The 134,745-nt window shown below is 54.6% G+C and overlaps 6 protein-coding genes across 7 annotated transcripts; 3 read left to right on the top strand and 3 right to left on the bottom strand.

Moving 5' to 3' along the window:
- Positions 1-205: 205 nt before the first annotated feature.
- WDTC1 (WD and tetratricopeptide repeats 1) lies at positions 206-28,921 on the bottom strand. The gene is made up of 16 exons (XM_074162156.1): positions 28,633-28,921; positions 20,607-20,754; positions 18,341-18,424; positions 17,321-17,367; positions 16,001-16,112; positions 15,569-15,756; positions 14,719-14,901; positions 13,945-14,039; positions 12,735-12,850; positions 11,552-11,627; positions 8,837-8,933; positions 7,509-7,682; positions 4,137-4,372; positions 3,593-3,761; positions 2,980-3,172; positions 206-2,824 (listed from the first exon to the last, which is right to left on the bottom strand). The coding sequence occupies exons 2-16, from the start codon at positions 20,712-20,714 to the stop codon at positions 2,627-2,629; spliced, it is 2,076 nt and encodes a 691-aa protein (XP_074018257.1). The 5' UTR covers positions 20,715-20,754; positions 28,633-28,921; the 3' UTR covers positions 206-2,626.
- A 6,330-nt stretch (positions 28,922-35,251) lies between these two features.
- SLC9A1 (solute carrier family 9 member A1) lies at positions 35,252-66,260 on the top strand. Its single transcript, XM_074162151.1, has 12 exons — positions 35,252-35,555; positions 58,761-59,221; positions 61,046-61,296; positions 61,760-61,977; positions 62,350-62,552; positions 62,732-62,821; positions 63,222-63,292; positions 63,730-63,903; positions 64,030-64,144; positions 64,573-64,674; positions 65,006-65,078; positions 65,885-66,260. The coding sequence occupies exons 1-12, from the start codon at positions 35,252-35,254 to the stop codon at positions 66,205-66,207; spliced, it is 2,385 nt and encodes a 794-aa protein (XP_074018252.1). The 3' UTR covers positions 66,208-66,260.
- A 7,818-nt stretch (positions 66,261-74,078) lies between these two features.
- TENT5B (terminal nucleotidyltransferase 5B) lies at positions 74,079-79,374 on the top strand. The gene is made up of 2 exons (XM_074162172.1): positions 74,079-74,495; positions 78,281-79,374. Exons 1-2 carry the CDS (start codon positions 74,313-74,315, stop codon positions 79,298-79,300), a joined length of 1,203 nt encoding a protein of 400 aa, XP_074018273.1. The 5' UTR covers positions 74,079-74,312; the 3' UTR covers positions 79,301-79,374.
- Positions 79,375-104,498: 25,124 nt separating this feature from the next.
- Positions 104,499-112,821, bottom strand: TRNP1 (TMF1 regulated nuclear protein 1). Its single transcript, XM_074161839.1, is given in 3 exon segments — positions 104,499-105,140; positions 105,143-105,284; positions 112,805-112,821. Coding segments are annotated over 3 exon segments (801 nt in total).
- A 973-nt stretch (positions 112,822-113,794) lies between these two features.
- On the top strand, positions 113,795-119,035 carry KDF1 (keratinocyte differentiation factor 1). The gene is made up of 3 exons (XM_074162170.1): positions 113,795-114,908; positions 115,846-115,920; positions 116,607-119,035. Exons 1-3 carry the CDS (start codon positions 113,813-113,815, stop codon positions 116,687-116,689), a joined length of 1,254 nt encoding a protein of 417 aa, XP_074018271.1. The 5' UTR covers positions 113,795-113,812; the 3' UTR covers positions 116,690-119,035.
- Positions 119,036-124,409: 5,374 nt separating this feature from the next.
- On the bottom strand, positions 124,410-134,597 carry NUDC (nuclear distribution C, dynein complex regulator). Of its 2 annotated transcripts, XM_074162178.1 has the most exons (10): positions 134,450-134,545; positions 133,115-133,192; positions 130,634-130,834; positions 130,215-130,217; positions 130,075-130,158; positions 129,644-129,757; positions 129,004-129,198; positions 128,291-128,374; positions 127,038-127,156; positions 124,410-125,346 (listed from the first exon to the last, which is right to left on the bottom strand). In XM_074162178.1, the coding sequence occupies exons 1-10, from the start codon at positions 134,543-134,545 to the stop codon at positions 125,295-125,297; spliced, it is 1,026 nt and encodes a 341-aa protein (XP_074018279.1). In that variant the 3' UTR covers positions 124,410-125,294. The 2 variants fall into 2 exon arrangements, with proteins under 2 accessions (XP_074018279.1, XP_074018280.1); XM_074162179.1 differs by lacking the exon at positions 130,215-130,217 and having other exon boundaries at positions 134,450-134,597.
- Positions 134,598-134,745: the final 148 nt, after the last annotated feature.

Genomic DNA, 134,745 nt, shown 5'->3' on the forward strand with positions numbered 1-134,745 from the left:
ACAGCAGAGGTCAATAAAGCAACATCTTCTCCCTACTTCCCCAGCATGGTTTTTTTCCTTCACCAATAAATACAAATTCCTCATTAACAAGTGACAAAGCAGGTAATCTGCCCACGACAAGGGGAAAAGGGGTTAGAGGCAGAAAGATTTTTTCTCTCCCCTTCTCTCCCATTATTATTTATCTTTTTTTTTTTTTTTTTTTTTTAACCAAAGCAGCCATTAAAAAAAGCAATCCACTGCAGAGGCAGGGAATCTTGTAGCTTTCTCACTGCAACTGGCAGGTAAAAGAGCTGCACTGTCTCCAAAGGGTAAAAACAACAAAAAATAGCTGCCACAGCAAAAGGTGAATGGGGAGGGAGAGGTCTGATCTTTTCAGAGCTTTCCATCTGAGTCTCTCAGTTTAAAAATCAAAGTCTGCAGACATTGTCTACTGAAAGCTGAAAAAAAAAAAAGTTTGAGTGGGAGGAGAAGGGGAAAAAAAAAAAGAAAAAAAAAAAAGAGGATGCTCTAGTAGAAAAGCCTTAAGCAAAAAAAGAAAAGGCCAGACCATGTCAAAAAGCCACCCAAGTGAGAAGAATTTTCTGTTGCCTCTGGGTTTTGAAGAGCATGAAGTGTCAGAGAAGCCCTGGGGTGGGGGAGCTCGTACCCAAGCAAAGAGGTAAACTGAGGAAGCAGTTCCAGCCACCGCGGGAAAACGAGCCAACGTGCCTTCAGCGGCCAAACGACAATCTGTCCCGGGAGAGCAGGAGGAGAGGGGGAGTCTGCCATCGCAGCTCAGCGGAGCACAATGGCAGCCCGTCGTTTCTGGGTACTGGGGGACACGCTCCCACCAGAACGGGGTTCGCTAAGGCTCAGTTTCACCCCCACGTGAAAGAGCAGCCGGACATCTTGGAGGGGCAGAGGTCAGGTCCCAGTGAGCTCTGCTGCCATCGCAAGGGGGGCGCGGGGGATCTCTCTACGCGGGGAACTGTGTCCTTGGAGAGACGCTGCCGGCTCTGAGCCTCTGTGACCTCTCTCCCTCCTGCACAAGGCTCACTCATCTCGGAGAGACTGTTCTGGAAGGGAGAGGAAGCCAGTTACCTTGATCAGCCAGCACTGCGCAGTCTCCCTCATCAACGCCTGGCAGCCAGAGAAGGGAAAAGGAGGCCTCTCATCTTTCCATGGCAGGAACAGGAAGACCAGGGATCGCACCACATGGAAGAACAGCCCTAATGCAGCAGACACACGTGCACACACGCTCCCAGACACACACTGCACACCCCTGGGACCAAGGTTAGCATGTTCAGACCTTCAGCAAGTACGAGATACGAGACAGCGCAGAGCAGTTTAGATCTCCAGGGGCTCTTTGGTCTTAGTTGATAGTCCTAGAAAAAAACCAACCTCTTCGGATTCGGTTGTAGCACAGCTGTGTAAGATCTATTTGATATTTAGTGTTTGGCAACCGCGAGAGGGGAGAACGGGACTGCATGTTACAGGAGAGGGGGAGGAATGGAAGTACAGTGCTGCGTTTCTAGGTGTACTCCTGGCCCTGCAGCTGGAGTCAGCGTATGGAGAACGGGGAAGAGGAAGGAGGGTTCCTGAGAGGACTGCTAATCCATCACCAGATGTTACACCAACAATGAGGTGGAGGAGACCCACCTTGGCCGAGACAGAGCAGCTGACTGCATGAAAATGCTGCCATTTAAAAGCTCAAAACTTTAGAGGGAACATAGACATGGTGGGAACGTTCTCAGCTCCAGCAGGTGACGTGGAGAGGAGAAGGTGAACACAGCTACACATATTCTGGGCAACGGAGAGAGAAGTTCTGAAAGAGTGCTGTTACCAGCCCCTTTCCTCTGTAGCTTTAGCTACCTGAGTCCTAGGCCTCTGATCAAACCTGCTCCACTGCTGTCACCTTTCTCCATGGGTTCATAGACCACAGAAGAAAGAATCAGAGCTGGGCAAGCACATCCTGCCCTGTTGAGCCGCACATACTCAGTGCCTTCACCGATTCATCAACTAAGACATGCCCAAGGACAAGACAGGCAATATCCAGTCCTTAATACAACACAGCCACGTCTGGTGACAACATGTTAAGAGATGGAAGCCAGAAGAAAGATGTTATGGGACAAACCAGATGTTTCATGGCCAACAACTCTAAACCAGGGGCCTCTAAGACAGGCTGGGAGCACAAAAGCAGAGTCAAGCTTTCAAGACCAAGATCACTGCAGTAAATTCATTCCATAACCCCTGCCCTAGGTTTGTATTTTATTCAGGAATTTAACATCCCCTCTGCAAATGCATGAATGCAGGCAACGTCCCCTCTACCAGATCACAGAGCAGCTCTGGGGAAAAAAAAAAAATCACCAGCTTACACTGCTTACAGACAATTCAAAGACCCCTGGTTGGGACTAAATTCCACTAAAGGCAAACCCCAGACTGCACTGCCATGCTGCTCAGTAGCATGATGGGAGAAGGAGGAGGTGGTGGCAATGGTTTAAAGAGACGGCCGCTCCTGCCCCTGCCAGCTTGTCCTACTCTGTGCATAGTGCGAAACAGTGCAGTCATTCATCAGAGAAAGTTCAGGACCAAGGAAACTAGGTTCCCTTTCAGCCAAACAATTAGAGGAAGGAGAGGCAGTTCTGTTTTAGCTGGGCCGGCACTGGACTTGCCCCTCTGAGCTGTCTTCATCGTCTGAGCCTCCAGCCCCACCACTGGTCAGTCCTGTAATCCGGTACCCCATGTTGAGCAACATCACCTCCAGTGGGTCTGCATTCATTCGTCTCTGGTTAGCTTGGGAAGCACCTTCCATGTCTACTACCACGCGGCCATTGAGGGTTTCACTCTGCAAGACAAGAAGGTAGAGAACTCAGCAAGGCAGAGCTAGCACCAAAGAGGGGCTGTTACTGCTGCTGCAACTCCAAAGAGATCCCAGAAGGAAAGACCAGTCTGTGTGTGACATCTCAGGACAACAAGATGGTCTTTCACTGCGGCTCTTACCTCTGGCCTAGGGTTCCACAGTCGTACAACTGGGTCAATGCCGCTGGTGGCCAGGAAGCAGTAACTGGGATGAGGCTGGAGACAGTTCACAATCGACTCATCTCCCTGCAGCACTCTAACGAGGTTGGTGGTTTCTTTCTCCCAGATGAAGAAGGAGCCGTCGTCTGACCCACTGACTATGTACTGTGCATTGCTAGGGTGAGAGGAGCAGAGGCTGGAGATGACAGCGCAGAGCCAAAGCTAGTCTCTAGCAGACACGAAAACCTCAGTTGGCGTCTATAATCAGCGGGCTGCCACCCCTCACGCTTACGGATCCAGATAAAGCTTTCTCTGGTGGCTCCCTCCATCCCCAGGATTCATGTTTTCAATCCCAACTGGCTTTTCTGAAATGCTAGCCCAACTGGGTCCTCTGTGGATCTGCTACTGAACCAGCTATTCATGCAGCCACACAAGGAAGAGTTTCTGTCATCTTTTTCAACCCTGCAAACCATTGTCAGCGTCATTTTACGAGCAGTCACATGGGGCTACGCGTGAGGCTTTATCCGATGGAAGAGAGCATTCTGCTGCTGCTCACACTCCTGTCCTGCATCCCTATTACGGTCTGCCAACGTACCTGCCAAAGAAATTGGCCTCTTTGATGTCTGTAGTAGTGTTACAGTGGCCACAATATCGAAATTTGTAGTCGTAGCTGCGCTCCCTCAGCACCATCTCATCCTCTGAGATGGAATCCTTGCGGCCCGTGGCTCGCAGCCGGATGGGGCCACCTCCTTTCTTGTCTTCAGCTGGAAGGACAACAGATTTCCCTCATCACAATTTGGGGAGGAACACGTTCTAAGCAAACAGCACTCTAGGAGATCCCAAGAGCGTTAGAGAAGAGCTAAGGACAATTCCAGCAGGGAGCAGGGCTTAGAGCACAAGCTTCCTTCCAGATTATCTCCTGGTACATCAGACTCCTTTATCATCCTCTCGCTCAAGAGCGAACCAGGACCAGGCGCAAGGAAAGGACGGGCTCAGGCCAGTTTTTGTGCATAGTAACAATCAATCTCTCTCAGGAGTTGGAGCTTTACTTCAGAGGGGCAGTTTAAGGAGAAAAACCCTTGTCCGATCATTAGATTTGAGTATAACCTTGAAGAACCACACTGAAGACGGGCACTCACCGTTATCGCTCTTGGAGAAGAGGGCTGCATTGATGTCTCTGTCTAGTGCATCGCAGGCGCTGCTGTGTGCTTGTTCTGGGAACTTCCCTTTAAAGTCATCCAGACACTCCAGTGCTTCTGCCACGTACTTGAGTTCAAAGAGACAGCGGGCAAGACGGAAATGGGCCTTCAGGTGGCATGGATTCAAGGATATGGCCTTCAAGCAGTCTCTTAAAGCATCGTAATGGTCCCCATCCCTGAAGAAAAGGGAGGTTTGGATTAGATAACCCAAGCAGAAACAGCGTGCATTTTCCACTGCCATTTCCCATCCCTTGTATCCCTCTCAAGCGTGCTGTTTCCAGCTCTCTCTGTGCAAGCAGACACCCCACAAGCTCACGTACTAACAGCATTTGCTGTTTCCCAGGGGCACCATCTGACCAAGCCCAGCTTCTCGAACACACCTCCACACACATCCAGGCAGCCCTGTAATACCACCAGGCAGGGAAGCCCAGCAAGTCTTGACCTGCCATTTTAAATCCGCCAGAGCAGAGCTTGCCGATAGAACACATTTAGGGAAGCCCTTTGAAGATGGAGGATGCACAAACCCTCTGGCCAAGCAGACACAAGGCCTCTCCTGCAAGGCGAGCGGGGCCTCGGCAGAGCACGGCAGCTCACGCGTGCCCCTTTGTGGACGCACAGCGTGGCAGCATGTTTCCCTTGCCCACAGCCACTTGTAGCCCTCAAGAAGGAGCTACAGAACCACCACACTTCATAGCCCTGATGGAGACACATCTAAAGCAGCAGTTTTTTCCCACCTTTATAAGAAAAACCTTGAAGTTTTAGAAATAAGCGTTATAGCAGACTGGTAACATAATGGATATTTATATCCTGTTTACAGTTACTGGAGACTATGCTTGATTTCCCAAAGCTCCACAGCTGTGGGAATAAAAATGCCTCTGCTTGTGCTCTGGAAGCAGGAGGTACGTGACAAGCCTTCCATGCTGATGTTCGGTTCAGAGAGAGGCTGAGAAGTCAGCCAGGGCTGGGATGCCTGGTGTACCAGCATCGAGCCTAAACTCTTCAGAGACACCACAATCTGCCTTAAGAGAGTGCCAAGTCTCCCTGTGATGGCTAATAATGATAATATTAACGTTTCACACCTGTAAACAGACCAAAGTCTGAAACAGTCCCAAGGGGAATGGGGTGAACTGCCCTGTACCTCCTACAAGACAACTTTAGATCACGTGGAGCCTTTGTCAGGGTGCTCTTGTGTCTCTACTCATTAAAGGGAGCTCCACATCTTTGGGTTATGTGCTAAACAGCACTTATTCAGTGCCACCAGCAGATACTGGCCACATATCGCACCTCACTAGCACACAGAAGATGGAGTGCCTTGTCCACAAGATCTGCAGCAGAGCAGAAGAGACAAGGTTCTTGAGGGCTGTCTTTGCAGCACTGTGTGTTAATCCCGGAGGCTGGATGCACAGCACCAGACCACTTTCATTCAAAGAAAGGGGGAATGCAAGTTACCTGTTACGATGAGAAATGGGTGCCTCGCATTTTCAGAGCTGATCGGGCTATTAGCTGCTTCGCCACCCTCAAAAATCCTTCAACCTCAACTACCAGTGTCAGACGGCCCAACAGACTGGTGTAAAAAGGGACACGTGGAGCTGTAAAGCAAGCACCGACTTCTCCCACTGTTACAGGTTTGACTCGGCTTGTGCAAAAATCCTCTAACTAGAAATCAGCCAACACAGACTGCTAAAAGCAATCTGGAGAGCGATGCAGTTGGTTCTTACGAGCAGATTTTAAAAGGACAGCCCTAGAAGCGCTGCAGAGTATGAGGAGCATCGAAGGGAGATGAGCGAGGGGAGGTTAGGAAATTACAAACCTTCCTTTTTTCTAGATCTCTCCGTTATTCAAAGAACGAGGCCAAAGCAAGACCTGGAGCATTCTGCAGGGTGGCCTGTAGCTGCTCCTGCTCCAAACGTGAAGGGCACCTTAGAGCCACACAGTGGGTGACCGTCCAACTGCGTCACCCTTCTTCTCAGTGACATCCCCGCCACCTTCTGCCGTACACCAATACCTGTTCCTACCAGAGAAGCGCTCTGTCTTTTCTGCACCTGAGAAATATCAGCTCAGTACTATTTAAGTTCTAATCATTGCACGCCACACAAACCCATGGTGCGTGTATTTTCACATCTTCCTGCTACCGAAAACTGTAGCAGAGCACTAGCTGACACACAGGAAGGTTGAGATCTGCCAACATCCTTCGGGGAAAAACCATTCCTATAAGAAAAACGCCATTCATGAGATCACCCTCAGCTTCTGCCTTCCATTCCTTAATCGCAAACTATTGTTCTTCTCCCTCTGAACGCTGAGGTCTTTTTGAGGCAGCTCCCAAATCTCTCCTGTTGCAAAACAGCCAGTAGGCCAGTTACCAACAGTCACAACAACCGCTGGCTGTTCTTTATCTTGGCAAGAAGACAGGCGAATTCATACTGTGGATTTCAGCAGGGAGAGGAGAAGGATATCCTCACAAAAGCAAATGTAGATGAAGGACCACAGCTATTTTAAATATGCTAATGGCAAGTCATGCTACTCAGTCTTACTCTGCTCAAGGGGACAGATACTAAAATAACTCGGCTGTATCTTACAGATGCAGCCCTGGCTATTGGTCAGAGAAGACATTACCTACTGCAGAGGAGAACAGCGTATTTTGCAACAATTAAGACAGAACTTCCCCCAGCCACCAAGGCACCAGCTGTCACCTCCCCAGGTCCCTCAGAGAGATTTGTTTCCAGGCAAGGGGAGTGTGGAGGATCTGGGGGAGCGCGGGAGCCACTAGGTCACCTCCGACTACCTGCAGTACAAGTTACTTGGATAAAGTAGCAACCAAAGCCACTCCAGGCGGTCCTGCAACAGTCTTCTCTCACGAGATAGGAAGTTCTCAAGCATAGTAACCATTACCTCATCTGTTGACAAGCAGATTGAGAGCCATACTCCAATGCAGATCAGAACTATCCAAAGAAACACGAACACCCTTGGATACACTCATAATGCTGTTGCTCACAAGTGGATTTTTTGGTTTCTTTTTAAACAGGAAAGGAACAGAACATTACTCAGCGCGCCAGTAGGCAAAAAGATGAGCTGCTACCAGCTGTGCTTGCCGGTGCAGTATCTGTGGCTACAATTTCTCCAACACACGCTGCAGTGCACCCCCTTGTCCTGTGCCAGAAGTGAGACCCACTTTACAGCTTGATCTAATGACCCCAACCCTGCACAGGGAGCCCGGGTACTTCGCAGTGGACAACAAGGACAACGTGGTTCTCAGAAGTCAGGCATCAGCACTGCCTGTGATGCTAAATTCTCTGATATTCTCCGCTTCCTTACCATTTGCGCTTCATGTAGGCAGCGGCTCTGTTTCCGTACAGCATGGCGTTGTTGGGGGCTTTCTGCACTGCTTTGCTGTACAGCTGGATGGCTTGAGTCCACAGCTGGCAAGCGAAGGCCTCGTTGGCTTGCTGTTTGATTCGCTCCAGATACGGAGGTAACTCCACCTGGGGACTGAAGGGGAAGAAGAAAGGAGCACAGGTAAGTCTCAAATGCTCTGTTTACTTCAGTTAAATGTCTGCAGTGTTTTGTTCTACCTTAGCAAGTCCCAGCAACCCAAAAGTTTCAGAAAAAGGCAGAAGAAACCATGTACCTGAAAAACCTGAATTTAGGAGGAAAGTTTCTTTTTGACCATCATTTGATTGTTTCCATTTTTTCTTTATATACAGACATCCACTCAAAATTGACCAGTGTGTATCTTAAACATCTAATGCCTCAGACTTCATCAATTCCTCTTTGCTTTGACTGCATTAAAAAAACCCAAACATTCCCAATCCTCTTTTAGCAACATATAACAGAACGGAAATTCAGAAGGAAACCAAGCATCTGAGTTCACTGGGCTGCACAAGGCCCATGCTCAGGCAACCCAAAATTCCAGCCACATCTCTGCTGCCGTGGTGGAGGGGCCATCTAGAGGAAACAAGCTGAAAGCATTCACCAAAGTGACTTTGGTGGAACCTAGACTACCCATATATGGTATTAAGCAACTGTGTCTTGACTTTTCACCATGTGTCATCAGCTGGAAGAAAAACAGTCAGCAAGATGTGCTTCCAGTCTGCTTCTGCTTCACCCCAACTGCATTTTGTGCTTAAAAAAAGCAAGCAGCAGGAACTATGGAAGAGGGGTCTCCACCCGTTCCTGGCTCACGAGTAAGGACTCCAGCGGCACCGTCGTAAAGCAATTTTGGTCACTTCAGTTCAGTTTGTAGCAGGCAGGTGCCCAAAAAGATGACAAAGGGAAGCAAGGCTCCTCTCCCATTTACCAAGACATAGTTCTTGCAGGCCAGGAAGTACTAACCACTCAGAACACCTCGCTTCCAGGCCTGAAAAGTCATTTTTAAGTTTTGTCTGCAGCAATTTGTCATAAGAGGGGAAAAATCCTCATGGACAACATTTCTCCCAGGACGCTCTTGCCTGTTGTGACTCTTGTTCATAGACCACGCACCAGAAGCAAATACAGCTCCTAGGACAGAGGCCACTTGACAACCAAGACAATACACCAAACGGATTTGCACTTCACACCTTGTTTAGCAGGACCTAAGCCTGGCAAGAGGAAAAGGACACGAAGAAAGCCGTAGGGCTTTCATGTATGTAGATCTGTCCGCTTACCTCACGTGTGCTCTGCCTTCGGACAAGCGGAAGCCGTTGCTGTGGAGGTGGATGCCATTCGACACTCCATTGGTAGAGGTCTTTCCATTCTGCACTTCTGAAGGTTAGGAAAAAAGTAAATTACAGCCATGCTAAGTATCAATGTAGATTACACAAACTAGTATCTGAACCTTCAGAATTTTATTTTACAGCAGAATCAAGCCAATGCCACAGCCCCATTCAGAGCAGAAATAAAACTTCCCTTATTCCATACGCGCCCCCCATCCTCCAGCCACCTGCATTTGATTTGCCTTCTTACATTTACTACAAAATCTCTGCAGTATCTTTCACCATAAACTCTAGAACAGAAAACCCAGATAAAACGTAGAAGTAAGTATACACACACAAAGAGAGGGCAGCTGGAACTGCCTTCAGATTGAGACCAGGCCATAATCAGAGGACCTGACTGATCACCAGAAGCCTCACAATTAAAACTGCAGAAGCATTTAGTACTGTTAGCAACTTTGCATTTTAGATTCACTCGGATAAAGAATAAATATCTCACAAAAAGAGATAAGTTGTTGAACATTTAATAGGAAGATGAGGGGAACCACTGGAAGAATACAATAAAGGAATTCCATATACTTTTTTTTTCCTTTCTTTCTTTTCTTACCCTGCTGCTCAAGGAGTGGTTACAAGCTGAAGCAATCCTCTGAAGGTCACGCAGGCACATCACCTGCCATTTCTATAGAAAATATTCAGCTTCAAGCTTTACAAACTGCATTTACATTGCAGCTGGGAGTGTTCCTGCAGCCACTTCACAGGTTGGGAAACCGGTGACTCTGTCCAACCAGTCTACCGGACTGCTCAGAGATGTCAGTGCACAGAAATGTGCACACACACGAAATTCAGCCATGGTACTGATGTCGCCTTTTCCCAGCCTTTGCCTGAGCTTTCTGTGCCCAACAGGGTGGAGCATTTGCTGCAACCGCGGCACTGCGAGCCTGTTCAAATGCTGTCCTGCCATTTAAAGCATGACCTCTCCAAATCATAGAGTCACAGAACGGTTTGGGTTGGAAAGGACCTTGAAGCCCATCCAGTGCCACCCCCTGCCCTGGGCAGGGACACCTCCCACCAGACCAGGTTGCTTCAAGCCCCCTCCAACCTGGCCTTGAACCCCTCCAGGGATGGGGCAGTCACAGCTTCTCTGGGCAACCTGGGCCAGGCTCTCACCACCTTTACAGCAAAGGATTTCTTCCCCAGATCTCATCTCCATCTCCCCTCTTTCAGTGTCAAACTGTTCCCCCTTGTCCTATGGTTCCCCTCCCTGATCACGAGTTCCCCCCCAGCTTTCCTGGAGCCCCTTGAGGGACTGGAAGGGGCTCTAACATCTCCCTGGAGCCTTCTCTTCTCCAGGCTGAACCCCCCCAACTCTCTCAGCCTGTCCTCACAGCAGAGAGGCTCCAGCCATCGCAGCATCTCCATGGCCTCCTCTGGCCCCATTGTCCTTCCTGTGCTGAGGACTCCAAAGCTGGATGCAGTACTCCAAGTGGATTCTCACCAGAGCAGAGTAGAGGGGCAGAATCACCTCACTCGACCTGCTGGCCACACTTCTTTTGATGTAGCCCAGATACCACAGTACAGATCACCCACATGCCTTCCAGAGAGAAGAGAAAGGCAGGCAGGGCATAGATTTGCCACCAGGATGTGAGTGTTAGATTAAGGCCCGAGGCACGCTGAGTACACAGATCAAACTCTGCCAGAGCCCTCCCAGAATACGGAACGGGCCGAGCAGGGAACACTCCCTGATAAGAGTCAGCCTCTGCTCGGAGAATAACGTCGCAGCCATTCGTACTGTCTGCAGTATCTGTGTACGAACAGGCCCTGAAAGAAGCAGGGCCAGGAATAAAAAAGCTTTTGGATTTACTTCCTCGTCAAATAAATGACTTTTTGATTCAACTATCTCACCACCAGAAGGGATATTAGTGCCAGGCCAGATTCTTAGACTAGGGAAGAGATTGTTCTGTCTCCTTCCTAATGGGCGTATATGGAGATAACAGATGTAGTCTACATTTTACTAATAAGTTTAAAAAAAATAAAAAACATATACCACTTCCATGCCTGTCCAAAAAGTTTTCCCCCTTAGTTGAGGGCAGGATACCAAGACCTCAACCACTCTATGAAGTCTACGTTATCCTTTGTGCACAGCTTTAAACATTCTCCTTAGCTCACACAGGCACACACCTCTCAACAGGCCACTTCTCCTTCCTAGATACATGTTTTCTCACTCTCTAGAAGAGTTTCAGAACCTAGAGTATGAACTGCACACTGCAGAAACAGCCCAGCAACAGCCTTGCCCTACTTCAGTTTCCTGGTTCCTGCCCACATAGGGCTGCACCCTGAAAAAGAGCTGCGTAGTACGAGATTTTGAGGTAACGGGCACAAACTTGAACATAAGAAGTTCCATCTAAACATGAGGAGGAACTCCTTCACTTTGAGGGTGGCAGAGCCCTGGAACAGGCTGCCCAGAGAGGTGGTGGAGTCTCCGTCTCTGGAGACATTCAAAACCCGCCTGGAAACGTTCCTGTGCGACCTGCTCTGGGTGGACCTGCTCTGGCAGGGGGTTGGACTAGATGATCTCCAGAGGTCCCTTTCAACCCCATAGCATTCTGTGACTCTGTGATTCTACAATTTCACTCTGCCTTCCACTCACTTTCATGACAGCATCATACTCACCCCCTGAAGTATGGCACTTCTTTGGGAGAAGAAAAGTGTATGGTCGCTGTTTGTACGTTAGATCAAACAAATAGACCTAAGGAACGAAGAAAGAGAATGAGACAAAAGAGTCGGTGAAACATAGATGTTCAAGCCACAGAAGTAAAACAGGGCTAGAGGGATATATGGTGCCACATTTATGTTTTGCTAGTTCCAATTTTCTAACTAGGAATCTTGTTTATAGACAGGTACACACAGGATGACAGCAGTACCAGTGGCATGTTCCATTCCAGCACTGGGTTCAGAAAGAATAATGCTGAGAAATGAGGTGAGAAAGCCCTCTCCACACCTACAGAACTTAAAAAAATGACCTGACCACAAACTACCCTGTTCAGAAAGCTTCAACTCTAAACCCCTTAATTAACACACTGATCATAAACAAATCATTTATTGGCAGAAAAGAGGTGATACGCTATATCAAGGTAGAATTTTCTCTAAGCTGAAGCCAGGACTTCCTGAGAAACTCCAAAAGCAGCCCTGTGAAGCCCAAATTTCAAACCATACTGGTATAGGGATTAACAGCCCCGACCAGACCTGCAATTCATCTAACTCAGCACCTTCTCTTGAAGAGAATGAGCGCAAGTGTGAGAAAGAGACCTGTGGAGGACAACCACAGAGTAACCTGCCCACAAGCAAAGTTCCTGCTTAATCCACGCTGATTAACGCTGTCAGGAGGATTTTCTCATTTCACTGATAGGCTTTACAAAAGATCCATGAATATCAGCCAATGCTTAAAATTAAAGCAATCAATGTTCCAGGTGAAAGCCTTTGCTTCTGCAAGTTCCTTATTCGCTAGATTCTATTACAGAAGCAGTTTGATGTTTCAAGAATGAGTTATGAAATCTTTTCTAGGTCAGCAAAGGTCAGTTCCAGAACTCTGTTGATTTTTCCTCTTCCAGAGAGTGATATGTGAGTCGGAAAACCAGAACAGAACGTGGTTCAAGTTTGATCAGTGGTAACACAGCAAATAAATCCCTAATACCAAGCATTCAGTCCAGACAAATCACAAAGCAAGTTTAAAATCAACAGTATTACCCACAGAGGAGTTGTTATACCCGTTTTCAAGAATGCACAACAAGGTATGGTTACCCAACAAACACAACCCCACGTGGAGCTTTCTGCCAAACTTCAGCTGCCTTCTCACCTGCTCCCCTCCCATGTTGACTAAGAGCTCAGTGCCATCAGGACTGAAGGTGACGTATGTGGCCACCAGAACTCTCAGCCGGTTGTTGTAGTCTGGCAGCTTCACTGGGAGATGCCCTGCGGAGAGAAGAGGTTCATAAACATCAGCGTAACTGGTAACCGTTGTCTTTGTCCTACCCCAGCTGCTCCCTTTTACAAGAGGTTGCTTGGAAAGCAATGCCTTGAAGCACATGCACCCAAGTGATTTTTCATTTCCTACTGCTGTTTATTGAACCCTTCCATCAGCCACCAAAACACACAGATGTGCGTAGCTGCCTTTTCACAAGTTCTAAGTATCAATCGTGCAAGGCCATCGCCGTACGAAGAGAAAGCTGGATTCTAACTCGCTTGCTAAGAATGAAGTCTGCAGAACCCAGCAAATCTCAGGTGCGGGGATTCACTGCAGATTTGTTTTCTGTGATTTGTGGTCATCTGCAAATAAATACCTCCATTTTCAACCCTCTCATGAAGTTTCCTTAATAAAGCCCTTAGCACAACCCAACCAAGGCTCCTAAATATTCAGCTCACACACAGGTTCTTTTGCTTCAGACAGCAGATGTGTTGCATGACCAATCCAGGGGACCTAAGAAATCCTCTAGCGGGACTCATCAGAAGCAAGACTGTCAAAACTGGTCTGCTGAACGTGCTGGTCTGAGATTCTTTAAGAAAAAAACCAAACATTTGGGGGGAAAAATAAGATAGTAAATAATGAGCAGTGGAGAAGAATGTCATCGAGATTGCCCAGATACTGCATCGCTGATTCTTCATCTGCAGGATGAGGACAAGCCACTTCCCTTCTGGGCCAAAAACATTTTGAACAGTAGCTTTGCTGGGACCAGTTCCAGGAGAAAGCCTACAGCACCCAGGTTATACCACCAAGGTTATCCAACCCTTGGCTTTCCAATAAAAGTGACAAAATGACATTTACGCTAGACAAGAAGAAGTAAGGCCAGGTCACCACCACACACCACTGCCAAATCAGGGAAAGCTGGGCAGGTAACATAAGCAAGAATTCACAGCATTGAAGTTAATAATCTGCAATTCCATGAAACATCCCTGTATCAGAGAAAAACTCTTCCAAGCAGTGGTTTCTTGTGTGATGGGTAGAACTGCGCTTCTTCAGGCTTTAACTTAAAAGTCCCATCAGTCACCCCCAGCACAGGTCCCAATACCTGCCACGTAGTACTGCGCCGCACCGTCCGGGAGGGGTTTCTGCCGGTCACAGAACGTGTGTACTCCAGCTGAAGGACTCTGCTTCATGCTTTTTCTAATGAGAAAGAAGAACAGTCTTACAACAACGGCATTCGACTGCTGGAAGCCTGATCTATGCTGACACTTCTTGTTCACACACAAGGATGAGACCTCATGCCTATAGAGCTGTGCAGTCACAAGCCTGCCCCGCACCACCCCAGCGCGCTCACGCAGATCAGAAAGACTCTGGGTGATAGAAAACACTGGGTAAAACTGCACGGTGAGACAGGTGAGTGCCAGAGAAGAGAAGGTTCTGGGGAGACCTTATAGCAGCCTTCCAGTACATAACGGGGGCCTACAGGGAGATGGGGACTCTTTATCAGGGAGTGGAGCGATAGGATGAGGGGGAACTGTTTTAAACTGAAAGAGGGGAGATTGAGATGGGATCTGGGGAAGAAATTCTTTGCTGTGAGGGTGGTGAGAGCCTGGCCCAGGTTGCCCAGAGAAGCTGTGACTGCCCCATCCCTGGAGGGGTTCAAGGCCAGGTTGGAGGGGGCTTGGAGCAACCTGGTCTGGTGGGAGGTGTCCCTGCCCAGGGCAGGGGGTGGCACTGGATGGTCTTTAAGGTCCCTTCCAACCTGAACCATTCTATGATTCTATGATCATTGCAACCCCCTCTTCCCATCAGAGCCTTGAACAGATTTCTGCACCGCTCTGCACCAGATTTCTGCACCAGAAGTCCCAGTTGCCATTACCTGTGGTTGTGGATCATGCGTATGTCGTAGAGCCGCACAAAGGGTCCGCTCGCCCCTACTGCTAAGTAGTTGTTGTCTTGGGGGTTGACTGTCAGGCATTTGGCCTCCACCAGCTGCCCGCAGTACTCTGTCAGGTCTATCAGGACTTCGGAACGTTTGCTGTTCTCTCGCAGATCGTACTGTCTGCAAAGGGAAAGAGAGTCAGTGTCAGCAGGTAACAGCAGCAGCAAGAAGAGAGAGGTTAGTTTTCCATGGGGACCAAAGTGAAGACCGCTCAAAGCAGCACGTTTATACCCCTCAGTAGTGACCTACACTTAATTATCCGGCTTGTGCACGAAGAGATGATGTTAATGACATTAACAGTTATCCGTGCTACAGGTTACTGGAACCATCTCAGCTCAATATACACTAGGCCTCAACATCAGGATAACCATTAAAACCAGCTCTATAATGTGCACGGATTTAATCAAGTTCCAAATTAAACTCCAGGTCATGATCTCACAAACAGTAGCTCATATGAGAAGCATAACAGACCCTCATAGTAACATTACTCATTTAAAAGTCTCAATGACGCTGGAGGGAAGCATTGCTCAGTGTTCTAACTCCCTTCACTTTGACATGGCTGTTCTTTTCTTGGCCTCCCTTTTCAGTGGGGGGAAAACAGAGGAGCTGAGAAGAGTGTTTATCAGAGGAGTCTACATTTCAAGATGAATCCTTCCAGTTTCAGGAAAGGGAGAGATTAGTTTAAGCTTTTTAGGCCAGACAGTCTCTCTTCAGATCTGTGCATAGTACATACTGCCATGGATCCTAATCCAATTAATTTCGGGGAAGAACAACTAGAGTTCTGTACCTGATTAGCCCGTCTTCTGCTGCACTCCAGAAGGTGTTAGGCCACATGGGAGCTGTGGCAATTCGCTTCACTCTGTTGGTGTGATCTCCAAACATGTGGATGGTCTCCTTGACGGTCAAGTCATGGACGTGCACCTTGGAATCTGCAGCTCCCGTGATGAGGATCCGATCCCCTGAATGGGGCAAGAACTGCGGGAGAGAGATTTGATACTCAAACTTGGGAAGCGCTGGGGCTGGTCACACAGACATCGCTGAGTCCTGGCAGGCCACAGGGCAGTTTGCTTTTTTAATGCAATTTTTTCTTAACATTAGAAATATTAAATTATTTCGGGAGGGAAATTGCTTGCAGGAAAAATATTTCCCAGCAAGGATCTGTTCTCTTGCTGCTTCAGTTGCTGATTTTGTCAGCCGTTTATTCCTTCCAATCCCATACCTTGACAGAAAAGATGTTTGCAGTATGTCCTGTGTGCATCGAAAGGAGTTTCTTGTGGTGCAGAGGATCCCAGACAATGGTATGCTGGTCATCAGAGCCAGAGGCCAACAAGCTAAAAGAAAGAGAAGTATGAGTTGTGTATTCTTCTGTTCTAAGCTGTGACTGATTTCTTAGAGTGGTTTGACCACAGACAGTCATTAAGTTAATTCAGCTCTAAAAAGCCTACTTCCTCTCTCTCTTTTCTCAGCCATGTGTTCTCGTTGCTCCCCCTGCGCCAATCCATTCAGCCAGTTCAGGGAGCTAAACCAGCCAAATATCAACTCCACAGAATATAAAGCCATTTTCATTGGTTTAGCTCATCGGACCAGCTCACCACAGATTCAGATGGCACAGGAGAAAACAATAGGATTATTTGGTCAACAACAAAATGCAGGGCCTCCCTTTTCCTTTTTAGCCCAGCTGCATTAACGGCTCCACATCATCCCCAAGCCAACAAAAAAAGCCCCAAAATCGTTCCTGGATTTTGGATGTGCCCAAGCAGTCCCAAGCCAGGCCCCATGTAGTGATTCACAGGCTGCTTTTTAAGCGTAGGGTGCAGCAGCGGCACTGCAAGGCGGTGTTTGCCTTGTACATCTATCTTCATTTGAAGCGAAAGAATTTGACATCTGCAACCATCAGCTGTTTTAAACTTATTTCCTTGTAGCCAGATCTCTTTCAACTACATGAAATTGTCACTGGTAAATAATTCTGAAGAGTATCAGACAGCAGACTTTGGATCTTGTAAGAGGCACGTCAAGAAATATAGGCTCTTCCTTCCATCCAGTAATTTCTCATGCAGATACTCTTTATTCCACTTGGTTAACAGAAATGCTCTTATGTTTAGTTTTCCTCTAAAATTGCAGAGAGGGGTAAATGCCCTACCTTTCTCCCTTATATATCTGTCCCCCAGCAGAAGCTTTTAGCAGCACGGTGAAGGGGGTGGGGAAATCTCACTACCAGCTGGGCAAATCCTAAAGATCCATTATAATCCATAATACCACTTAGGACAGGAGAAGCAGCCTTCAATCTCTACTTCTTAGTCCGGCCGTTTCCCTTCTGAACTCTACTAAAGGGGCATTCCTAATAATATCCAGATATATTTAACATAATAAAGCTTCTTTTGAAGCGTGAGCTCTACTACAGTTCAAAACTTTGAGCGGGAGCTCCACTTTACTGGGAATGAGAAGCAGCTGCTTATGATAAAGTGACCTACATCCTACTCTTGGGAGAACCTGGGGTTATCAGTTTGTTGATTCCCCCCAAATCAAGCCACATACTTACTCTCCTTTTTCGTTCCATTCTAGGCAGTTGACACACCCCGAGTGACCCTGAGAAAAATAAAAAAAAAAGGAAAACAGCATTGCACAAACTTCAGACTTATCAAACAGAGCTGTTCTAAGACAAGGACACAACGAGCTCCCCACACATAACAACTTGTTCCAATACAAGCAGGGTTTTTTTTTTTTTTATATTCCAACCCCGTAAAAAAAAAAAAAAAAAAAAAGAAAAAAGAAAAAGCCACCCACATGGCAGATAAGCACCTCCAGAAAAAGAGAGATGTGCTATAGCAGTTGGGGTAGAAAAGGCAAAATGAAACAAATAAAGAAAAATGTAGTGTTGAATAAAATGGCAGTTTAGTCTCAGAGGCTACAGCTGAAATCCTGCTGTACACAGGGAAAGGTGACTTTGCTTCAGAAGCCCTTGGCTAGGCTGACAAATTACATGTACAGGTTCTCCGGGAACGCAGGGAAAATGCACTTTTGATAACTCTTTTAGAAGCACCTTGCTGCTGGGTGACTACATCATCCATCTTCATCCAAATTAACTAACTACTCTACCAGGAAAGACTAGGGGAGCACTGAGCAGCGTTTGATAGGGGAGATGCGGTTGAAAAAGGGGACAAAAGAATCCTTTCCTCCCCCAAACCAAGACAATCTTGAGATCTTTTTAAGCTGTGTCAGACTGCAATATAATAACCTATTTTTTAGGCAATATGTTATACTCTTGAACAGAATATCTTGAATATCTTGAACAGTTGACAGTTGCCTTCTTCAGGCGCTACCGTCAGGATTAGCTGATACACACTCGTTAAAGGCTCTCTTGTAGGTGCATTAGGTAACGCAGAAAGCTCCCACAAGATCTCACTGAGCTATTCCTGGCTCTAATGCAGTTTAGGGGACTAAGTCATCAGTATCCATCCCATACAACAGAGAGAATTCCATACACTCCTACAAGCTGTCCCTTCTGCAGGAAGCTGAACAATGTGCAGCTCGGTTTGCTCGTTAAATGTTGCCCGCTTACCTGCAATTCTGCTTCTAGGCCCAGGCGGCGAATGAACGGGTCAGTGACATGGTAGTGTCGTTCGAAGCCCAGTGCACCCCTCTCCTGCACAAAGCAAACAAGTGCCACACTGACTACGACAAACAAAACGCTCCTTTTTCCCTTCAAGAGAAGATTCAAGAACTTTAAAAGTCAAGCAGGGACCTTGCCAGGTATTGGGGTGTCCATAGCATCAGGTACCTGTCATCTTCCCTTCAAGAGAAGATTCATGAAACTTAAAAATCAAACATGGACCTTGCCAGGTATTGGGGTGTCCATAGCATCAGGTACCTGTCCTGTAGTAGGGAGACATCATTTGCATCATCTCCAGGCAGGCAGTTTGTAAACCTTGCCCCTGACCTGGTTTTAAATCATGTTTATCTAGTTGCCAGGCTCCAGCTGGGTAGCCAAGACAAGGTTTGAGAAGCCCACACTAAGCCAGAATGAGGTGCCTACTTTGGGCCAGAAAGAGGAGATAGAGAAGAGCTTGGGAATGTCTGGCGTTATCCCTTGGCAAGGGTTTCAGGAGAAGTCTGTTGTTACACAGGGTCTGTCCTGAAGCACCACCACCACCACAGGGCAAAGTACTGGGGAACATAACTGGGCAGCGTCCTTTAGAGGTGGCTTATTTCATCAGAAACGGAGCAGGAGCGCGAGGCTGCAGCACCACAGCGCAGCCTGTTCTACAGGGAAGGGAACAGCTGCCACAGAACTGCGTCAGTACAAATGAAGGTGAAGAAAAGCAGGACAGTTGTTTCCCCTGCGATCTCACGGGGTTCACAGATGCATTAGCAGATGGCTTCGATGAAAGAAGGCCAACTGCAGAGGCAGGCCTGAAGAAAGGGGAATGCAAGTCATAGTTTGGATGGAACATCTAATACCCAAGGAGATTCCTTCCTAGGACCTGATCCAGCCCCGCTCCCATCCCATGCCATGCTATCGTCAGGCGAAGACAACGTAAGCCTTCATTATCCCCATTTATAGATGAGAACCCTGATGTCAAAAATGACACTGATGGTACCAGGAACGTGTTAGTAGCCACAGAGCAGACACAAAGAACTAGCACAGCTCTGCAGAGCAGTGTTAAGGAATGAACTCCACACAACAAAAGCTATTTGAAAACAAAACAGAGACAGATATAAGGGGATTGGAGGAAAACCAAACCAAAATGGGCTTTTTTGGAGTAACTTCCATTACAAACTTCAAACCCTTGACGTATTTTTATGGATAGCATTCCCGAAACACTACTCAGCCCAGTGCAAGGTGGTACAGTTATAATTGCCTTGCAATTGCAACCTCAGTGGCTTTGTGAGGTCTGGGCAGTAGGATATTGCTTTTCCGACGGAGGAACTGTCAGACGTAGCAACCTTCCCAAGGTCACACATGAAAGTCTAACAGAGCAGACAGCATGAAAAAGTCCCAGGCTAACGCTCTAACCACAGAACCAGCCCTTCCTCGTTAGAGCAGCAAAATATGTCTTGGCACATGGATTAAATTACAAGCTTAATATACAAAGTTTGGTACCAAACTGCAAAGCGAAGTGAGCGTTCAAGCTCTTAGTTTCTTATTCTGGCCACTAACAGACCACTTTCGTGAATGCTGATTACCAGCAAAGCTGCAAATGATTTTTAAGGCTTCCAAGTCCAAGTAATAATTGCCTATTGTGTCTGCTGTAGCTAGTCCTTTCACGTTACAAGACATTTCACAAATGCAGCCATCAGATGACTGATCCGACCACCGTAGAAGTTTTTCTCTTACACAAAGGCAGCAGCACACCAGTCTTTAAAGAAAAAGAGACTGAGACAGAGATCATTAGCTTCACTACAGACAGAAAATACCTTTGATGGCAAGATCATACGAAGAGAACACATAAAGCAGCAGACAGAAAACTCGTGAGGGAAGCCAGCTAAGGGTCCTTTATGGTGCCCAAACACAAGCAGTCTGATTTCTCTCTTCGACATTGTGCTCAAAAGGAACAGACCAGCTGATGTCAAACCAGCCTGGTGCGTTCCTGCTAGGGAGGAGAACTGTATTCCTGTTATGCCACGCTTCACCCCAGCTCCTCATTAAGGACAGCGACAGGTCCTATGTGTTTATTCTCTTGAACTTCTTATACAGTTTATCAATACATAAGTAACAGAGATCTTTTCAGAAGTAAAGGCAACACCATGAGTATTTCCCAATCCAGCGTGAACACCAATTCTCCATCCCTCCGCCCGACACAAGGGAACGCTTGGCTAACACATACCTTGATCTGCCTGTGGATGATGTCTCTGGTAATGTTTGCTTTCGCCATCTTCTTGCAATGGGGCAGACGAAAAGAAGCTATCGGAAGAGCCGCTGTGCATCCAAGCATGCCAACAGAGCAGAGATCCACACTAAGGGCATTTAATTACCTGCAGGAGAGAACAGGAAGGGAACAAAGGCAGGTATACAAACACATTAGGCCACTCATAGACAATATTGTCTTTTTTTTTTTCCTAAAAAAGAACTGAAAAGCTTTGTATAAACGCTCCTTGAAGAAATTCAAGCATGGGAAGGAACAATGTAAGACTGTAGAACACCTGACTTAAGAGGCCATCCTCATTTTACAGAGAAATTCGCAACGAGCAGGACTACATCAGCCTAGCAAAGCCATGTTTCTATGCCAACAGAGACCCTGCAAGTCCAGGGTGACATCCTGTGTCACAGCTTGTCTCTCACCATTACATGTCCACTCATGTCCAATGTCACTTTCCCCAAACTCCACAACCAACAAGACTTATTATACTGTGAATAAACAAAGCATCGATATTCTCGGCCACCTCTTCTCTCTCATTTACTGCATTTGATCATCAGCCAAGAAAAAAACAAAACAAAACAAAAACGCATTTCCTTAGAAATCACAACAGCCAACCATCAGGTGACACTACCATCTGAACACCCAATTACACTGGCAATACAAAAAGGGTAATCATTTAAAATTGCATTTCTAGGAGAAATTAGAGTTTTCCCCAATCTTAATGGAGTTCCATATTTAATGCACTAACCTAAATAATTTAAACCCCATAAAATTAACTACATCTACTAGAAAACATCCAAAGAGTAGAGCGATTGTCACAACCCTGCTCTGGACAGGCTGCCTGGCAAAGGACCGGTCAGGCTCTGAGAAATGATGTCATTCGTTTCATTTACACACCGCAGTCCCATTTGGATATTTCTGCAGTTCTCTTCAAAAAATACTTAAAAATAAAAAAAAGTAACCACCCATTTTGTCCTATGTAACCCAAGAGTTAAATTCTCTTTGAAAGCACTCACAGGCAGAACAAGCCAAAATTTCCAAAGGAGTCCTCCTTTGAATGAGGAAATGCTGATTCACCGAAACAAGAACGTTTCACAGAAACGCAGCAACAAATTACGCCGCTGAGGTCAGGCAGAAGTTTTGACAAAACCTGCCTGATTCTTTGCTGGTTCATCTCTCAAGTTGCTGCAAAGCGAGGATTTTCAATTTTACCGACTTCGGGGCCGTGCAGCAGCTTCCACCGCACGGCAAAACCACGAGGCTCCTGCGCCCCAGGATCCCCAAAGCCCTGGGCTTCAGCTTCAATTTGATTTCAAAAAATTATTAGCGTCCCCATGGGTAGGAAGTACCAAGGATTTATGTTTCCTCACAGAAAACAGAGTTTGGACAAAGTGGACGTTGGGATTGCTTTCCTAACACAGCTGGCTCCTCCGTGCAGCATCGTGGCGAACACAGCAACATCATTAGACCTACAGACAGGTAGAAAAGCCACACGGACAGACTGAAAACTGGATTTTTTTTTGCCATGGAAAGGCAGGATTTTTAGGGTAGCCATAGGATCTCTCCAATACAACACCGAGAGAAAAGGCCCAGCTGTTTGTAGGTGTCTGAAGATGAACGTCCCTACTGCAGAGGGCAGAAGACAAGCAGCCCTCACGGTTGGATTCCAGGCCTATTTTGTACTTACAATGAGAATAAAACTGATAAAATTCCCACGGCGAGAGCACAGGCCTTGAACACAAGGCGAGTCAGGAGGATGGGAGGACTTTGCACGGCAAATCTGCTCCCAGTCCGCGCCCAGCGAGGGCTAACGAGGCCGTACTTTCCCCAGGACCGATTCACAGTCCAGATGGACATACAGTAGCCCAAACTCACCACCGTCCAAGTCCTGTTTCTGCAGCAGATGTGTCAAGTGAGCCAACGTCCTCTGCCACACGTCTCCAGTTCGCCATGGCAGAAGCAGCTCAACTCACCCCAAGATGTTGGAGCAATCAGCTGAGATTTTTTGAACCCCATCATCTCTTTTAGTGCCTAAATTGGGGCTCCCCTAGAACCTGGCTCACCCTGAAGCTGAGCTAGTATGTATTTGTTCATCATGTATATAATTTAATCCGCATTCCTTTTACTCCAGATGTACCACCAGGAAAGCATGCCCAGGAGGACACCTCATGTTTTAAGCATCTTTAACCTTACTCACTCTCATGTTAAGTAATAGTTGCTTCACTCCCAGGCTTAATAGCGAGAGGCAGCACCGTGACTGCATCCGATCATCAATATTTCACACTAATTCTTGTAGTAGGACGATTAAGCTACTGAATTTTGATACCTAACCTCCGGCTTTCCACACAAGTTTAGTGTAGCTATTGTTCTGCCTGTTTATGGAGACGGCGTCTCTAAGTGGACAACAACAACCGCCCTTATGAGAGGCTCGTGGGATGGAGAGGAAACAGGGACCTGCAGCAAAGCGCCTTGGCACAAGGGCAGGTGGATCCCGCTGACTCTGCAGCTCAGAGGTAAACACGGGAAACCAGGACAGACCCGTCGCCACTTGTGCCCAAGGCCAGCTCTACAGAAAACGTGCCAGCTGGGCTAAATAAGCTACATTGCTGAAGACACTGTGCCACAAGGACATGGTTTCCAGATACACTTTGCTGCTAAGCTCTGCAAGCGGGAGAATCACAGAATGATATGGGGTTGGAAGGGACCTCTGGAGATCATCCAGTCCAACCCCCTGCCAAAGCAGGTCCACCCAGAGCAGGTTGCACAGGAACGTGTCCAGGCGAATTTTGAAATCCAGAGAAGGAGACTCCACCACTTCTCTGGGCAGCCTGTTCCAGGGCTCTGCCACCCTCAAGGTAAAGAAGTTCCTCCTCATGGTTAGATGAAACTTCTTATGTTCAAGTTTGTGCCCGTTACCTCTTGTCCTGTCCCTGGGCACCACTGAAAAAAGACTGGCCCCATCCTCCTGACACCCACCCTTTAAGTATTTATAGGCGTTGATCAGATCCCCCCTCAGTCTTCTCTTCTCCAGACTAAAAAGACCCAAGTCCCTCAGCCTTTCCTCGTAAGAGAGATGCTCCAGGCCCCTCATCATCTTTGTAGTCCTAAGAGGCTGTGAACTCAACTGTAGCCCTAAGAGAAGAGGGCTGCAAACTCAAAAAGCATCTCCAAGTTTGGATAGACTAAATGCGCAGGGATGAACGGTATCTGTCATCTCTCTCCTCCAGTTTCTCCAGACGCCCTTTCCAGCTAACAAGCCTCCACCTGCCCTTCTTCGAAGCTGGATCCCCACAGACCGGCCTCCTTAAACAAATCCTCCAGGACATGCAAGTGTCTTCTCCATCCATAGCTGCAACAGGGCAGAGAAACCTTCTGTGGCTCTGCAATGCCTCAGCAGCTCACCCCGCAGGCGAGGGACTCTAGTACGCGCTCTACAAAACCCAAGATTTTCTCACCTCTGAGATTATATCCTGAGGCTCCCCTCCACTTTCCTCCTCCTCCTCCTCCGTGTAGCCCTATGAAACACACCAGCCACCCGACCTCGCACAGCGCTTTTCTGCAGGAACCTGGGCCCGATGACTGATGACAGTTAAACACTTTTTCCAGAGAAGTGAATAATCCTTTAACCCAAAGTACATCACGAAGTGACACAAGGGATGATATTCCAGCAGATCTCAGCGCCTCAGCCTCATATGCAGCTTCCCACTCCTCTTAGTGCTTCCCTGTAATGTTCCCAGACTCCATCTGCAATCCCCCCTCTCCAAGAGGCATCAGGCTAACTCTTCCTCTTCCCTGCCAGGCAGGGATGGCTTGTCTTCCTCTTTAAGAGCAGTTTAGTTTTCTTTTCATCTTAGGACCCCAAAAGAGACCTAATACCACACCAGAGCCAAGCAGGCAGTCCCCCCCGACTGACAAATGCCCCACTGCTCCCTTAAAACCCCTGGAAATGTTTTTGTCTGATTTCCTACCTCTAGTCATGGCTTATTTCTAAACAGCTCTTTTTTATTCAAATCCTGTCTAGCAAGAAATGGCACCAGATGACCTGAAGGACACACATGGAGAAATGCGTGTTCATGGAAAGGCAGATCTCCCATACTCTACAAAAATAAATAACCCATAGCAAAAAGCCAGTTTACTGCTAAATAAGTTACTGCAAAACCACTAATACACTATAAATCCACACTATAAATCCACTCTTTGACTGTATGAATAGGATGCTTAGAGGGAACAAACAACCAGCCCCCTCCAAAACATCTTAACTTTATTTCTTGAAAGATACAGGTCAAGAAAATCATTCATGAAATCAGCCTTTTGGTTGACCAATTGGAATAAGCCGGAATTTAAAACAAAACTTCCGATGCAAAACTGGCTTTAAACATAGTAATCCCAGTATCCAAGGCTACGCTAGCAAATTGTTCAGTGCCTGGCATACCTGAGATGCTGCTGCATGTGAGCATTTGATCATTAAAAAAAAGGACAGGCTTGGAAAAGGACAGTCAAACAGGAATGCACGAGCCTAAGGTGCCCCTCTTGCCTAGACAGGGCTTGGTTTGGCGATTGAATATTGTAAAATGCTTAAAGGCTTCCCAGAATACACGTATATGCTTGGCCAAGGAGACTTTAAGAGCCTTTCTTGCTTTCACGACGTTATTTTTTTGTTGCTCAACAGGTATTCCACTGCAAAGGCTTTGGCAACCTGAAATTATCGTGGAATCACAGACAAAACATTAAGAAGGCTCAAATCCTCATTCCAGGTCAGACTTTGTCCATTAACCACGACTGGTCACGATCCCAGACCCACATTCACCACAAACACGACAGTTACCTACTTCGAGTTAAAACGTGTAGAGCTTCTACCATGAAACAAGCATTAAGTGCTCTTAACACTGAAGATTATATTGACCACACCATTGTACATGTAGATCAACAATTTCAAATTACGTTAGAAGCTGACCCTGGCATAAAGCATAAAATCCCCTAAGATTTGCAGGTCTCCTGGAAAATATATATAAATAATCAGAGAAGAATAAAATATGCCTCCAATTTCTTAAGTCACGTAAAGGCTTCCAATCATGAAGCCCTTTCAAAGAGTCTCTCCATTTGTTCCCACTAAAGGCATGTAAATTGGTATGGGATGTTCCTCTTTCAGCAAAACCTCTGGGTTTTGGCTCAGCAAAACCATATTCTGTTCACTTTTAGACACACTGTTTCCTAAACCGTTCATACAGTTCTCTGGCTTTTAATTAAACCTGCACAACCAACTCAGGATGAAATGAGAAGACTAAGTCCCGGTGAGAAGGAACAATTTAGGATAAATCTGCACTATTGCTACCAGTGATGACCCCACGAGCAGCTTCACTTTGGCTACACATAAGGGATCATCATGACCTTTTTTGGTCATCTATTAGATGACACTGGAGCATGTTCCTCCATCAACCTTCAAGAGCATCTCCATGCTCAATTCCAAGCAAGGACAACCTTCCCTCATCCCTCGCTGTTCCAAACCTGCCTGGAATACCCCGGAGAGGAGTAAAATCCTGGGATCCAGTTAAAGCTCTCACCTCATCCGCAGTAAGAGCCTCTTCTCAAACTACACCCTGAAGCAGAAAGAGGACCATCCCACCTGCAGTTAGTTGAGGTTTACTCGTGGACTTCTCTGCTCCTGCAATGCAAAGCTCCAGAGGTAGAGAAAGAACTTTCGTAACACTTGGCCTTTAAATCTGCAGTCAAAAATTAACAAGCCACAGATTCCTGCAGGCTGTGGGCTCAAAATCTGCCAGGCTGTATTTACACCAGCAGTAACTTAAGACCCCCTTAAGCTCCTGGAAAAGTACACTTTAAAAGGGTGCTTCGGGGTATGGGGAGGAAGGGGAGTAACAAAATTCTCTGGCTTTCCCCAGCCAGCTCTTCTAATTTTCCTGAAACACTTGCTCTAAGTCTGGAAAGAAAGGCTGGACATCGATAACGCAAACAATTCAGTCGCTTTAATATTGAACGGTCCCAACGCAGTGAGGATTTGGGGGGGTTGCTCCTCTGCTTGAATGGATTTTCCCCTCGCAGAATTGCCTACGCACACACCCCTACCTCACCGACACACAGCATCGCATTGACGCAGAGAAGTGCCCTGCAGAGGTGGGCTTCAAAGTTCAAACCCAGGGACCACCGCCCTTCAGAAAAGCCCCACCAACACTAAGAAACTCCACAAAGCAGCAGGACTCGGTCTTAAATTAGCATTCTTAAATACGCAATCCAATTCCTAACTGTTTGGATGTTCCCAAGTTTCTCAGTCTCCAAACTCAAGGTCATTGGAAAAAAAAAGCAGCACTCTGCACACTCCAAGCCTTGCGGATACGCGACGCATCCCAAAGGAAGATTCCTATGACCCATCCCTTAAGCATCTATAAATTACTTCACCCATCCAAATACCACCCGGGACCCAACTCAGCAGGCTCCTTTAGCCTCACAACTTATTTTCCCTGTCCTCTTTACCTTGACTTTCCAAGAGGTCACAGATCAAATTAAAATACATACATACAGACAGATAGATTTTTTTTTTTAACAAACCTAGAGAAACAGAAGGAAATGACCTGGTTAGCAGCAGACACCTCGTAAAAAGGTTTTTTCTACAGCTGAAGGAGTTGCCAGGAGCAGGAGTCTCTCCCCAGGACAGATGGCTCGGAACACAGAGCCAGCCAACCACAGAGGAAGGAGCTGCTCACAACAGAGGTGGACAGGAGAAGAGGTAGGACCTGAGACGTGACAGACCCAGAACCAGAGTATCAGGGAAACTTTGATATGCCCAGAGACACTGGCCCACATGACAGTTATAGCTCAGGCAGCAGCCCTCTAAGCTGGCATCCTACCTCTACCCTTCATCCTCCAGCTGACACAGCCATCCACAGGAAGAAAAGGAAGATGCAACACCTCAGCCCAGCACAACTAACAGCCTGATACCAAGACTCACATGGCCCAGCAGCTCCAGGAAGGAGTTTAACCAGCAGACGCTGGCAGAGGAAAGGCTGATCTCCTCTCCAAGGGGCTGCAGGACACCCACTGGGGCAGGGGAGAGCTTCACATGAAGGCTTTAGCGAGGGAAAGGTGAGCAGGAGAGAGTCAGCCCTTAGGAAAGGGGAGAAGAAAGCGAGGACAGGGCAGTGCCAGCAGTGGGAAGGGGAAAGGAAAAGTCAAAAGGCAGGGGCTGAACCTGGCAGTGGGGCAGGTACCAGCCAGGGGATGGGAATATGGACAGGGCTGGGGGGAGAGAGATGCCTGGTAAGAGAGGGAGGGCAGGGAGAAGGGATGGGGAAAATGGGAATGAGGTACTGGGAGTGGGGGGGGCTGGATAAAGGAGGGCTTCTTAAGAGGGATGGGGGTCAGGCTCCTGGCAAAGCAGCAGGGGGAGCCTGGCAGGGAGATGGGGGGGGGGGTGGGCACCTGATGCGGCCTAGGGTGGGGGTAACAGGAAAGAGGGGGAAACCTGACAGGAAAGAGAGGGAGAGCAAGGGATGTGGGGAGATAAACTGACAAGAAAGGGAGGTAAGGGGCGGGGGGAGAGCTGACAGGGAAGGGGTACAGGTGGGGAAGAGCTGACAGGGAAGGGGTACGAGGGGGGGAAAAGCTGACAGGGAAGGGGTACGAGGGGGGGAGAGCTGACAGGGAAGGGGTACGAGGGGGGGAGAGCTGACAGGGAAGGGGTACGAGGGGGGGAGAGCTGACAGGGAAGGGGTATGGGGGGGTTAGCTGACAGGGAAGGGATACGGGGGGGGGGAGAGCTGACAGGGAAGGGGGGTGGGGGGCCAACTGACAGGGAAGGGGTGTGAGGGGGGTTAGCTGACAGGGAAGGGGTACGGGGGGGTGGGGAGCGGACAGGGAAGGGGTGTGAGGGGGGTTAGCTGACAGGGAGGGGGTGTGGGGGGGACAACTGACAGGGAGGGGGTACGCGGGGGGATAGCTGACAGGGAGGAGGGGCGGCGGGGCCCGCTGGGCCCGTTACCTGTCAGGCCTCCCGGGTGCGGGCGCAGCGGGCGCTGGAAGTTGCGAGGCTCCATCCATGCGAGGCTGAGGGCGGAGGGGGGGGGGGAGAAGGTAGGGAGAGGCGAAAAGAACGGGACCGAGCGGAGGGGGGCGGTAAGGAACCAGAGGGAACCGGCAGGCGGCGGGCACCGTCCCCGGGCCGCGGGCAGGGCCCTCAGGCGCGGCCCGGCCTAGGCCCCGGCCGTGCCCCCCCCGCCCCCTCCCCTGTTTACCCCCTCCAGCTGTCCGGGGCTCAGCAGCACCCCCCCCGCCGCCGCTCTCCCCGCGCACCCTCTGCGCATGCGCCACGCCAACTGCGCCACCACCCCCTTCGCACCCGCCGCCACCCCGGCCCCGCGCAAACGGCGTAAGTCGCTTTCCAGAATACTTTCCCCGGCCTGCCCTGCCGGCCGCCGTCACCCTGTGATTGACAGCTCAGAGAGCCAACGGGAGAGGGCGGAGCGCGTCGTGAGGGAGTTCAGCCAATCGACGTGGAGGGGGAGGTGGCGCCGCGAAGGGGCTGCTGGGAGTTGTAGTCGGCGGAGAGAGCAATGGCTGCCTGCCTGGGGCGGCCTCGGCCCGCGGCGATGGCGGCACAGGGCCCGGCCACATCCCTCTGCCCCTCCCGTCAGCCCTTTCCGCCGCTCCCCTTCCTCCTTCCCCCTTTCCCAAACCCGGGGGCTTCTAAAAACTAGCACTCACTGAGCCTGGATCCCCTCAGCGTGCAGGCTGCAGCAGGGCCTGGGCCTCAGCCGCCTCACGCACCGGCCCTCAGACACGGCCTCGATGGGTGTTTGGGCTTCACGGACCACTTCCCATGGCTCTGTGGCCAGCAGCCATCCTGCATAGCTTGCCCTCTTACAGAGGAGGCTGCCAGGCCGGTGCCTCTGCAGGCAGCTCATGGTGAGAACCCACAGGCAGCAGATTGTGACCAAGTCCCCGTGGAAAATGTCATCTGTGCCCACCAACGGTTGGTCTTTCCAGCAGCAATCGGTAGAAGTGAAGTGCACAGCTCCCCCCAGGCAGCAAAAAGTTAAGTTTTTCTAGGGGAAAAAAAAAAATATCTGTGGAAAGATCCAGGGGGTGGCAGTGTTTGCAAAAAACCTTCCCTTCGCCTTGTCCTTCCAGCCGCTGCTGGCCCTGGGGGACACTGCCACCAGACCTTGGGGCTGAGGCAAGGCTGCCACCTCTGCTAGTCCTAATTATTTTAACGAACCCCGGAAAAGGAGTGTGTGTGTGTGTAAAATAAACCAGAAGTTATGAATTCATCTCTCTATAATTTATCTCCACAATTAAACACGCCAAAGTCTATTAATAAAGTGTAATGAATAGTTTAAATTTTCATTTAGAACTTAATTCCATGGCTCCTAGATAATCCCAGCTGCACAACAACAGCAGAAAATTGCTACTTGCCTATTCTGTGTTAAAAGGAGGAGGAAAAAGCCCCTTAAATCAGAGATTACATGGAAGCGGGAGAGCTCTCTGTACACCTCCAGCCTCATAAACGACAGACCAACCATTAGCTCTAATGATTTGTCTTCCAGCTCAGAACCCATTAACTTATTCAGCTGTTGTCAAAGTTCTTGACGGAAGATAATTGTTAATTGTTGCCTCTGCATCTGTCCAGACTCTTTTAATTAAACAAATAATAATCGGGATCCATCACTATCATCCTTACAACAGGGTTTTATCTTCTTTTCTCAGATGCCGTCCTCATGGGGATATAAAGCTCCACGCAGAAATCAGGCAGGCTTCAGATGCCCTTGACATGGAAGTTTTACTTGCTGACGGAGAGAAAATTGGGGCACAGGAGCTTGATTTTTTTTTTTCCACGCTGGTGACAGAGAGACATAACAGTGGCTGAAGCGGAGGAGGACTGGGGGTACTTGCTGGTGCTGACTGTCAAAGCTGAAGTTTCCCGCTGCAAGTCTCAAAGGCCACCGGAGGCACCTTGGGGAATGTAAACAAGGCGTTCTCCTGCCAGGACCCAACCTCCTGCAGTATAAACACCACCTCGGAGAGTATCCTCCTGAAAGAGAGCTGCGGGGTTTTCCAGCCAAAGAAAGGTACAAGGAATAAAACTGCCTGAGGGTTGGACTTGCTCTTCTCACAGTGTTTGAGGGAAAACAATTTCTGTCACCACAGAAGGCAATTTTTAATGCTCCCAGTAAATATACGTCTCCTGTTGTGTCCTCATTTTATGCTGCACGTGCAAAAAAAAAAAAAAAAAAAAAAAAGAAAATTCAGTGCAAAGCTTTAGAAAACTCACAAGAAAGTGAAGTTTTACACCCCAGGCCATAGTTAGGAAGTCACAACACACACATACACAGGTTCATAAGATGTAGACCTTAGTCTGTGAGACAAGCAACACGGTTTGTCCTGCAGACACCTGGCCAGCGAGCGCTGGAGCTGGACTAGGATTTGTTTGCAGGTTGAAATGATTTGGCTAGAGCCGTTGAAATAAAATTTAGGGTCATGCATCCTTTATTTCCCACTTCCCTGGGCTGTTTATTGGGACAGACCAGAGAAAAAGAAAACCCTTTGACTGAGAGAGAAAGCCTGACCTGCACCCTCTTTGCTCGGGCGATTATGAGCTGCAAGCGGGGATGGAGGAACAGAGGCAAAGTGTCAACAGAGAGAGAGACAGTGGTCCTGAGTTTCATCTTTAGCCATTAAATGCAGAGAGAATGAGAAAGAAAGAGATAGGTCTAATATAGAAATGGACTACCAATGTATAGAAACGTTCTTGTAGCCAGCATGGTCCACAAGACCATGGTTTCTTTGAGCAAATCTGCTGCCGATCCCTTGTACGACTTCAGAAAACACTTCCCTTTTGGTGTCTACCCGGGTTCACCTCCCCGTGCAATGTAAATGACGTTTACCTTTTGATGATTAACATGTGCCAAAAAAGAAATATTTAGCCCCTCCGATCAAAGCTACTACGGAACAGCAAAGCCTCGCAGAAGATTCTCTCAATACGAGGGCTGAATTCTGCATGCTTTACGTGTGAACACGACTCTGGGCGTTTGCTGGGTGCTGTATTAGTGTGTCATGGAGCTCCGTGCGCTCGCGTGGCCTGGAGGAGCAGGGAAAACGCCGGTGTCTGGGGCAGAGAAGGTGCCCAGCTGCACGGCTTGCTCGAAGGCAGGAGGTGTGAAGTATTTCCAGTAGCCAAGGAAGACCATTATGAACTTAGGTATATACACAGCGTCTCATTTTGCTCTCCGAGACACAGCAGCATAAGCTCTGGTGTATTATAACTTACGTAATTTGCTTGATGGGACATTTTTAAAGCTCCCTCTGCCTGTTTGTGCGGTTGTATTGCTCTCCCTTTGCAGAGTAAGAAGCTTAATCCTAATTACGCTCCCTCCCGGTGCGAAGATGGTGCAAGTTTCAAGAATCACAGCGAACATCTCAGCTGGGCCATGAAAAGCTGGAGGAGACTGGACTACTCTCCTAATGTAGGAGACACAAATAACTGGGAAAAAAAAAAATAAAGCCCCAAGGCAGCTCAAGCCCCAAGGCCCCGACGGGGATCTTGGCCACTGTCAGAGCGCTGCGGCACTGATGGATTAAGTTGGGAACACAGATTTAATTGGATGTCTCCAGGTCTCCGTCTCCCCATCCGCAGGAAGCAGGAAAATCCTACAGTTTTGTCAAGATTTTGCACCGACCGAAATCCTTCACGGAGTTCAATAGGTTGAAAGGCCCTTGTCCCACCAGTATCCTCCAGCCAAGCAGGTTGGGAATGTTCGTTACCGAAGCAGCAAGAAGTTAATTTGCTGCTGCATTCCTCCCCCCACCCTGCTCCCGGCAAACACTTAACCAGGTACGAGACAAGTCCAGAGCTCCCCACCACGGCTGCCGATCGATCCAAGCGCCGGGAGGTGGAAAAATCTGACCCAGTTATTTCACGGGAACACTGTACTGGTTTTAGCTTCTAGGAATTGATCCTGAAAGAAAACCAGCCCCCGGTTGTTTTCTCCTGAACAAGTCTCTCGCTGTCTGCGTGCTGCCAGAGCATGGTCCTGCCTCAACCGCAGCACGTCCGAGCTGCCATCGTCTTAAGCCTGAGCTTCTCACCCAGATATGACTAAGCCCTTTCAAAACGAGAAAACCCTCGGGATTTTTCGCTTAATTGCTAAAACAGGTTAATTTTGACTATCCAGAACATAACCAAGCGGAAGCGAGGAGGTGACACACCTAGCTGGTTCCTGCTCGGGCTGGTGATTCACTTTTAATTGACGGGTCACGTTTGTTGTTGGTGATTTCCACCGAGTAGCTGCGGCGCTGCCCACCCGGCTGCCGGGGAGGCGAAGGGCCGCGTTCCCCGCAGCCTTCCCCGAGCGCGTCCGACCGCTGGCACTTCAGGAGTCGATGCCATCCTAAAAGAAGAACACAACCGATGCCAGCCAGCAAGTGTATGTAACCTTCAAAGCTCGAGTTTTAGCCGCCAGGCGTCACCTCGAGGGCCCGTGCTTGCCCCACACCCGCTGCCCCCGAGGATTAGCGCCTACATCTTTCCCAAATCGCTCATTTGCCCCTCGAATTTAGCTAATAAATCAGTTCAAAACTCCCGCCGGTTTTGGTTGCTCCGGTCACACCCACGTGACGCTCCCGAAAGTCGGTAACGGAGCCAAGAAATCAGGGTGGCTGAGCCCAGTCGCAGGGTGCCGAGCAACACCCCCCCCCCCTCTCACACACACACACACACACACACAACTCCAGTGGTTTTATTAGAGCCTTATCAGATTTCCTGGTGACTCAGACAACGCTGGTGACCGGGGCGAAGGGCACGGCGGTACCAGCGAGCGCAGATGGGGTTACAGCACCACAGTGGGCCAGAAGAGCCGCCGTTCCCATCCAGGTCTTCCCAGCTCTGCGAATCCCACCACCCCAGAGCTCTGTCCGCCCCCCCCCTCCCCAAGATCCATGTCTCCGTGCCACGGGAGGGAGGTGGCCGCTCCGCTCTCCCCAACAGGCCTAGGGTGCCCTGCCAGCCCTGGTTGCCCCCCCTGCAAGGTGCCTGGGATGTGCACCCGCAGTCTTCCTGCCACCCCCACACTGCTGGGCATGGGGTCACCCCACTTCCTCCCCCTCCCGCCCCCAGCAGCAGGCACCCACCAGACCAGTCTGCAAAACCCATTTCTTTTGTACCCCCCTGCCCTTCAATTAGGGCTCCTTTGACTCCTTGCGCACCCCCCTCACCTCTGTGCACCCCTCCTTGCATTCCCCCCCCCCTTCTCCCCGTGCCTCTTTGTGCCCAGCCTTGCATTAGCACCCCCTGCCTCTGTGCACCTCCCCTTTGCATTGCCCCCCCCTTGGCTTCTTGCACCCCACCTTGCACTGCACCCCCTCTGAGGCTTGCACCCTCCTCCACTGCCTGCCTCTCCTCCGTGCACCCCCTTTTCAGCTGGATCCCCCTTTGCCTGAGCACCCTCCCACCTCTCTGCTCCCCCCTTTGGCTGCACCCCACTTTATGCTGGCACCCCCTCACCCCCAGGCACCCCCTTTTGCTGTAGCACTCACCTTGCCTTCTTCCTTCCTCCCACCTTTGCGCCCCTCCTTGCATCGCACCCCCCCATACCCATGCACCCCTTTTGCCCTGCACCCCCTCTTGCACAAGCTCCCCCAGCTCCCGTGCTACCCCAATCCTACCCCCTCACACTCTGCCGCAGCACCCAGCTTTGCAGGGCACCCCACCTTCCACTAGCACCCCCTGCTCCCATTCTCCTCCCTTTGCCCACCTTCTCCCTGCAACACCTCTGCCCTACACCCTATTTTCCACTAGCACCCCCAGTTTCCCCCCTCCACAGCAGCCCCCAGCTCCATAGACACCCCATCTTCAAATAGCAGCCCCAGCTCCCATTCTCCCCCTTGCCCCCCCACTCCCCCTCTGCTCTACACCCCATCTTCCACTAGCAACCCCAGCTCCCGTTCTCCCCCTTTTGCCCCCCCACTCCCCGCACCCCCTGTGCCCTGCACCCCATCTTCCACTAGCACCCCCAGATCCCGTTCTCCCCCTTTTGCCCCCCACCCCCTATGCCCTGCACCCCATCTTCCACTAGCACCCCCAGATCCCGTTCTCCCCCTTTTGCCCCCCCACCCCCTGTGCCCTGCACCCCATCTTCCACTAGCACCCCCAGATCCCGTTCTCCCCCTTTGCCCCCCCACTCCCCGCACTCCCTGTGCCCTGCACCCCATCTTCCACTAGCACCCCCCGCTCCCGTTCTCCCCCTTTTGCCCCCCTCCCCGCACCCCCACCTCCCCCCAGCCCCGCTCCCCAGCCCCCCTACCCTCCCGTCCGTCCCCCCCCGACACCGTCCCCGCCGCCCTCCCCTTCCTCCTCCTCCTCCTCCTCCTCCTCCTCCTCCCGCCGCCGGCGCTGCCTCCGCCCCTGCCTCCTCCCCGGGGCCGCCCCGGCCTCTGGGTGGGATGAGCCCCGGCGCCGCGGCCGCCCCAGCAGCGCTCCGGCTGTCGGCGGGGCGGCTCCTGCCCCACGCCCGCCGGCGGGCCCCGCCGCCCGCCCGAACCCCCCCCCCGCCCCACCGTCCCGTCCCGTCCCGTCCCCCCCACCACCATCTTTCCCCTCCGCCGCCATGGGCGCCGCGGCCCTGCGCGCCCTACCCTGGGCCCTGCTGCTGCTGGGGCCGCTGCTGGCTTCCGAGCCCCCGCAGGAACAACCGGCCCCGCTGCCGGGGGACATGATGGGGGGCTTCACCCCCGCCCCCCCCGCCTCCGCCCAGGAGATCCACCCGCTGAACAAGCAAGGGGCCAACGGCTCGGGCGAGGGGCACGCCAAGCCCCGCAAAGCCTTCCCCGTCCTGGGCATCGACTACGAGCACGTCCGCATCCCCTTCGAGATCTCCCTCTGGATCCTGTTGGCCTGTCTCATGAAGCTGGGTAGGTCGGCGGCAACGCGGCGGGGTCCCCCCCGGGAAGGGCGTTGGGGAGGGACCACCCCCCCCAGCACCCCGGGGAGGGTCCCCCGGTTTCATGGGGCAGGCGTCCTGGCATCCCAAGGAAGGGACCCCCTGAGCATCCCAGGGTGGGACCCCCCCCGGCTGAATGGGATGGGTACTCCCGAGCATCTCAAGGATACACTCCCCCCCCCCCGGAGCATCCCAAGGATGGACCCCCTGAGCATCCCAAGGACAGAGCTCCCGGCGCATCGCAGGGTGGGACCCCCCAGTATCCCAGGGCAAATTGCCCTGCACGTCCTATGCAAACCCCCCCCCAGGCACCCCGGGGCAGGGGTGGGCACCGCTCTCCCCACGACCTTGGGTCTCAGCTGTAGGCCTGGCAGCCAGGGGAGCAGCACCCCGGCTCCTTCTTGCTCCTCCCGCTGTCCGGGAGCGGGGCTGAAGATGCTCTCCAACCCCTGACCATCCCCTGCCTGGACCAGGTTTCCTTTCCTCCTTTTGGCACTCAGGCAGCGGCAGGGAGGAAGCATCCAGTTTGTTTCTTTGCTTCCTTTTTCTCAACCACAGATGCCTTTTGTAACCTTGGAGAAGTCACTTAAAAATCTCCCAGCGCTTCAGCCTCCCCTTCCTCCCCCTCCGCAGGCTCTGCTGCAAAGCGTCCGGAGGATTCCTGCATTAAAGATGATGAGCGTTCCCAGCGGGTTGGCAAAAGTCACCCACTGCCGTGACCCGCTCTGGGAAAGCATCGGTCTGCCAGGGTGGGGGTTGTTGACAAAGTGGTTTCCAAACTTCTGCAGCTGGATCGATACCAACCGAATTACCCCCAAAGCGTGTGACGTGATGTAACTGCTCCCCGCTCGCTGGCACCGGCGCCTCGGACCCGGCCTCTGGCCGTGCAAGGGTCCAGCTGGTCCCGGTCCCCTCGGTGGCGATGAAGCCAAGAGGGCAGGTGAAATGTTTGCCTGTTCCTGCCTCGGAGCGGGTGACGGGAGGAAGGGGAGCTCTGCCTTTCCTTCATTTTCCTCCTCAATTACCATCAGCGATTTAATAACGCTAACGGCAGCGCTCCTTACGGAACGCTTCAGCTCGGCGGTTCAAATCTTGTTTTGGGAGCTTTTTTAAGCTGGTGGCTGTTGGAAACCATGCCCTGGCCCGGCCCGGAGGGGTCCGAGAGACCCCCAAGAGCTCAGCTCCTCCTTGCCCAGCTTCTCCTCAAAATACCTCATCCCCTTCCCAGCCTGCTGTGAGCGTGCGTGGGCAGGTAAAGCCCCATTTTCATAGTCCCTCCTGGGTGTTTTATTTACATGTAGGCGCAGGAGCTCAAACGCTTCAGACCCGGAGGCTTCCTGCCTGTCTGGTTGAGACCGAGCGGTCGGGGCGGAGTGGAAGCGGACGGGATCCGTGGGTTTTATCCCTTTCCGGCTTTACCCGAAATGATTCCAGGCAGGTTTAACGACAAGGTGCCTCTCCGTAGGAAACGCGGCCGGCGAAATCCCCTTTTTCCCAGGGCTCACCCAGCGCGTGTTAAGCGACCTCTGCTAGCTGTTCGGGGCTATTGCACTGCATTTTCTTGATCCTCCTGCCTCCCAGAGCACCGAGTGATGAAATCAGAAGTATCTGTGCGGAAGCTGGTGGAGAAAGGAGGGGCTAACGGCGCCGGCCTGCGGCCCTGCTCAGAGCTGGCTTTGAGAAACCACCGCTGGAAAACACCAGAACGGGCAGCGTAAAGCGGCTCCCCGGGGACGTAGGTGGTGGGGGGCGCGGGGGCATCGCCGACCCCCTCCCACGGGCACCCTCCGCCGTCGGCGCTGCGCCGGAGCGCTGCGTGAAGCCGTTTCTTCCGCCCTTGCCTGAAGTTAGGGCTCGCTTGTGCTGCAGGGAAAAGTTATTTCTGGCGGTGAGCTGAGCCCCGGCGGTTCTTACGTGCTAAAAGTATTATGCAAGACCGCGGCGTTGAAGGGGTATATTTTAGGAGGAGCTGCCGTGCAAGTTTGGCAAGGGTCCTTTGGAGATGATGGCAGGTGATCTGCAGAGCTCCAGGGATGCTGGTTATGCCCAAATCATACCTACGCCTCTAAGAGGGGCTTGGACGGCAGAGCGGTCCCGGGGCATCCTTTTCCTTGGGCTCCCCTCCAGGGTTTTGAAGGTGCCTCAGAGCGAGGGGGTAACGTTGCTTGTTCATGTTGTCTTGGCACGGAGTCCCCGAGTGGCTGGTACAGCTGAATATTCAGGCTCCCTCCGCTCATGACCTGCAAAAATATCTCCCTGCTCAGTGTCTAAACACCGTCCCTGTTCGATCCCGCCCTGGATCAGAAGAGGTTGTGCAAGAGCAGCAAAATACAAGTTGTTTGGTTTTTTGGTTTTTTTTTTCCAGCCAGGGATAGCTCTTACACAACCGGGTGCTGCTGCACGCCTCTGCCAGTCGGTCTCCCGTGGCAGGATGAGGCACACACGTCTCCAGGCTCCCTAAATCCGACAGGGTTTGGAGCATCGAGGTTACAGGGGAAGGAGGAGGATGAGCAGAGCAGGAATTTGCAGCGCTTCCTCTCTCCCTCCCTGTCCGTATTGCTGCATCGGAACAACCCCTGTGAAACCCTGAGGTTTCCCCTCTTTTCTCCAAGAGAGGGAATTGGTGCAGCGTGGGGTGTGCCTGACAGCTTGGCACCTCCCAACTTCCCTTCCCCGGCTTCTCCTCCGGCTCAGCCTGCCCCTTGGGCTGGGTTAGGGCTGGTGATCGAGCCACGTGTTGCTGCAAAACCCTTGTCTTCAACCCTGTGAATGGTTTCTGAGTGTCCTCCGCTGGCGTAGTGCAGGGTGACCACGTAGAGGAGCTCAGAAGTGCTTACAAGGCTCTTCTCTGGGCCAGGAGATGCATCCTGACCCTTGTCCTCTTGCTCAGTTTCCCCTCATCGCTCTTGACACTTCAGGCAGATCTTCAGGCTTAAATGAGTCCCGGAGTTGTCCCTTCCAGGTGATTTATCCTCTCCCCAGCAGCCCTAACTGTGAGTTTGAGGAATCCAAGGTGTGAGCTGAGCCCTTCCCCTCTTGATGCGGTTTTTGTAAAATGACTCAAAGGAGGTTGGTTCCTGGAGGACTCACTGGTGGCTTTGTGGGGACAGAGAGACTTGTCACCCCAGCGTGTCCAGCAGGCATGGGCTGTTTCTGCTTTGCTAATCCCAATAGAGGAGTGGAAGACTGGTGCTGGCTGCCTTACTTAGTACTCACGTGGTATTTTAAGACTGTGTAGGAGAAGAGGGTGTGAGGGAACAGCTACAACCATGCCTTTCCCAAGCCCCACCAGCTCCGTGCAGACCACATCTGGTGGTGGCTTGGCTTTGCCAGTAAAACTGGAGAAGCTTTCGCTGCTGAGGGTTGCAACCAGACTTTGACCCAACCTGTTGCGTTGGCTGCAGAAGGTTAGACCTTCGTGAAGCATCCAAATCGGAAGCCCTCTGTGCCCATCTCCAAGGTTTTGCAAGGATATCGGAAGGGTTTCCTTCACACCATGCCCACGGAGTGGTAGGGAAGGGCTGGGGGGGGTGGTGTGTGTCTCTCAGCACAAGAAACTTCTTTCCTGACTCTGAGAACTGATCTTTTGGCTCACGGGGCTCCAGGAGACGTTCAGGGCAATTCAGGTTGGACTGTAAATATTTTTCCGATTCAGGGGAAAGGGAAGAAGTGAGTCAGGAATGGAGATAACCGACTGTGATTAGTGGTCCCTTTGCTGGCTGTGCCGACACGGGCTGGGGCCCAGTGGCTGGAGCTCTACTGCAAACCACCAGCCCCACCTTGGAGAAGAGTTGGGGTTACCTCTATCTCCGAAGCACACCTCGTATTTCCATCCTTCCATGGAGACGTGCCCTGTTGTCTCTCTGCGGCGCCGGCTGTCGGCACCAACCGGCTCCCCAGCATCTGAGACCTTCCCAGCCTCCTTGGAGCACCTTGGCCATTCTACCTCGCAGCTCAAGAGCGTAGCAGGGACTTGATTTCTTGACTTGAGGGTCCCTGCAAGGCACTGCTTCCCAGCTGAGCTCCCTTACCCTGCCTTTGCTCGCCGGCGCACGCTAGACGTTCGCTCGCTGCCCGACGCGGGGGCTCCGGTTGGGCTTGGAGCCTGTGGCCATCACTGAGTCGTTGCTCTGTCTCTTCTCCCTCCATCACAGCATTCAGTTTTCTCTGGGTTGGGGCCGGTCCAGGGTGTTCCCCCACTCCCTCCAGACCCTCCGATGGCAGCCAGCGCCAACCCCGGGACTTTTTTGCAGAAAAATTGTCACCATGTGATTGTGGGGCCGGTGTAAAGCGAGCCGGGGAGAGGGTCTGTGCCAAGCGAGCAGAAAGGCAACTGTTACGGTTTGAGAAAACCCATAACAATTTATTGTCATTTAGACAATTATTCTATCACCCGATGACCCCCCAGAGGTCCTTTCCAACCATGAAGATTCTGTGATTCTCCCCACCCGGAAAGGGGAATCGGGGCACACAAAAAACCCATGAGGGTTGAAATATAAATAGACTTAATAGAATAAGAATAAATAATTAACAGTGATACGAAAGAACCAGTATTAATCCCGATACTGGTATAAAATATACAAGAATTATAGTTAGAATTATATCAGCGGGAAGCTGTGCATTCCCAGCAGGGACAGCAAATGTGGGACCCTGCGAGCGCTGCGGCTTCGGGAGGAAGGGAAGGGCTCAGGGGTCCGGCACCGGGGCAAGGAGTTCTCTGGACCCACCACCATCGAGGGAGAGATTTTCTTTCCTAATTTATATTGAATGTGAGGTTCATGGTATGAAATAACCCCGTTGGCCAGGCTGGGTCCATGCCCTGGCCTCGCTCCTCCTTGATCCTGCACCAGACAAGGCTCGAAGACACCAAGACCTTGAATCCCACAGAGCCTGGCTGGCTATAAAGTAAATATTTTCCCAAATTCAGACACTAGAGTCTTCTAAAAGTGCAGTTTTCCCCAGCATGAGAAGAAAAGTTAGTCCTGTGTCGCTCAACCCAGGACAGCAACCCAAAGCTGCCGGCGGTGGTGTGTTACGTGGGGACACGCTGCTGCTTTGGGGGTGCTTTGGTGACACATCTCAGCCCCGTTTACGGGGTATCCCGGCGTCAGGCTCCGGTGTTGGGTGCTGCTCCTGCAGCAGTCGTTGCCTTTGGCCGGTGCCGACCCGTCCCCATCGCTCCTGGTGTCTGGGGAGGAGCAAGATTAAGGAAGTTCCCGGTGCCTGCGGGTTGGTGATAGGAGCTGGGAAAAGGAGAGCAAAACGGATGCTCCAAAAAGGAGAGCAAAAAAGAGAGTGACGGATGCAGGAAGGGTTGCGGAGCCGCAGAGGCTCTGGGCACGGTGGGGTGGCTCCTGTGCTGGAAGGAGCAAGGACGATCTCAAAACTGCCAGAGAAACATTTTTAGATGCTGGCGGCTTCTGGCTGGCAGGGAGATTTGGGTGCTAAAACACTTGGGAGCTTTTTGAATGCTTTTAGCAGCCCACATCCCTCCCCTGAAACCGGGGCTTTTGGAGGGGCTACCCCAGAGGTCTTACAGAGACCTGGGAGTCAGGGACTCGAGGACTGAGAGCTGGAGAGAGACTTTTTACCAGGGCACGTAGTGATAGGATGAGGGGGAAGGGTTTTGCGCTGAAAGAGGGGAGATTGAGATGAGATCTCAGGGAGAAATTGTTTGCTGTGAGAGTGGTGAGAGCCTGGCCCAGGTTGCCCAGAGAAGCTGGGGCTGCCCCATCCCTGGAGGGGTTCAAGGCCAGGTTGGAGGGGGCTTGGAGCAACCTGGTCTGGTGGGAGGTGTCCCTGCCCAGGGCAGGGGGTTGGAACTAGATGATCTTTAAGGTCCCTTCCAACCCAAATCGCTCTATTATTCTATGATTCTATGATTTGTTTGGGCGAGGGGAGATAAGAGGGATAAGAAACCTGTTGCGGTGGTGGCACAGGGTGCAGGAACTGGATCCGGAGACCAGACGTGGCAGAAAACACCCCAGAGTGAAGCCTGGGGACAGCGGTGCCGCCTGCAAGGCTTGGAAAGGGGACAGCAAAGAAGCGTTTGAAGACACGCGTCACCCCAGCCTTCGTCATCGCCTTGGAAATACGTGTGTCTGACGTAGGGGATGAGCCTGCTGGAGGTTATCTCTCTTTCCCTTCTGCCACCACAAGGTTGGCTTCTCGCGGGCGCCAGGCAGGGCTGTGCCGGGCAGGAGTCGCTGGGGACGGCCATCGGCAAAGCTTGGCTGGTGGGAAGGGCCGCCGGAGGCTCCATGGGCTGGTTCTTCTGGATCCGTTGGACTGGTTGATGCGGATTCCGGGAAATGTTTGTCTTCAAACCCGCCCCGCTCGCAAGAGGCAGCCCCGGCTTTATTTCATGTGTGGGCTGCAGATACCAGAGTGGTGTGTGGTCTGAGATCACCCCAAACATTTCCCCGTTTGTATTGGTGAGCTGCTGGCCGCTCTGCAGCGGAATCGAGCCTTGATGAATAACTGTCCGGAAAGGATTTTGAAATACTGATGCAGCTGGTGCCACAAAAGTGTAAATTGTCATGATAATGAATTTAAACAGCCTCTTCTAATGCAGACTTGTTGCATTCCTGCTTCCTTGTCGAGGAATGAAGTCGGTTGGTTTCCCTTTCTCTCTGCTTTGCCATCTCGGAAGGAACAGCCACGGCATTTTTTTCCCCCACCCCGATCTACCCGTTGCTGGTGTCTGAGCAAAAAAACCATCCAAACTGTTCCCTCCTCGGCTCTGAGAAAACCATTAGATTAATTAGGGCTGGAAGAGTGAAAGGTTCCCGCTGTGAAACGCGGGATGGTGGTGGAGTGGGAAAAGCTGAACCTGTCTGAAATCACAACCCACACCTCCCCGGTGAGCCCTAATGTCCATTAAAGCAGAATTACGCTCAGTTTGCAGCCGTGGTTTTGCCCCCCCCCTGCAGGGACCCTGTCACCCGCGGTGGTGCCCGGTTCACCGCTCTGCTTTCTGGACCTTAAGGAACCAAAGGGCTTGTTGTCTTCTTTCATCCCATTTATTGACGAAGGCTTGGACACCGCCAGCCGGGGGTCAGGGGACAGGCTGCTGGTTCCCCCACAGCCTGCAGGTGGAATTTGGGATGTGAGTGTTGACTCGCTGTGTCCTGCAACACCCGTAGCCCAGACGGATGCTGGCCCGGCTTTGCAGGGAGGTGTCGGGTGGTTGTGTGTGTGTTCCCCCCCCCACCCCCGAGACCTCCAACAACCCCTCCTGGGGTGGTTTATGGGGTAGAAGCAGAACGTGCCGATATTTGGCTGGTTTGGTTCGTGTCCTCAGTCCCAAATTGCCCAGGCACCCAACCGCGGCTTATCCACCATCTCCAGAGGTGATGGGGAGTTCCTTTGGGAATTAGTGGGGTGGAGAACGAGTCTTTTGCCTGCAATTAGCACGGCTAAACAGAGTCCTTCGGGGATTGAGAATTACTTGTAGGAGAAGGGGAAAGCGGGTGGTGACGGAGGGAAGGGGAGAGCGTCGTTCTTTGGGTTATGAGAGTATAAGCCTGGGGCACAAGGGACTGGAACCCCCCTCCTGCAGAAGAGAGAGAGACATCTCAATGGCATTTGTATAAACCGGAGGCTCGTTAGGCTTGCAAAAGGAGTATTTCGTTAACATAATCCTTTCCCTTTTCCCTCCTGCGAGTCCTGGGGTTTGGTTGGAGACTGTGGAGGTGGTGGAGGCTGCAGAGACTGTCCCAGGGTCATGCAGGAGCCGGTCCTTTGCTATTGGAGCCGTGGGGACTGAGAGAGGAAACTTTAAAAGTAAGCAATAACGAGGATGAATTACTGCAGCTGCCTTGTAAACATTTGATTTCTTTTTTTTTTTTTTTTTTTTTTCTTTTCTCTTTTGCATCCCCAGGGCTTAATTTGTTCAAATAAAAAATCTGAAATCCATCCGGAATGCTCTGTGAAAACACAGCCTCGCCGAGCGGAGAGGGAGCTGGGTTACACCTCTCCCCGGCGCTGGTTTCGCTGGGCTGCCGGGGTCGCCCACGGTTCCTTCTCGCCCATCGGCGGCTCAAAGCTGCCGGTGGAGGTTTGATAACAGCCGGGGTGTTTTGAAATCCGGGCCGACCAGCCTCAAAGGGAACAGCAGAGGAGCAGGGAAGTTGTGGTGATGGTTTGGCTCAGACCAAGTATCGATGCTTGGTCCTCCTTGCGGCTGATAAACCGCCTTAGGCAAGCTGTGCGATCGCCGTCTAGTTCTACGTGGTGGTTGATACCTTGCTTATCTCTCTAATTTCCCAACGTCTTCCGGTCCTGTGTTAATTGAGGGATGGCTATCTTGCCGCGTTCTGTTCCTCTGCTCTTTCCTTGGGCAGGTGAACGCGTGTGTTTCTGCCTGGGAAGGAAGAAATGAAATGAGAAGCTCGACAGCCGGGCACACGCGCACACACACGCCGCTGCCCGTTTGTCAGAGAAGGCGAGAGCGAAGAGTGACGGCTGCTTGGAGTGGAGTAGTGAGAATAAATCTGGAGGCCTGTCACCTTCGGTGGTGTGTCACCTTTGGGGGTACGCCACCCCATGGCTTGGGGTTCCTTCCCAAGAAAGCTTGACCCACCCGCGGGATGGATTTGGTGGGGACAGGGTAGGGACTTGTTTGACGTGGAGGTGATGTTTTGAGATCCCCGAGCGGAAAGCCGGAGGATGCAGAGTACTTTTTGTAATCGGAAGAGAACAAATGCGTTTCCTTGGGTTGCCCAGAAGTGACTCATAAACATGAGAGCATCAATGGGCTTTGTCTCCAGAAAGTCGCAATGCGATCAACCTCGAGGGACGGCTCTTCAATTCTGCTTAATAGAGGGTGCTGGTAGGGAAATAATTCCCCTCTCTTTACCGAGCCTGCAAGACACCGGCAGGAGCAGACTCCCTTTTGCAGATTTACTGCGGGTTTTTTTTTTTCAGTGCCTGGAATTATTCGGCATTTCGGAGTCACGACATGCTAAATCTTAATGATGGATTTGGAGAGACGGCAGCTTCCCACCCTGCTGCTGGAGGTTTTAACAGCACAAATGCCATGGGCACAGACTTAAGCACGCGCAGGCCTTTCAAGAGAAGAGCTGGTGTATCCAGCCCTGCTAGTGCCTCAGTTTCCCTTGGGAGCGCTTTTCCCACGGCAGCCCCGGTCCCTGGAGGGAGTGGGGGAAGCGCTTTGCAACGTTTGGGCTCCTCTCCTGTCTGTGAATACCGCGGAGAAGGGAGAGCATCTGCTCCCGGGAGCACTTCTGTTAGCTTGGCTGGGTGTGAAATAGCGTCGCCTGCATCCCGGCTCGGGGTGGGGGGAGATGCTGGAAGGCTGGAACGGTGTCTGACGGGGAGGGTTCTCACCAGCGTGGGCTCAGCCGGTGGAATCTCCACGTGGCCGAAAGCTGGGGAAGAGGCGAAGGTGTCGGCGGGTGCTCGCCTTGGCTCTCGTCTCGCTGCTGGCGTGTGCTGCGAGTCGTGTTGCTTTGTCCGGGTTCGCGAAGCCCGGTAGTAATCAGTGATAATTGCAATTACCTCCTCCCGCCCCGTCGTCGTCGGAGTGGAGACCAACAGGTTATTTCCTGAAAAGCTTTTGTTTGTCTTTCCTGCCCGTGTTCCCGGTAGGAAATCTGCCCTTCCTGGGAAGGGCAATTGGCATTGCTCTGCACTGGGGAGTTTGTCCCTGGTCACCTTGGGCTGGCTCAGCTTTAACTCTTCCCGAGGCTTGGAGGGCCAGCGGGAGCCATGGATTAGATGCCGCTCCATGGGGTTGAGGGGCACGGAGCTGGGAGAGCGACCATCGCCTTTATTTTGGGTGACCGGGTACCGTCTCTTGGCATCGCCCTGAGTACCTTCTGCTCCAGAGCAATTCAATACCCGCGCTGAACAGCGAGAAGTTTAGCTCTGCACCACGTAGAAAATAATTCAGGTGGTTTTATCGTAGAAATCCCCCAGCTTGAGGCCGTCGTGCAGCGCCGACCCCTCCTAGCCCAGCTATTCGTGGCATCCAGCGCATCCTGCGACGGCTGAAGCGATCCGGGAAGAGCGTGGCTGGTGAGCGGTTATGTTTAGCTCCCGACCCCCCTTTCCCTGGAGCATAAGCAGTTTTTCTAGACCTTCTTTTATTAGGCCTCCTCAAAACGCTCGAGTCCAGCTGCTGTCACCGTTCTGGTGCTTTTGAAGGATATAAACCCGAATGAGGATGCTGTTGCCCTGTAGAAAACTCCGTCTTTCGGGATAAATGATGCGTGCCAGGGAGAGCCCAGCCTTGCTGGCTTGGCTGCGTGATGCACCCATCCAGAGATGGTGGAGAAAGCTTAACGTGAGCCTTGGAGCAACAGCAGCAGGAATTTGCGTGGCAGTTTGTCCCTGTGTGCCTCCGTTCCTGCGTGCCCAGCCCCTGCTGGACGGATGCCACAGGCTGGTAAAGATTCACAGGGTCCCGCCTTAGAAAAACCCTGCGTGGAGCTGCCTGAAGGCTTTAAACAGGTTTGCTAATCTCAGCCTGTGGTTTGGGAGCGGCCTCGTTAACGTGCCCGTTAGAGGAATGTAGGCACCGAGTCGGGGGGGGGGGGGGGGGATTGGGGTTGCCGGAATACCCTGAAGTCACCGGAGATTTTTAATAGCCAGCTTGGCACGTAGCGCCAAACCCTCAACCGGTTCCTCAAAGCTCCTCTGGAGGAGAAGGTTGGGTTTTGCAGCACCTCGTGGTGGCACAGCTCTGGAGCTGGAGGAGCTGCTCTGCTCACAGCTGGGCAAAGCTGGAACTGGAAGAGGTTTCTTCAAGGTGTGATGGGACCAAGCCTTGAAGCCTCCCAAGCCATCACCACTTGCTCCCCCAGCATCTCCCGTTGGCTCCACATTTTCCTCCCTGTTTAAAAAGCTGTAGCTGTTGGGCGACAGTCCAGGGCGCCATGGGTTTCTCAGTCTTTAATTGCAATTAGGACGTTCTTAATATCTGCTTTTCTTGCAGAGTGTCCTTGGCTTTTCTTCTGATTTGAAGGAGAAGCATTATCTAAACGTAGGACTGGAAATTGGGAGCTGCTGGGATCTCACACCAGCTCTCACGCCGTTCACTTGGGGACTTGGGCAAGTCCATTTAATGTCTTTTGTCTCTCATTTCCTTTTTACAGCTGGGAGGAAATTAATACCAGCTCTATAAAAGACTCCCAATTGATCTGTTAATTTCTTGTGAGTGCTTCGGAGATAAAATGAGGGTACGTGCCTTTGCTGCGTCGGTTCTCCCTGCTCTCGAAAAAACAATATTCAAGTGTTTCTACTAAACATCTCTGTCTGTGGATTGCTGTCACGGCACGTTATGGCAGTGCCTGGGCACCTTCTCCTCCCAGGAGGCTGATGCTGGCGTGGTTGGCATCCCCAGTGTGTTCCCGAGTGCTCTCTCGACCCAACCACGGTGCCATTGGGCGCGTGGCCGGCTGTGGACCATCTCAGCCTGGTTGGAGGGGGACGTTGGTCCCAAAAGGCTACTGTGGTGCCCATCACCTTCCGCGAGGTGAACCCTCAAGGATATCTTCCTGCACGGATGCTCCCAGGAGCCTGCCTGTGGTCTGCCCGCTGTGCCACCGCTGCCCGTTACGCGTGGGGCCATGCCGGCGTCCTGGTGTGAAGTACCTGAGGGGAAAAACACACCAAAAAACCCAGGCTTTTTCAGGCTTGCCTGTGAGTCGGCAGCTGAATCAGGGGTGGGTGAGTCAGGGTGGCAGCGATCGCTCCTCCCTGCCCTGCCCTGCCTGCGAGGGCAACCTGGCACTTCCCTGCCTGTTTTCGGGAGGTTTTCCTGGACACGGGTCTCCCCCCAAAGCCGGCTTTTTGCAGGGGGTGCCCCAGGACAGGGCCGGCTCTGCCGGGAGGAGCTGGAACCCTGGGCAGGCTGGTTCCTAAGCTAAATCTCACTTAAACCTCAGCCTAAGAGGAGCGAAAGCACCCAGAGAGGTGAAAGCACCCAGAGAGGCTGCGTGGGAGCAGGATGGGTCCCTTTCCCGCTGACGTGTGCCAGCGCCACAATTAGGGCTTGCTGCGAGCTGCTCCCCGCAGCACGGCGGAGCCAACTGTTTAGGTTGGGTTGATCTTAATTAATTAGCGTATCTTTTAGGGTTGGGGAGGGCACGGGGGGAAGATTAGAGAGCGCTCGGGCTGTCGCTGGCTCGCCCGGCTGACCAGACCTTCTGGGTCGGGACGGCAAGGTTTAATTGGGAGGAATCGCTGCCGGCCGTTTGGCACTTCCCCGCGAAGTCGCGGGCACAAACGGTTGCTGTCTGGTTTGCAGGGCTGCGGGGAACGCCGGGCGTTGGAGCGTGCAAAGGTCTCGGAGGGCTTCCCTGAGCTGCCCCCGGAAGAGAGAGGGACACAACCCCTTCGGACGGTGGGGAATAATTGAGCGGGCAAACTGCTTATCAAGGAGAAGCCCCCCCCCCCCGCCCCCCATCCCCGGTTTTGTGGCTGGAGGGACGAGTTGGTGCTGAGTCTGGATTCGGCCCCAGGGAAGAGATGTCTCCTTGTTGTCGTGGAAGTTCTCCGGGTCTGCGTAAACAGCTTGTTTATAAGCGTATACAGCGGCTCTCTGCAAGGGGGGGGTCCGCCCATCCTGGCAGGCTGATATCCAGGGTGCCTGCGGATGATTCACGGCTCTCCTGCGCGCCTGGGAGCGTTGCATCCTCCTCCCGCTTTGCAGCACTGCAGCGCTGCCATCGAGGTCCTGCCACACCGGCGTTTCACATGGCTGCAGCGCAGCATCCTCCTCCTCCTCCTCCTCCTCCTCCGCCCCGGTGACCTTCCAGCAGGGCTCTGGGCAGAGAAAATGAGATTTCCCTTGCCGAGGGGTGCGTTGTGCTTCTTGGGGGGGTGTCAGGTCAGGCAGGGAGCTGGGCTCATCTGCATGCGGCTCGTGACTCCCGCTGCTGCAGTGACACCATTGGTTGCGTTCCCCCAGGCTGCTCATCTTTTTGGGGATGCTTCTGGGTCCCCCAATCCGGCCCGACACTCAAAGGACAACCTTGTGGTCTCCTGGTGGTGCCGTCATCATCCTTGGCTATTTATCTGCTGACGTTACCCACAGCTGGGAAGGGGGCTGCATCGGCAGGGGGTGAAGTTTGGCACCCCCGCATCCCTTCAGAGCCAGGCGATGCCTGGTACGGCCCTCGGCGGAGCTGGAACCCCAGGAGGGGCTGAGCTGGCACCCCAAGGGGGACTGACCTGGCACCCCAAGGGAAGGCAAGGTGCTGGCATGATGATGTGGACTCAGAGGCACATTCCTACAAGGTGTTGCCGCAGGGGGGCTCGTGGCCAGCGTAGCTCAGCTCCTCGCCCTCTATGCCCTCAGCCGTGGGGAGGAGTGGTACCCCCTGCCCACCCTCCCCAATGCGCCCTGCCATAAAGGCTGGTGCCAAGAGCACACCAGACCCGTTCCTGTTATTGCCGGTCCCCACCGCTGGTTGTTCTTCGTAACAGCTAAAATGCATGAAATGGCTCCAAGTAAGTGTTCTTTGAAAGGCTCCAGGCATGAAACAGCACAGCCTCGTACCCCAGACCAGCTCTGAGCCGTCCTCCCCTTGACCCCTTGTAGAGTGCCAGGCCAGCATCGCTCCTGCTGATACCCTGGCATCCATCCCCCATGTGCACGGGGCAGCTCTCAGCATCCTCCCGGGGAGGAAGGCTCTGGCTGCAGCTTTTTCTCTGTTTATCCTATTCTGGGGTGCGGGCTCTGCTCCCCGAAGGTTGCCCAGGGGACCAGAAGGTCCGGGAAAGGCAAGAGCCTGCTCTCTCCAGCAGCCTTGAGGGGTACAGGGTGTCTAGACTTGTCTCCCCTCCCATCAGGGGATGCCCACCAGTGGGAACATGCCCGCAAACTGCTGCAGAGGGAGGATGGTGCAACGGGAAGCCATCAGCCGTGGCAGCCCTGCTGCAAACCCCCCCCCGCAGCCCCTCCCGCCCATAGAGATGCGGAGAAGCCGCCTGCCCTTTGCCTGGGATGAAGGGCTGCGATGCTGCGCCGGCGGCACCGCCTCGCTTTTGCTAACGTGGCTGGTTTTTGCTCACTTTAAGAGCTCGACCAAGCCGGTTTGCACGAGTCCTCGGCAAGCTCTGCGAGTTATCACTCGCCGTGGCCGACGCGCTGAGCTGCGGCAAGGCTCTCGCGGGCTGGTACCCGGCGGTGTCTGCTTTTTGTTTCTGTAGCTTTCAGGTCTTTGACTCATTCGTGGGCTGGCCCGATGCTATCAACGCCGTTCTTATCTTCTGCAAAGCAGGCAGGGTCCGGGCAGGTCACCTTCTGGTGCACGCTTGCCTTGCCGTGGGCGTTAGGGCTGAATACACGAGATGGAGTGAGCTGGAGGCTGTACCAGGCAGCTCTCCGTCTCCCTATCGCAGGGAAATTTCCATTTGCCCCCAGTTTGTTTGCAGTATGGGAGGAAGAGAGGGAAAACAAGGGGCAATTCAGCGGCTGCGAGGTGGGACCCAGCTGTTTGAGCAAGGTCTGGAGGTAAGGGGAACGTTAACGTCACACCAAGAGAAAATAAAACCGTACCTTCGGCAACTAGCAACGGCTATTAATGGCTATTTACTGCAGTGACGCGGCTTGTAGGGGCGTTGGGTGGGATCCAGCTCAGAACTGAGGTCTGGGAGTTGGTCACAATCATGGCTGGGCACCTTGTGTTGGGATGGATGGACTCTACAGGGACCCAGCCCAGGGCTTTTTCCCCCTCCCCTCCTGCATCCCATGTGGATGTGCCCGGCTTAAAATAGTTATTCTGGATCCCAACTTCTTGCAGACTGAAAATACCAGGAGGATTCAATGTAGCGCAGGATGCTCGTGGATTTTAACCTGAATCCTGAGCATCAGGCTGGTCGCAGCCCCCTGCCCGCGGGTGGCTGGGGTGCAGAAAGCGACCCCCCCAAAATTAGTGCTGGGTGTCTTGCTTTTCCCCTCTCTCCCCGTGCTCGCTTCTCACACCAAGCCCACGGCGAGGTTTGGGTGGGTGCCGGCCCCTGGGTGGTATCTGCATTAACTCAGTGAGTCACAAAAAGCAGTATAAATTAATTACCGTCCTGGTTCTTGGCTTTTCTTCGTAATTAGCGACAAGAAAATAATGAGGCTTGAACAAAACATTTGGTTTGATCTGGAGGAAATTGTTTTGCTTAGGAGCTCTTTGTGTACCTGTATCTTTAAAACAAAAAAAGTCAACTTCTGACCAGGAAATATCATTTTGGGGTGGAAAATCCAAGCTTTTCCGTTTTGGGACATTGAAGCCATTGGATACTTCTCTTAAAGGTTGCTCCAACCAAGCCAAATTGCTGAAACCAGCCCAAAGAGAGCTGCAGGAGAGCACTCGGGAGACCTGGACCTGCATTAAAGCTCTGCTCCGTGGGGAAGCAGAAAGAAAAGGATTTGGTGAAGCAGAGAAGGATTTGGTGAAGCCGAGGGGCAGTTTGTTTCCCACCGACCTGCGGCAGAGCCCCCCCTGTGCCATCCCGAGGTGGTGTATGGTGGGGCTGGAGGCTCGGGGCAGAAGGTGACGTTGGAGCTTGGGAGACGCAACGGCTGTAATTTAAGTCTCCCGGTTTTACCACCTCCCCTCGCCGGGTGACACGAGCTGAGGCTTCGCTCTATTTTTAGGTGTAAATCACCAGCTATTTAATTCCTTTCCAGCAAGTTCAATTTTCAGCCCCTTCCCTGGAGACTTTCCCCGTTAACGGCTGGTACCCGTGCCGGTGCCGGGCGCACACAGCTCTTTCTCCGTGCCCTTCCCAAGGATCCTCGCTCCCTGTCTCTGCAGGCAGAGTGATGGATTTTACTCTATTTTACAAGGGAGGGTGCACAGCGGGGCTGAGACACGCTCTCAGCAGCTTTCAGACGTCCCACAAGGCTTGTGCCAGAGGCCACCAGCAATCAGCAAAGCCTGGCTGATCTTTGGGCAACTGCAGCAGCGGCCGATGGTCCGGTGGGGGAAGAGAGGAACGCAGCGCTTTTTTGGGGGGGCCGGGATAAACGGAGAGAAGCTGCAGCCAAAATCTGAGAGCCTGAGATGGGTTTTCCCCTGGGAGCTGGTTGCAAAATGTTCCGTTTCCACCCCGCCTGGGGCTTAGCCCCACATCCTCAACCCATTACCACCCCAAAATAGTGTGTGAGCGCCAGGTCAGGGTGGTCTCGGTGCTTTGCAGACCCTGGAGCCCAGCCCCAGCCCTCCTCCCTGCCCCTGTGTTTCTTCTAAGCAGAGGAAAAAGAAGGGAACGGTGCTGAGTAATGGCTTTGCAGATGACTAGTCCCCGTGGCTGGTGACACATCGGTGACTTTGTGGCTCATCCAGCAAAGCATCCACGTGTCAGGGCTCTCCGTGGTCCCCGTGTCCCACGGGAGCGTGGGAAGGTGTCCCCACCTTCCTGCATCCCTCGCCCCCGGACTGATGGGTTTGGTGACGACGCAGGGCTGCTGCCTCTTTGTATGGCCCACCCGGACCCTGCCAACCCAGTGTCCTAAAGGGTTAAAGTGGCCTTAGAGGGGCCCTGGTGCTGCTGAGCCACGTGTGTCCCCTCCAGCCCGTGCTCTCTGCAGTGTCCTTCAGAAGGGCAGCCCTTCTGAGCATGCCTGCTCCCCTTCGCCGCCTCCTTCCCGGTTCCCCTGCCTTCTCCCAGGGCTTTTCCAGCACCTTCCCAGTTCCCTTGCCTTCTCCCAGGCGTTTCCCAGCACCGCAGCACGCTCCGCACCCAAGCCACGCTGCCGCTCGGGTCCCATCCCGCAACCCAAACAAGCACCCAAGGGTCCCCCGGGGGCTGCAGCGAGCATCACCAGGGGGCCTTCGTCGCCCCCTCGCTCAGACTAACCCCTCATCTACCTCCTTTTGGCAAAAAAAATCACGCAGGGGGTGGAAGAGCTGCGTAATCCCTGGTTAATAATTGTGTAATTCCTCTCCCAGGGCTGCCGCCTGCCTGCCGGAGCCTGCAGCCGCCCTAATAAACTTCCAAAGCCTGGGAGGATGGGGTGTTTTTGTAACCGTTCTCATTCCTTCTGCCTCCTCTCAGCTAACAGGCATCTTCCTGGAAGCAGCCCGGCTTTTCCCGCAAGGCTCCCAGTGCGTGGGTTCTTGGGAAGCCGGGGTGAAGCCGCAGGAGCATCCCATTTAACCATGAATATGCCGAGCCCCCCCCCCGCCATGCCGCGTGCTCCCGGTCCTCCTTCCTCCCTCTCTCTACCCGGCTCCGACTCAAAACACCAGCCCAGTGGGTTTTCTTCCCTCCTCCTTCAGGTTTCTTTCCCTGCCATGGAAGGAGGGGACGTTGATCCCGGCCAAACTCAACCTGGGGCTGGAGGGGGATGTGGTGGCTGGTGGCAATCCCAGCTGCGGGGACTGGGGAGGAGCGTGCGGTGGCTCTGGGAGTCGGGGAGACCCCATAGTGCATGTCCCCGGGGCTGGCACACTGTCTCGTGGTGCAGGCTGCCTCCAGTATCAGCATTATGTTAATATATATATTTTATATATATATATATATTATATTTTATGTCTTATTTATCATCTCTAAACACCGGTATTTCTTAGGGCCGTGGTGATTGCTCTTAGGGCTCCAACTCCAGCAATATCCCCACGGTGGGAGACGTAGACATCTCCCAGACCTGGCCTGGAGCAGGGAAGCGCGTGAAGGCTTCGCCTCCGTTCTTCCATCGTAAAATGTTCTTTTGAAGGGTTTGATTATAATGTGATTAAAATGTTCTGTCCGCGCAGCTTTGAGAGAGGGCTTTACGACCAGGGAAGCGCTGCCAGAGCTCTGACAAAGCCTGACCTTGGGTCCCCTGCCGTATGGAGCAATATCGCAGCCGCCGGGATGATGGGAAGGGAAAGAAGCCCTGCATGGGTGGGATGGGGAAACACCAGCAGGCGGGGAGGGAGGGGACCTTATAGATGCTGTAGGATACGGCGCCCGTGGTCCTTGGGGCTTTCTGCCCTGGGGTGAGGCTGTGCCGAGCAAAGGGGGATGCTCCCCACTCCCTTTTGCAGTAGGTTCTCGGCACCCGAGCCGCCTCGAAAGCTGCAAATCATCCCCTTGTGGCCTTGAGAGAGGGTTTCCAAATTGGAGTGAGCGGCTCGGGGCATGGAGACCGCCTCTGCTTTCCCTGCAGTACAAGAAGCATCGCCTCGGGCAAGTGCTCCTCTGGGATCTGGCTCCGTTTGACAGCGGCGTTCCCCCAGGGTGGGGATGCTGGGGTTGGGTTGGGTGCCCAGCACCCTTCCCTCCCTATCCCTTCCCTCCGTATCCCTCCAGGCTCTCCCTGCCCAGGCTGAGGATGGAGGCAGATCAGATAAGGTGGGTTTTGAGTCATCGGGCAGAGGGAAGGAGCAGATGCTGCTGAATGGAGCTTTACATAACGCCAGGCGCAGCATCCAGCCCCTGCGCCGGGGCTGCGGTAACCCAGAAACAGCCCAGGAAGGAAAAAACCACACGTAGGTCGGAGTCTCTCCCCAAGCTGTTCTGTCGGGAGTAAATATTTACATGGCACTGCATCCGCCAGCAGCTGGGGCCTTGGGAAAAGCAGCCCAGGTGCCCCCTTGGGAGGATGGGGATGAACCTTTAGCAGCAGAAATGGGAGCCCTCGCGTTTACTGCACGGTCTGCATGAGGCCAGGGAGGCTCTCCGGAGAGACTTGGATAGGTTGGATCCATGGGCCAACATTAACGGGATGAGCTTCAACAAGACCAAGCGCCAGGTCCTGCGCTTGGGCCGCACCAACCCCACGTATCGGTACAGGCTCAGGGAAGTGTGGCTGGAGCTGCCGGGCGGAAAAGGACTTGGGGGTTCTGATTGACAAGCGGCTGGACATGAGCCGGCAGTGTGCCCGGGTGGCCGAGAAAGCCAACGGCATCCTGGCTTGTGTTAGAAATAGTGTGACCAGCAGAAGCAGGGAGGTGATTGTGCCCCTGTACTCAGCACTGGTGAGGCCACACCTGGAGTATCGTGTCCAGTTTTGGGCACCTCAATCCAAGAGAGATATGGAGGTGCTGGAGCGGGTGCAGAGGAGGGCAACGGAGCTGGTGAAGGGCCTGGAGAATAAATCGTAGGAAGAACGATTGAAGGAGCTGGGACTGTTTAGTTTGAGGAAGAGGAGACTGAGGAGTGACCTCATCACTCTCTATAACTACTTGAAAGGACACTGTAGAGAGGTTGGTGCCGGTCTTTTCTCACAAGCAAATAGCGATAGAACAAGAGGGAATGGCTTCAAGCTGCGACAGGGTGGGTTTAGACTGGACATTAGGCAGAAATTCTTCACAGTGAGAGTGATCAGACACTGGAACAGGCTGCCCAGGGAGGGGGTTGAGTCACCATCCTTGGATGAGTTTAAGAGTCGCTTAGATGTGGTGTTGGGGGATATGGTGTAGGGAAGGACTTTGTAGAGTAGGGTAGATGGTTGGACTCGACGATCCCAAGGGTCTTTTCCAAACTGAATGATGCTGTGATTCTATGATACTGGGGTGAGAACCAACCCCTTGCAACTGGAGACCGAAGGTGGTTTGCTGTGCTCAGCTGTCTTCATTCAGCTGCCACGGCCTCCAAAATTCAAGCCAGCTTTATGCACCGAGGGGAAAAATAATCTGCCTTGCCGCAGAATCCAACAGACCCTGGTGGTTCTTGCCACCGCTGAAGTTAGTGAAGGAAAATTCCTGATGTTGCCCTCAATTGCCCGCATTTGGGTGGAAACGGCCCCATGTGAATCTGCTGCCACCAAAATGAAGACAACCGATGTTCAGAAGCTGCAGAGCAAAGTTTTGCAGCACGAGCATCGCCTTGCAACAGCTTCCCTTGCCCAAAATCTCTTTAATTTGAAGGATGGTGATTTCCTCCTGTCCTTCAGGGCCTTAAACTGTGATTAAAACTGGAAAGCCCGTCCCCAGCTCCCTTCTGCCCTAACCCGAGGAGGAGCTGGTCACCAGCAGAGAGCGATCCCGTGTTCTCCTTGCTGGGCACATGCAAGCACGGTGTGGGCAAGGAATCATTTTAATAGGAACTGTTAACTTCTGGGTTTCCTTTTCCTTGTTTGCTCAAGCTCTCGGGGTTGATGTTTACTCAACTGGTCTTGCTTTTAATAGTTTCGGTGGTGTTTGATGCCGTTGATAGGGCAACTGCTCCCATGGAGTTTGTTTTCCAAAGGAAGAAACTTGGGTGACTGTACGTGCCCCGTGATTTGGGGATCGTGGGTCGCTCTCAGGGAAATGGGGTCTCGAGGGACTTCCCTCCTTGGGGGGGGAAGTTCAGGAAAAACAGCTGAAACCCAGCTGAAAAGCAGTGGGTGCTTCTCCATGGGAAAAGCTACTCCGTGTGTTCTCCTGCCCTCCGATGCCACCTCCTGCCCTTCTCCGGTGGCAAGAAGCGCTTGCTGCTTAACAGAGGAAAATGAAGGAGCGCTGGGGGTCTTGCTGTGCCCCCCCTGCCTCCCGGGTTTACGCTGGCGGCAGAGGATTTGCAGCTCCCACTGCAGTAGATGGCTCCCAGTTCCCAGCAGGGCCACCACATTTGGGGACAAGCGGGTGGCAACAGCAGGTACACAGGCAGGCGAGCAGCACGACTACCTGCCATGCAAATAACCTTTTACTACAGCAGCCAGGAACAGGACCCTGGGGGTTATTCAGGCTTATTATTATTATTATTAAGGCTATTATCAAGACTTACTCCCCTTCCCGCTGCCCCTGGATGTGCCCGTGGCCAGGCATCTTCATCACCCAGGCTCCTGCCGCAGCCTTCCTCCTCCTCCGGGAGAGAAATTCAGGTGCAGAGCTGGGATGGGGATGCTTTGCCCCCCCCGCCCCCCGTGGCATCACTCCCGTGGCGAGAATGTTTCTTCCCATTAATCACCCCCCACCCCGAAGCAGGATCCGGGCCCGGCACTGGGAGCAGGATCCCAGCAGGATCCCAGCAACAGATTGGTACCGATGAGCTCTGGAGTGCTCTAAAAATACTGAGCGGAGAAAGCGGGGAGCGAAAAATGGCTGAGATTCAGCGAAATCAAAGGCATAATTAACATGCAGCCCCTGTGAGTGTATTTTTAGGGCCCTACAAAAAGGGTCGAAAACATTGAATTCACATCAGCACGCGAATGTTCCAGTTTAATGGGATCCTGGGGCCGGTGGGGAAGGAGGGAGAGATGCTTAATTGTCAGTGTTTTTTATTCATGACTGAACGTACTTAGCAAGCGAAAACTGATTTGCTGCGGGCTTCTCGCTGCTTGTGTGGCTTTAAACCTTATTCCGGCCATTCCTGGCGTGTGCTGAGACGGGCCATTGCCCCGTGTTGCTGGAAGGGCTGATTATTCCTGACGTTTGCACGAGCTGTGCTGGGAAAAGGGCTTATCGCCCCCGCTCCGATGGGGAGCTCCATGCCAGGGCTGCCTTGGAGTGCTCAGCGCTTGCATGGGCTCCAGGGGGATTGGAGATAGAAGAAACATCCCATGGGGGTGAATCAGAAGCTATATCCACCCTACGAGGTCCCTGATGTTGGGAGAGCATCGGGACAAAGCTCGGATGCTTCCCAGCTCCTCTCAGCTTCCCCTCGTGCCCAAACCCGAGGGCCACGGGGTGGTTTGCTCAGGGATCGGTGCTTCTGCGGCAAAATCAAGGTAGAAACCAGTCTCCTTCCCCTCTGCCACCTGAGACCCGCCGGAGCCACCCAGGTGCTGCCGAAACGGCACGGCCGGCTCTGCGTGGAGCCTTGGGTGTGATGAATCCTCTGGCCTCTGCGGTGCCGCTCTCGCCCACGCCGGAGGCAGCGCCTGCAGCTCAGGTAGCAGTTCGAGGTCTGATCCTGCCCTTGGGGGCCTGCGGGTGGCCGTGGCCGGTGGCTGACTCGCTGCCCGTCCTTAGGGAGGGATCGTGGAAGGCGACTGCTTTTCCCATCGGAGCCGGATTCGTGCGGCGCCTTCCCCGCTCGGCTGTGCAGGTGGAGGAGGGATGAGCCGGCACCGCGACGCAGATGTGGTCCCTGCAGGCTTGGCGAGGGGGGGGTGTGGGGTGGGGGGGGCTCACTGCGGCGCAGAGCGGCTCCCAGTCATCAGCAGGATGGTGACTCGTTAGGGAAGGGTGGTGTTTTTTTTTTTTTTTAATCTGTTGTGAAACGATGTGCAGATGGCACAGCCGCCCGGCCGGAAGGAACGGAGGAACACGGGATGCCATGGCAGGGTTCCTTATTTTAAACCGCTTCCCTTGCCAGGGAACAAATGTGCCGCACTTCAAAATAATAATTATAAAGCCTGGGAGAGGATCCAGGGAACCCAAAATCCTTCTGTGGGTAGGGGTGCGTTGGCTGAAGCTCTGCTCTGGTTGGCGTCGTGCTGCCGGCCCGACCAGGGCTGTGTTTGGTGGATGGGGCTCATCCCAGTGGGTCCTGGCTGGCTCAGAGACCTGCATTTAGGGTCGCGCTGTGATGGAAAAAGGGGACAACGATTTCCCTCTTACTCTGCACCCCAAAGAATAGCCCTGCACCGCGAGGATGTGTCCCGTCCCTGCTCCGTGCCCAGGAGCAGCCCTGCCTGCAGGGAACGAAGGGGTTGCTCCAACCGCCCGTATAAAGCCTCCCATCTTGCTCCTGAAGCTGCAGGAGGGGGAATAAGGAGCTGCTCCAACAGCATCCTCAAACCCTGAGCTGAGGATGCCGGCTCCAATCCCTGTCCCCCGCATCAGGGACACGCGGGGACGGGCACGGCGCTGCTGCCTCCTGCCAGCGCCTGGCACACCGGGTGTGACGGCTGCCGTCTGACGGGAGGGAAATGCCAGTGCCTACGTGCGCCCGGGATTAGTAGCTGCGCTGGGAAGAGCTGGAGCCAGCGACAGCTTGTGTGGTGAGAACTGGCTGTGCCGCAGGTGGCCGTCACGGGGGTCCCCTGAGAAGACCCCGAGGTGCCCAGAGGGCAGCTGCCGCCTGTTGAACTGGGGCTCGCTGGTACTTCCCAGCCTGTGATCAAGCAATGCCAGGGTATACGGGCCTGGTGAAGCTGCACTTTCCACTTTACATCTTGGGAGCGTGGGGAAGAAGGGAGTTAGAAGGGGAAACTGAGGCACGCAAAGAGCAAGTGATCCCCAAGAATGCAGGGAGGGCTGGGAACTGGTCCCCGGCTCCCACGGGGGTCTCCTCCTGCAGAGAGCATCCTCCAGTCCTGTAACCAACATGTCTCTCACTCTCTCCTCCTCCTCTCCAGGCTTCCATGTGATCCCTTCGGTATCCAACATCGTTCCTGAGAGCTGCCTGCTCATCGTGGTGGGCCTCTTGGTTGGGGGGCTCATCAAAGGGGTGGGTGAAAAGCCCCCCATCCTCAAGTCGAACATCTTCTTCCTCTTCCTCCTCCCACCCATCATCTTGGATGCCGGCTATTTCCTCCCCTTGCGCCAATTCACCGAGAACCTGGGCACCATCCTCATCTTCGCCGTGGTGGGAACACTCTGGAATGCCTTCTTCTTGGGTGGCCTGATGTACGCTGTGTGCCAGCTTGGTGGCCCCGGCCTGAACCACATTGGCCTCCTGGCCAACCTGCTCTTCGGCAGCATCATCTCGGCTGTGGACCCTGTGGCTGTGCTGGCCGTCTTTGAGGAGATCCACATCAACGAGCTGCTCCACATCTTGGTCTTTGGGGAGTCCCTGCTGAATGACGCCGTCACGGTCGTAAGTGGACGAGGGGGGATTGGCCAATGGGTTCGTTTTGGTGGAACATTTCTGGGTGGCGGTGGCACCAGAAGTGGATGAGGGGGATTGGCCATGGGGTTCGTTTTGGTGGAACATCTCTGGGTGGCGGTGGCACCAGAAGTGGATGAGGGGGATCGGCCAAGGGGTTCACTTTGGTGGAGCATCTCTGGGTGGTGGCACCAGGACTGGCAGCTATCAATCAAGCCCTGCGAGCAGAACCATAGACTGGGCCGTTGCAAGCTGCCAGGTCCCTCCTGCCGACTGAGCTGCGGCAGCTCCGCTTGCTCCTAACCTTTTGCAGGTGCAAAGTTAAATATAGCACCTTAAAACACCGCAGAGGCGGGTTAAGGTGAAGCATTTTACTTGGTGGTTTGGGGAGACCCAGAGCACGTGCCCAGCCAGCTCCCGCCTCCCAGTGAGGAGCAGAACCGTGCCTTGGTCTCCTGGGAATCTGCTCTCCTGGGTGAAATTCCTGCCTGCTGCCTTCCCGTGACTGTCCTGCCAGGGAAGTGGAGCGGGAGCTGGCGCTGGGTCAGGCAGCGCTGCCATGTCGTTGCTGCTCCCTCCTCTCTCCTTCCTCGTGTGGTTTTCCTTGCTGTCTGTCCCCTGGCTGCAGCATCGAGGAGGTGGGAGGGCAAGACATGGCCAGCCATGGCAGGGAGGGAGCGGTGGGGGCTGTGGCCAGGCTGGCATCCCACCTGGGTCACCCCTCGACCCCAGCCTTTGAGCAGCAGCTTTGCAGGGACCTTTGGGAGGTTCAGGGGCCAGGCCACCCCACTGGGGACTTCTGTGTCCAGGTGCTGGCTTGGCCATCAGCACGGCGTCCTCCTCTGCAGAGCTGACCTCTAAATTTACTTCCAACCCACTGCTTTTTCCTGGCTCTTCTCCCGTCTCCCAGCTGTCCCCTTTGGAGCTGGCTGCTCAGCGCACTGGTGACGAGGTTCCTAGTGCCGAGGAACACGCTGTCCCACCACAGGGCTTTTTCCGGGCACTTCTCCCTGCTTTTTGACCCGAGGGACCCCCCGCAGGGTCTGTGTCCCTGCTCCCATCCCTGAGGAATGCTGTCACCTTCTGCTGTCACGTCTGTCCCTGCCCATCTCCCAGGACCCGGCCCTGGCAGGCAGGAGCTGGCACCTCGCCCTCTCGCTGCTCGCAAGCGCTGCCATCCCTGCAGGATGCTCTGGAGCCCATTTTCCATCCTGACACCCCTGTGTCACCTTCTGCTTTAAAATCGCTCCAGTAAATGTGTCTGGGGGTGGGAGAAGGCGATGGAGCCGGGGGTGGGCTCCTCCCGCGAGGTTGCCCTTTTAGCTACAAGAAGGTTTGGGCTCTTCTCTGGGCTGAGCAGGGCAGATGTTGGCTTTTCCCTCCAGGTGGCTGTCGGGTGTCCCCCAGCCTGGATCTGTCCTGCTCGTTGGGAAGCGGGAACAGGCTCTGGCTGGTTCAGCCCTTGACCAAACCCTTCTGGGGCAGCGGTCGGTTTTGTGTTGGTGAGCAGAGCTGTCCCAGACACATCTCTGATGGCACCATGTCCCTGTGAGCCACGGAGGACGGGGAGCCGGTCCCTATGGGTCTGTGTCTCACATCACCGGCTTTTTTTGACACAAAGCTTGGTCAAGCGCAGGACACAGCTCAGGTTCATTGAGCACTGGCACACCTCATCTCACATGTGCCGTGCCAGGTACCTGCCTGGCTCTCTTTGCTGCTCCTCTCCCAAGGAAGGTCCCCGAGCAGGTTCTCCTCTGAGGTGCTGTCTCTTGCCAGCGGGACAGTTTGAACCTCCCTCTCCCTTCTCCCTCCCAGGTCCTCTACCACCTCTTTGAAGAGTTCGCCAACTTCGAGCAGGTGACCATTATCGATATCATCCTCGGCTTCCTCAGCTTCTTCGTGGTGTCGCTGGGCGGTGTCTTCGTGGGTGTCATCTATGGGGTGATCGCTGCCTTCACGTCCCGCTTCACCTCCCACATCCGAGTCATCGAGCCCCTCTTCGTCTTCCTCTACAGCTACATGGCATATCTCTCTGCTGAGCTCTTCCACCTCTCCGGCATCATGGCGTGAGTTGGGCACGGGTGGGAGAAGAAGCTTTTCTGTCCCCATTACCCTTTGGAGGATGTACTCTGGTGTAACCACATGTCTCTGGCTGTCCCACCATGGCCAGTACATACCCAGTGAGGGCCAGAGGTGTGTTTGGGCTGGGGTACCCAGGGAGGCAGATGAGGGAAGTGATTCTTCTGAGTTGTCACACAGATCTTGGGGTGCTGGCAGCTCATTGCCCATTCTCCCAGGCAAGGTGATGTTGTTTTTTGCTGCCAGGCTCTGGTGCTCACTCCTGGCCTGCCAGGAGGAAGGAGAAACCTCATATTGCCTTCTCTGGAGGCCTTGAATAATTGCTGGTGTCTCTCAAGCCCTGTCCTGCTCCAGGGTTTGGTATAAGAGCACAAAACACCTCTGCAGGGCCAGTGATTGGGGCTGTCCCCATGTCCCCATGGCTACTGAGTGCCCCAACCTTGCCCCTAGGCTTATTGCCTCTGGCGTGGTCATGCGACCCTACGTGGAAGCCAACATCTCCCACAAGTCCCACACCACCATCAAGTATTTCCTTAAGATGTGGAGCAGCGTGAGCGAGACCCTCATCTTCATCTTCCTGGGCGTCTCCACCGTGGCTGGCCACCACTACTGGAACTGGACCTTCGTCATCAGCACACTGCTCTTCTGCCTCATAGCAAGAGTATTAGGTGAGGTGTCCGTGTGGTGGCAAAGTCCTTGGGGACGGCCCTGGGTGATGGGCAACTCTCAGGGCCACAAGGCCCAAGTTTGCTTTGCTGGGGAGGTGGAGATGACCGGGTGGCACTGGTCCACCATGGGCATCAGGCTTGCTGGTGGTTGGCTTTGTGAGGAGATGAGGTTGAGGCCAAGTTTGTGCTAGACATGGGGTTGAAGCTGATGACGGGTGTTGGGATAAGTGAGCAGGAGAGCACACACCTGCACCCGTGGCCCCGAGGGGGTGACACTGCGCTGGGCTGCAAGGTGGGCTCCCAGGGGGGTCTCTTTGGGGCTGGAGGGCATCCTTCACCATCCGCTCACACGGCCCTATCCCACTCCCTCAGGCGTCCTGGTCCTCACCTGGTTCATCAACAAGTTCCGAATTGTGAAGCTGACGCCGAAGGACCAGTTCATCATCGCCTACGGGGGCCTGCGGGGAGCCATCGCCTTCTCCCTCTGTTACCTCCTGGACTATAAGCATTTCGGCATGAGGGACATGTTCCTCACAGCCATCATCACAGTCATCTTCTTCACAGTCTTCGTGCAGGTTGGTGGCACATGGTGGGGTCACGGTGCTATTTCAGAAGGAGCCTCATGTGTTTGTGGAGAGTGAGGAGCACGTCCCCAGCCTCCATCCCTGATCCTGTCACTGTCCCTCTTCTCCAAAAGCTCTTGAGGCTACCAAGTGACACCGGAGACCTCTAACCCCCCTTCCCTGTTCCCTAGGGCATGACCATCCGGCCCTTGGTGGACCTGCTGGCCGTGAAGAAGAAGCAAGAGACAAAACGCTCCATCAACGAAGAGATTCACACGCAGGTAACCCCCTGCGCCCGGCCAGCCCTTCCCGCGCGCTTCTCTTCGCCGCCTTAGCCCTCTTCTCTCTCTGCTTCTGCCACCTCCACCGCTGTAACCAGGCGGGTTTACAGAGTGGGAGCTGCCCCTAAATCGGTGCCCAAGGTAAGGGGGGACGGAGCGAGGGCTCTCCCCCATCTGTGTCGTCCAGTGCCCGCTCCGACCCAGACCTCCCCTGTTGCCTGGTAGAGCAGGAGCCCGGTTGTGTAGGACCGTGCTGCCCTCCTGAGGCCCATCCTGGACCCGCAGCCCTGATTTTGCACCCCCTGAGTGCCCTCACCCCTGTGTCAGCCTGGGTGTTGGGGTGGGGAGAGGGTGGGCAGCAGCCCTGCGAGCTGCCTACGCTTTGAACCTTCTCTTCCAGTTCTTGGATCACCTTCTGACAGGGATCGAGGATATCTGTGGTCACTACGGGCATCACCACTGGAAGGACAAGTGAGTGTGGAGGTTTGGGGAGTCAGGGGACCCATGGAGGGGATGGAGAAGTCTTCGAATTGCCACCTGGCAGGTTTTCCAGCTCTATGTTGGATTTTTAACCAGGCTGTAATATCCCCTTGATGAATTATGGCCATGGGTTGGGTTTGAGTGGGGTTGCAGGGCTGCACCCCATCACCACACCACACACCGCAGTGTGGGAGCAGCCAGTGTCCGGTCCCTGAAGGAGCTCAGGACCATCAGGACCAGCTGTGGTCCAGCAGCTGCTGAGTGTTTCGGAGCCTGCCCGGCTCAGGAGGAAGTCAGGGAATCCTGGTCTGACCTGCGCTGGTGGGAACTGAACCATCTTCTGCTGGCCTGGGCCAGGGATGGGGAGCGGGGAGTGGGTGCCGGGGCAGGGGAGGGTCTGATATATCACTGCTCCTCCTCTCCCAAAGGCTGAATCGCTTCAACAAGAAGTACGTGAAGAAGTGCCTGATTGCGGGGGAGCGGTCCAAGGAGCCTCAGCTCATCGCTTTCTATCACAAGATGGAGATGAAGCAGGCGATCGAGCTGGTGGAGAGCGGGGGCATAGGCAAGATCCCCTCCGCTGTCTCCACCGTCTCCATGCAGTGAGTTCCCTGGCCTTGGCCACCCTGTGTCCCTGATGGGCCCCTGACGTAGACTGAGCACTCCCTGCTGGTGGCCACAGGGCAAGCAGGCGTTCGGTCCTGCCTGAATCCTGTCTGTCCATGCAGGAACATCAACCCCAAGACCCTCCCTGTGGCACGCATCCTTCCGGCCCTGTCCAAGGACAAGGAGGAGGAGATCCGGAAAATCCTTCGCAACAACCTGCAGAAAACCAGGCAGAGGGTAAGGTGTCCCCCGGCACTGTGTGTGTGCCCCTTTTGCTTCCTTGGGGTGGCCAGGACCACTGCCCACCAGAAGCTGTTGGGGCCAGCTGCCCCCGGCACCCCTGCCCTCCTGCCCCTCATGTTCCTGGTCTGGCTTTCGCTCCCCAGGGACCTTTTCCTCCTGGGATGGTGCTGGGATAGTGCTGAGGGAGAAGCTGGCTCAGTCGATGGCTGAGCCCAGCGTTTAAACCCTCGCTGGGCTAAGGTGGGTCCGGATCAGGCATCCCATGATAGCACACAAGGGATGAGCCACCAGCTTGCCTGGACCTGCTCTGCCCACTGGTGGCTGTTTCAGCCATCTCCAGGGGAAATGGTGCTGTGACCTTCCTTTGCCTTTCCGTGTGGTGGTTTTTTAACCCCTCTCCTTTTCTTGGGGCCTTTTCCCAGTTGCGATCCTACAACCGGCACACGCTTGTGGCCGACCCCTACGAGGAAGCCTGGAACCAGATGCTCCTGCGGAGGCAGAAGGCCCGGCAGCTGGAACAGAAGGTGTCAAGGGGACAGTGGAGCAGGGATGCTGCTTCGGACTGGGGAGGAGGGGGGGCTGAGGGGGGTTTCCCAGCCTGGGAAGGGCATCGGTGTCCCATATGGGGAGGGGGCTGAGGTTCAGATGACAGTGGAGGACCCCAAGTCTTCGGGAGTCTTCTCCAGGGTCCGAGCAAGTCCTTGCAGCACGGCTGGGAGGACGCACACATGTATCCTATGCATCCCGCTGTTGCTTCTCGCTCATCCCCGTGGCCTGGGGTCAATTCCCTACCTCCCCTTCCCCATTTATCCTGGCCGTTCCGATGGAGACATGGTCCCTTTGCTCCGATTCCAGATGAACAACTACCTGACGGTGCCGGCTCACAAGCTGGATTCACCCACCATGTGTCGGGCTCGCATCGGCTCAGGTAGGTGGAACTCGGCTGCCAACACCTCGCTGGGCATCAGGGAGCTTTGCTGCTGAAACCCTCAGAGACTGTGTTGTCCTGCACCCCCTCAGCTCCTCCGCAGTTCTCCAGCCCCCATCGTCCCTGTCCCGCTCCCCCGTGTGCGATGCACCCAAGCCCCGGGGGTTTGCTGCTCTTGAGCCCAAGCTCTGCCCAAGCGGAAGCACCCAGCTCGCTTCCCGGCACAATTCCCACCGGGATGTCAGTTTGGATGGTCAGTAGGTCTCTCTGGAGCTCAGCTCTCTCCATCCACGCAGCCACATTTCTGGCCGTGCCTCTCCCTGCCCTCTGCGGGGAAGAGAACCAGGAGTGCTCAGTCCCAAGACCTGTCCCTGGACTCCTGCCTTCTCCATCACGCGTTTGCTTTGCCATCTTTGGTTCCTCCCATCCTACGTGTCCTCTCCTGCCTTGGGGACAGTGTGACGGGGTGTGTGACGCCGGTGCTGGCGCTTGCGGAGCCGGCGGATAATCGGCAGAGGGCAGCTTCGCCCCTTGCGAACGGCGCAGTGCTGGGAAGCAGGGCTGGGCTGGGCTGTCTGGAGCGGCTCCAGATGGGATGTGGAAATCAGGAAAAGGAATTAAACAGCAGGCTTGGAAATCCGTAAGGCAGCCCAGGCATCCCAGCCCCAAACATCTGGGGTGCATTAGCAGGGGGTCCCTGAGACACCCCCACCCCCTCCTCCTTCCCTTCCCCAAGGTTATCCTGACCCAGTTTGTTCATGATACTGTGAGACAGGCCCTGCCTGACCCCTCTCTGCCCCCCCCAGACCCACTGGCCTACGAACCCAAGGCGGACTCGGAGAACCTGCCCATCATCACCATCGACCCGGCCTCCCCGCAGTCCCCGGAGTCCGTGGACCTGATGAACGAGGAGCCCAAGGGCTGCGGCGGCCTCCCACCCTCGCCCGAGGAGGACGAGGAGGGGCTGGTGATGCGGGTGAAGGAGCCTTCCTCCCCGGGTACCGACGATGTCTTCACCCCGGGGACCAGCGACAGCCCCAGCAACCAGCGGATGCTGCGATGCCTGAGCGACCCGGGGCCTCGGCCGGAGCCGGAGGAGGGGGAACCCTTCATCCCCAAGGGGCAGTAGCAGCTGATGCCCGAAGCCTCACACCACGTTTCGTACAGTTTCTCTCTCTCTTCGTTTGTTGTTCTTTCTTTGCTCTCCTATTTGGTTTCTTCTGTCACTACACACCGGGTTCAGGAAGGGGAGACCGTCCTGGATGGACTGGGATCGCCAGGACAGCTCTGCCCAGCAAACCCTGGGCTGGTCCCGAGGAGCGGGGAAGGAGCCCCCCCGGGATGCACCGGGCTCCTCGGCCGCCGTGGCCTGGGGGTGACAGACTATTTACCGCCCAGGACTGGGATTTGCAGGTGCCTCACAGCCCCGACGGGGCTTTCCCAGAGGTTGCCCACCCACTCAGGACCTGCGAGCGGCTCCTCGGGGTGGCTGCGGCCGGCGCAGGGTGGGCTCTGGCTGGGGAGCTAGGGGCGGGGGGCGCGCAGAGGCTGCCCCACAGCACAGCTTTGCCTCTTCTCGGCTTGCTCTGGGGCGGAGGGGTGGGAAGATGGGAGCCAGACAATGCGCCGGGGCTGGTGGCACCCACCACCTCACCCGGCATCCCGCCAGGGACCTCGGGCTCGTGCCACTGCTCCCTGCCTTGGCCACTTCCCTCGCGGGGCCGGTGGCCGCCCAGGAACCTCTCCTCCGGCCCTGCATTTCACGCCAGGTCTTGTTAAATAAATATCCTATAGCCATGCAAGGGGGGAGCCGGGTCCCCCCTCGCTTTGAGTGGCCCCGCAAGCCCGGGCCTCTCTGTCCCTCCTGGAACTGCTACCTGTCACCCGTCCCCACGGGGACCCTCTGCCAGCCTCGGCCCCTCGCCCCGTGCCTGCCCGGCAGCGGCACCGGCTGCTCCTTAACCAAAGACGGCGTCTGAGCTCCCTGGGCACGGGGATGGGGCACGCAGGGGGGTGCATTTGCTACGGGGGGGGCATTATTTTACTCTCCCTGCAGCCAAGAAGAGCTGGGAGCCTGCTCACCCAGCGTGGGGACATGTTGGGGCCAGGAGGTTGGCAGGAGGGGGACAGTCTCCCCCCTGAGGGGGATGCCTGGGGGTGTCCTGAGCTTGGAAGGACCCATCTTTCCCCGAGGCTTGGCTGGGAGGAAGCGCTGGGTGTTTCGGTGACTTACAGCCCTCCCCGGGCTCAGGGTGTCCTCCATCGTGCTCCGGCATGTCACTTCGTCCCTCATGTGCCACCCAGCTCTCACCACGTGCCACCCTTGGCCATGGGTGCTGCCTCTCCCATGCCGGGGGGCTGCTTGTCACCCCCCCCTCCCCGGGGGGGCCCGGGCTGCTTTCCCCTCCCCACGTCGTGCCTTGCCAGGCGTCCTCTCTGCCCCGCTGCCTTGGCGGGCACCCGGCCCGCACGCCCACCCACTCCACATCCCAACCGGGACCCCTGGGGACCGGCGTCCGCGGGGGCTTGGTCACACCGGGGGGCGAGAGCCCCCGTCGCTGCCTGCGCCTGCCTGCCTGCCCTGCTCTGTCTCCAGGAGGAAAAAAAGAAAAAAAAAAAAAAAGCAATGAAAATTCTCTTGTATAAAAAGTTAAAAAAAAAACACATGTAAAGAGAATCTTGGTTTTTATCATTAATAATAAATTAATGTTAATTTTTAGTGGGTTTTTCCAGCTGTTCCGGCTTCTACCTCTGCCACAGGGTCTGGGCCGTCCCAGATGAATCATAGAATCATAGAATGGTCAGAGTTGGAAGGGACCTTAAAGATCATCGAGTTCCAACCCCCCTGCCCTGGGCAGGGACACCTCCACTAGAGCAGGTTGCTCAAAGCCCCATCCAGCCTGGCCTTAAACACTTCCAGGGATGGGGCAGCCACAACTTCCCCGGGCAACCTGTTCCAGTGCCTCACCACCCTCACAGGAAAGAATTTCCTCCTAATATCTAATCGAAATCTCCCCTCTTCCAGTTTAAAACCGTTACCCCTTGTCCTGTCACTACACTCCCTGACAAAGAGTCCCTCTCCGGCTCTCCTGTAGGCTCCCTTCAGATATTGGAAGGCTGCTCTGAGGTCTCCCCGGAGCCTCCTCTTCTCCAGGCTGAACAACCCCAGCTCTCTCAGCCTGTCTTCGTAGGGGAGGTTCTCCAGCCCTCTGATCAGCTTCGTGGCTCTGAACTTGTCCCTTGGGCTCCCGCATCCCTCCCCAGGGCTGTGGGATGTTGGTGTGAGGGTTTGTTGGGAGGGGAAAGGCTGTTTTCCTCGCTTTGCAGGGGGAAGAAGGCAAAAGGCGGATCCTTTCGCAGGGACGTGGATGGTCCCATCACAGCTCGGAGGTGCCAACTGGGCATCCTGGGGCAGCTTTGCCCTGGGAGGAAGGACCCAGCGTCCCACTGCTGGCAGCACCTGCCTGTCCCAGGTCCCTGCCTCCCCTCCAGCGAGGGTTTGGGGGGGTTAATGGCTCTCCCAGGGGAGGGGGCTTGGGGACGTGTGAACCCTGGGAGTTTTTTCCTGGCTTCCCCAGGAGCTAGGGCTGAAGCCGAGCTCTCGGAGAGTAGCCAGTTCTCACCAGCATCCCACAACCGGAGAGAGGAAAGAGGCTCAAGGCAGTGCCTGGGTGAGGGGCTGCATCCTGACCTGAAAATCCTCCAGGAAAGACCTTCCCAGACGCAGCAGCGCTGGCACCTTGTCCCCCCCAGGAGCCCCCCAGGGCCACGGGTGCCCCGGGGCGACCGGAGCTCCTCGCTTTTGGGCAATTGCAATGGGAGCGTGTATCATCGCTGCAAATTAAAGCTCTGATTCAACGAGGCCGTGACTCACCCCCTCGCCATCCAGCAGGCGCATAATCGCTGGCGTTGCTCATGTGCTTAAAATACCTGAAGCCCAGGATCCCCCATGGCCCTGAGCTGGGACTTAGCCCGGCTACCGCATCCCCAGGGTTCCCCCCATGCCGAGGGGTCCCCGGGCAGGATGAGGCATCTGGGAATGTGGGGCAGGCGATGCCGTGGGGCCCATGGCAGTGCTGGTTTGGTGGGTGCCAACCTTGGACCCCATATGGGGTTTGGGGTGCTTCATCCCTGGGGCAGCGGTGCTGACAGAGGGACCCCAAAGCAGGAGGGTTTGGCAGGAACAGGGAAAGCCAGGCCTTGGCTCCGTCCTTGCTGGAGGAGAGCAGCGGTTTTGCCATCCCATCCCAAAGGGTGGGAGCACCCAGAGGTGCTGGCCGCAGCCCGGAGGCCAGGTGATGGCCACCCATCCTGGGCACGGAGGGGAAAGCAGGAACGTGCCGGAGCATCTCACCCGCCCCCACGTGCCAGAGAGCATCACGTGCAGACGCCCTCTTGATTTCAGTCATAGCTTTAACGCGAGAACTCACCAAACCAAGGCATTTCCAGGATATTCTTGTTTCTGTCTTAAAGGGTGAGTAACTTTTTTTAATGAGGAAGGACTAATGATCCCTCCAGGGATGGGCTGTCATTGCTGAGCAACTGCCAAAGCACACGCAACGCCGAGGTGCGTGTCCCCAACCCCCTGGTCCTGGCGGTGATGCCCTTCCCCCATCTGTGACCCCCCCCCCTGCTGTGCCCTGCATCCTCCCAAAGCGTGGCAGGGCCATGGCAGTGGTGCCAAGGACAGGAAGAACAGAGGGACCCTGAGAAGGATGACCTTGTCCCTGCACACGCATGTGCCAATGCGTTTATGGCCCTTTCCGTAACCCCCATCCGTGGGGATTAAAGAGCTGCTGCCTGTGCAGCTGAGGGGATCTGCCCCGGCCGGGTTGGCTGGGCTTCCCCGTGCCTCAGTTTCCCTCTACGTGGTTTGGAGCTGCCACCACCCGCAGCTGTGCCTGGGCATCACCCGGGGCCCAAAAACCCTTCACTTTGAAGGGATCAGCTGCGATCTCTACTAGGATTAAATTAGTGTCATTAAGTCAGGTTGTCCCTTACCACTGCTTTAAAAGCACAAGTCATGCCAAGCAAAAGAGCACATAGTGTCACCAGGAAGCCACCAAGGCCAGGACATGCAATTTGCTGTTCCTGCTGTGGGGGAACCCCAGGATGAGGACTTTCTTGGCCGGTGACACCATGGGCAGCTTCAAGGGGGCAGCACAGTCCCTGCCCCGCTCTGGTGGCACGTTGGTACCATGTCCCCCTCCCCATGCCCTGGCGATGCCGTGTCCCCCCTGCACTCCCCAGGCAGCATTTTCCAGCAGCCAGGAGAGGTGACGGGTGCCATTCCCCAACTCTGTGTCACCTGCTGTAATAACACCCTGCGCTGCCTTTCATCTCAGGGCCTTCAAGGTGGCCCTCTCCAGGGTGAGGATGTCCCAGCGTCATCACTTATCATTAATTCCAGGAGGCAGCTGGGGATGTGGTGGGGTCTGGGGGTCCCAGCCAGTGACATGGGGACCCCGGGTTGAGAGCAGAACTGTGACACCCCTTGTGCCAGGCAGTGAATGTGAGTGCTACGGCACCAAATTTGGCCTTGCCTTGGCCACTTGGGCCCACAGAGGCAGCCAGTGGCACAGCCCTGGGGACACGGGTGTCCCAGCAGGGAGGATGTGGAGGCAGCAAGCAGTGGTGGCACCTCTGGGATGGGCTGTGCAGGAGAAAGCAGGGCTGGACGTGGATGTGAGCGACGGGGAGGTGTCTGGGAGTGGTGTTTGCCGAGGGAGGCTTCAGACATAGCCAGCGAGAAGGTCTCCACCTCCTGACCCTCCAGCAGGACAGTGGCGTGTGTGCATGGGGGTGGCAGGCAAATGCATGGGGACAGCTCGTGTCTGCATGGGGACAGCTGGTGTGTGTGCATGGGGCAGCCCGGGCATGCACAGAGATGGCCGGTTCACGCACAGGACAGCGGGTGCGTACACAGGGACAGCTGCCGTGGGCACAGGGACAGCCAGTATGTGCACGGGGACAGTGTGGGACATGGCTGGCGTGTGCATGGTGGCAATGCCGGGGGCAGCTGCCATGGGAGCGGGGCGGGAGGAATGCCCCCACCCTGATGGGGAGCGTTGCTGCTCCCCCGGGGCAACGCTGGGTGACGTTGGTGGCTCCAGGAGAAGGGCTTGGTCCCTCCTGCTTGCTCAGGGAGTTGGCACACACCCTGCTTAATGTCAGGTGGGACGGAGACAGTCCCACGCGGGTCAGGGAGTCCCCGAGACCTCTCTTCATCTCCAGTTTGGGCTTTCACTCCCTGCCCCACTCCCCCAGCCCATCCCAGCCCCACTCCCCTGCTCCTCCAGCCCTTTCCCCCCCAAATCCCCGGCTGAGCAGCCTATGATGGGTATTCAGGACTGGACAAGGTCCCCAACGCCCTGGGGGGCACCGCTTGGATGGGGGGCTCTCTGCCTCCAGCCCCCCAGCCACTCTCCCGGCAGCCCCTGCCCCTCTCCACACCCCCTGGCAACGGGGTGCCCTATTCCTCCCCACACACACGCTGGGACACGTCCTGGCTCCTCCCTGGGTGATTTCCTGGCAGGGCAAAGCCGGTGTCCCCAAGCAGAACCAGGATGCTGCCGACCCCGGATCCATGGGGCAAAGCGGGGCCATGGCAAACCCAAACCCCCATCCCCCTGCCCAGCCCCTGGGCCACCCTCACACCCTCAAAGGGGCTTTGCCACCCTCGTGCCATCACCCGGGAGGCAGGATCCGCCCATGTTTCACCCCAAGAGGATGATTATTCCTTAATTGCCAACAAAACAAACGAATAAAGCCCGGGCTGGCCCTCGCTGAGCTGGAAGGAAACGGCCTCAGTGCCCATTCCTGGTCCCGGGTTCGCTGCCGGCGGCTCTTTGGGATAATCGTTTGGTGATGGATGTTAACGAGCGGCTCAGCCAGTCCGGCCAGAGCACGTCAGCTCTTTTTAATGAGCTGATGTTTTCTCCGGAGCCATCAGCACGCCTGTCCCTCTCAGCCCGGGCAACGCCAACGTGTATCTCCCGGCTCATCACCAGGCCACCGGCTCATCCCCCAAGGATCTACAGCGCCTTCTTCATCCCACCAGCTCCACGGCCACATCCTGACCCACCGCCCAGGGGTGTCACGGTTGGTGGGGTCCCCCAAATTGCCTTGTCCATGGGGTGCTGAGCACCCAGCCAGCCCTTCCTCCCGCACCTGATTTCCCCCAGCCGGACCCCCGGGATGGGTGAGCAGGGCGGATCCTGATACCTAAAGCCATTTGGCCCCTCTCGGCCTCTTGGGAAACTCTTCTTGATCTGGTTCTTTGGCGGACAGGATCAAAGGGGTTTTGCAATGGGAGGCAGCAAACTAATATTTTATCAGGTTCCTTGGAAAATCGCTTTCCGGGAGGGCTCTCCTCCTCCTTTGCCCCAATTCGGAGCCTCATGAAGTGTAACCAGGAGCAGCATTTAATCCTGACGGAGATACCTGATGGAGCCATGCAATTACTCTGGAGAGCGAAACCCCACAAAACAAGGAGCATCCCCATGTGGGGATGCCAGTGGAGGGGACTCCAGCCCCCCATGGGACACATCAGGCTGTCGGTGCATCACAGGGTGGGGAGGATTTCAGACGGAACCAGGGCTCAAGGCACCCTCTTGCCTCCTCTCCCCTCCAGCCCAGATGTGGATGCTCCTAAACACCCCATTTTCCCCAAACCTCAAATCTCCCCGTCACTATGTGACTCTTTCCGCAGCCAGCTCCAGCTTCCAGCAGCAGAGCCCTGGGATATGGGAAAGGACAACCTGTCACCATCAAGCCTTGGCTTCAGAGATGGACTTTGCAGCTTGAAAGAGCTCTGCAACAGGCTCCCCAAGGTGAAATGCCCCGGGTTGGGGGTTTGGGGTTTTTCAGGGGTATTTTTTCAAAAAATCCCTGTGGAGGTATAAAACTAAATCAATGCTGGCTTGTCCCCCGACTGCGCTCGTGGCTTTTGAGGATGGATCCCAGCTCCAAGCAGGAAGGAAGGAGATAGGAATGATGGCTGCAGATGCAGAGCCTGGAGTCCTGCCTGTCCTTCCCCAGGAGTGCGAGGCATCGGGCACCGGCTCAGCAGGGAGGCACCTCCTGGAAATGTCTGGAGGGTTAAATGCCGCAGAGAAATGAGCTCTTTAAAGTGATGGGAATTATTGGGATGAAAGGAAATGGGCAGCCGGCGGCTGGGAACACGACTGGCCTGAGGAGGAGGCGGTGGCTCAGACAGCAGCAGGGCCACGCGGTGGATTTAGGGGCTGGGGGTTGAAATCTTAGGGCTGGGAGAGCCCGGCATCAGCCTCCTGAGCCAGGGGGCTCCATCACCCTGGGGTGTCACCCTGGGTCTCCTGGGTGCCAGGGGTCCCTGCAGCCACCAGGTGTGGTGGGACCCTGGCAACACTGCTGGCCAGGGAGAGAGGGGCCTGGGGTGGAGGGTGTCAGGCTGGTGGGCATTGGACTGTGGGGCGCCAGACCATGATGGGGTATCAGGCCATGGGGCACCAGTGGGGCATCAGGCCATGGGGTATCAATAGGGTACCAGGCCATGGGGTATCCATGGGGCATCAGGCTATGGGGGATCCATGGGGTGCCTGACCATGGGGATCAGTGGGGTATCAGATCATTGAGTATCAATGGGGCATCAGGCCATGGGGCATCGATGGGGTACCAGGCCGTTGGGCATCAACGGGGCATCAACGGGGCATCAATGGGGTGTCCCTTTAACCCGCGCTCCGTCCCGACCAATCACCGCCGGGATTCCCGCACGCAGCGGGCCGCGCCGGAGGGGCGGGGCTCCACCGGCCTTGTCCCGCCCTCTCCACCCTTCACCCCGCCTCTTTCCCCACCCCCTCCTCTGATTGGCGCCCAGCCCAGCCCCAACCTTCATCCTAAGCCTATGAGAGAGCCGACGAGGCGGTGGGGCCGGGCCGGGATTGGCGGCGGGGCCGGGCCAATGGAGGCGCGGCCGCGGGACCCTATATAAGGCGGCGCGGGGCGCGGGCGAGCGCAGCGCTCAGCGGAGCCGGTGGTGGGCGGGGAGCAGCGCGGCCTGGCCCGGTTTGTCGCAGTGTCCCCTCGGGCCCCGACCGCGCCTCCCCGCCTCCGCCCCGCCGCAGCCCTCCTCTCAGAAACCGCTTGTTTTTTGGTTGTTTTTTTTTTAAATTTGTCCTCAAAACCCGGCACTTCCGGCTGGTTTCCGGGCTGTTTCCGGGTGACTCGGGCCCCTCTTCCGGTGGCGTTTCGGCGATGCTGGTGGCGGCGGCGGCGGCGGGGCCCGCTCCGGGCGCCTCGGAGCAAGGCGGAGGCCGCTTCAGCGTCCTGTCGTGGGAGCAGCTGCAGCGGCTGGACCAGATCCTGGGAGAGGCCGTCCCCATCCACGGCCGCGGGAACTTCCCCACGCTCTCGGTGCGGCCCCGCACCATCGTCCAGGTGAGGCCGGGGGCGGGTGGGCCGCGGGTAGGCCGCGGTGAGGCCTGGGGGTGGCTGGGAATGGGGGGGACGGGGCGGGCGGGGGGTACAGGCCGCGTTCCGCCACCCGGTTGGACTCTGCCCCGTTCCCGTGGGGGTCAGGGAGAAAATAAAAGTGCTGAGGCGGCGGTAACCGGCCCGCCGGGCCCCAGGCCAGCCCCCCCCCCCCCCCCCCACCTCGCCGGGCACCCTCCGCCTCCCCCCCCGCGCTGGGCTGAGGGCAAAGCGCCCGGGCTGGGTCCCCCGGGGGGGCCAGGGATGCTCCCGAGGGGGGGTGGGGGTGTTTAAAAGGTAGCGGGAATGTATAAAGTTGGAAGAACCCTCCTAGAAAGAGCCTTCTCTGGAAAAATCACAGGCGTTGAAAATTCATGCCTGATCCTGCTTCGTCCCATCCTGTGTTTCTCCCCTCCTCCTCCTCCTGAGTGGGTTTTGGTGCCCGGTGAAATGTGGGTGGGTGAGGGGAAAGTGGCTTTTTGGAGCTGCTGCCACCAAATGGCTTCGTGCTGGTGGACATTCGTAAGAGGCGGTCATTAACTTAAAGGCTGGATCAAATGTCAGTGTCCTTTGATTCTTGTCACACTGACTGTATCCTCCAGAGTCTGCCCAAGACTTCGCCTCGTTCAAGAGTTGCTGTTAGTTTATAACTATAAAGTAATAACTGTGTTTAATATTAAACTAACAATGTAGTTCAAATAAGCTGATGCATATTCATGTTTGGGAGCCAGCTTCATTCCTCAGTAATGACTCATCAAATGTAAAATCAGGCATGTTAGCTTCTAATTAAAAAGGCTATTCACAAAGCTAAAACCAAACTGGCTTTCACAATAAACTAATCGCTAGGATTTTGAAGCCTCAGCTGCTTGAGAAATATTTCTACTTAAGCCTGGAAAAAAAAAAAAGGAAAGGTGACATTTGAAAGATACTTGGCTGTATAAAGGAAAGCTTCAGCTGATTTCAAATTCCTCGAGTTCCTGCTGCATCTGCTGGGGGCAGAAGTGCTAAATCTTGGCTGCTAGAGCTTTAAACTGGATGACAGACCAGAGCTACTGTCAGGGAACTGCCCCTTGGGTTGTACAAGGCCAGCGAAGCTCAGCGCTGTTAAAATCCCGGCGCGGTGCAGCATCAAATGTTCCACCACTTATTACTGTTTAGTTCCACAAAACTGAAGTAATTTGGTGCCGGAGCTGCCCGAAAAGGATGTTGCCACTAGCAACTTCAAACATTGAATAACTGAGGGCTGTAATTCTGACTGACCACGCTGGCCGACCCTGTATTTAGGGCTGACTAATTTGAAACAAGTAACCTAAAAGGCAGTTATTTATTGCACATGCTCTTGTTGTTGTGGGAGGTGGGAAGCGGCGGGTCAGGACGCAGAGGCAGGGTTTGCTCCTGCCTGGCTGTCAGAGTCAATTAGCTGAACCGCACGTAACGTGAGGTGCTGTTTTGGGAAGCAGGTCAGCAGCTGCCTAACCTTTTAAATATCCAACCCTCTGGGGAAAATGCATACCTGAACCCTCTGCCTGCAGCCGGGGAGATGTGCTTCAGGTTGAGACTGGTAGGCTGAAGCCTCCTGTCCTCGGGGAAGTAACAAGGCTCTCTGCAGGTTGAAGGGTTTTTTGGATGACTTGGGACAAGGCTTACTTGAGTAGTTGGATTTTGGGGTTTTTTTTCCCCCCTTCTTTTCTGACTACATCTGACATAGGCAGACCTGAAGACCTGTGATGCTCCAGTAAGCCTGAAGCTTATGGGTCTGAAACGCTGCAGGTCCCGAGCAGTGCCTAGAAAGGGGTTAAGCAGATGTTCTTTGAGGCCAGAAAATTAATCTGGAATGAGATTTTCTCCAAGCATGGGTCCTAGCTCTGCCTCTAACGCTTTTGTGACCTATATCTTGTCTCTCTCTGACCCTAATAGCACAAAACTTAACTCCACAAGTAGTGCTGGAGCCGTGCCTTGGGTGAGTGACTCCAGTGGCAGTTGGCAACAACGGCGCACCAGGAACTCCCTTGGATTAACTGCCTGATACTTATTCTATACAGGGGAATAACCCTGCTTCTCTCTTAGACTTAAATTCAGTTTTCAGACTCTCTGCCTTTGAAAACAGCTGCTTTCGTAGCTGAATTGGATGTTCCGGTGGGGACTTGGGACTTCCGATGGTGAATAGCTCACTGGTTAACTGTTGCCTGACATGTGACTGTCACCATCGGGTTGGCGAGGAGCCCGGGCACATTTCTAGCCTGAGCAGCTCACGTCAGGGAGTAATAGGGGAAACGCCAGCAGAGAAGCTGCATAGTGAGATTTAACAACCTCCTGAACTTTTGATTTAACAAGTTTAAAAACATTAATCGGTTTGTAGCAAGATGTCTTCCGTTTGTGAGGGCACCTTGGGGCAGCAGAAGCTCACTGGGGTGGTGTCTTAGCGTGGTCCCCAAATGGTCTGTGATGTGGATTACATACTGTGGTCCTTCACCTTTGTGTGTTGTTTCTTCTAAAGAAAACTCATGCAGGGGCAGTTTTACAGCTGCTGAATCTCACAGGTTCCCCAGAATCTCACAGATGGTCCCCACACAGAACCATCTACTCAAGACCGTGTCAACCAAGTGGGGGTTTTGGCCCCTCTGAAAAGGGTTTGAATTTTTATGGGGCCTCTCAAATTAGGACAACCTCGCAGGGCTGAGTAGCCCGGTCAGACTGGCTTCTAGTGGTACAACTTGTCTATTTGTATCCCAAGCTTTGGCTCTTTCAAGCTCTAGCCTTTCTCCAAGCCCTGGGTGAGCAGGCTGGCGAGGTGGGACTTGCAGAACAGCGGGTAATTGCTGGCGAGAGACATGAAAGCAGGATGAGGGATGGGAAGAGCTTCTGGTGGAAGATGTGAACTTAATCTTCCTGGGATCTTTGAGCTCAGTTAAAGTCAAATTATAAGCTGGTGTCCAGCTAGTTTATTTTATGGTCTTGGGGTTATTTCAGCCTCCTGCCTGTTAAGTAATCGGCCAAGTGATTCAGCTTTGCTCTAAATGAACAAAGCTTTGGAGGCACCGGTGGGTGTGCCAGGACTGAGCAGGCAGCATTAAAATCACTGGAGTAACACCCGTAAGATGAAAGCTGCCTCTTGTGCTTGATAGCGTGCCAAGTTCAGCACGAAGCTCTGACACACTGGAAATTGTTAGGATACACTTACTAGTTAGGACATGAACTTGCATACGCCTGGCTGGGGCTTTTGAGCAGTTCTGGCATCTTGATTTGCCTTTAATGAGTCTTGACAGGCAAAGGGGCCGGCTGAAAGGAGTGAGCCACCCTGATTAAATCAACAGGGACTGCTGCAGACTGTGCTGCCGCCTTGTATTTGGAGTCCTTTTTGGATCGGCTGGTCTTGGCTTGATGGCTGGAAAGGCTGGCTGCGACCGTGGGGGGGTGACGGGGGCAGAGACCATCCCAAAGACTGGGTTTGGATAAATTCTCAGCTTTGAGGGGGATAAGGAAGGGCAAACAGCTGTACTGGAAGCAGAAAGAGCTGTTCATGCACAGTAAGAACCCTCTAATGCAAGGGAATAAGGAAAGGAGAGCCACCCCCAGCTGCTGGCAAGACTCTGGATGCTTTCCAAAGTGACCTATTTCTAATGGATTAGCTTTTTATTTCACTGTCTTGCACTGGAGTGACCCATATAAGTGCGGGGAGTGAATCCTGCTGCTGTAGCCAGCCTGCTCCAAGAATGCTTTCTTGCTTCTCACCGGCTCTCTTTGTATCTCAGGTTGTCCGTAGTCGCCTGGAGAAGAAAGGAATCGCAGTCCATAATGTAAGGCTGAACGGCTCAGCAGCTAGTCATGTCCTGCATCAAGACAGTGGTTTGGGTTACAAAGACCTAGATCTCATCTTCGGTGTAGATCTGAAGACCGAAGATGTCTTCCAGCTTGTTAAAGATGTGGTCATGGACTGCCTCCTTGACTTCCTCCCGGAAGGTGTCAACAAAGACAAGATCACCCCCATGACTCTGAAGGAGGCATACGTGCAGAAGCTTGTGAAGGTGTGCAACGAGACCGACCGCTGGAGCCTCATATCCCTCTCCAACAACAGCGGGAAGAACGTGGAACTCAAATTTGTGGACTCTCTCAGACGGCAGTTCGAGTTCAGCGTGGACTCCTTCCAGATCATCCTGGATTCGCTTCTGCTGTTTGGGGAGTGTTCAGAGAACCCCATGGCTGAGAACTTCCACCCCACGGTCACTGGGGAGAGCATGTACGGGGACTTTGAGGAGGCAATGGACCATCTCCGGAACAGGGTCATCGCCACGAGGAACCCAGAGGAGATCAGAGGTGGGGGGCTTCTGAAGTACTGCAACCTCTTGGTGAGGGGTTTTAAGCCCAAGTCAGAAGTGGATATGAAGGCACTACAGAGATACATGTGCTCCAGGTTTTTCATAGACTTCTCTGACATCGGTGAGCAGCAGAGGAAGCTGGAGTGTTACCTCCAGAGCCACTTTGTTGGGATGGAGAGCAAAAGATATGACTATTTGATGACCCTCCACAGGGTGGTCAATGAGAGCACAGTCTGTCTCATGGGACACGAAAGGAGGCAGACCCTGAACCTCATTGCCATGCTGGCCGTGAGGGTCCTGGCTGAGCAGAACATCATCCCCACCGTCACAAACGTTACCTGCTACTACCAGCCAGCTCCCTATGTCAGCGAAATAAACTTCAACTACTACGTCACCCACGTGCAGCCCTTCCTGCCTTGCAATCAGTCCTACCCAACGTGGCTTCCCTGTAACTGAGCCGGGACAAACTTCAGGGTCTGTTTGTCCTCCGAGGTATTTCCTTGCCTTGGGGAACGGGGAGGGAAAGGGGCAAAACGAAACAAAACGAACAAAAAAAAAAAAAAGACAAACCTTCTTAGAACTGCGACAAAAGGAAACTTCCTGGACTTTTTTTTTCTTGAGTGTCTTGTTCCTGGGGTTGTTGGAACGAGGCCTGTCTGCTGTACACTGTGATGGGAAGTGCAGTGTTACGGAAAGTAGCTGACTTGGACGTTTACAGGAAGACTGGGATCGCTTATTGAATTCTGGAGGCAATGGGGGAGGGCGGGGGGGTGTGTGGGGAGATTGTAGAATTACGCTAAGGTAGAGCTGCACTGCCCTGAAATGGATCTGAATTGGTTTTTGGTGTTTGTTGATGTTGTTGTTGTGTTGTGTTTTTTTTTTTTTTAGTGCGGGAGGTGTTATGGGTGTGCAGACTTGTGGTTTCTGAAGATAGAAGCCAGAGTGGCTAATTCCTTTGAAGGACCAAAGAATCCTGTTTAAGTGCCTGTAACAATATAAACACAACTGTACTGTAAACCTTATAATCTTTTTTTTGCAGGGGCTGACATCCCGAGAGCTTTGAGTTGGGGATGTCCTGATGAGGAAAATGTTTCTGTTGGGGGGGGGGGGGGGGTGTGGGGTGTGGGGGGGAGGGTGGTAAGATCATTTCTAGTAACCTCGCTGAAGCAGGAATGGGATCGCAGGTTACATGTCGCTGGGGTTTTCTGGCATGGCTTGCTGCCCGTGAAGGACCAGCCGTAGCAAATAGCTGTCAAAGTGGAGTTGCATAAATGGGGGGGGTGGGGGGGGGATGAGGGGGGCTTGGAATGACTCTGTGTAAATGCCTAAAACGGGGGACACTGGGGGGGTGGGAGGGGAGTGCATGGTGGAAAATGCTGTGCGGAGCTTTATGGAAAAAAAAAAAAAAGGCAGCAGGGACCTACGTATGAATTCACTCAAGCTCCTGAGTCTGCAGTGCCAAAACGTGATCGTGTACATAAACGATGAGGCAGAGGATCTGTCCAGGAGCCTGCCCCAGGCTACCGTACCCAATCCTGTATTTTCTAGGGGGAATTTGAAATGCTGCTTATTTTGGGGTTGGATTTTTTTGTTGGTTTTTTTTTGGCATGCAAGTGTGGTTTTAATGCACAAAGCCAGAGGCCGGCTGGGTTATCTGGGACGATGAGGCTTGTCCTTTGAAGCACAAACCGACTAGTTCACTAGTCAGTTATCTCCGGCTGTTGCTGTGATGGGGGCAGGAGCCTGGGTCCTTGTAGGAGATAGGGAGACCTTTTTTCTAGACTCCAGCTGGAGATCTTCCCTTTGCCCTCGGCCAGGTCCGATCTTCAAAAGCAGCCTATTTCCAGCTGCATGATTCCACGTGTGAGCCACTGATAGCATTTGAAATTCATTCTCTAGCTAGAAATGGAGCTTGGGGAGCGGAGAAGGTTGTGCAGAAGTCAGTTGGCCTTAGGAGGAGATAAAAAAAAAAAAGAGTATGTTTTCTCCAAACAAACCCTCTTGTGTCTTGAGGGGTTTGGCTCTCGTAGTCAAACGTGGCTTTGAAGTTGTCGGGTGTCTAGAGCACAAACGGCTCTTTCACTGAGGTGCCTGGATTGCCGTGCCCCCTTCTCGTGAAACATCATCTCAGACTTAACTATGCACGGATTGAGAGGTGGGCGAGCATCGGGCGCTCCCTAGAGATGCTGCTCTGGGAACACCGTGTGGCTTCATGGTGCTTCCTCCGAGGCTGACATACTTGAGTATCTTTACTAACTTGTTGGGGTGTTGGTTTTTTTTTTTGTTGTTGTTGTTTTTGTGACGAAACTGTAATAGCTGGGCAGACCGAACGCTCTAATAAAGACTAGAACCTTGGAATGTGTATAGCCAGATTGCTACCTTTTTTGGGGTAGGGGCGATGTGGAGTGGGTGTAAGGGGTTGGGGGGGGGAAGGGGATGCGGGGGGGGAGTGATCTGGGGGCTCTTGTGCTTAACATGAACTAACCCATTTGCAACTGGTCCAGCTTTGCTTCCTATCCAGTCAGAGCCGAAGAAGTGTCACTAATGATGTAGTTATTACAGGTTTAACTGCCTTCCTGTAGAACAGCTTTGCCTTCCCGGACAAGGCTGATGTGTAGACTCTGCCCCAGCCCAGGAATTCCCTGGTGCCCCCAGAGCCTAATCCCTGTGGTGGGAGCTTGAGATTTTTCCAGATTGAGATTTTTTTTCCAAGGTAAAAACTGGTGTAAGGGCTGCTTTTGAGATCCTAAGCATGCCACCTTCACGGCTTCAAGGGGAGGATGGTTATTTTTTTTTTCTTGCATTTTAAACTTCAGATGAACATAGGTGACATGTAGCATGCTAGTTTATTTTTTTTTCCAGGCTGCTTCCCCTCTGCCCACAGACACGTTAGACGCACTAAACTGAGATTCCCTCCTTCCCGTTTAAGATGTCAAAAAAGATTCCTTACAGCCAACAGCTCGACAGGGCAACTTAACGTTGAGATTGCACTTTTGATTTACGGAGTGTGTGTGGTGGGACTCTTGTGAACGGGTTGAATCTGAATTTTTCTAGACCTTGCAGTGATACCGTGCTGCCTCCTGTGAGGGGGCAATTGGAAGATTCCAGTAGCTTGAATGGCACTTGATTTTTTTTTTTTTGTTTTAAATGTTGGGGTTTTTTTTTTCCTACACCTGTATCACTTGTCATGCGATGGGCTTGACATAGACTCACTAGATTCTTTAGAATCTGTTACAAATAAATACAGTGTATTCAAATTCTGTTGGATTTTGTTATTTGCTTCTCCGTGGGGGTAGCGTGGTGTTGAGAGACCCTTCTCCCACCAAGAACCGGGCTCCGAACCAACGGGTCGCCTCGAGGGGAGTGAGCTGGGATCCTGGTTCTGGGGACCTGGCCCCGTGCTCCTCGTATGTCGGGTTGTTTAATCCCTGAAACCGAAGCAGCTACGGAGCCTGGGAAGGGTGTTGGCAGGTCACCCCGGTGGCCGAGGGACGTTTCTATTAATAACACTGCTCTTTAGTGTTGTGCACCTTCCCTTTTCCTGGTGGCTCCTCAAGTTGCTGGTGGGGGAGGGTGGCCCCATGGTGGCAGCGGTGATCTGAGGTCCCTTGCCTTGGGGACATGACTGGGATGCTCTCGCTGCCGGTTTTCCATGGCTTCATTCTCGTCTGCTGGTGGTCATGTACAGCCAAAGGCTGCTTGAGTAATTAAAACTTACTTATTTAGTGTTGCTGACCCACCTGCGGAATGGCTTGTCTTGGAAAGGTGAGGGTGAGAGGCTCTGAAAAGTTAATATCTCCCAAAAAAGCCTGAATCTGCTGATGTTCAGCCCAGATTCCCGTGTGATGGCTGGAAGCTGGGTGGGAGCTCCTCCAGCCCTGGCTGCCCTCCAGCCTAAGATGAAGTTTCACTTCCCCTTGTCAAGCTACAGGCAGTTCTGGTTCCACTGCAGCAATCGAGCCGATGACGTGCCAGTCCTTCTTTGGGACAAACTTGCTGGCTCTGCAGTTCCAAATTCTTACAGTCCGGGGCCGAACTTCCCTCTCGCAACAGGTTGGGGTTGTCCTTGCTGGGCTGGCACCGGGTAAGACTGTCCCTATCGCCTGCCCCAGTAGGACTCTGCTTTTGCAGAGCCCGTTTCTCTCTAAACCAGTTGGCAGCGAGATGGGTCCAGAACCCAGCGCCAAGCTCCTGCCTTCCCTGAGAGCTTCTTGCCTACGGGAGTGGCTCTAAAATATCTGCTGGGTTTGTCATCCGTCTCCTCGGTGCCAGCGGTGGGTCCTGCCGGTGGCTGTTGATGCTGTGGCGAATAAGCTGCCTCTGGATTTGTGAGCCTGGAGCGGAGCAGCAAAAGCCCTGACAGAGTCGGCTTGTCATTGTTGGAGCGGATCAGAGGGTACAAAGGGACGTTCGTGGAAAGTACTAGTTGTGATCAGAAAGGAGCTATCAATGTTTACAACCCAGATTTGGATCCCTCTTTTGTTAATTGTCAAATAATAAAAAAAAAAAAAACCAAACCAAACAAAACCCCGTCATATATTTTTCTCACAGCCTGTAGCTTGTCATTATTTTTTCTCTTTGTGCCAGAGGGTGATGGACAAGTCAGGACGTGCCCCAGTATCTGCTGGGGGAGATGTGGACTCTAGTGATGGGTGTGTTGGGTGCCCTAGTGCTTCTCCCAGCCTCGGCTCCGAGCAGTGACCCCTGTTGGGGTGGCTGTGGCTCTGCCCCAGCAATTCCCTATATTTAGCTCGCTGGTGGTGTGCTTGTGGCAGGCTGGTCTGGGTTATCCTGGTTGACTGAAACGGGGGGCGGAAGAGCCCCCGCCGCAGTCTGCGTGTGAGCGGTACAGTACGACACGTGCCCCCCGGCGCCTCTGCAAAGGGCTGGTGGGGGATCGATGCCTTGAGATGCATCCAAAAATACCCATCTTATATCAGCTGGGTCGCTTCCAGGGTTTGCCGTTGCAGGTTTTTCCATCTGCAGACCTGCCCACGGCAGCTTTTCTACTGGCGGGACACCTGGCCCAGCTCCGAAATCGCTGAAAGGGGAGGAATTTGTCTCCAATCTCCAAGAATGCAAGAAGCGTCTTGCTCCAAACCTCCCTGCTTTCAGCTCTCCTTAATCTCTTGGCTCGGCGCCGAGGGTGGCACCGTCTATGCGCGGGTGGGGAGCTAGACCCAGCGTGGCATTCAAATTGTGCCTCAATCTCTCTAATTAGCCTTTTTTTTTTTTTTTTTTTTTTTTTAAGTAGCACGCTGGCGTTTCTACCCGGCCGTCCTCCTCCTCGGTAGCCTCTCGGGCAGCGCGGGTGTTAACTCTGCTATTTGAGATGGCGCAGAATGAGAGAACGGTCTGTCTGTGCGGCTCCTCTTTCCATTTATAGCTGTGTTTAGGCGATCCAGCGCACAGACCCTTGTGCTCTGGCGCCTGGTGCCAAGCACGAGACAAATGCTTCATTGATATGTACAAACCCGGGAGGGCAGTTTGCTCCCGGTGGGGTTGGGGACGGAGCTGAGCTGCCGGAGGATGGCACAAACTCGGTCCCCTTTTGCCGCGGTCCTGAGCCCTGGAAGCAGGGGGGAAGGAAGGAAGGAAGGAAGGAAGGAGGGGGGGGTGAGGGCTGATAGTGAGAAACGTGCAACTTGTGCTCTGTCATTGAACCCTCCCTATCTTATCTCCTGGCCCTGGCTGCTGGAGGTTCTGCTTCGGGCTTTTCTACGACAAATAGGATTTGAGCTGGTGTTAGAGCTGGTGTGGAGGCGGAGGAGCGTTTAAAAGGCTTTTTTTTTTTTTTTTTTTTTTTTTTTTCTTTTCCCTTCCCTTGCTCTGTGCATGGGGCATTTGCGCTGTTCGGCTCCAAACACGGTTTGCTGCAGACCTTCTGGTGAGGAGGTGCAGTGGGAAGCTCCGTGAATCCCCTTGGTCAACCACCTTCCCCCACCTCTGACTTCTTCATCCGGCCTCGAATGGGAAGCTCAGGTGTTCCCTTCCCTCCCGAGCCACAGCAAGAAGAGATGGGCTCGTGCAGAGCCTGCTCCACTGAGCAAAACAGTCCAGTTCCTCCCCAAAAAACCCATGTGCTCCTGAAAAAGCTAATGCCAGCTCCCCAGGTGTCTGCTCTTCCCTGCTCCTTCTCTTCCAGCAGCTCCTGCTTCGGAGGAACGAGCCGCGGCGTCGGCCGTAGCCGGAGAGAGCCGCACGTGTGCCGAGCACCGGGTGCTGCTGCCTCAGCTGGGTGGATCCCGGTGCCCCGCCACCCGTTTCAGCTTGTAGGAACTTGATGGCTCTGACAAAATTTGATTGAAATCAGCTGGATCCCAAGTTATGAAGGGGAATGACTGATAACCGTGGCGGAGTCACGTTTTCTTAGGAAAGGAGGGGAAAGAAAAAAAAAAAAAGGTCGATCTGGAGCCTCCGGCTGTTGTGCAACTGAGCTGTGAGATGGGCCAGGGACGGGGTGTCCTTGCACCCCCCTACCCCCAACCCCTTGCACGTCCCTCTAGCGATGCCAAGGAGAAATCGTGGCATTTCCAGGAGAGAAGAGGATTTAGAGGTGGGCCCGCGGTTTTGGAGCCAGGCGTTCGGCTGGAGCGGCGCCAGGGGAGGCGCGGGGCGATGTGTAACGTGTTATCTCCCTCCCCGTGCAAGCGAGAACATGCGTTTTTCACTCCTAAGAGCTCGCATCGCTCTTCCGGGCTGTCGTAGCCGTTCCCACCTCTCCTTCCTGGCCAGGAGGTTTCTCTTCGGTGACGGATGGAGACGTCCCTCCTCGGGATAACTCCGGGTAGGGCTGTCTGGGGCTCAGCCGATGGCACCGGGATGGTTGATCGTTGCCCTCTCCTGCCACCACGGCATATTTACCCTCCTTATCTTGCCGCTATCGAACCCCTCTTTCAGCAAGAGCAGTGTCACCCTGCCTTCAAAGGAAAAGCCACCAAGCAGCCCGTTCCCCGGGGTGTTTGTGTGGCCTATATTTTTGCCTTGTAATCCAAGGAGGGGCTGGATGCACGACACCCCTCCAGCCCTCCTCCCTTTTCCCCCGTAGCCACCGGGCCGGCGTGGCTGGAACAGCTGATTACTTTAAGCATCCTTCTACTAATATGCAATTACAGGTCGCTTGGGCTTGAAATCCTGGTTAAATCCGCATGTCCGCAGCGTGACTCACCTAACTACTGCTCCCCTAATGAATCCTGGATGCATTCCTTAAAGACTGGACATAATGTTAACGTGCCACTTTACTAACCACCCTTTTCAAATATCACCAGTGTAACGAGTTGAGCCAGTTTCTTCCCTTGCTCCTCCTCCCCTGCAGCCCTGGATGGTCCCTGCGTTCTCCAATCTCAAAGGCTGAGCAGACGGGGGTGGGGGGGGTCATCTCCCTTCGCAGAGGGGTTTTCTCGCCGCCACAATGGGTTTCTGGAGGATTTGGTCCCTGGAAGGATGATCATCTGCCCCCGGGGGATGTTTTATCGAGATCACAAGGAGCGTTGCCATCCTGGGAAGGCTAAAAAAAAAAAAACCCTAATCATGGATGGTGGGAAGGCAAGAGGGACACAGCCCCTCAACCCTTCCCTGTGGTGACAACCACCTTTGAGGGACTGTGGAACACGTGTGTCCTTCTCGGCAGCGTTGGGGCTGCTCCGACCCACAAGCAGCTCGGGGGTTTTGTAACGTGCCCTCCCGAAGCGGGCGGCCTTTGAACCCAACCTGCTCATTTGGGGCTTGGATGCTGCTGTTGAGGCTCGTGCTGGACGGGCGCTGCTGGGCTGCCCGTGACGGAGGGCGCAGAGCGATGTGAGTAAGCACATCCTCACCACCGTCCCAACGTCACGGGTGACCTAAACCCGGGAGGGGCCGGGTACCCTCCACCTCCCATTAATGCCCAGGGAATTGGAGCCGGTCGGCATTGCTAATAGCAATAATTACCCGGTATTTATTTAGCTGATGATTTGTTTTATCCAGGCAGGCTGCATTACGTCCAACCTCAACCCATCCGCCCCGAGGCCATCCCGGGCTGCCCAGGTGAGACGGGAGAGACCACGGGGACAAACTCTGGTTTCCAACTTGTTCCCGGCTGGATGAACGTGGTTTATCCGGTGCCAAACCCGAGCCCCATCTCTCAGCCATCCCTCCAGTTTCGGATCTGCATGCACCTCTCTCTTCGCTCCTTGGAATCGGGAGCATGAAAGAGATGTTCAGGGCTTTTGGGGGGGACCGGGGGGGGGCTGGCAGTGGGGGAAAACAAGGTTTTAAATAGGGTTTTTCCCCATTTGTGCAAAACCTTCCCTGTAGAAGAAACAAGATACCCCAAGAGCAGAGCAGCGGGTCCGGCCTGGCTCCACGCGTGCCCCTCTCGCTGCCATCCTGCTGCCCCAGTGACAGGGACAGCGTCTTTTTGGCCGGAGTAAAGAAAATTCCTCCCTTGCAGAGCAGTGATTCCCAGAGGAACCGGGATGCACCCTGCTTCCAGGGCTCGCTGCTCTTCCCCACCGGCACAAGCCATGCCCTGGCAGCCCCCCACAGCCCCAGGTAAGTGCAAAACCCACCGGCAGCCGGGAATTGCCAGCTCCTGCCTCCGGGAGAGGCGACGGCAGACGCTGCCGGCTCAAGCGTGCCGGTGTCTGGGAGCCAGGAACCGCCACGATGGGCTTGGGGGGGGGGGGTGTCCATCTCCCCCAGGATCAGTCCATGGCTTTTTGCCGACGCCAAGGGCAGACCCTTTGGCAGGAGCGGGTGCTGCAGGGCGTTTGGGTGCCGGGATTGTGTTTGCGGGGAGATGCTCCGTTCCCCGGCCCAGCGAAGGTGCCGGGCTCCTGGGCCATGGCGTGGGTGGGAGGAAGGCAGGCTCATCCCGCAGCAGTTGTCACTCGCCTAAACCTTCGAAAGCCAGGATTACTGCTGTTATCCTATCATTGAGGAAATCCACCCTCTCATTAGCCCCATCGGTGGCTGCTGCCTCATTCCCTTTCCTCCTATCTTCTTGGGGGTACCCAACCGCTCTCCCTGTCCCCCGGACCTCGGCAACCCCCAACCGGCCCCGCGTGGGTCTGGGGAGCCCAGCAAGCTGCTGAGGTGGCCGCACGGCTTTCCCCAGCCACCGGCTCGTGCCCCTGGGGGCTGCGGGATCAAAGGTGTTGGGTTGGGGTTTTTTCTTCTCTCTGCTCTAAGTGCAAACCGGCAGCTGCCTGCGTTTGCCTCCGGGCTGCTTTGGGGTAAAGCTTGATCGTCTTAAGGTTTTCTCCTTGGTGGATCCGTCAGCAGGAGCCTGCTCCTCCCCACGGCCTCCGGAAAGGAGCTGCTGAGCCTGTCCCTTTGCACCCCAGCTTCTGCACCCCGTGCCAGGACATCCCTCGGCGAGCAGAGCTGTGCTCCAGCATCGGCTGCCCCAGAGTCTGAGCCTGTAAGAGGACACGGATCCAACTCCACAGCTTCACCAGTGAGTTCCAGATGTGGCACATCTGCCTACGCGGGAAACCGTGCCGGGTTCTCCCAGCATCCTGACCCTCCTCCTGCTGCCTGTCTCATGGCAGGGGAAAGAGCCCAGCCAGCCCCGAGCTCTGCCAGCCCATGGTTTCTCACCAGGCATGGTGGTGGCAGCGGACATGTCCCCCCCTGCCCTGGGAGGACACACGGTGGCCAGTGCCACCGGCCAGACCTGCCTCGCTAAATCAACCCTTTGCAAGGAGGGGGCTCCTGGGGGGCTGCCTCTTGCCCAGACCCATGGCTCCCCTTGCCCTGGTGTGGGCTGGGGGCACCACCAAGCTCCTATTGCTCTGCCCCACATCCCAGCCCCACGCCGTGTTCTGTCCCACCTCCTGCCATGCCCTACGCTGCGGGACATGCAAACCTCACCGTGCAGGGATGCTCCCTGTGCCACCTGCCTGGCCGGGTTGGCTCCGTCACTGCCCCTGTGGAAGAGGAGGATGCTGAGAGACCCAAGGAGCTCGGGTGGCGTGAAAACCCACTGCCTCCCCCCACACCGGCTGCTCACTTGCCCGTTTGCAGCCCGCGCCGGGGCCGGCTGGTGGGTGGGTATGAACTAGAGCTGCCCGCCAGCCGCTCTGGCATGGCTCAGTGGATTAACGGGGTGAAAAGAGATGTTGCAACGCAGCCCTGCCAGCGCAGAGAGAGCACCCGGGCTGGGGGGGGAGCCGGGTACGGGGTGCATGGAGAGGGGGGGCCCTTCCAGCACGGAGCAGAGCCTGACCCTGCCTGATCTCGGCTGGGTGGCTGGGAGCAGGTCCAGCTCGGTAATCCATGCACGACTGGGCTAGTCCAGCACTCTCGGGGCCATTTCCAGGGAGGGCTTGGCTGCGAGAGGAGGTGACAGGGGACAGCAGCGTGGCGGTGATCACGGGGGTCTCCCCAAGGCTCTCCCCCAGGTTCTCCTGGGGTTTCTGCAGATGTGTCAATACGCTGGGCAGATCCGTCAGGAAGAGTGAAGAGGTCCATTTAGGCAGGAGCAGCTGTGTGAGCGCAGGATAATTATTTCAAGCAGAAATACTGATGGAGAGGCTATTTAGCAGGTGGGAACACGCAGGGCTGCTCTGAGCCTGCCTGTGGGGGTGTCTGAAATGTCAGGCCTGTCCACGCTTCCTGGCGTAAAGGGGTACCAGGAGGTGCCTTATGGCAGAGCCAAAGTGCCAGCACGAGGCGTTGGGCATCAGGAAGGGACACGGAGCCCAGTTGAGCCTGGCACACCCTCAGGGCTGTGCACTGCTAGCACCCACCATGGATCCATCTATGGTGTCTCCTGCACCTCATCCTGCTGCACCCGGGGTTTGCATCATCCCGATGGGAATTGCCTTTTCAGCCACACCAGAGAGGTTGGGGACACACTGCCACCAGCCTGCTGTCACAGCCAAGGCAGGACCAGGACCACCCCTGCGAGCAGGACAGCAAGCCCGGAGCAGGGTGCCGACAGCGGGTGGGGGTTGTCAGGGGGAACATCACCCTCCCAAACCGGACGGGGTGGCTTTGGGTGTCCCCACGCCGTGTGTCACACCCAGGGAAGACCTTTTAATTGTCCCTTCGCAGGACACGGGCTGGAAAAAAAAAGGAGGTGATGAGGCACTTAGTGCTTTGTGATACCCATCTGCCCAACTCCTCCTCTCCAGCCATCGCCGCTGGAGCTGCCGGAGTTGTGTGCGGTCAGTGTGTGCCCATGCCCGGCGCAGCGGTTGGCACGCGTGCCCAGCCGTGATAAGGAGAGCCGAGATAAGGCCACTGCTGGCCCTGCACCCTGTGCTGTGCTCCAGCCCGCTCCCTCAGCCCCAGCCTTGGGGGGGGGTCTAATCCAGCCTTTCACCTCCCAGGGAAGGGGGGTGAGTTTTCCAGCTTCACCGATCCCCATCCAGTGCACACGGGTGTGCTGGGACATGCTGGGACATGCATGGTGGCTGTGTCCTGCTCTGGGACCATGCAAGCCCATTGGCTGCACATGGTGGGGACAGGGAGGAGATGTGGGTCCCCACCATCCCCTCACCCTATGTATCCATCATGGGATGTCACATCAGCGTGGCACGTCCTGGTGCTGGCTCTACCTCATGCTGGGTTGTGCCTGCTGGAGAGGTCGGGTCCTGCTGTGCATGTCCCCAGCGCCGGTGACACTGCTGCCAGCGTCAGTTCCATCCCACGAAGCACGGTGGGATGAGGTGAGCCCTGAAAATCCCCTTCCCATCTCTCTGAGCCCAGCCCAGCAACGCAGCATCGTCTGCACCACCAGCACAGCACCAAAACATCCCAAAACCCCGAAAGCCGCAGCGGGGCCGGGTTATTTGGTGGCACTATGTAGGTGGGACTGTTTGAATTTCTCCCCGCTGACTCTGGGGCTCGGGCAGCCCCAGCCAGAGCAGAGTGAGACAGCAGGTAGTAAATTCCCCTCTCCGTGCCCTGTTCTTCAGGTATTTCAAGATTATGGCAACCTTTGTGTCCTGGCCGCTTTCTCCCAGCGCGGGCTCTGTGTGCAGGACGGGAGATTACAGCCATTTAGCATTATTTATGTACATAACTTGGGGGTTATCGGAAGAACCGAGGAGAAGGAGATAGCAGCATTAAAATAGCTTTGGGTTATAATGCAATTATAAGGCTCAGTTGACAGATTTCTAAAGCCGCAGCGAGTGTGAATATTGGGCTTTTTCCCACTCTTGGGATGGGCCAACCTTGCAGCCATGCGAAGCCAAGCGAGCCTTTTACCTTTTTAATTGTTTTTTGGACATATCACCACCTGCTTTAACAGGCCAGGGCGGTAGGAGGACAATAACGTGGCTGGTTTTCTCCCGGATGGGTCCCTGCACATCCCAGGCTTGGCCGGACCCTGGGAGGTTTTCTCCCCCGAGCCCTCAGCAGCTCTTCTCCAATGGAAAAACAGCTTCACTTTGGCCAAAATTTTGGCAGAGAGGGGGGATTTGGGCTAAAATCCTGGGCTGAAAGCAGAGCTGGGGATGGGGGCGCGGAAGGTTGTGACCCCGGGAGCCCACGGTGCAGCTCAGGCTTAAATTTAGGATGTTTCCAGGCTTTGAGCTGATGAGCAGGTCTGTGCTTCACCTGCTGGACTTCAAACTTTTCTTCTCAGAGGTAGGAAGGACTTAAAAGCTTTTAGAAAGAGGGGGAGTGAGGAAAATACAACCCTGTGATGCAATTAAGAGGGGCTTTGAAAGGATGGGCAGGGATTCTGGGGGTTCAAACCACAGCAAGCGGCATCCCGGCAGCTTTGCCGGCAACTCTCCGGCCAGAAGAAAACGGCGGGGACCTGATCCAAAACCCTCACCGGGAATTTTTCCATCTGCCGCACTGGGCTGTAGATCAAACCTCGGGTGACCTTCGGGGCTGACAAAGGGAGAATGGTCTCTTGGGGTTTGTTTAATGTCCCCGGGGCTGGGAAGGGACGTTCCCGGCCTCCGGCCTCCCTTTGTTCCCGGGTTGGGCATTGTAGCGCGGAGCCCCAGCTGCGGGTGCGCTGCCCCGGGCTTTCTGCTTAGCCCTTGGTCGGCTGGATGAAAGCTGTTGGGTCTTGGTGCTCACCAGGCTTTTCGGCGATTTTTAGGACTATGGACATGGAGGGGAATCTGTTCTCCAGGGTTTTACAGAGGATGGAGGGAGGATGCAATGCCAGCATCTCCCTGGGGTGGGAGGGAGAGGAAGGGAGAAGACCATCCCCCAAAAAAGGATGGAGCAGGACCCACTCTCAGCTCTTCCAGGGCTCCATGTGTCCTACAGCCCCAGTCCAGCATGGGCAGGAGGTGCCGGCCGGCACAGAGGTTGGTACTATCTAAATGCCTCCATCAGGACTTCTCCCATGCAGGGAAAGGGATGGGTGCATGAAGAGGGTGCTGGTGCCACCCGCCGCTGGTGGCTTTCGGTTTCAAGTCTCCATTCATCTGTCCTCCCACCAGCACCAGTGAGAAGCGAAAGAGGAATTGCCCCAGACAGGCTGGATGTGTTCAGCCACAGCAAATCAGCCCACGGCCGTGCCCCCGGAGCCTGAGAGACCGCAGCCTCCCGGAGCTCCCGCATCCTCTTTCCCAGCAAAGCTGGGCTACGATTTCACTGCAACCTCCACGCCTCAACCACAGCATCGTCTGCAGCCCTGCCCGCAGCCCCTGCCTGTAGCCACGGGCTCGCCGGTCGGTAGCCAACACGTGGGAGCTGGTAGAGGCCACAGTTTTTGCTCGAGGTGGTTGTTTTGCCCCCCAGAGAGGGGTTATCGGCGCAGCCGCCTTTTTCCACTCGGGGTGATAGCGGGGGAGCAGCACAAGGACGTGGCAGGTTCCTGGGGACAGAGAGACGCTGGGGACAGGCTGTTGGCTTTGCCTATCACAAGGTAAAGGGTGGAAAGGCAGGAAAAAACCCCATGGCTCCGTGTGGCTGTGGCCATGGGAGCCCCGCTGGCATCGGCAAAATTTTCCATGGAAATTGGTGGCACTCAGCGATAAGGCTTCACCTCTGGGACACACCAGAGGTGACACACCTTTTCCCCATGTCCTGCGGTTGCTGGCTGGTCACCCAAGGGACCACAAGCCACCCGTCACGTCGACAGGATGAGTTATTGATGTCCTGTGCTGGGAATGGGCTTTTATGGGATGCAAAACAGGCACAACTTCACAGCTCATCCCAGGGGAGCCAAGGTCCCACAGCCGTCCCCTGCCACCATGGGGCTGTCGGTCCCCATCCCCGCGTGTCCCTCTGGTGGGTATTTTTCTTGGCAGCCCCCAGGCAGGAATGTTTCCCCACCGCCGAGCAAAAGTGGAGGCAGGAATTGCTGGAATAGCGACAGGCTGAGTAACAGCGCTAACTTTATTCTCCGAAACAAAGGCCAGTGTCCCAGACGCCGAGGGCTGGTCCGGCTCCCGGCGGCGCAGAGGCCAGGGCTGGGGAGCGCGGGCAGAGCCAGGAACGCTGCCACCGCAGGGGCCCCTGACCCAAATTCCTGCCCCGAAGCCCCCCCAGCTGTGCCCGGTTCCCACCACAAACCCCTCTCCTGCTGCCCGCCAGCCAAAAGTGCATTTCTAGGAGCTGGGGGTTGAAAAATAGCACGAAAGGGCTGGGGTTTCCCTCCGAGAGCTTCAAGCAGCTTCCCAGCCCTTCCCAGGGCTCTTCCCTCTGCAGGTGCATCCCCAGCCCGTCTCCTAGGATTTTGGGGGGCTCTGAGCGTGGCACAGACACCCAATACCCTGAGTATCCCGCATGCCTCTCCCATGCTCCCTGTACCCTGGGGTCCTGACCTCCCCTCAGGCCCCACAGCTTCCTTTCCCAGCTGATTTCCTGGCTGTGGAGGTGGCCAAGGAGGGGCTGGAGGTGGCCAAGGAGGGGCCGGAGGAGGAGGGTCCCCTCACCAGAGCCCATGAGCTCCACCGGCTGCAACAGCATCTCCCCACCCCGCTCCAAGGAAGGTCCCGAGTCCCTGTGGAGCATCTCCAGAGCAGGATTCCAGCTCCAGGCTGGTGGTTTCCCTTTGGTAAAGAGACGGTTTTCCATCTGGGCAGGATCCGTCCCTGGTGCCTGGTGTGAGCAGCCAGGGCCGGCCTTGGCTGCGGGGCTCAGGGCAAGGCAGCGCTTTCCAAAGCAAATATTTGCACAGCGCAATAACACGTGGGAAAGAGCAGGAGCGTTGGCTTCCCCGGCTCCAGGGGGGGAGGTTCCTGGGGAGCCGGACTCGGTCCGGGGAGGGGTTCAGCCATGCCCTGACCTGTCACCGTGCTGAGCTGCCCGGGTTGCAAACCCCTTTATGCTCTGCGGGTTTGCACAAAGAGGCTTTTAATTTGCATCCCAGTAAAAGGGGCATCGGCTCTCGGCTGGCACTGGAAAACGCTGCTGGGCACCAGGGCAGGGGCTCAGGGAGGAATTGGCCGTACCGGTGCCCAACTCCACCAAAACTCTGCCCTGCCGCTGGTGCCAAAGATGCTCAAAGCTCCTGTTGTCCCCAAGGACCCCAGATCTACCCCAAAATCCTTCTGTGTATGAAGCTGAGTGATGTTGTGCGGTGGGCAGCCCCGAGCTGTCGGAGCGGGGCGTCGCACATCGGATGCCGGACGCCCTTCCTCGCTGGTGCCATCGGCCACGATGTGGCCGTGCCACACAGCCCACCCCAAACCACCCCCAACCCCTCAGCCCCACGGTGGCAAGGCTGTGTTTGGGGGGTTCCCATCCACCATTTATTCTCTCCAGGGCTCTTGAGGCTTTTCCCTCTGGCAGCAGTACCTTAAAGCATCATTTTTCTATGGCTTTTAAAGCGAGACCACCCTGCGGTGCTCAGACAGCTGAGGACTGAAAATCCCTCCTGCCCCGACATCGCTGGGGCAGTGACACGGGCCCGATGCTGCTCCCTCACCGCAGCTATTTCCCAGGCTCGGGCACTGGGAGTGGCACGCTCCCCATCCCACCTAGTTTTTCTTGGAAACGATGTGGGAATCGGGGAACAAGCCCATGCAAAAGGCGAAGGCTGATGCACTGGCACCGGCCCCGACCCACCGGGGCACCCAGCGGCACCGAGCACCCCATAACCACCCAGCAGGTCCTTCTGCTCACGCCTTGGCAGAGAGCGGCTGACCCCCGAGCATCAAGGGTCAGCGCTAATTGGGTATTAGGAGCACAGAAAGCCCCGGGGTGAGGCCGGGTTAATGGCCTGGCTGCTCCCAGCCAAGTTACCAACGCCTGGTGTGAGCTCTTCCTCCTCCTCCTCCTCCTCTCCAGGAGGCATCGGCTGTAATCTAAAGGTGTCAGCCCTGCCTGTGGTCCTGCTGGTTTTTAAATCCTCGTGTTCTTCATCGCAACAAGCCCCTCTGCCCATCCATGGGCAGTTCCCGGCGTGACTGGCCACTGCCTAAAACCTGGGGGTAATTAGTGCATCTCCCAGCGGAAACCCACCTCCCCTGCCCCGCCATGGCCAGGCAGTTTCAAGCCATGTCTCAGGGCTGTCCCCATGGATGTCCCAAGCACGTTGTCCCCCCCATGTCCTGCAGGGGTGGATGGAGGCCCCGCTGGGTGTCTGTGCGAGCCAGGGCTTCCCCAGGGCTTCTCCATAACGGGAGCTGCTCCTGGTCCTTCTTCCCTCCAGCTCCTCTCCATAAGAGGCGAGGCGACGGGGAAAGCCGAGAGGAGCCTGCGCTTGGCTTCCCTCCACGGATTCCTTTCCTGCCTGTCACGGACCAATATAGTCCCCGGCGTCAGCCCGGCCACGCGTCAGCAGTGCCGGGGCCGGCAGGCAGGCGTTGGGCTCACGCACCCCGGGGACATCCCTGGGTCTTGATGCCTCATGGTCCCTGGGGGTCCCACATGGGGCAGCAGGCACAGCACCCTGCCTGAGGAGTATTTCCACCCAAAGAGGCTGGGGCTCCTGGTGTCAGCCATCCCATGGCACAGGGGTGACCTCCCTGGTGCTGTGGGTCCTCCATCCCTGCAGGCATGGGAGAGGGAAGAGAAAGAAGGGATGTGGCTTGGTCTTCTTTCCCTTTCCTTCCTTCCTTCCTTCCTTCCTTCCTTCCTTCCTTCCTTCCTTCCTTCCTTCCTTCCTTCATTCCTCCCTCCCTCCCTCCCTCCCTCCCTCCCTTCCTTCCTTCCTTCCTTTCTCCCTTCCTTCCTTTCCTCCTTCCTTCCTCCCTCCCTCCCTTCCTTCCTTCCTTCCTTTCTCCTTTCCTTCCTTCCTTCCTTCCTTCCTTCCTTTCCTCCTTCCTTCCTTCCTTCCTTCCCTCCTTCCTTCCTCCCTCCCTCCCTCCCTTCCTTCCTTCCTTCCTTCCTCCCTTCCATGCTGGAGACATGGCAAAGCCGCTCAGCTCTGCCATCGTACAATCATGGGGCTCCAGGATCTCGGTCCTTTGACGGAGCCGGGCAGCAGGACCAGCACCGCGTTCCCCTGTGCTGAGATCACTCGAGTCCCCAAAACCACCTCATTTTTAACTCTGCCAAATGAGCTTTGTCGGTTGAACGACCCCACCTTCAAACAACAGAGGGCTGGGAAAAAATTTTTTTCCTTAAATCCCCACCTCCCGGAGTCACGGCTCGGGGATGCTGAGGCCAGGGTGCCACCCGTTTCACAGCCACCCACCAGCGCGGGGGGACAAGCGCCACGTGTGGGCACCAGGACGTGCCACCATCTCACGGGTGAAAACCCAGAGCTGCCTCTGCCCCCCCCACCTCTGGAAGGGAACCCCAAAACCTCAAACTCATTATTTTTGAGATTTGGGGGTTATGGCTCTGCAATTTTAGGACATCCTCGTGGACACCCCAGCGTGCAGAGCCCAGGGACCTCTGGGTCCTCCCGGGGGAGGCAGCAGGCCGGGGGGGCTGTGAGCAATAACTGGTGCTTTTGGCAATTAATCTCTTTAAACCCCTTAACGAACCGTGATCAGGTTACAGGTCTCCCATCATGGTGGATTGCTGAGGATTAGCAGGGGCAGATGAACCAAACGTGCAGGGGGCTGGGGGGGGGGGGAAGTTGTCTCCCTCAGTGTCTCTGGTCTGCACGGTCCTACTATGGGGTGGGATGTTGGTTTTAATATATATATATATAAAATTTGTTATATAGAGAGAGGTAGAGCTAAATTTAATATATATCTATTTTTATATATTAAATTCTATTTAATATATATTAAATTCTATAGTAAATATAAATATATATAAATATATATATATTAAATTATACATATATTAAAGTATAGATATATTAAGGATTGCAGGGGGGATCTGTTCCCACCTCCCGCTGCCCTGCCGTGCATGAGAGGGGAGAGTGAGCAAGATGAAACCACTCGCACGCTCCCTGCCCTTTGCTGTACACATTATGCAGCTATTTTGGGGTGCAGTCCTCTCTCCATCACCCTTCCCAGAGTTTGCCGCGGATTTGGCTGCCGTGGGTGTTAAGGAAACCCCGGCGCTGTAGGGAAGGGTCCTGGGATGCGCAGGATCAACTCCTGGGAGCAGCGGGAGAATATTGCAGACACGGCCCTTGGAGAAGACGCCGGATCCTGCCCGAGCCGGTAACGTAAAGCACCTGTGGGCTTTGGGACGGAGCCGGCTGCGGCGCAGGCGGAGGCGTGTGATCGGATTAGGGCAGCCGGGGCTGAAAATAGAGACACCGCTCCGCGACGGGGAGGCTCGCAGGGCGCTTCGGCCAAGCCTGGGTGGGAGGTGAGATGCAGAGATATTTGAAGCCCAGAAAATCACAGTGCGGACGGTCCCGGCTGTTGCCCATCGGCCTCTTCCAGCCTTGCCTTCCTGGAAGGAGAAAGGCCATGAGAAGCCACAGCCCTGAGCCTGCACGTAGCAAGGTTAATTACCCCATTTATCTTAAATGATTGCCTTAAAAAAAAAAAAGTGTTAAAATGTCTGGAGAAAACCTTTCTCAACACCCTAAAAATTTGAAAGGGGTGTAGGGAGGGGGCTGAGGTTGAACAAGCCACTTTCTGCTGCTCTTCTCCACCCAAGAGCAGAAGGTCTGCAGAGGGGATGCCATGGGGCAGCCGTGCCAAGGAAGAGGGGCACCACAGCCAAGCCTCATCCCAGCTCGGTGCATGGGGCTGGACCCCAAGAGAGGGGGCGCGTCAGCCTCCTCCTAAGGGACCCATCAGGTTGGGATAAACCTCATGGCATGGCTTTGTACCCCATTCCAAAGGTACCCAGCTCCGCAGCATCCCCATCCCTGGGTGCCAGGGGTGCTCCTGCCTGAGCTGGGGATGCTGGGCACTGTCCTGCCCGTGTCACACGCTGCCACTGATCCCCTGGGGCTGAGACAGCGGAATTGATGAGGACTCCACTCTATGTGGGACTGCCACGCTCAAAATCACCCAGGACAAGAGCAGGGGGAGACGTGAGATGTGACCATGCCCGTCCCCACATGGGCACGAGGACTCCGCAGGCTGGAGTAAGCCAGGCAGGAATTAGGCACATTAACTTGCAGAGCAAAACAAACCGATTGCTAAGGTTTAACCAGATCAGTGACTTTAAAGAGCTTACTGGGGAAGAGAGAACTGGACCAAGGCGCTCTTAGCACAGTAAGGCGAGCGCAGGGCAGTCAGCGCAGCAGGAACCGGCTCCCAAAACCTGGAAGCCCACCTGAGCTAGGGCAAGACCCCGGATGGGGACATAGGGATGGGCTGTGCCAGGCTGGGGGTGCTAGGGCAGGGGGGGACGGGGTGGTGGGACAAGGGGTGCCCACCTTCGTCACCTGAATGGCCCCGGGCAGCATCCCCCACCTCCTCCATTCTTCACCCAGGGGATGGGGCGGCTGCAAATCCCATGCTGACCCCCTCCCTGTCCTTTGGGTGGGGGGTCAGGGAGTTGGCAGACTGTCGGGGGGGGGGGTCTGGGCAGGCATGGGGTGACCGAACTGAAAAGAAGGGATTTATCAACATTTCTCAGCACAGCTGAATTGAGGTTGAAGCACAAGGGTGCTCGTCTTGGGGGGGGAGGCGCTGATTGCCACAGGGTGGGGGGACAGATGAAAATGCACAATGGGTCAAAAGGAACCAAAAATGTGCCCAGAAGTGTTCCCAGCCCCGGTGTGGTGACCTCCAGCCCCCACAGAAAGTCTAAGGGGAGTCCGGATAGGGCTCAGCTGGCCAAAGGGGTAAATCAGGGGCCAAGGAGGCAATTTCCACCCTCTGTGGCTAATTTGGGCTGTAACGGCCTCTTAAAGCAGTAAAGACTGGAGGGGGAAGAGGCGTGAAATGGAGACTGGGGGGGTCCCAGGAGGAAAGGGTTAAGGGGGAGGCGGTGGGCTGGGGGAAATATCTTTTAAGCGCTAATACAGCGCCCTGGGCAGGGAAAGGCTGGGGAGGGGAGAGCTGGGGGGATGCTGAGGGGAAGAGGGAGAGCTGGGGGGATGCTGAGGGGAAGAGGGAGAGCTGGGGGGATGCTGAGGGGAAGAGGGAGAGCTGGGGAGGCGGGGGGATGCTGCGGGGGTGGGACTGGAGGAGGGAGCCGGGTTCCCCCTGCCCGGTCTCCCGCCGGCACCGGCGGAGCTGCTGGGCTGCGGAAGGCGGCTCCTGCAGTGCCCTCTTGCGACGTCGACGCAGAGATGCTCTGAGCATCCTCGGTGGCCTCCCAGTAGCTGGGACCTGACCTGGAGACCTTCGGGGCGCAGCCCTGTCCCCTCATCGCGTCCCTTTTCCACCCCCTCCATCGCCCTCACCCCGTCCCTGTCCCCTCTCCATCACCCCCACACCGTCCCTGTCATCTCCATCACCCTCACGCTATCCCTGAGTCCCCCCCCCTCCATCACTCTCCCACCAGAATTTAATCTCTGGGGATTTTCTGTCCCTTCCCGTGGGTGCCTGCACCCCTGCCACCCTCCCTGGCACCGGCCTCGGGCCAACGCACTTCGTTGGGACTAGCCCGCAGGAATTAACAGCGGGAAAGGGAGAAGCTGGGCTTAGGTATTAACATGCCACATTAATTTTGTTTTTCCCAGAAAGTCTGTAACAAAATAATCTCATAAAACCAACAAGTGTTGGTGCTATTTATGTAAGGTTATTGCTGGCAGGAGGGGAGAAAGGCGAGTGGGGGTTATGTAAAGTCCTGTGCTCCCAGGGCAGGGGATGCTCCCAAAAGCAGGCAGCAAAGGACCAGGCTTCTGCTCTGTGGTGTCCCTCCGACCTTGTGCTGGGGGGTAGTGGGGGTTTTCTCCCCAAAATTCATGCCCCCAACGGGCCCGGGACCCTCCAACAGGATTGTGCTGCTGTCCCCGTGGTGTGTGAGCAGCCTGTTGACGGCGTCAGCTGGAGCTTTCTGGGGGTGGCACAGGGTTCCTGTGCTGTATGGGGCATAGAGGGGAGGTCATGGGCCAGGTCACCCACAAAACTAAACCAGGATGGTCCCTGGCTGGTGGCTGGACCAGCCTTGTCCATCCAGAGAAGTGAACATGGATGTGTTCATGGCTACAAAGATTATTAGGGGCCTAGAACATCTCTCTTAACGAGGAGAGGTTGAGGGACTTGGGTCTTTTTAGTCTGGAGATGACTGAGGAAGGGTCTGATCAACGCCTATAAATACTCAAAAGGGTGGGTGTCAGGAGGATGGGGCCAGTCTTTTTTCAGTGGTGCCCAGTGACAGGACAAGAGGTAACGGGCACAAACTTGAACATAAGAAGTTCCATCTAAACATGAGGAGGAACTTCTTTACTTTGAGGGTGGCAGAGCCCTGGAAGAGGCTGCCCAGAGAGGTGGTGGAGTCTCCTTCTCTGGAGACATTCAAACCCTGCCTGGACACATTCCTGTGCGACCTGCTCTGGGTGGACCTGCTTTAGCAGGGGGTTGGACTAGATGATCTCCAGAGGTCCCTTCCAACCCCATATCATTCTGTGATTTTGTGTGGGTGCCAGCACAGCCACATCTGTGGTGTCAGGATAAGGCTTGCTGCACCCCACAGCACAGCTTTGGGGGGACCCGGTGGGCTGGGGACCGGTAGTGTCCTGCAGGAGCTGCTGCAGAAGTCACTGGATGAGGATTTACCTGCAGAGATGTTGCCCAAAACCACAGCCGAGGGACTCGTGTGGATGCAAGAGGTGAGGGCTGCTCCCGTGCAGCACGGACGACCCAGAGGTGTGTTATCCTGGCTATGACCAGCCACTGTGTAATGGGACTCTGGGGTTGGGTTTTATTTTCTTTTTATTCTTTTTCCCAAAACTGGTATCGCATCTCGCCCCAGCCTGGGGAGCTGCTGTTACTCCTCCACTCCAAAAGCCAGGTCTCAGATGTGGCCACAGCCACCCTCCCCACCACCCCACGCAGCGTGACTGCACTAGCTGCTCGTCCTGCCAAAGGAGGGGACATCCATCCCCCCACCCCGGGAGGTGAAGGGGACCCCAACTGCCTTTCCCCATCCTTGGAAATCCCGAGTGTGGCTTGCCGTGGAAACCCAGAGCAGATGGGTATCCTTATTTGAGATAAATCGTATGGAGACACCTGGGATCTGCTCCCTGCCCTTCCACCGACCCTCCCGTCCTCGGTGACTGTACCAGCCTCCCCCATCCGGTAGGAAAATGAGAATAAGCCTGTGAATTATAATAGATGTCATGTTCCAGCTAAAGATACCGCAGGGACACGAAGTGTGATGAGATCGTAGCTGTACCGAGACTGAAAAGGTGGGGAGGAACGGTTGCATCGGAGGATTTTGCATTATTTGGGTCTTACTGGTTTAATGGAGTTGATTATTTCCCCCCCCCCCCTCCGCAATTCCTTTAAGTAGGTTCTGCTCTAATCAGGTCAAAAGCTGATTTGCAAATAATCACCAGGGAGAGAGAAAAAAAAAAAATAAAAAAAAAATCGAGGGATTTAAACCCAAGCTGTGCATTTCATACTATTAATTGAAAGCCGGGGAGAGATAATGTGTCCCTTCTCCTGGCTGAGACCCGTAAGCTGCTATTAGCGGCAAAACTCCCCCCCCGGCTGGGGGGAAATCACCTCCCGGTTGGGATTACGGCTCTGCACGCACGGGAAACCCTCCAGCGAGCAGCGATTTAGTGAAAGGGTAGAAATTAGGGAGCATCGAGGAGATACGGGGTGTCCCAGCACCCGTGAGCTCTGCAGAGGGGAGCGCAAAAACCGAAAAAAGAATTGTCTGCAAAGAGGGATTAATAGGAGAAATGCAAGTTCCACACACACACACACACACACGCCCACCCCCCAGTGCTGCTGCCTGACTTTGCCACCGTGAAGTCGTGCTGGCAGCTCAAATATTTCTCTGCCACCCACTTCCTGCACACATTCATGCGTGTGTTGTACCTTATTTCTGACCTTATACAGCTTTTTCAGGACAGATTGCGCGCGTATGTATAGATACACCTATATATGTACATCTGCTGTGCCTGGCAGAGACCCCGGACACCCGCAGTGACACTGCTACGGGCAGCTCGGAACGTATTTTCCACGTCCCCGCACCCCCGGAGGAGGGAAGAGATCAATAATCAGAGAAACCCACTCTGCTGTTAATTACATGCCGTTATCGGGGCTTATTTGCTAATCTCTATTCTAAATCGCTCTCTCGGTTATATTTCAGCCGGCACCTTAAGGGACAAAGCGCCCGAGGAATAAAATATATCAAAGTTTACTTCTGCTGGTGCCCTGCCGGGGAGGGTGGGCAGCACCGGAGTCCGGCGGCAGCACCAGGCGGCGCAGAGGCGAGAAGCGAGGATTATACAACAGACCTGCTGTCTCACACCAAGGTAGTCGCGGCACATTCATGAGTCAGTGAAATTTCCTTTCCTTCCCCCCCCCTTCCCCCCCCCCCCCAGCACAAACCAAGTGCTTTTTTTTTTTTTTTTCATTGAAAATAAATAAATAAATAAGGGCAGTGAGTTACGGTTTTCCAACAGGAGGGAGGGATTCATGCAGCCCCCCCACCCCCCCCCTCTCCGGGGAAAGCCGCCGCGAAAGCTTGGCGCAGCAAAGCGAGACCCCCGTGTCGGTGGCTCGGCTAGTGGCCGAGGGATGCTGTTAGCCCAGAGATGGCGAATGCTGTGGCTGTGTCCGGTGAAGGAGCGGGCTCGTGAAGGGGCTCTAGCCGGCTGAACCGCTGCAGTTCCCGGTGGGAAAGGGATGATGCTGTCGGGTCCGAGCCCTCTGTCCCGAGGCCAGCTCAGGGCTGGTAGAGCAGAGATGGGGACAGCGATGGGGAAGTCTCCTGCCTGGAGAGGGCTGCTTTGTCCTGAGCCCCCCTCCAATTCATCGTGCCTTCTTGCCCCTCCGGAGCCAACAGTGACAGGCTCTGCTGCAGAGTGACATTGGGGGGTGCCCAAGGACTCTTGCCGGAAGCACGGGGGAGGCTTTAAGTATCACCCTCTTGGTCAGTCGTCAAAGCAGTCCCCAAAATCCAGCTTGGGAGGCAAACGACGCCAGTGCCATCATGAAGACCAGTCCCCTTCTGCTCTCTGCCCCCATGGGGGTGCACAGTCCGGAGCCAAAAATCACGGTCCAGGGACGATGGAAGCGGGGTGACTCCGAGCCTGCTCGATTTCCCCTCCGAGGCTTGCACAGGGGCATGTGAAGGCTGCAGCACCAGAGCCCCAGCGTGAGGCACAGTCCCACCAGCGTCCTGCTGGCCCAGGGTCTTGGGGACCCCTCCTGGGGGGCAGTGGGGCTCAGATGGGGAAGGGGCCCTGCCCTGTAGTGGTTGCCCTGGACTTGCTGCCTTTGAGGGGGAGGTAACAGATGCCAACAGCATCTGCTGACAGCAGATTGCCCTATAAACACCCCCAGACCTGGCAAGATCCTCCAGGGACCCCAGATCCTGCAGGGTCCCTCGTGCACCCCAGAACATGCAGGGTCTCCCAACCCCATGAGGGTTCCCAGACCCTGCTGGGTCCCTCAGCCTCACTGCCCCCTCTTCCCCCCTCCCACCCCCTATTCTGCCACTTCACTGCACACCCCTGGACCCCTGATCCTGCAGGGTCCCTCAAGCATCCCAAACCCCCAGGGACACACACACACACACACACACACACCAGATTCCTCAGGGAACTCCAAGGTCCTCAGACCCTGCTGGGTCCCCTGGAGTGCCCCAATTCCACAGGGTCCCCTGAGGAAGCCCAAACACCCCAGACCCCCACAGGGTCTCCCCTCATCAGACCCTTAAAGCCATTGCTGAGGTCCCCAGACTCTGCTGGGTCACCCCACCCCATAGGATCCCCCAGACCCTGCAGGATTCCCTAAGCCTCCCAACCCATCAGACTCCTCAGGCCACCCCCAAGGTCCCCAGGCCCTGCTGGGTCCCCTAGATCCCCCACTCCCTGCAGGATCCCTCTGGAACCCCCAAAACTGTCTGGGTCCCAGCCCATAAAATTCCCCAGGACCCACTCAAGGTGCCCAAGGCCCACGGGGTCTCCCTCACCCCATCAGGTCCCCCAGATCCTGCAGGTTCCCAACCCATCAGACTCCCCAGGACCACCATCAAGGTCCCCTGCACTCTGTTGGGTCCCCCAGATCCTGCAGGGTCCCAACCCATCAGACTCCCCAGGACGCCTTCAAGCTCCCCCCACCCCATCGGGTCCCCCAGATCCTGCAGGGTCCCAACCCATCAGACTCCCCAGGACCCCTTCAAGGTCCCCCCACCCCATCGGGTCCCCCAGATCCTGCAGGGTCCCAACCCACCAGCCTCCCCACGACCCCAGACCCCTCCACCTCTCCACCCTCCCTCCCCCCCCCCCCCGGAGCCCGTCCCCCCGTTATGCGGGGCTGCGGGGGGCGGCGGGCAGGCGGCGGGGGGCGGCGGCCGGCGGGCCCGATCCGCGGGGACGTGCGGGTCCCCAGGGGACGCAGCTGCGGAGGGCGCGGGCGGCGGCCAGGAGGGCGGCGGGGCGGGGGCGCGGGCGGCGGCGCAGCCCCTTCTGCAGCCGCTGGCTCTGGGCGGCTAAGGCCAGCTGGGCCTGGGCCACCCCGGCTCCCAACCGGCCCAGGGCCTCGGCGCGGGCGGCCAGGCGGAGCTCGGCGTGCCGCAGGGCGCAGTGAACCTGCCGGACCCGGCCCTCCAGCTCCGCCGCCGCCCGACGGCGACCTTCCGCCGCCACCAGTCGCCGCCGCGCCGCCGCCAACTCCACCGACCCGGGGCTGCTGCTGCTGCTGCTGCTGCCGCCGCCGGTGCCGCCGGTGCCGCCGCCGGTGTTGCTGGCGTTGGTACCGCCGCGATCGGGGCGCTGCTCGTCGCCCGCAGCCGGACACGGATCCGCCGCCGCCGCCGCCGCCATGGGAACGGGAACGGGAGCGGGGCAGCGCCGCGGAGAGGATATATAGCCCGGGGGCGGCGCCGGCTCCGTGCGGCTCGGCCCCGCCGGGGGCGGCACCGGTACCGGCTCCGCACCGGTATGGAGGTGGTGGTGGGGGACGACGCGACCTCGGCCCGGTACGGTACAGCCCCGGCGGGGGATGCTCGGGCTCGGTACGGCACGACCACGGCACCGGCACGGCCCCGGCCTCGGTGCGGAACGGCCGCAGTACCGGTATGGCGGTATAGCCTGGTACGGCACCGGCGGCGGGCTCAGTATAGCACAGCCCCGGTACCGGGATGGCCCCGGGCTCGGTGTGGCCCGGAACGGCACGGCCCCGGTACCGGGATGGCCCCGGGCTCGGTGTGGCCCGGAACGGCACGGCACGGCACCGGTACCGGGATGGCCCCGGGCTCGGTACGGCTCAGTACGGCACCAGCAGTGGGCTCGGTACGGCACGGCTCCGGTGCTGGCATGGCTCCAGGCTCGGTACGGCACGGCCCCGGGCTCGGTACGGCAGCGTTAGCGGTTCAAGGCACAGGAAAACTGCCCCCCATTCTCGGGGGGGGAGGTGTCACTGGGAAATGTGGAGCTGGGGCAGAGGGTGTTAATGGGAAAGGCTGGGAGGGTTACTGGGGGGTCACTGGGAAAGGCTGGACTGGGAAGGGATTACTGGGGGGGGTCACTGGGAAAGGCTGGGCTGGGAAGGGATTACTGGGGGGTCACTGGGAAAGGCTGGGCTGGGAAGGGAGTACTGGGGGGCCACTGGGAAAGGCTGGACTGGGAAGGGGTTACTGGAGAGATTTACTGGGAAGGTTTAGGGGGAAAGGCTGGACTGGGACAGGTTACTGGAATGGCTGGTTTCATGTCTGCAGCTCTTGGGAGAAGCAGCTTAAGAAGCTCCTGGTGATGGTTGGGGGATCCTGGTCCCCCCGTCACCAGCCTGGGGCAGGGAAAAGGGCAGGGAGCAGCCCCTGTTCCCTCCCTGGGGCTGGGGTGTCCTAGCCTTGGGGTACAGGGGACTTGGCATCAGGACAACGTGTCCTTGGTTGCATGACTGTCACAGCAACGTCGCTGTGACAGTCATTATCATTTAAGACAGCGTTAATAGAGCTGAGAGTGGGCCGAGATGGCATGGGGAGGAGGCTGGAACGGGAGGGTGCTGCTGCCACCTTGCTCCCCCCTAGGTGCCTGTTTTTTGGGGTTCCTCCTGCCGAGACATCATGTTCAGCAGCTGCATCTTCCCGTAGGTGCGTGAGGTAAAGTCTGCTTGTGTTTCACAGCAGAGAGGATAAAAGGGATGATTCTATGATTCTATGACAGGAACCAGGTACCGAGGTCTTATCCCACCCCTAGACAGGAGCAAAAGCCTAAGCAAGAAAAAAAACAAAAACCAACAGCCAAAATCTGTTCCAGGCAGAGCCGTGTCCAGGCCTGCGATGGATGTCACCCCCGTGTCCCACGTGGGCTGGTGGCAGCTTTGCTTTCCTTACCTTAGAGGGAAAAAAAAAACCAAAAACCACCATCCCTTGTGTTTTGCGTCGCATTCCTGCTCTTGCCAGCGCTGCCACACGTCTGCCAGACACCGGAGCAGCGTCAGAGGCTGCTGCGTCACCGTTCCCGGCCCCCGCTGCCTGCTCGTCCTTTCCCATCTCCGCTGCCCGGTGTCAGAGACACGGCCATGACATTTATTTTAAGCTCTGCAGGCTGCGTATCAGGCTGTAGGAAAGATAAAGTCCAGGCTGAGCCATCTTTGTGTATCCGATGCGAATGCCGCTGTAAAATGGGGTTTGGGGATTTGAGGGGTGTTGCTCCATCGTAGGTTGAGGGTCAAAGCTCTGCTCTTGCTCCCTCTGCCTCCAACTCAAAGAAACCGTGGGGACAGAAGCATCCTCCTCTGCTTTTTTTAGCTCTGCTTTGGTGGAACTTGGACCCCCAAGGGCACCCCCAAAGGGGGAAAGGGCTGGGGTCTCTCTTCCAGTGAGCTTCTCCTGTTCACCTGAAGTGAAACCTCAGAATGGCTGAGGTTGGAGGGGCCTCTGGAGGTGCCTGCTCCATCAGTCACCTGCGCATAAAATAAGTGCTTTTTTGGGTCATCCTGCCGCTGCTTGTCACCTTCCCAGCTCCAGTCCCTGGTCCAGAATGAGAAAAGGAAATGGAAACGGGGAGCAGCTGTGCCTTTGACAAGAAGTTAAGAGATAAGAAGGGGACAGATGGGCTGTGGACATCGGCCCATGAGGCTGAGGGTGTCACTGAGCCCCCCACAGCGGCTGTGTCCCCAGGCTGTCCCAATCAGCCATAGCACATCCCGGTAGATGAGCAGACAGAAACTGGTAAAGGCAAATAATATAAAAATACAAGAACTGCCCCTGCCCCTCAGGGTAAGTCACCGCGTGAGTCCCAGAAACGCTCCCGCGCTGCTGCAGGATCTCTGCCTGGGCTGACGAGCCATTAATGATTTAGCAGAGGAGGCTGAAATTAGCAGCGCTCGGAATAAACCTCTTGCAAAAGCCTGGTTGAGAGCGTTGTTCTCCCTTCCCTGGCTGTGACCCTCCGCAGCCGCATGGGGAGGCACCGACTGCCGGGATGGGGCTCCGCGCTGCATCCCACTGCCATCCCGACGCCGGTCCCTCGTCCTCAGTATTCCCAAAGGGATGGGGACAGCCAGCCCCACGTCGGCCACACTCTGCGCCAGGGTAGGGCAGCCCTGCGGGAGGACACAGCCAAGGGCTGCTCTGGCCTCTTATCTCCACCCTCTTTAAAGCCCCACGTTGGGATGTGCTCCAGAAAAGCGAAGCCTTATTATAGGCAGTAAATAATTAATGTTAGTGCCATCTCTCCCAGTCTCTCTGCAGGTTTTTTCTCCAGGTGTCCCAGTTACCAGGGTAGGGGGGGAACCAGGCGCTGCTCTCTCATCCTGGCCCAATTTGAGGGAAGGAATCCTGCATCAAGATTCCTGGGTTTAAGCCCCAGGACTCTTGGGTCGACCCTGCTCCCTGCCCCGCCGTCCTGGACCCAAGAACGCTGGCAGCAGTGGTTTGGGACTGCGGCCCTGGCACACGGTGGCAGCTCAGCTGGGAAGTGATGGGGCATGGGGAAAACTCAGGAGCCGAGGGGCATTAAGCAGCACGGTGCTGGGCTCGGGGGACCACACCATGCTGCTCGGCTCATCCTGGCAGTGCCAGGCTCGATGGGGCAGCACTGGGAGAGGTTTCGTGGCCAGAATCTGTGCTCAAGGTACCTGGCAGAAGAGGAGCCGGAGCATTTCCAAGCAGTGCTTTGAGTTAAACACGAATGAAAGCCCAGCCAGGGAAATGACACCGGCTGGAATTAAGTACGGTGCTCCTGTGCCAGAGGCTTAAATAAATAAACGCGGTCTTTGTGCCCTTTAGAGAAGGAATGAGCTTCTTGGCGCTGGCACCGTCCTTTAAATTGATTTTTCTCTCTCCTCTTTCCTCTTGGAAACTGGCTGGTGCATCCGAGCCGAGTGGCTGCTGCTCCGCCTGCAGCCTCGCTGCGTGGCTGCCGCTCTGCCGGGGTCCTTCCCTGCCTGCCCCGCTGCCTGCTTTCCCCTCCGGTTTCCTTTCCCCTTCCTCCAAACCTTCAAGGGAAGGATCCGACCCCCTGAGAGTGAATCACCAGCTCCTGGGAGAGAACCACTGAGTCACGAGCGGCAGCAAGGAACGGGTTGAGCCTGGCAGCACCGGTGCACTGGGAGTGTTGGGCATCTCCGCAGCACATGTCCCCTGTTCCACCACCGTCCCCAGGGGCACTTGGGCAGGAATGACTGCTCCCAGCAGGAGAAGGGATGGACGATGCTGTTGCTTGGCAGGGTGCTGAGCAGAGAGGGTGAAATCACCCCCCGTGAAGGGCACAGGTCCCTTTGCGACTGCGGCTGGGTGGGAGAGCAGGTCTGGGGGGGCAGGAGGGGTGGCCAAAGTCTTTGGGGGAGTGGAAGCACTTGGGCCAGGCACGGCCTGAGTGGAGCTTCATCCCGATGTGGACGGGCTCCCGACTCCGGCGTGAGGCACCCAAAACCACAGGCGGCACCCAGGAAGGCACAGGCGAGATGCTCTTCCCAGGGCACAGGTCCTGTAAGACCCCAGGGGACACACGTGGCCGCCCCACATCTGCCACTTTATGCCCCCCAGCGGGGAGGTGCTGCCTGGCATGGGCAGCATGGGGGGATTTTGCCTGCAGGGGAGTTAAAATGACAAGGAACGGTGCAGAGCAGATCGGGAGATCCTTGGGATAAGGACCCCTGGGGACAGGGATCTGTTGGGGTAGGGATTCTCAATGACCTGAATCCACAGGGGTGGGAATCATTGGCAACAGGGATCCTTAGATCATTTGGGGCAGGGTTCCTCAGGGATGGGGATCCTTAGGAATGGGGATCGTTGAGGACAGGGATTCTTTGGGACAGGATCCTTGGGGATGAGGATCCATTGGGATAGGGATCCTTTGGGACAGGGATCCTTGGGGATGGAGACCTTAAGGGGGGGGGGACCATGAGGACAGGGGTCCTTGGGTAAGGTGATCCTCAGTGACAGGGATCCCTGGGGACGAGGACCCTCAGAGACAGGGATAGTTTGGGACACAGACCCTCGGAGATGAGGATCCTTGGGCAGAGGGATGCTTTGAGACAGAGTCCTCAGGGACAAGGATCCATGGGGACAGGGGTCCATGGGGATAGGGGATCATTTGGGGCAGGGATCCTCAGCAACAGGGATCCTTAAGAATGGGGATCCTTGAGGACAGGGATCCTTTGGGCCAGGGATCCACAGGGATGAGGACCCTCAGAGACTGGGATAGCTTGAGACATGGACCCTGGGGGATGAGGACCCTTGGCAACAGGGATCCTTAGGAATGGGGATCCTTGAGGACAGGGATCCTTTGGGCCAGGGATCCTCGGGGACAAGGACCCTCAGAGACAGGGATAGCTTGGGACATGGACCCTGGGGGATGAGGATCCTCGGGCAGAAGGATGCTTTGAGACAGAGACCGTGGGGACGGGGGACCCCGGGGATGGGGACCCGCGGAGACAGAGGTCCGTGGGGACGGGGACTCGTAGGGACGGGGGACCCCGGGGATGAGGGGGCCGTGGGGATAGGGGGCCGCTGGAGCGCGGCCGGAGCCGCTTCGCCCGCCGCGCTCTGCTGTCCCTCGCGGCGCCCCGTCGGGCCGGGTCACGTGGCTCACCTGGCCCAGGTGAGGCGGGGCCGGCCGCCGTTCCCGGCTCGCAGGTAACGCCGGGGCGGGGGGGCCGCGACGCCGCCGGGGTAAGGGGGGGGGGGGGACCCAGCCCCCAGGCCCCGACCCGATTCCAGCCCCGACCCTCAACCCCCGGCCCGGCCCCAGCCCGCCGGCAGCGCCTGCCGCTCCGCTTTCCCCGGCGGGGCCGCCCGGGCTGGGCCTGGGGGCAGCAGCAGGCCGCGACCTGGAGGGAGGGAGGGACGGGCGGGCGGGCGTTGCCCCCCCGCTACACCGGGGATCCCCACGGTCCCCGTTCCCCTCCGAGACCGGGGTGCCCTGGGTGCCGTCCCCCCTCTCCGTGTGCCCTGGGCCTCCCCCGAGATAGGCGTCCCCCGGCCCTCCCCGGGGCTGGGGGACAATCCCCCACCACCACCGGCTGTCCCCATCCTGTCCTTGTTCCCCCCCCCGTGCTCTCTCCCCTCCCGCTGCTCTGGGACCTTCCCTGCCCTTGCCCTGGGGGGCTGGTGACGGTAGGAGCTCTCCTGGGGGGGTCGGTTTGGCTTTCGAGGGCTGAAAAACTAAAAAGGGGGGGGCGGTGAGGAAGGGGCAACCACAGGCCCTGCCAGGCCGGGTCAGCGGCTCTGCTGGAAACCGTCGGTTCTCCGCTGCTGGCTTCTTTTCTCCCCAAAATCCACCGTGTGGAGGATGTCTGGGGGTCATGGGGAGGCAGAGGGGCCTCTCCTTGGTGCCCGGGGGGGGTGGTTGTCTCCCCCCTTGCAGGGCTTTGGCTGTGAGAAGGAAGGGCCAAATTGTGTTTACCTGCACCGTGGGAGAGTCCCGGCTATCAGCTGGAAGGGAGCGGGGGGTGTTTTGGGCTGGGGGGCAACGGGAGGCTTTTGTGGAGAGGTAGTCCCTTGGCCGAGTTGTCGATGTCCCCAGCGGGTGACAGGGAGGACAGAGCAGCACAGAGGAGAGGCCGGATCCCTGTCACCCTGGGTCAGGGTCTCTGTCACTGCCCGGTGCTGGCGGAGCAGCCAGGAGTCTGGGGGCTTTACGGGGTGGCTTTCAGCTCCTGGCAAGACTGCGTAGAAAACACCTCCTGATGCTTCCATATATTTAGGAGAAGTTGCATCTATGTTTACGTCTTGTATCCTGAATTTAGGTTCTCTGGCTCCTGTTTCAGTTAATACTTTGGCTTCCCTAGCTTCTAACAGCAGTGGCAATACGGTTATTGGCAGACAGATGTGACTTTATTAAGTAGCTTCACAACTTAATTTAGTTTTTTTTTAAAAAACTTTCAAAGGAAATCCTGTCCTCTGAACAATGAAGATCTTAGACCCCGGCTAACTCTTAGACACACACAAGCTGTTTGTGACTCCCTCCTCGCTCTCCTGAAGCAGATGTTGAAGTTCTTTAGAAGGATCTCCCCTATTCACACCTGGTGCCTGCCTGAGAACAGCGGAAGCTCCCAACGATCTTGTGAGTAGCAACTCAAATGTGGATTTTACTCCAAGCTCTTGTTTACGGCTGGGTTAAGCAGCTGCCTGCAGGTTTCGGTCTATTCCATTGCTTGTGCCAGAGAAGGCGCTGGATGGAGGAGCTGTGTCTTGTACGTGCTCCTGGGGAACCCTTCAGGCGTGTGATCCAGTGGTTGCGGAAATGCCAGCTGTGATGGGAAGGGGGGGCAAGCTCAGTGTTGGGGGGCCAGAGGTGTCTCTGACGCCTTGATGCAGCTGGGGGTTTGTGCCATGTCGGTTGGGCGAGTGATTTCATCTCCGAGCCTGCCAGACTTTTTCTGTAGAGCTGAGATAACACTCTTCCCCGTGTGAAAAACGCTTTGAAATTTCAGAATATTATACATTGTTATATAAATGATAATTAGTGTGCAATGAGAAACATCCCAGGAAGCAGTTCTGGGCTTATGCAGCTCAAATGTTTTTGGTTTGTTTTTTAACTTTTGAACTGCGTTATAAAAACGATGAAGCTGAGGGGGGGGAAAACACCCCTGTTGTTCTGAAGTGAAAGCAATCAAACCTCTCCACTGAGGCAAGGGAACTCTGCCTGCTCAGCACTGAAATGGGAGCGTTTGGGGCTTTTATATTTAACATATTGTCCAGGAATGTACAAAGGGAGCTCCTGGGACACGCGCTACTTACAGGTTTTTATAAGCTGACCGAGCCAAAGTGTTCCTGGAAAGCAGTGGTGTGCTGTCACTGCCTGGTTTCCAGTCTGCGCCTGTTTCTTTGTGGGGGCAACATTACTGTTTGTTTTGTTTGTTTTTTTTTTTTTAAAAAAAAAAAGGGAAATAGAGGCAATGCTCTTACAAGGTGGGACAGATTTATTTATTCATGCTTGAGGTGCCCTATAGAAAGTATGTAGTAGAGCAGCAGGGACAGTCCGAAAAGCTATGGTTGGGCTTTCACTGCTTATTAATTAGCCTAATTAGTATTTAAAAGGATCTCTTGGGAGTGAAAGCAGTGTTAGCCAAGAAGCTTAGAAACCCTGGACAATTTAGGGGCCTGCCATAGTGTGGGATAAAAGCGGCAGCACTAGAAGGGGAGAGTGACAGCCCTGACCTGATGTCCCTCGCCATCGCCCGGTGCGGAGCTTTCTTCATAATAACAGGGAGATTTAACGTGCCAAAGGCTGCGTGTTGGATCCGTGGAGCTGAAGTGTGACGTAGTACCCTGGAAAAAACAAGTTTACCCCTGTGTGCAGACCCAGGGCTGTTGTGTTAGTATGGCGGCAACGAGAAGAACAGTTGAGCAGAGAGTAGGATTTCTGCAGTGGCGCTTTGTAAAGGTTTTGCTCCCATGAGGCGTGATTTGAGACCTACTCGTCGACAGGATCTTTTCTTTAATCCAGATGAAGACATGGGTTTTCCGTAGGAAAGTCTTTACCATAACACAGCCTTAGCATGACGAGCGAAAACCATCAGTGTTGGTAACGCTGTCATTGCTAAATCCTCTACATTTAAATAGCACCCAATAATCTGGAGTCTGAATTGGCAGCTTGCACAATGATTGATTGCCTGTCACCTCCTGCTGGGCACGGTGTGTTTTGAAAGGGATAAGTGCTGTCAGGGCCCAGCTTAATCTTAAGGAATGCAAGACAAAGGGGAATTTGTTTAAAAGAAGATACTTTCCCTTTGGAACCTGTCAGTTGGCTCCACCTACGGCTGAGCTGCTCATTTATTGCTCTGGAGCAGCGGCTCTGGAGCCTGACTCTTCTTCCAGCTACATTGAGGAAACCTCTTCTGAAGGTTACAGGGATTTAGAGGTCTTAAAAATCCTCTTTTTAAAGCATCTATCTTCCGATTCAAGCATCTGCCAAAAGGAAGCAGCAAAGCTAGAGTAGTCGGAGAACCCTGAAGCGCAGGCTGGATTCCCTCTCTATGTGACAAGTGAGAGCAGCGTGAGCCCTAATGCTAAATATTCCTGTAAATAATTGAATTATTGAATTTGAGACTGGCTGAATTTGACTGTTAGGTCCTTCTCTGTTGATCAACAACTCGCTAAGGTGAGACTGATGACGAATGCTTGACTTGAGACCTTCTTGTTCTCCAGGTGCCTGAGCGGTGAGCCATGCTGGGCCGGAAAACAGGACTCCCCCACGACCTGAACAGCCACCGCCAGCTGAACCAGTCCTACCAGGAGGCTGTGCCCCTGCGGACCAGACCATCCAAGGAGACGGATGTCAGTTTGGAGGTGTTCAGCGGCTCTACGCCTGAAATCAAACAGAGCCGCACCAGAGTCCAGCAGATGCGGGACAGGAAAGGTCGCAAAGCTGACATCAAAGACTCGAACGGGAGAGAGGCAGAAACAATTACCTTTATTTCTGGTACAGCAGAGGCTCCCCCAAACCAGAGCTTCTGCTGTTCCTCTCTGTCTCAGGCCTGGAACACATACAAGGCTGTTTTCTGTTGTATAGTGACCTGTGGGGGCTGCTTTCAGGACTGTAGTGTCTGTATCCGCTACCCGGGGCCCACTGAGACCTCCAGTGATGATGGAAAGAACGGAGATTATAACGGGCGACTGCCAAACAGCCCCGCCAACATCTCTCCCAATGAGAAGAATGGGAACCAGATCAAAAAGTCCAGCATGGGCAGCAGTTTCAGTTACCCAGATGTGAAACTGAAGGGCATTCCTGTCTATCCAAACAGGAGCCCCAGCCACCACCTGGAATCGGATTCGTGCTGCAAAGAGCTGCTGCCGGAGAAACCCTTCAGGAACAGCATAGAAAAGCCGCCGCTCCCCAGCAGCCACCGGAGTTCGGAGGAGTATTATTCCTTCCACGAGTCCGACCTGGACATCAACGAGCTGAACGGCTCCATGTCCAGCAGGGAGATCGATGTCCTGATCTTCAAGAAGCTGACGGAGCTCTTCAGCGTCCACCAGATCGACGAGCTGGCTAAATGCACATCAGACACTGTCTTCCTGGAGAAGACCAACAAGATCTCGGACCTCATCAATAGCATAACTCAGGACTACAACCTGGATGAGCAGGATGCCGAATGCAGGCTGGTCCGAGGCATCATACGCATCAGCACCCGGAAAAGCAGGGTCCGGCCCCATATTTCTGTCCCAGCCAGCCAGAGCCACGAGGAGAAGTCCAGCCGAGGCAACGCACCGGACAGCGGGAACGAAACGATGCTGGAGTCCATGGTCATCAGCCAGGACGGTACGTGCAGGGTCCTTGGTGTTACGGCTTCAATACCAGAGGGTTATTTTATCAAAGCCGTGGAGATATGGCAAAGGGGCAGGGTTGAAAGCTGATGTCTGTCTTCAGGCTGGGCTTATTTTCCTGGGTTGCATGAATGGAGGTCCTAATGTATAGATATTTTTGGAGACCTCTGCTTCTCACCAGTCACTGCGTTGTGGCTTTCTTGATAGTATCTTTCACTGGCTGCTGAGCAATATAAGGGATTATTCTGCTGCCACTGCAATGATTCTGGTTTTCCTCTGCACCTCTAAGCTAGGCAGAAAGACCGTGAGTCAAACTTAACTGGTATGACCAGATGAGCTGGCTTGTGCCAGAGGATGTCCAGTTACTAAGCTGGCTCTCTCCCCTGTGTCCTACCAGTGCTCTTTGCTAATGCCACCCTCAGACCGTGACAGAGTGGCTCCTGGGAGCCGAGACTTCCTCTATGCAGTGGAGTGAGCCAGTAAATGTCCCTGCAAAGAGGAGGGAAGGGCTGGTGCCGGGGTGGAATTGCCTCCTGGCTGTTTCAGGGATGCTTTCCTCCTTCTCTGGAGCAGCCCAAAGTGACTGACCTCCAGAACAGGTTCTGAGAGAGTTTGTTGTAGAAAGACCTTGAAAAGCTGAGTATAGAGGGCAAGGGGACATCCAGAAGTCATGGAGGAAACCGGGTGGCTCTTGTGCTTTCCAGTTTAACAGTAAGGCTGCTGTTGCTTCCTGGTATTTAGAGACTAATAAAGCTCAGATTACCCAGACAATGGTGGAAGCGATCTGAAGAATCAGACTCTACCTCTCCTATTACCCGAGGGTGGTGCCTTCTGAAGGAGAGCCCTGTGTGTTTCCCTGACAGGGATCTTTACTCTTGAGTCTCAGCTGGCCCGTCCTTTCCCCTCTCAGGCCCTCTTGCTTTTCCTTCCAGATCTGGCCGTGCAAATATCGGAAGAAACGCCAGCAGATGTGATAGCCAGGAATATGAGGCGGCACAGCAGTGCAGGTAACGTACCTGGCCAGGGGTCTGAGCTGCAGCAGCATCACAGGAGTGAGGGGAATGCCCTGAACTTCCTCTATTACATTTGCATGTAATTTTTACATACATTACATTACATTTTTCACCATTTACAAAGGCTGAGCTGACACCTGCCTCTCTGGTTGTCCTCAGCGGTATAGTTCTCTCGAGCTTCGGGAGTGACTGCGAGCTCAGAAACCTGCCTGGGTTGGTGGCTCCTCCTGAAAAAAAGAATGAAACCCAAGTTTGGAGTGTTCTCTGGACTTGGCCTGAGAGTTTTCAGTCTCTGGGTGTCCCCGCAAAGTTTGGGGCTGGATTTGGGGTGTGACCAGCTGAGGTCACAGCTGGGTTATACTGGGAACAAAAGGAACTGTGCAAAAAGGGAAGCAGGGGAACGGAGTGATGGGCTGTCCCCTGAGCTCCGATCCTCATGCTCCGCTCCAAAGAGCAGCCCAGGGCTAAAAGGCAGTTTTTCTCCTGCTTAATAACAGATCTGTCCTAGGAGATGGTTACAATCCGGGCAGGGTTGTTCCCTGCCTGTGGGCTTTGTGTGGCTTTCTCCTCCCTCATGATACACAAAGCCTTTTGTGGCAGCTCCTTGCCTAACTGCCAGGCGCTCGGCTGCTCTGGTTCACCTTGTCTAATGTCACCATCTCTTCTCTTTCCTCTCCAAGGCTCTCCAACAAGCAGAGATTCTTCTTTCCAAGACACAGAGACTGACTCATCTGGGGCACCTCTGCTTCAGGTGTATTGTTAAGGAAAAGGACCCGAGCAGCAGGCAGGCGTTCCGAGGCTTTGCTGCAATCAGATTTCTCCTCTCGCAATATGGAGCATGCTATGCCATTTTATTCCCCACCCACCCACCCAGTCTGCCCTGATCCCTTGTTGAAGCCAAATTTCTCCTGCTGTCTGAATTTCACTGGATTTTTAATTTTTATTGTGGTGTTTTTTTGGTTTTTTTTTTTTGGACAATATAGAACATCAAGGAAGTGAACTGTGGAGCTGATGAATTTGGGAGGTGGAGTGTGTGACCAGGGAGGAGAAGATGGACAAGGAAGTCACACATACCTTGTGCCTCTGTGATTTCCATAGTTCACGTGTAGCTTCAACAACCTCAGTGGCCCAAGCCCTTTCCCTCTTTTGAGGATCTGTTGTACAGCTCTTGCTTTCTGGCATTCCATAAGTTAACTGGGGTCGGGAGTAACCGAATGGTGTCCCTGGGTTTGTGCCGATGCTGAGGTGAAGGCCGAGCACCTGCTCTCTGGGGACCCAAATCTCCATTTAAAGTGGCTGGGTTGATCCCCAAAAAGATAAGTCCTCTCTCCATGGGGTTTGCAGTAGCCAGATCTGTCCCTTAGTGGTGTCCCCTCCTGCTGCTGTGTAAGGAGAAGGTTGAGGTAAAGTGCTTCATTTAATCTTTGGCCACTTGGCTTGTCTCCCGAGATAGCGCTAATTGCAGAGGAGTGGGATGTCTGGACAGATGTGCCACTCGTCACCCGAACAGACCGTGGGGATCAGCATCGCGGTCACTGCCAGGCTGATACGAGCTGCGGGCAGAGACGTTCCCGGTTGCACGCGATGACCTGTGACTTGCGTGCCAGGGAGCTCTTCCTCCCCCATCTGCCAAGCCCTCTGCGTCTCCCCGTCACGCTGACTGCTGGGGCGAGCCCTGAACTGGGGTTATGGCAGGTGAAGGAAACAGCCGGTTCGTTTTTAGGTTTTAGTGATTAAGCATTGAGCAGTTTCGAGGGATTTTCTAGCAGAATAGTCACAAGTGCCTTGCTTTTGAAAGGAAAGTGTCTCCAAGGGGTCTGGGAGGAACTCCTTGGTCCTGCCTTCCTCCTGGGCGCCTTCTCCTTCCCTTTGCTCCTCTCTAACAGCCGGTCAGAGGTAGGAGATGTGGAATCGCTGCCCCGAGGGCACGGTGCCAGGCGACCTTGAGGGCTGCAGCGTTGGAGCGGGAGGAAGCTGTATCTTACTGGTGTTGCCACTTGGTTGTTTATCAGAAAGTAAACACGTGAAGCCATGGGACCTGGCTTATACATTCAGGTGCCCTTGGACGTGAATAGAAAAGGCTTAGTTGAATTTACTAGCCATAGAATAAACACACCCACCGTTTTTTGGGGGGAGAGAGGGAAACCAAAATAGGCCCCGTGCTTTGGTGTGGACAGTGTTTTTGTGCCTTAATTGGACTGAGATGTGCCTTAATTGGACTGAGATGTGCCTTAATTGGACTGAGATGTGCCTTAATTGGACTGAGATGTGTCTTTATTTCATAGCCTGTGATTACTCTTCAAAAGGTTGGGTAGGGGGGGAAAGGATTGAATTCCTCCCGTGAGCAGTCAGGCTTACTTAAACCAGCCAAAGCCCTTTGAAATGTACAGTTGAAGTCCCTGTTAGAGCCTGTTTTTGTAAACTGCTTGCGTTTCAGAGCGTGCTTTCATAAATCACGGACATTACCGAGACCACACCTTGAGACACTGATGGAGAGCAATTTTGCAAATAAAGGGGAGAGACCGAGACTCGGATTTGCCTTCCCCTCCTTGCTTTGTTTTTTAAGCTGTCGGTTGGTGAAAAATCCCATTTATGCAAGGAAGAGACTTGAAGTAAGGCCAGGCCGGGACTCCCGGAGGAGCTGCGTTTGGTTCCTCTCCTTCCCGAATTCCACCCGTACCGATGGGCCCGTCTGGCTTCCTGCTTCCGAATGGATTTGTACAGACGTATATTTGGACAAGTTTACTTAAACCTGTGCACTGAGGCGTCAGCATGGGGCACGCTGACACGGCGCTCTGTGGTCTGGGCGCTGGAGCTTTTGGAGACGAGGGGCGAAAGAGCTGCCGATGGCTATTACAGATGCAATAGGACATTTTTTATGTTTAGTCTGTGTACGAAGAATGAATGTGTATGGATTAAGCTTGCAAAACCACCACCCCACCCCCCCCAAAAAAAAAAAAAAACAAACCAAAAAACTCACTAAGAGGAAGACTGTCAACTCGACGGTCCCTGAAGCTGGTGCACCTGTGGTGTCTTACGGGATTCTTTTGCACTCCTTGGCCTTAAATGTCTGATTCGGTCTTTTTTTATAAAGCCAAACATGTTGCTCTTTACCTGTGCTGTGTCTTTTACGTTCCTGCTTGCATCCGTTTCAGGGAGAGCATCCCTCAGCGGAGGGGGGTTTGCGCAGGGGGTTGCTGATCCCTGCTGTCCCAGCAGAACACGGATAAAGATGTTTTCGTCCATTTGGCAGCGCTTGTCCCTGCTCAGGGGGGCTGTTCAGGGGGGGCTGGATTCCAGGCTGGTGCGTGGGACGTGGGGAAGCTGGATGCGAATAAAAGAGCCCCTGGGGAAGCACCTGTTTGCGGGGAGGGAAACCTGGACCTTCCCCGAAGGGTGATGCTGGGACTGAGCTCTGGAAAATGTGAGCCTGGGGGCGGGGGGGGGGGGAGAATTTCCACCTCGTTCCCTGTGTTTAGGCAACCGTTGCTAGAAAAATGCAAGAATTGCTCCTGTCCCTAATGGCGGGGCAAGGTGCGCTGGGGGAGGGAGATTGGCTCAGTCTCTGCCCCTGTGACTCGAAGGACCAGTTTTGCGCTTTCTAATTTCACGACAAAAACTCAGGCGATGACCCGCAGAGCTCCATTCCCTGCCCCTGCCCTCCCCTCGCCCTCCCTGGGCAGGGAGGTGGTCCTGGGTGGGCTTTTTCCCCCCCCCCTGGTGCTCAGGAGCATCCCCGGTGCACAGGGTGGATGGTGTGAAGGATTGGCACTAATCCCTTGGTGTGTTTTGGTTTTGTTTTTTTTTTCCCCTTAAATTCGGTCTCTTAAGGACTTGTGATTCTTTTCTAGTCCGTGCGGAAAGGCAGAAGACTGAGCCCAAACTTGAGCCCTTCTGTACGTGGTTTCCTGCCTGTTCTGGCTTGATTTTGTTAAACGGGGACCGAGTTCACAACGTGGCCGCCCACCCTTGGGCAGGAGACAGAGTCCCCAGCGGTTGTGCCAGAGATGTGTTTTCCTGGAAGGATTTTTAAAGCCCTGAACAGGTAAATGCTGCCTTCTCTCGGCTGGGAAGGGTCTCCGGAGATGGTTTTGTGCCTGGAGCCCTCGAACCAGCTCATTGGGGCTCCAGGGAAATGGAGCCAAGGCTCCGGCAGCAGCTTGTTGGCCAACCTCCAGCAGCCCATGCGGGGACGTGGCTGTGTCACTGCTGTCTCCGTTGTCCCCACCTCCTCCTCAGCCACCCTGCTAGTTCCCCCTGCAAGTCTGGGCCGTGTTTCTCTGCCCTCTGCCTACCCTCCCTTCCTCTCTGAATTCCTCCAGTGCTTTTCCTGGAAGAGGTTAGTCTTCCCTCGAGCAGCAGAGTGACCGAGTGGCTGTAACGAGCCAAAGGGCTCCTGTTTCTCTCGGGCACGTTGAATCCCCGGGAAAAGGCTGTTTCTGGAGGTTTGGGGGGCCGATCGCTGCTTGCTGGGTGCCCAGCCCGGGAGCTCGTCCCCTGTTTCCTAAAAATCTGGTTGCTCCAAAACTCCTGCCACAAGATCATCGCGATTCCTGGAAATATTTGAAAACTTGACATTTAAACCCGTGATCCCGCAGTCTCTGCTGTCAGCCCTGTGGTCAGCAACTCTCTTGCTTTTGAGTTTGCCCCCCGGGTGATGGGTTTCCTTCCTCGTGGCCACACGGGGAACGAATCCACAGGGTTTTGTTGGTTTTTTTTGCCTGCTGAAGGTTTGCTGTCCAGGAAACTGTCTTGGCTGTTGCTGTAGTGGTTTTTCGCTCTCAGCACGAGTGTTGAGTGCTCTGCTGAGTGATCTGGCAGAAAGACTTGGTTGTCCGAGCGGAGATCTGAGAAACACGAGAGCCCTTTACCCGGCCGCACGTCTGTAAACATGCTCTTTTCGTGCAGGTACTTCCTTTTGGGAGCCTGACTCAGCACCTTTCTTTTCTTGAAGACGTTGTTTGATTTTTATTGGGCTTGGTTTGGCCAGGAGACTCTCCGGAGGCTCACGCTGGCCGTGGGTCCTCGCCCTGTCACAGAAGTGCTGTTCTTTAGCGTGGTGACTTCAGTAGGATGGTAGGTACCGCACAGCCCAAGCCACCCACTGCCCCTGGTTCCTTGGGTTAAGGAAGAGCAGGAACTCTGCTGGGAACGGATGCGTGAGGCTTTGAGCGTTAAAGAGCTAAACGATTTATTCCAGTGTGGGTTAGGAGTTAGAAAGTGAATCATAGAATCATCTGGGCTGGAAGGGGCCTTCAAAGGTCATCTAGTCCGACCCCCCCCGCAGTCAGCAGGGACACCCCCAACTAGACCAGGTTGCCCAGGGCCTCGTTGAGCTTCACCTTGAATGTCTCAAGGGAAGGGGCCTCAACCACCTCCCTGGGCAACCTGTTCCAGTGTTCCACCACCCTCATGGCAAAGAACTTATTCCTAATGTCTAATCTAAATCTGCTTTTTTCCAGTTTAAAGCCATTGCCCCTCGTCCTGTCACTGCCGGCCTTTGGAAACAGACCCTCCCCAGCCTTCCTGTAGCCCCCCCTCAGGTACTGGGAGGCCGCTATGAGGTCTCCCCAGAGCCTCCTCTTCTCCAGGCTGAACAACCCCAGCTCCCTCAGCCTGTCCTCGTAGCAGAGGTGCTCCAACCCCCTGATCATTTTGGTGGCCCTCCTCTGGACCCGCTCCATCAGGTCCATGTCCTTCTTATATTGAGGGCTCCAGACCTGCACACAGTGCTCCAGGTGAGGTCTCACCAGAGCAAAGTGGCAGAATCACCTCTCTGGATCTGCTGGCAACACATCTCTTGATGCAGCCCAGGATGTGATTGGCCTTCTGGGCTGCAAGTGCACACTGCCTGCTCATGTCCAGCTTCTCCTCCATCAGCACCCCCAAGTCCCTTTCCTCAGGGCTGCTTTCTAACACCTCATCCCCCGGTCTGTATTGATAGCGAATGGATTGACCCTAATTCTTTCCAGCCTGGACTTCAGTGACAGAGGAGCTGTGGCTTCTCTTTCCTCAAAGCAAGCGGTAACGTTAAATACCCAGTGTCTCCGTTTCCCTCTTTGGGCTTTTGCTCTTTCCTTGCTCTTTCCGAAGCAGTCCTGCAGCCTGGGTTGCTTCCCAAATGGTCTGAGCTGCAATATTCCTTAATAAAAGCTAAGCCAGGAGGTGCTTTTAGAAGAAAAAGAATAAAATAAAAGACTGGAGGGAACTTTGACCATCTGGAAAGCTCCTGCAGAGCCCGTCTGCCTTCAAGGTTTTCTTTTAAAGGACGTGAGAAGGGGCCCAGCAGCGAGGGAGCTGCGGCAGGGCGGGTGGAGGAGCTCCGGGCTGTGCTGGTGGCCGCGGCTCCGGCGGGTGGCAGCACCAAAACGCCTTCTCCGGGTGACTCCACACAGGCGTGGAACGGCAAAGGGACCGTCATTGCCTGCCACCCTCCAGCACGGCCCTCCCTGGTAGGAGAAACATCTGCTGGGGTTCACAAGGATGTACTGGTGGGGTTCGGTTCCCGATGTCCCTCGTGGTGCCCAGCGTTTCCTTGCCGTGGTCACAAGGACGAGGCCACAGTCCATGGTCTCAGGCTGAGGTGGGGATTTACATCTCTTTAAGTTACTTTTGCAGCCGCTCAGACCAGAGCTGCCCTGCACTGGTGTGCTTTATTCCAGGGGAAACTGGATTTTTGGAAGCGAAAGGGTGCTTCTGATTCACCTTGGCCTGGGGAAAGTCGGTGGCAGCTGGGTGTTTGCAGAGGACAAGGCCGTCAGGAGAAACACCTTCTGTTCCGCTGGCCGGAAGGGTTGAAGTCCAGGGGTAGCGCTGGGATCAACTGCCGTTCACAAACACAGCCCCGGGCATTCACCTGCCGGAGGGTTCAGAGCCGCAGTTACGGCCCCGCTCTCCCAGGACTTTGCCTTTTCCCTTTACCTGCGTGAAAGGCAAAATGACACTCCTTCACCCCCCCACTCCCCCCCCCCCAAAAAAAAAATCTCCCTCAGCTTCCTCTGGGGTTCCTGCCGCTGCCTTTTCTCTGTCTTAACTCTGTCTTCTCTCAGCTGCTGCCCAACCTGCCTCCTGCAAGGGACACCAACCAGAGCTCAGCCTGGAAACCGCGGGTGTTTGAGAGTCCCGCTTACCCCCCGTGGCTGCCCTGGCTCCTGCAGGGGCCGAGGACAGGGACAGCCACCGATATTTCAGTTTTGGTGACGCTGTGGAAGCTCTGCACTTAGAACAGGCAGCACAACGCTGTGTAACGGCCACCCAGATCCAGCTGCCAGTGAGCGGATCGGGTCGGATTCAGGGTTTCTGGTGTCGGTTACCGGTAGCTGAGGTGGTAACGGGGAAATAACGAAGCTGCAGGAAGGGTTTGGGCTGGTCCCTGTTTGCTGCCCCAGTGCCTGCCTGTTTGTCCCTTAGGAGGGGCTGGTGGCCAGCTGTGGATCCCACTGCAGAGCCCGGCCATCTCCTTCCATCGCCGGCAACCCCAGGGAGCAACATCAGAGCTCGGACATAGCTGAGAACGGGGTGAAACTCGTCACACACTCACAAGTGCAGCTCGGCCCTCCTAACTCACCCCGGTTCAGCACAGGCACTGGCGGGTACGCTCACAGCTGGGGCTGAGCGCCACTGAAGCCAGCGGAATTTGGCTTTTTTTTTAACAATACCAGGACTCCCTGTTGGTTTGTCAGGGCCAAAGCACAGAGAGGCAAACGCCGGCGGGATGAGCTGTACCAGGAACAAGCAGGAGGATCCAGAGGAGAGGCAGCTGCCCCAGCCTGGGCCACAGGGTCACTGCTCAACTGGGTGGGTGCTGGTTTTTGATCCCCAAGAACCTATAAAACCGGGAGACTAAATGCAAACAAAGCCCTACTACTAAAAAAAAAAAAAAATAATAAAAATGTAATAATATAAAAACACGCCAGGTGCAATGCCAGGCTGGACTTTGCCCAAGGTTTTTCAGCCATTTGTGTCCACTCCCTCTGGAAGGAGGCGGCAACATTTTGGGGCAGCAGAGGCAAGAAGCACAGGAGCAGGGACCTGGGGTAGCCCGTTTAGGAGAGACAGGAGCCCGGGCTTTCGTGACACTTCACTCATTAGCTCGTCATAAAGCAGACCTGGGGCAAGGGTGGCTTCCTCCGTGCAGTCACGCGCTGCTACGTGGAGAGCGGAGCCTGGAGCAACGAGCCTCGGTCATTCCCGGGTGTTTAAGCTGCGCACGGAGTCTGTCAGCGAGACACACGGCTCCGACGGCCTCCCCTTATCCAGAGAGAGAACATCAGTCGGGAGCAGGGACCCCGTGAGGCGTTTACAGGCGGCCGCAGAGAGCATCACCCCCAGCCCTGCCAGGCAAACCACCCTCCCCCTCCCCAGCACCCTCATTCCCTGGTACTGCCCCATTCCAGCCTGGATCCCTTCTGCGGGAGAAATCACACGCTCCCCCTGGAAATAATGCCACTTTTTTTTTGGTTGGGGTTTTTTTTTTTTTTTTTCCTTTATGTCGCACTGCAATTTTAACAAAGGTAGGAACATGCAGAGTAACGCCACTCGTCAGCAGGAGCTCAGCAGAGAAGGCGGCGACGCCTGTCAGTAGTCAGCAGGGAGAGAGAGGCTTTTGGAAAAGGGGCAGGAGACGCACTCCCGGCAAGAACAGCACCCCCAACACCCCCCCCTACGTCCTCTCCCTTGCCCACGACCACAGACACACAACTCCCAAGCCTTCCCTTGCCGTAGGACAGTGAGGCAACCTCTCCAGCTGCGATGGGAGCCCTCCAGGGCTCAGTCCGTTCCACTTCTGGCAAGAACAGAAGCAGCAGGAAGGAGGAGCCCGGTCTGTCTCTACTGCAATAGCTGGGTTTTCTTAAGACTGGTGTTTTTCTTTCCCAAGGAGGCAGAAGGAGAATTACTTTACAAAATAAACTGGCCCTTGTTTTCACAGGAAAGCCGAGGGGAAGGGAGTAAAAGCTCCGGAGCACCTGCTGCCAAACTGAAACGGCTAAGAGTGCGTTAGCAGCTCTGAAGGGCCAGGAGATTAAGTGATACGTTAAGGGTACATCCCAAAACCTCTCAAGCCTGGCTCTCGTAGCCCTAGCGCCCTTTTTGCTCTAACCCCCACCATCTCCTTCTCTCCTAACTGCCGCCTGGGAAGGGTGGCAGATGGCTCCGACTGGAGCTGCTGCGGGATGATTCTGTGGCCTTGCATTCTGCTCAGCACAGGACAAGTGAGGACGACTTCATGGAGCTGCCTCCACTGCGGGTTCGGGCAGGGGGAGCTGGAAGTGATTCCTTGCCCAAGGTAAGGGATCCCTACGTACGGCAACACGTATCCTGCCCCATTCGACCGGCTGACTGAAAGAGTGGGGGGAGAAGGGGAAGACTCAGTTGAATTTAGCCTTTGAAAAGTCCATTTCTGGATGCTGTTCCATGAACCTGCAAGAAAAACAAAGACAAGAGCGTGGGTGTGAGTCAGCAGGAGCCACAGAACAGCTCTGTTTGGGGCAGGGGTAAAGCATCCCTACTTCCTGCACTATCGAGTTTGCTTCCTCCCCACGCCCTCCACAGCAGGGACTGTTTTTCTGAGCTCCTCGGGACACACTCCCCACACTACAAACACTTTTCCTCGGGTCAGTGGTACCAGCAATCCTGCCAAGCCATCGAGGTCAGCAAGTCCAGACACATGAGAGTCATTAATTATCAAACACACACCTTTTAACTGCTACCTCTCGGACGGACACGTAGCAGCTGAGACCTGATTGTGGGGCAGAGGCGAGATCGTGAGGGCAGATTACGATTTAAGCTCAAACTTGTGATCTTAGGCATTACCGGGGACGTAGGGAATATCTCCAGTGCTGTGACAGTGAAAACTCCTGAAGGACGTGACCAGAGAAGTCTAGTTTCAGGCGAGGTGCAACCTGATTTCAAACGTACAGCAATCCCAGTAGATCTATTTGGACTTAGGTTGCCACATCAGAGAGTTCTGAGAAGAATACGCTGTGGCTACGAGTGATTAGCGCACGCAGAAACTCCTGGCTTCCTCCTCTGCCCCACAGTTCACCAAGGGACACAAAACCGCGGAGGGGATTCAGGCACAAAGCGCACGTGAGGGCAGGCCTCTTGTCTTCCTCAGTGCTCTCATCTTGTGGCTTCCCTTGAAACGCCACAACCGTCTTCCCACTTTCCATTTCCAAGGGAATATGCGCTGCGAGAATCGTGTCCTTGTTTAGCAGCCAGGAGGGCTTCACGGGACAGAGATGAGGTCCCACCTGGGTGTCACCCAGTCTACTTTGCCCTGAACAAAGTCTAAACTTCCTATCCCTGCTTTACCAGCCAAACTTCCAGAACACCGAACGAGTGACCTTGCCAACGAGGTACCCTGTATGTGGACTTCCCAGGAGGAAAGGGCTACCTCCCGCTCGACTAACTCAACAGACGGACACTAAGGAAGTCCGGTCTCTGCTCTAAACCGGTTGCACCCTACTCTGTACCTGGCACAACCATCAGTGAAGCTTCTGCCACTACAGATAAGCCAAGGAAGAAAAGGAGCCAGGCCTGTTACGCTTAATCCTGCTTCCAATCCCGACATAAGATGTGGGTTTGCGCTCGCTGAAGAAGCTGGGTGACCCAGAATTGCCTCCGCACCTTCCCAAACGGCCTTGGGAGCTCCCCGGGTAATTTTCCTGCCAAGGTGCGTTGATGCCAAACAGGGCAATAAAGGCATAAAAAGCGCTATTGGCTTGGAGACAGCTGTCTGGTGGCAGGTGCACAGGGAGGGGGCGATTATCTGGGCTACCGAGTAGAGGGAGATTAGAAAACAATCAAGACCGTGTTAAAGTTCAGTTGAGACGGTACCTCCAGTCCCAAACATGCTTTCTGGACTTGGAATCAGCAGATTAAGACAATTCCAGAGGTAGGCTATTGCCAGGATTTCCCGTTATGCTTTCTAACCCCACGGGCTTTTACAGAGGCTGGTGGCTGGCCAACAATTCGATGACTACGTAACTGCAGAGGTGACCACAAGCAGGACCGAAGGCTGACCTGTTTTCTGCTCACGTTATTTGTGGCCAATTGGAAGCGAGGGGCTCGGGAAAGCGAATACCCACAAATTAATGAGGTTTACGCACTTTTTCAAAATGTCTTGCTTCTTCTGTTCGTCAGATGTGGGGAGGCCCATGGATTTCTGTCGTTGATCATACATCATTTTCTCCACCATGCTGCGAGTCTCGCTGTCCAGGTCTGACAACTAAAAGCAAGGATTTCTATCAAAATCGGGATAATTTGTCTCAACCCATACACACCCCCTGCTTGGAGAGAACACGGATACGTTGAGGTTACACTAATGCCGGGCACACAGGCTGCGGAAATAATTCTACAGACACTAATCTATAGACTCAGCTTCATTCATTTAAAATTGGGGGGGGGGGGCACTTATGTTAGATGAGAGCATCACATGCAGCAGCACTCCCAGTATTGGTTTTAAACTGGTAAAAAAACAAGACGTAGAAGTTGAACGTGAGCCAAGTGTGAGCACATTTAGGAGAAGGCTCCATTCAGTAAAACCAGGGGAGTTAGAATCATAGAATCATTTGACCTTTGAAGGGGCCTTCAAAGGTCATCTAGTCCGTCCCCCCCGCAGTCAGCGGGGACACCCCCAACTAGACCAGGTTGCCCAGGGCCTCGTCGAGCTTCACCTTGAATGTCTCAAGGGAAGGGGCCTCAACCACCTCCATGGGCAACCTGTTCCAGTGTTCCACCACCCTCATGGTAAAGAACTTATTCCTAATGTCTAATCTAAATCTGCTTTTTTCCAGTTTAAAGCCATTACCCCTTGTCCTGTCACTGCAGGCCTTTGGAAACAGACCCTCCCCAGCCTTCCTGTAGCCCCCCCTCAGGTACTGGGAGGCCACTATTAGGTCTCCCCAGAGCCTCCTCTTCTCCAGGCTGAACAACCCCAGCTCCCTCAGCCTGTCCTCATAGGAGAGGTGCTCCAGCCCCCTGATCATTTTGGTGGCCCTCCTCTGGACCCTCTCTATCAGGTCCATGTCCTTCTTATATTGAGGGCTCCAGACCTGCACACAGTGCTCCAGGTGAGGTCTCACCAGAGCAGAGCAAAGTGGCAGAATCACCTCTCTGGATCTGCTGGCAACACATCTCTTGATGCAGCCCAGGATGCGATTGGCTTTCTGGGCTGCCAGTGCACGTTGCCTGTTCATGTCCAGCTTCTCCTCCATCAGCACCCCCAAGTCCCTTTCCTCAGGGCTGCTTTCTAACACCTCATCCCCCGGTCTGTATTGATAGCGAGGATTGTTCCGGCCCAGGTGCATAACTCTGCACTTGCTCTTGTTGAACCTCATGAGGTTTACTTTGAGGTTCTTACCTTTGAGTTTTCTGGACAGATTTTCTTGGTGTTGATTTCTGGGTCTGTGGAGACTAGTTTATTCCACCATTCCATCTTGTTGATCTGAGTGAAGGAAGAAGCAAAAAGATATTTTATTTTTTCCTGGCCTTGTTCTAGGAAATTTAAAATCTCAGTTAGAGGAAAAAGAGCTGCTGGAATCAAACTTTATTTGATGGTTTTCTAAATGTCAGTGAAATCTGAACATGGATAAAGGACACTACATTAATTTCAAACCACTTTAGGTGGCTTGAATTTCCACAGCTGGGAAATCTGATGTCACATTTGGCATGACACGAACAGGATTACAAACTAATCACCTAGAGAGGGCCAGAAGGGACATAATAAGGGACAAGATAAGCAAAAAGGTCTGTCCCCGGATTTTCACGTCCCTAACACATGCCAAAGCATGGCATTGTTCCAGTAAGGAACAACTTTAAAATGACTGATTTCCTTCCAGCTTTTCCTGAACTGCTGAGCAAACAACTGGATCCTGGATTAGCATGAAGTTAGGCTGGAAACTGGGGGATTTGCAATACCCTGCTTCCTACAGCGTCACTGACCAAGGATGAGCACAGCATGGTTCTTCTGCTTCAGCTGACAAAGCCCAGGGCTTTTACAGGCTTTTTCAGACTCTTGTTTCACCAGGGAAGAGGCAGACGAGCCTGAATCTTCCCCAATTCATTCTGCTTTACCTTCTCCAGGTGCACGGTGACCGTTTTACCATCTTCAATCAGCCAGGAGCTCTCCTCCACCTTCACTTCGTTGAAAAGCTCTCCGTCAATGACAGGGGAATGGCCCTTCAGGCCAACTTTGAGGTGCCGTCTCTGGATATCCACCACCATGTCCTTCCCCTTCAACCTGAAGTTCACCTTGAAAGGGATGGCCAGCTGGACCAGAGAGAGATCAGATTTGAGGAGCTGAGCAGTGAAGCCTCTCCTTACCCTCTTGTGCTGCTATTTTTGTCTTGGTTTCACCAGAGTAAGACCGAACACGCACTATTTTCCTTGGGGGACTGAGTGAGCGTGAGGTGAAAGGATACAAGAATAAACTTGGCACCAAGATGGCCAATACCTCAAAGGTATCATAAAAGGAGAAGCAGATTTTAATGCCTTGTTTAAACAAGACCAAGGTTTGGCAAAGTTAACTACAGCTTTGGGGCATTTTATTTAGTTACCAAGTTCTCCCCAGGTATTGAAATGCTGCCGTTAAGTACAACTAATAACCTTCCACAGGCAACTGAGATACAGGGCATCGGCTCCCCCGTTCTTATCAGCACCTGCGCTTATTCCCCAGCTCAGATTCCTCCGATCCTGGTAATAAAGCAATACTTACATCCAGTTCTGAAAGAGTCTGCGTCCATCTATAATTTGGGAGGTCAGCTCCATTGCCAGAGTTGGGTTTAAGTTTTCCTTTATCCTTCTCATCTTCCTCTTCGTCATCTGTTCCCTAAGCAACCAATTTAAAGCGTAAAGAAGCTTTTCAAGTTTCCATATATCACTTGTAACAACAGTTCCTGGGTTTTATGAGAATTTCAAGTCAGTTGCACATATTTGACATTGACATACATTTAGGTGAATGAATAGGTGTTTAAACATGATTACAAAAAATAGGAAAACAAAAGACACAAAAAAACCCACCCCATTGAAATCTTTGGGAATTAAGTGTGCATTGTCAACGTATTCCCTCACATTTACAGTTCTCATGGTTGTGCAGAAACTTAGAATTTCTCTCCGACTAAAATAAAGTCCTCAGACGAGCTGTACCTGCTTGTTAGAATCTGAAGATTCGCCTTCATCCTCCGAGGGTTTCACTGGGACGTTGTTAACCTGTCCTTGTGCCTCTTTTTTCTGTTTAAAAAGAGAAGAAGGAGCACGCTCAGACAAGTGCTGGCACTTCATGTAACTTGCTGATCTGACGCTAGGTGGCCTCAGCCTCTTCAGCTGAAACTAAAGAGCAGGACTCAGAGCTACACCCAAGACCAATGGGGAATTTTCAGCCCTTAGAAGAGCGTTGAGGGAAAGCGGTGCTGCCAAGGGGAAGAATCCCTTGGTCCTCACACCTTGAGGACCGCAGCAGAGGGTGGTGCTACAATCAGAGAGCTTCCTGGAGGCAGAAAGGCGCAGTGAGTTATGGGAGAATCCACATGAAAACGCAATGGTTTGGCCTAGGCTGATTTAATTTCAAAGCACACCAGTCTGGTGGTCCCAGCACCTCGAAAGAACAAGCCTTGCATTTTAACCCCTCTCTGCCCCCTGAGCTACACGCAGACCAGCGGAGGAGACAACCCAGATGGTACCTGCAGGTGCCAGGCACCGCTCTCACCTGATCTATTTCCAGCTGCAGCCTTTCTGCTTCCTCATCCGTAAGTTCCTTAATCCTTGGCTCGTTTGCTTCTTGCTTTTCTTTAGCCAGTTTTGCAGCTCTCTCTGCCTTTTCACGCCTCTCTGCCTCTTGACGAGCCTTTTTCTCTTTCCGTTCCTTCTGAGCGAGTTTGTTGTGATGGTTGAAGGTATCTGTGATCAGCTGAAAGACAGGAACACATATCAAAGGGTTTTTAAAAATCACCACTTTTTCAAACCCAAATGAAGCTAACTCACTGCCTACTGAGGAGCACGAGAACATTTGTTAGTTGTACAGATTTTGTGACTTCTCCCTTTGTTTTCACTCTAGTCTTTTGACTGAAAATCTAGAGTGAGGGAAAACTCAAAATATTTAAATGTAGTTCTTCCTTCCACAGGGAGTGTATTTCCATGGAGACAACAGAGAAATCAAAATTCTCCGTTTCTTTCGGCTTTTGTGTATTTCCAGCAGGAGGAGCAGATGCCTAACCCAGCCATTTGACAGCTGCTCCGTACATCGAGGACAGCTGGAAGAATGGAGACACTGGATCCAAGTTTTTTTTACCTAATTCTGACCTTTCCCACAACTGGGCTTTTCCCTGGGCACCAGATGGGAGATTCAGCATCATGATTTAGAGGAGAAACATCTGAAAAGCTTGGCGTTTTACACTTAGGAGCAAGTTCCTACATAAATGTTTTTGCTTCAGACCTCCCTCCAAATTCTCATGTTGTTGTGAATACGAAAAGCAAAATCTCAAGGTCTGTGATGCAAAGGGCCATGCTGCTCAGAGGGAGAGCTGAGTACACAGGCAGGAAGCCAGAGCAATTGCCCCGTGGTCGATAAGGCCAGCAGGGCTGTGCAAAGCAGCACGTATGAGAACCGAAGTCTGCTCCAGAAAACAACATAGACAGAACCTGAGAAAAGGAATCGAGAGCAGAAAGAGTTCTCAGACTGGTTTCTGTATATCCCAGAAACTTCTGGGGGGGAATCAGCACCTTTCCAGAGCAACTCAAAGCCTCCACGCCTCCTAGTCTTGTAACCAACCACCAAGTATTTCTGCTTTGTTTTAAAGTGGAAAGCAAGATTTATTTACACAACGTGAGTGTCTCCAAGGATACAGAATTCAAGACGTGCGTCTCCCAGCCTCTCTTCCTCACTGCACGACGATCCACCGTGAGCTATTTACACTGCCTGAGCTTGTCAGTGTGCACACACCACCCTTCTCTCGCTGTACCACCACACCCCCCTCACTCCACACCACAAGGGCTTCTCAAATGCCACCTCATAAAAGACAACGGCTTTCCCACCCTCTCTTCTTTCTCTTTAATGCCAAAGGATGAGCAGGACTGAGGAAGCAGCTGCTTCAATTTTTGTTGTGGTTACTATGGTATCGAGAGACTCTGCATTGAGCACCTTTTCAGAAGAACATAAAGCATTTTAACAGATACCACCCAAGGACACGAACACTGTTCTTTTACAGGCACAGACAGGGATTTGCTGTGGAATTGCCAAGGACAGTAGCCAGAACCTCCAAAAGCACCAGCCAGTGCTCACCTCTGAAACGCTACTCAGGGTTTCACTCACTGGGAGCGCACGGTCCCCAGGAATTTGGGGAGATTTACTCTCTAGTCTGTCTCTCTAGTCTGAGAAAAACAGCAGCAGGCTTCATCTTTCTTATGTTGAAACCATCCACTTTCCAATCCCTTCCCTGCCTTAGTTTTACCACTTTAAACTAGACAGAGTACATTACACACTGTGTTAGCAATTAACATCTGCCCCAACATATATTACACAGCAGCAGCATTGCCTGCTTTGCTGGTGGAGTTCCAGTATCCAGGAAGGGGAGCAGCTCCTAAACTGGTAAGTAGAAGCAAGAAATCTTCAGGAAGTCTAGTCAGTTGTTTGTCAGTTGTTTGAATGCTCTGGTTCTTATTTCCTGACAGTGATACGATTTAGTTTTTCAGCTCTAAAGCTGGGTGAGGAATACCTGCTGGAATGGAGATGCTCAGGCTGCCCGTGAGGCCACCCGAATCCCCAGGCTCGCTCCGTACAGGTACCCCAGCCTCGAGACAAAGGTGCAGCCGCATGCGCAGAGCTGTGGACTTTGGGCTTTTTCTGAGATGAACAAACAAGGTAACCTGGGGTTATCACCACTGCGGTGTCTGTCACCGTTAAGTCACTGCGTCTGCCAGATTTGCTTTCCAAACAAGCCTTTGGCCAGAGCGTGGCAAAAAAAAAAAAAAAACCCACCCGCACCGTCGGTACCACTCGAACAAGCAATCGTGTGTGCCCCGCCTCAGGGGCAGCGCGTTATTAGATGCATTTCATCAGCATCACGAGTTGCCCGTCCTCGAGTGCACTGTAATGCTTCGAGTTGTTCAACGGGGAAGTCTTAAGCGTGGCACAGACATGGGTGGCACGAAAGTTAGAAGCCATAAAAGCTTAAGGATTTTGGTTTTTTACCTTCTCTGCTACTCCGTCTTCTCCACCGGTGAAGAAATCTGTCTTACGCCTCAGGAAACTGAAGAACGTGTTCACAAGCTGGTAGAGGAAACGGGGAGGGGGGTGGGAGAAGGGGAAGAGAGGAAAAAAAAAAAAGAGTAATGAGACCAGATCACTCCAAGCCACCTCGTGTCTCCTGAGCAGCCTTTATTCTTTGTACTCTCAATGCGTGTCTGTGCCAGGATCCTGCTGAAATCAGCCCTGTGACTGTTTCCCACAGAAAATATCCAGTGGCTTTGGTGGGGATCCAGCTCCTGGATTCCCAGTTTTCAGAAGGGGTGTTTGTGTGGTTTACGTGAAGAAAGGGCAAGCATTTTATTATCAGGTCACCTTGGGCAATCACCTACTCCAACACCCCAGGATGTTCTTTAGATCCATCTGAGGCAGGAATTTGGGTGCCTATGTCTACATGCGAGTACGTAGATATACACGTATACCGTATTTTGCTTCTTAGCACACCTAAACCAGTGAGTGCATCACAGCGTGCAAACTCACCCTCCCCACCTCCACAGCCTCTCTTTTTACAAAAGACTAAAATTTATTTCCTGATAGAGATCACTGATGAAGTAGAAGTTGTGAACTGGCATCCCCCAATGGAAACCCATACTCTCGATGGACTTGGCTTATCTTTTGCAGTGTGGTTTTTTGTTGTTTGGTTTTTTGGGGTTTTTTTTTGTTTTGTTTTGTTTTTTTCCCCAGGAATTCTGTCCTGTCAGTATTTCAGAGGTTTCAGCACAGCACGAGGAGCTGTTATTAGCACTATTTCCCCAAACCTTTAGCGCGTGGGACATTCCCACACCCTCCAGCCCACCCAGACCCTCAGAGACCCCAGCCAGGAGAAGGAGGGGAGCCACGTTCACGTTCAAGCACACTCCACGGTCGAGTGTCTCAGGGGGCGGCTACCGGGTGGCTGTGCTGGGAAACCGGGGCTGGGGGACTCGGTCCCCCCCTGTGGTGTTTTGCTTTGCTATGACCGAGCGCTGGGGGCCCGGGGGCAGCAGGAGTTGGGGTGCAAGGCCACAGCTCCTTATTAGCTTCACACTAATTAACTAGCGCGTCCTCCGCGCTCCCCGTTATCACCGCTGCGGGGCGGGGGGGGGCACAGAGGACACGTGCTTCCGTGCTGCATATGCACCTCCCGGGGAGGGCCGGGATGGGGGGAGGCCGAGTCGCCACCACCACCGTTCGCTCCTCCCCGTCGTTCTCCACCCACACATCCACCCCCCCCCGCCCCGGGAATACGGGAAAGCTTCCGCCGCCCCATTCCGCTCCCGGGTCTGGGCCCAGCGGCGCTACCTCGCGCACGCCGCCCTGGTGCTGCTGGGCCATGGCGAGGAACATGCCATCGAAACGGTCCTCCTGCTCCGCCACCTCCTCCGCGCTCAGCCCCATCCTGCCCGCCGCCACTGCCGCCGCACCGACCTCCTCAGCCCCTCACGCCGGCGCCCGGAAGCGGAAGCGGCGCAAACGGAAGCACGCGCCGGCTGCCATTTACTGGCCAATCCGCGAAGAGAGCGGCGCGGATGGGCGTTGCGATTGGTCACAGCCGCGGTCAATCCGTCGGGAGGAGGCGGGACGCGAGGCGCTGGGTC

This window comes from Numenius arquata, chromosome 21, assembly GCF_964106895.1.
Source record: "Numenius arquata chromosome 21, bNumArq3.hap1.1, whole genome shotgun sequence".
Classification (NCBI taxonomy): domain Eukaryota; kingdom Metazoa; phylum Chordata; class Aves; order Charadriiformes; family Scolopacidae; genus Numenius; species Numenius arquata.

Coding starts and splice junctions, on each gene's coding strand:
- WDTC1 (XM_074162156.1), bottom strand. CDS start 20,714: ATGCTTGGATGCACAGCGGCTCTTCCGATAGCTTCTTTTCGTCTGCCC. Junction 18,425..20,606: donor TCATCCACAGGCAGATCAAG/GTATGTGTTAGC, acceptor TGCTTTGTGCAG/GAGAGGGGTGCACTGGGCTT. Junction 2,825..2,979: donor TGTGGAACCCTAGGCCAGAG/GTAAGAGCCGCA, acceptor CTTGTCTTGCAG/AGTGAAACCCTCAATGGCCG.
- SLC9A1 (XM_074162151.1), top strand. CDS start 35,252: ATGGGCGCCGCGGCCCTGCGCGCCCTACCCTGGGCCCTGCTGCTGCTG. Junction 59,222..61,045: donor TGAATGACGCCGTCACGGTC/GTAAGTGGACGA, acceptor TCTCCCTCCCAG/GTCCTCTACCACCTCTTTGA. Junction 64,145..64,572: donor TGCAGAAAACCAGGCAGAGG/GTAAGGTGTCCC, acceptor GCCTTTTCCCAG/TTGCGATCCTACAACCGGCA.
- TENT5B (XM_074162172.1), top strand. CDS start 74,313: ATGCTGGTGGCGGCGGCGGCGGCGGGGCCCGCTCCGGGCGCCTCGGAG. Junction 74,496..78,280: donor GGCCCCGCACCATCGTCCAG/GTGAGGCCGGGG, acceptor TTTGTATCTCAG/GTTGTCCGTAGTCGCCTGGA.
- KDF1 (XM_074162170.1), top strand. CDS start 113,813: ATGCTGGGCCGGAAAACAGGACTCCCCCACGACCTGAACAGCCACCGC. Junction 114,909..115,845: donor CATGGTCATCAGCCAGGACG/GTACGTGCAGGG, acceptor TTTTCCTTCCAG/ATCTGGCCGTGCAAATATCG. Junction 115,921..116,606: donor GAGGCGGCACAGCAGTGCAG/GTAACGTACCTG, acceptor TTCCTCTCCAAG/GCTCTCCAACAAGCAGAGAT.
- NUDC (XM_074162178.1), bottom strand. CDS start 134,545: ATGGGGCTGAGCGCGGAGGAGGTGGCGGAGCAGGAGGACCGTTTCGAT. Junction 129,199..129,643: donor AGACTCTTTCAGAACTGGAT/GTAAGTATTGCT, acceptor TCTCTGGTCCAG/CTGGCCATCCCTTTCAAGGT. Junction 127,157..128,290: donor TCTGTCCAGAAAACTCAAAG/GTAAGAACCTCA, acceptor CCTTGCTTTTAG/TTGTCAGACCTGGACAGCGA.